Source organism: Salmo salar, chromosome ssa10 (assembly GCF_905237065.1).
Source record: "Salmo salar chromosome ssa10, Ssal_v3.1, whole genome shotgun sequence".
NCBI lineage: Eukaryota > Metazoa > Chordata > Actinopteri > Salmoniformes > Salmonidae > Salmo > Salmo salar.
The window spans coordinates 13,767,542-13,911,720 of record NC_059451.1 but is presented as its reverse complement, the minus strand read 5'-3'; the positions used below and the strand labels follow the sequence as shown (position 1 = coordinate 13,911,720).

The 144,179-nt window shown below is 44.0% G+C and overlaps 4 protein-coding genes and 1 long non-coding RNA gene across 8 annotated transcripts in view; 3 read left to right on the top strand and 2 right to left on the bottom strand.

The window, feature by feature from the left end:
* Nucleotides 1-40,254, top strand: part of LOC106613557 (PATJ crumbs cell polarity complex component) — a 154,591-nt gene extending 114,337 nt beyond the window's left edge. The window contains exons 19-30 of one of the 2 annotated variants that reach the window (XM_045687361.1): nt 8,007-8,216; nt 8,605-8,709; nt 10,687-11,049; nt 11,308-11,471; nt 16,451-16,516; nt 16,749-16,820; nt 23,037-23,151; nt 23,375-23,437; nt 24,637-24,747; nt 25,108-25,167; nt 26,466-26,572; nt 39,671-40,254. In XM_045687361.1, the coding sequence (XP_045543317.1) occupies nt 8,007-8,216; nt 8,605-8,709; nt 10,687-11,049; nt 11,308-11,471; nt 16,451-16,516; nt 16,749-16,820; nt 23,037-23,151; nt 23,375-23,437; nt 24,637-24,747; nt 25,108-25,167; nt 26,466-26,572; nt 39,671-39,737 (1,503 nt within the window). In that variant the 3' untranslated portion in view covers nt 39,738-40,254. The remainder of the gene's footprint in view (nt 1-8,006; nt 8,217-8,604; nt 8,710-10,686; nt 11,050-11,307; nt 11,472-16,450; nt 16,517-16,748; nt 16,821-23,036; nt 23,152-23,374; nt 23,438-24,636; nt 24,748-25,107; nt 25,168-26,465; nt 26,573-39,670) is intronic. The other variant, XM_045687362.1, reaches the window with a different exon arrangement.
* Nucleotides 40,255-63,082: 22,828 nt separating this feature from the next.
* LOC123724383 (inaD-like protein) lies at nt 63,083-122,017 on the top strand. 2 transcript variants are annotated; one of them, XM_045687363.1, is made up of 20 exons: nt 63,083-63,393; nt 88,019-88,215; nt 93,564-93,655; nt 102,786-102,858; nt 103,238-103,360; nt 103,567-103,665; nt 104,016-104,093; nt 104,318-104,453; nt 104,717-104,826; nt 108,121-108,204; nt 108,912-109,105; nt 109,591-109,738; nt 110,668-110,754; nt 111,133-111,265; nt 111,424-111,461; nt 111,567-111,689; nt 111,783-111,887; nt 115,572-115,675; nt 116,018-116,141; nt 118,543-122,017. In XM_045687363.1, the coding sequence occupies exons 1-20, from the start codon at nt 63,384-63,386 to the stop codon at nt 118,687-118,689; spliced, it is 2,205 nt and encodes a 734-aa protein (XP_045543319.1). In that variant the 5' UTR covers nt 63,083-63,383; the 3' UTR covers nt 118,690-122,017. The 2 variants fall into 2 exon arrangements, with proteins under 2 accessions (XP_045543319.1, XP_045543320.1); XM_045687364.1 differs by lacking the exon at nt 110,668-110,754.
* pdzk1ip1 (PDZK1 interacting protein 1) lies at nt 121,956-130,605 on the bottom strand. Its single transcript, XM_014215950.2, has 4 exons — nt 130,412-130,605; nt 126,760-126,874; nt 122,441-122,530; nt 121,956-122,296 (listed from the first exon to the last, which is right to left on the bottom strand). The coding sequence occupies exons 1-4, from the start codon at nt 130,476-130,478 to the stop codon at nt 122,224-122,226; spliced, it is 345 nt and encodes a 114-aa protein (XP_014071425.1). The 5' UTR covers nt 130,479-130,605; the 3' UTR covers nt 121,956-122,223.
* Nucleotides 130,606-134,383: 3,778 nt separating this feature from the next.
* On the bottom strand, nt 134,384-140,725 carry tal1 (T-cell acute lymphocytic leukemia 1). Its single transcript, NM_001140181.1, is given in 4 exon segments — nt 134,384-136,210; nt 137,915-138,012; nt 138,609-139,254; nt 140,648-140,725. Coding segments are annotated over 3 exon segments (1,062 nt in total). The 5' UTR covers nt 139,118-139,254; nt 140,648-140,725; the 3' UTR covers nt 134,384-135,755.
* On the top strand, nt 140,667-143,005 carry LOC106613560 (uncharacterized). Of its 2 annotated transcripts, none has more exons than XR_001330520.2 (3): nt 140,667-140,832; nt 141,681-141,801; nt 142,172-143,005. It is a non-coding gene; the product is annotated as an uncharacterized lncRNA (long non-coding RNA). The 2 variants fall into 2 exon arrangements; XR_001330521.2 differs by lacking the exon at nt 140,667-140,832 and adding an exon at nt 141,295-141,505.
* The last annotated feature ends 1,174 nt before the right edge of the window (nt 143,006-144,179 follow it).

The window sequence follows — 144,179 nt, the reverse complement described above, 5'->3', positions numbered from 1 at the left end:
GGAAACCAGCAGGACCGTGGTCCTTCCAGAATCAGAGCTGTGTACTCCTGTTGTAAACCTTGTTTAGACAGTGTCTGTTCCTTCTCTCCTCTTTTCATTTTTCAAGAAATGTATCCCGGAGTTCAGACCTGAGGGCTGTACTACAAAGCCGGATCAGAGTTAGCCAGCTAACATGTCCTTTTTGTTTTTAATACAAAAAAAATGTAGGCTTGAAATTGGCATGGTCTAATTGAATCAACGAACCCCAAAAAATATCACATTTTTAGCTTATTTAATTTACCCCAAAAAACAATAGTGATTTCTTTTTGCGTATCAAAGTTAGCTAGCTAACTAATTGATCATGCTTTGTAGTTTACCCCTCTGGTTTCCCAGAACTAAAGCAGACCACCTCCGAGGTCACTGTGGACTGGTGGCTAGTTATGCTATACATCACTTCATTATTTACATGTATGAAACGGACTACATCATAGTCAGACATCATATGGCGTTCCAACACGACCAGCGACAGCAGCCGCACGCTCTCGAGGTCATTAACCAGAAACATCCCGCCGGGAGGAGCTGCACGACCCAAATCAGACTGTCACACTAGTATTCAAGTAACTGCGACAGCAAGCGGGTTTTATATGTGAGACGCGTGAAGGCCATCATTATGAGCGATGGGTGAAGGGCTAATGATTGGGTGGGGGGGCCCTGTCGGTGTCTCCTGTGTGTCTCCCATCTCCGGCACCCCTTAATGGAGATGAATGGCGACTTTTTTGTGGTTTTCAAACTGTCTTTTGGCGGGGTGGACCCTGGCTTAGTTTCACTTCAGTGGGATCAGGTTTAACCCAGCTGTTCGTACACTCCAGCCATTTAAAAGTCATTCTTCTATTATTCTCCCCGGAGAGAATTCGAAGAAAGCTGGCGTAATCCATGAATTCGTAGGATTTCTTTCTCTGTAAAGGATCTTGATTGAGGACCCTATGTGTGTCTTGGGAGGGGGGTGGAGGGTGAAAGTGAGTGTGTGTTCAGTGTCACTAGGTCCAACAGGGATCAAAGGGCAGCTTTGTGTTTTGATAACCTTTCTCACACACACACACACACACACACACACACTAATGTATTTGAGCCGAAACAACTGCTTGTCCTCATTGGCCTGTTCACCTCTAGTATACAATGGAGTCATGGCAAAAGTTAACTTTGTAAACCATTTCCAAAACAGTGAAACAACACAAGGAAGTTTACTCTCCTTGTAGGCTGTGAACACAGCCAAATGTCTCAGAATGGCACCCTATTCCCTATATAGTGCACTACTTTTTTGCCTGAGCCCTATGGCCCCTAGTCAAAAGTAGTGAGCTACATAGGGAATAGGGTGCCACAGATAAAATAAATGTACCTCAGACCTCATAAACCAATGGTTTGTTCAGTTTACTTGTCTCTATATAAATCACAGTGTGTGAGACAGTGTATTAGGTTACGTTCCCGATGTGGGGACAAATATACATTACCTACATGGCCAAAATAATTCACTGTGAGAAGTAAGAAGCGGAGAACTCCGTCTGAAATGGAATCCATTTATAATTTTCGCCGGGCACTAGAGAAATTGCCTCACCTGCACATCAATAGAGCGTTTAGTTTCGCCAGGCAACGATTTAGCCGAGAAGCATAAATCATTCTCTGGAATGTATTATTTATTTGTTATTACTTATTTATTCAGTTGTCCGTAGCTACGGTAGAATCCGATCAAAGAAAGGTTATTTAAGTGAGTGGCCCGCTGGTAAATAGCTGAGTAAGTTGGATTGAATTGGATGACGGTGGACATTAAAGCACGTTGCTGACCGGAGAGCTACGTCACACACTGCAACGATAAACGGCAGTCTGCACGGTGATAGTCATGCTCAAGGTCCTAAGCACAGATCTAGGATCAGATAAGCCAGCCCCAAAGCCTAACCTTAACCTTTTAGGTTCCCAGCATACACACAGCGGGGATGTTAAAGGACGAGGTGTGTGTGTGTAAGAGAGAGTTAATTTACAGCCTTTGTCAGACCTGCATTGCCCATGCTGCAGGAGCCCTGCCATACATACATAGACCTATATCTATTTGCATCTGGGCCAGTGTGTTGTACTGGAACACTCCGCACTAAGATCTACTGCGCATGTAGACATCCCATAAATACTTGAATACATTAGGTCAACTACCACTGGTCACTATAGACCCCTACATATCATGTCCAAATATGCATGTCAAACTGCGTTCATTGACACAAACCGACTCACTTAAAAAACATTTTTATGTTGATCTTCTTTTCCCCCCCTGGTAAAATAAGGGATAAATAAATTAGGAGTTTGGTGAAGCAAAAGGTTTCATCTCAAACAACATTCTCACTTGACTTTATTCCCCTCTTACTACCTCTGACTTTGCTGATAACTTTTATTTTATTGAGGAAAAATGTACTTTCTTTCACTGTGATATGTGGTTGTCCCACCTAGCTATCTTAAGATGAATGCACTGACTGTAAGTCGCTCTGGATAAGAGCGTCTGCTAAAGGACTCAAACGTAAACACACTTGCCAAACACTGCAGTGAAAGGGTTAACTGGAATCGTAGCATGCCGTTCCGCTAATCTTGTCTCAGTCACTGCTAGTGGCTTAGTCATCCACCACATACCAACCTGAGACTCTCAGCCCATTTCAAACTCTTCGTTCTCCTCCAGAGACGAACCACGGAGGGAACAAAAAACAAACCCAGAGAGACAGTCCGGCTGAGATGGATGAGCAAGAGAGAGATCGAGAGTCAAAGAGATGGATGGAGAGAGCGGGATAAAGGGAGGGGGGGTGAAGGAAGGCAGATGGATGGAGAGAGCGGGATAAAGGGGGGGGTGGGGGAAGGCAGATGGATGGATGGAGAGAGCGGGGTGGAGATGGATAGAGAGAGGGGGAGATGGAGGAAGGCAGATGGATGGAGAGAGAGGGGTGGAGATGGATGGAGAGAGGGGGGACATGGAGGAAGGCAGATGGATGGAGAGAGAGGGGGATGGAAGAAGACAGATGGATGGAGAGAGAGGGGGGGCGATGGAGAAGGCAGATGGATGGAGAAGGCAGATGGATGAAGAGAGGGGTGGATGGAGGAAGGAAGGAAGATGGATTGAGAGAGAGAGGGGTGGATGGAGGAAGGAAGGAAGATGGATTGAGAGAGAGAGAGAGAGGGGGGAGAGATGGAGGAAGCTAGATGGATGGAGAGAGAGAGAGAGGAGGAAGGAAGGAAGATGGATGGAGAGAGAGGGGGAGAGGAAGGCAGATGGGTGGAGAGGAAGGCGGATGGAGAGGGAGAGAGGGGGAAGGCAGATGGATGGATAGAGAGAGAGGGGCGGTAGAGGAAGGCAGATGGATGGAGAGGGGAGGATGGAGGAAGGCAGATGGATGAGAGAGAAGGATGGAGATAGAGACAGACAGACAGACAGACAGACAGACAGACAGACAGACAGACAGACAGACAGACAGACAGACAGACAGACAGACAGACAGACAGACAGACAGACAGACAGACAGACAGACAGACAGACAGACAGACAGACAGACAGACAGAGCAAGAGTTCCAGGAATTGCATTGAGGGAGATTTGCAGAGGAGCTGAAGCATCACTCATGCAGACACAGGCAGACTCTGGATAGTATTGGAGCAGACAGATGACTGGACGTTGGAAGTTCCAGATTGACTGTCTGTTAGTCTGACGCCATGCTCCACCACTACCCCACCATAAGGCCTGGCACACAGCAACAGCCTTGGCCTATTGCCGGTACTCCTGGAGCCCTCTCTACAGCCACAAGATAACATGGCTAACTAACAGGTCTTGGCTGGGGAAGATTTAAGGAAGGGGTGAGTTATCCCCCATACAATGCAAACCACAGTGGGGTTGTGTAAAGGGTTACTTCTGCTGGAAGAGCTCTGGTTGCTCTCCTTGTTACTGAGATTATAAGATTATTAGACTTGCCCTATCACGCTCATTTCCTGCTGTCAGTGAAAGATCTCTAAGATCTGTAGTAGTCAGACCACCCAATATAAAGCAGTCTTCTCCTGTGGGCCCTATTTTGACAACACAAATAAGCGGTTTTCATGTCAAATGGGTCTGTGATAGCCAACTATGAATAATAGCCGATTGTTTTGGCGTAAGCTCAAACTGTTGGCCCTAAAATGTTCTCTGTTCGATCAGGAACCGAAAGTATTCGCCTCGAGTAGTTTACGGCGCTCATGAAGTCTTGTGGCATTGTTATGTACACAGTAAAAACTTTCTGTAATTTAGCCCGAATTGTCTGGTAACACCTTTTTACTGCGGCGAAAAGGGACAGTCATAGTGCGCGACCAAGCGCCATAAACCCACTGCTGGAGTTGTCATTTGCTACGTCACAAATGGCACCCTATTCCCTACATAGTGCTCTACTTTTGGCCAGAGCCCCGTTCTTTTGGATAAGAACTGACCTCAAGGTTGTTACATGGAGTGCAGCTGTTCCCTTTACCAGAATCACCCCCCTACACCCCTTCAACCCGGTGAGACCCAATTTTATTAGAGCCTTAAATCTCCTCCGCACTTGAGCAGAAACATAAATAAGGAATGGCCAACTTATTTCAAGCTGACAGGCTTGGACGTTGGGCCCGTCTCTCGCTCTCTCTCGCTCTCTCTCGCTCTCTCTCGCTCTCTCTCTCTCTCTCTCTCTCTCTCTCTCGCTCTCTCTCGCGCTCTCGCTCTCTCGCTCTCTCGCTCTCGCGCTCTCTCTCCTTACTTTAAGAGCCACTCTGCTGACATCACCGGGCCTGTATGACGAGTGTGTGCGCGTCTGTGTTTTGTGAGCGTTTGTGTGTATAACGGGGGCGAGGCGAAGCGAGGTGAAACACGCTTGGCTGAAACTCCAGAGCCGGACAATGCGGCCTGTGTCTCTGGAAAGGACCAGCTGGAGTAGAACTTCAACCCCCCCCCCCATCCCGCCCCAACTTTTTTCCTGTCTTTTTTTCAACCCTGCTTGTTTTTCTTCTTCCTCTACTTGTCTATTACTCTGGAGCCCAGTGCTTGTTCTCCTTTCCAGGCCTCAGTTCACCTCTTCCCCTGCATTTCTGTGTCTCTCTCTCTGTCTCTCTCTCTGTCTCTCTCTCTGTCTCTCTCTCTCCTCTCTGCAGTATAGTGGGTAATCAGGGGGTTCAGTACAGTAATTGGACCTGGAGTTCTGTAGCTCGCTGCCTGCCCCAGTTCTGTGGTGAATCTAGATAATAGGGCCTTGTTCTGTTCTGTTCTGGTCAGTGTATAGTGTTCGTGATGTTAGCTGTCTGTCAGGCCCTCTTTCCACAGGAGGCAACAGGAGTCTCCCCTGATCACTGACCTGGGATCAGATATGGTTTCAACCTCCTAATGGTTAAATTAGAAAAAAAATAAGGATTTTGGCTGCGTAATCTGATCCTATAGCTGTGGTTAGAGGCAACTTATTTTTTCATCTGAAGAATGGCATAGTAGAGGCCGTGTCACTTGATGTAGAAACTCTGGAACCAGGTTGCTGGGCGTGCGTGTGTGTGTGTAGGAGCATGTGACTGTGCATCTGCGTGTGCACGTGTGTTTGCATGCGTGCCATGTTCTGCTATGTCCTTACAATCTGTGAGCCCTCATGTGGGCACCCAGTCATGTCCCCCCCCAACATGCCTCTCCCATTGAGCTGCTCTCCTCCCTCAGGAAGTCCCTGTCAGCATTCCTTATCCTCTGCCCATTTCTCCCCTTCCCACCTGTTCAGCGCAACAACACACACACACACACACACACACACACACACACACACACACTATGATGGGATTTGAATTTGGATACACACACACACACACACACACACACACACACACACACACACAATCATGCATGTACACACACTAGGATGCGCAATCACAGGCGCGCGCACACACACACACACTATGATGGGATTTGAATTTGGATACACACACACACACACACACACACACACACACACACACACACAATCATGCATGTACACACACTAGGATGCGCAATCACAGGCGCGCGCACACACACACACACACACACTTGATCCCTCTCGCTCACTCTCCACAGATAATTCTAATAGAGTTATAACTCCTTCTCTCTTCCCGTAGACAGATAGCTGTCCCCGACTCTTCCCCACTAATTAGCCTTGTACAGCTTTAGTTTTTATATCGAAATAACCACTTGTTAATCACTTTTATAACCAGCGCTAGTCACATGAAATGACGCCCATATGGGTCATCAAATGTATTGTGGGAGGCATCAAATTGGTGCTGAATTGCAGTTTTATGGCTCGGGCTGTCCGGGCCGTGATTGATACCAGTCACACTTGGGATGAGAGGGGAAGTGTGGCTTTGTTGGGCCCTTTGATACATTTACGTAACTGTCTGTAGGACGGTGATGGAGTGAACAGAGCTTTTTTACTACTGTTCTCGCACTTCCCAATGGCTCAGCATGGGGCTAGGCTAGTAAACCAGTCAGGCGAATTTGATTTTAGGACATACAGAGCACAGGGTGGGCAGGATTTTCACTTTTGGGACTATTCCATTGGTTCCATTTCCCCCCCCCGGGCGAGCTCTATCAAGCGGACCTAAAGTATTTAAAACGAAATGAGTTCGACCAACGTCTGCTTGCAACACCCAGGGTTGTGGTTCCGATTCATTTACAATGAATTCCCTCCTAGACAGTAAATGTGTACTGTAACACTTCTAATCACCAGTTACGTGCTCAGCAGTCAGTACAGCTCATGCCTCACATCAGCCTGTACAAATGCACTCATAGGTGTTCGTCCCAAATGCCACCCTATTCCCAATGCAGTGCGCTACTTTTGACCAGGGTCCTTTTGACCAGGGTCCTTTGGGACAGAACCATGATGCAAAACACAAAACACACTTCCTTGGGACAGTGTTGCCAGAGTGTCTCGAGGTGCCATGGTGTTGCCTGTGTTTTGCGTTGAGGTGATTTCTGACTTTGTTTTGGCTGGCCGTGCCAAGCCTCCTTCCCGTTGTATTCCTTTACTGATGGAGTCAGCAGGCCTCCGAGATGGGTGGATCCTGGGCTGAACACTTACTGTAGACACACTGAGACGTAAGCACACACACGCACACACACGTTTGTTTTACTGTCCTTGTGGGGACCAGACAATTGATTCCTATTGAAAATTCTGTTTTCCCTAGCCCCTAAACCTAACCCCTAACCCTGAACCTAATCCTTACTCCTAACCCTAGTTCTAACCCTAACCCCAATTGTAAGCTTAAAATAGCCTTTTTCCTTGTGAGGACTGGTGAAATGTCCCCACTTGTTCAAATTGTCCTCGTTTTACAATCCTTGTGAGGACTTCTGGTCCCCACAAACGTGGTCAAACCATAAAAACACACACACACACACACACACACCATATATTAGACACTATATCTGGAAAAGCATAATCCACTGTGCTCAGCTCCATCATCAAGGAAAAATCAACAGCTTCTCCCCAGAACGGCACCGTTCACCTTATATGCTTTATTGGCTATGGACTGTTCAAGGACACGGCCAATGTTGCCAAAGTGCTTACTGTTAGCGAAGTAAAGTGACTCGTCAGAAACCTGTCACATTTTGAGTGAAAGATGGAGACATCCTTTCTGTAATTACCCTCTGCTGTTTCTCCACACACACACACACAAACACACACACACACACACACACACCTCATTTGGCACAGGGGGCAGGAATCGTTGCAGTATACTTCAGCAGAATGGTTTTGTCCAACTCATCAGTTGCTGTAAATCTGTAAATGAGAAGCCAGCAAGACATTGCCCTAATGTGCTGTGTAAGTACATGTGAGTGTGTGTATGTGTTAGTGTTTGCAGGCTTGCATATTACTGTGTGTTCATATGAGTGCGTTCATGCGTGTGTGTATATGACTCTCCCCCCTTCCTCCTCTCTCTCTCTCTCTCTCTCTCTCTCTCTCTCTCTCTCTCACATTTTTCTCCTGGTCTGTGTCGCCCTCTGCAGGATCCTCTGGACGTTGCGCGCTCCGTCATCGTCATCCGCTCGCTGGTGCCCGGCGGCGTGGCAGAGTGCCATGGGGGCGTGCTCCCCGGGGACCAGCTGGTGTTTGTCAACGACACCTACCTGGACACGTGCACCCTGGCCCAGGCCGTGGAGGTGCTCAAGGCCGCCCCGTCTGGAACCGTCTACTTGGGCATCTGCAAGCCATTAGTGGTACGCACCGCGGTGATGTGTTGGGGACTTGGCTTAAGTAGATTTGTTATGACCGGGATAATGCACGTTAAACATTTGACCTTTTTTTTTTTTGACATTATTTCTTTCCACGTTTTCTTTTTGCTTTACTTTTTGTGTTCTTTTAAACTTGGTGTTGATGCTTGATGCCACGTATTAGTGACACTATTGACTTGTGATGGAATTTACTTTATTTTTGAAGAACACAGCCTTGAATATCTGAACCTAGTTGTCCTAAAAAACGTTTGTTGCTGGGGGCGTGATGACCTGTTTTCAGCTCCTGTAACTACAGTATATTGAGAGTGTGTACTCTTATAGAAAATCCTGACAGCGTGTGAATGGTGCCACCTGTATGTGTCTCTCCTTCTAGATGGAAGGAGCAGAGGAGAGGGGACATGGGGACCTGGAGCTCCGGAGGACAGCGGGACAGAGCAAGGGCCTCTTGCTTACACACTCACTCCTGCCTGTTTCCAAGGTACTGTTGTAATGGCACCACGGTAGTATTTTTACGATCCAGCACTTTTTTTTAACGTAACGCTCTAATATCAGGATTATGATCACTAACAGAAGGAAGTAACCTTGGCTTAGCTTTGATAGGCTGCCACTAGTATTGGGTATGTGTGTATGCCAAAGAGAAAGAGGCCCAGCCCTTCATTGCTCTCCCAAGCTGTTTGTCACACATCAGAAGGTTCTGATAGCAGTGATAAAACGGTCAGGTAGTCTTTTGACCCCCGAGGTCCCTACTGACCTAAGTGATGTTGGGTGTGTGTTCGGTTGGATGTACCCGACCGGCGAAAAGTTTTAGAACACCTACTCATTCAAGCGGTTTTCTTTATTTTTTTAAAACTTTTTTCTACATTGTAGAATAGTAGTGAAAACAAACTATGAAATAACACATATGGAATCACGTGTTAAACAAATCAAAATATGTTTTATATTTAAGATTCTTCAAAGTAGCCACCCTTTGCCTCGATGATAGCTTCGCACACGCTTTGCATTCTCTCAACCAGCTTCATGAGGTAGTCACCTGAAATGCATTTCAATTAACAGGTGTGCCTTCTTTCCTACTTAATGCGTTTGAGCAAATCAGTTGTGTTGTGACAAGGTGGGGGGGTATACAGAAGATAGCCCTATTTGGTAAAAGACCAAGAACCGCTCAAATAAGCAAAGAGAAACGACAGTCCCTCATTACTTTAAGACACGAAGGTCAGTCAATACGGATTTCAAGAACTTTGAACGTTTCTTCAAGTGCAGTCGCAAAAACCATCAAGAGCTATGATGAAACTGGCTCTCATGAGGACCGCCACAGGAATGGAAGACCCAGAGTTACCTCTGCTGCAGAGGATAAGTTCATTAGAGTTACCAGCCTCAGAAATTGCAGCCCGAATAAATGCTTCACAGAGTTCAAGTAGCAGACACATCTCAACATCAACTGTTCAGAGGAGACTGCGTGAATCAAGCCTTCATGGTCGAATTGCAGTAAAGAAACCACTACTAAAGGACACCAATAAGAAGAAGAGACTTGCTTGGGCCAAGAAACATGAGCAATGGACATTAGACTGGTGGAAATGTGTATTTTGGTCTGGAATCCAAATTGGAGATTTTTGTTTCCAACCGCCGTGTCTTTCTGAGACGCAGTGAGGTTGAATGGATGATCTCCGCATGTGTATTTCCCACTGTAAAGCATGGAGGAGGAGGAGGAGTGACGGTGTGGGTATGCTTTGCATGTGACACTGTTTGTGATTTATTTAGAATTCAAGGCACACTTAACTAGCAAGGTTACCACAGCGTTCTGCAGCTCTGTCGGAGAGTGGAGTGCTGCATCAGATGACCTGGCCTCCACAATCCCCTGACCTCTGTCCAATTGAGATGGTTTGGGATGAGTTGGACCGCAGAGTGAAGGAAAATCAGCCAACAAGTGCTCAGCATATGTGGGAACTTCTTCAAGACTGTTGGAAAAGCATTCCAGGTGAAGCTGGTTGAGAGAATGTTGGTTGAGTGTGCAAAGCTGTCATCAAGGCAAAGGGTGGCTATTTGAAGAATCTCAAATATAAAATATATTTTGATTTGAACACCTTTTTGGTTACTACATGATTCCATATGTGTTATTTCATAGTTTTGATGTCTTCACTATTATTCTACAATGTAGAAAATAGTACAAATAAAGAAAAACCCTCGAATGAGTAGTTGTTGTAAAACTTTTGACCGGTAGTGTAGGTAGATCTATGCAGTGGTTGGTCAAACCGGTTGTTCTTGAAGCATCTTTTGTAACCACTTAACACCACTTTCACCCTTCTATTCCTTAAAGACTAGGCCCAATTCAATCTTTTGCAGTTGAAGTGAAATCGCACTGTTAACTTGTATCATAGATGTGAAAAACATCACACCCGCATGCTTTCCCTATCATTGGATATTGACAAAATTGTGTGTCTCTGTCTGTCTGCCTGTCTAGGGCTTTGCTGATAGCTCCATCCTCCCGGAGGATCTTGGACAGGAAGAGGACGAGCCCGAGCTGATCCTGGACGGTAGCTTCCTTCGCTACACCTCACCTTTGACGCCTGCCTTGACCCTTAACCCCACCCCCACCTTGACCACTAGGAGCCTTAACCCCACTCCCACCTTGACGCCCAGCCCAATGGGAGAGGAGAGGGAGATGGCCGTGGATGAAGAGGAGGATGGAGTGGAGGTGGAGGACAGGGAGGGGCAGGTGGTGGACCCCTACCCCAGAAAACCCCCACCTTCGTGGGGAGAGTGGGAAAGAGACAACGGATGCCCCGTCCCACCGGCCTCTGTCCACTCTGGAGCTCAGGAAAAGGTGAGTGGTCTACTGTGTTGTGCGCTGGCAAGTCAGGTGAGAGATGTCTGGCTTCCACCTCTACATCTGCGGTGGCCAACAGCGTACGGCTGTAACACACCCAACTCAACATCTCATGCAGTCTTTAAGACCACTGTTACTATTGAATCAGTATTATATTCCGAAATAGAATGCTTTATGTCACAGTGCGTCCCGTTATTATTTAGGTAAGTGTGTCTGGGGACAGGAGGATACCATTTAGTCTTGCCCTCTGAACAGGTGGAGGAGATGCCCAATCCAGACCAGCAGCCCAGAGCCCTTCTTGACCAGCTCAGTCTGGGTCAGTCTGTGGACTCCTGGGTGGAGACGGGTGGGGACAGTGAGGCAGACTCGGACTCCAGGAACGGAGGATCAGAACTCACCCTGACTGACACGGACACCGAGTCAGTACCACTCACTCACTCACTCACTCACTCACTCACTCACTCACTCACTCACTGACAGGTATTTACCCACAACAATTGATTTCTACAAAAATGTGGGTGAAAAGTTGAACCAATACTGCGGGTGTTTCAAAAAATAATAATATACGTCATTTAGCAGACACTTTTATCAGTAAACTGCCTTCTTGAGTGTTCATTGACGTCATATCTTGTCTTTAGTGGGTTGAGTAAGATTTACATGCAATTACATGTATCTTTGAGGTAATGGCATTCATTTCCTTTCTTTTCATTTGCTGATAAATTGGTCTGCAGATCCTGGCTCTCAAGTGGGCTTAGCGCCCCCTCTGCTGGTGAAAGGGGGGTATGGCAGGCAATGACCCCAGTGATACTGCCTTTATAAAAAAAAAAATATTTAACTAGGCAAGGCGGATAAGAACAAATTATTATTTTACAGTTATGGCCTACCCCGGCCAAACCCTCCCCTAACCCGGACGACGCTGTGCCAATTGTGCGCCGCCCTATGGGACTCCCGATCACGGCCGGTTGCGATACAGCCCGGGATCGAACCAGGGTCTGTAGTGACGCCTCTAGCACTGAGATGCAGTGCCTTAGACCGCTGCGCCACTCGGGAGGACAGTCATGATTCAGTCATACATGCATGCATGCATCTGAGCCATGATCAAGATAAGAATACAGAATATCCTGAATATAGAATATGAGATGGTTTTAAAAAAAATCAAAGGCTTGATGATAGTGCTAGGGCAAAATCACAAATGTGTGTAGTCAATGTGAAATGGCTAGGTAGTTTAGCGATGCGCGCTAGTAGTGGTTGATCTGTGACGTCACCTTCTCTGAGACCTTGAATTAGTTGTTTCACTTGCTTTTGTGGAGTGACCGGTAGCAATGCTTTGTTAGTGCTAGTTGTCAATGTGTTCAGAAGGTCCCTGGTTCCAGCCCAGGATGGGGACCATAGCTAACTTATTTTTTGGGTCCCTCTTCGGGGGAGAAAAATAAAGGTTGTTTTTACAGCTTTTTCTTTTGTTGTTACATGTACGTTCCAGACAGATTTTATGTACATGGACCTTTTTTTAATATATTGGTATACATTTTCTAACAGTAGTTACATAGCAAGAATAAAGTAATTTGATATACAGTGCCTTCGGGAAGTATTTACATTTTTCTTATTATTTTTTTTACATTTTAGTCATTTAGCAGACGCTCTTATCCAGAGCGACTTACAGTAGTGAATGCATACATTTCATGATTTTTTTTTCTTCCCGTACTGGTCCCCGTGGGAATTGAACCCACAACCCTGGCGTTGCAAACACCATGCTCTACCAACCGAGCCACACGGGAAGTATTCAGACCCCTTGACTTTTTCCACATTTTCTTACGCTACAGCCTTATTCTAAAAGGGATTTAAATATAAACATTTTCTCGGCAATCTACACACAATACCCCACAATGAAAAAGCCCAAAAAGTAAAAAAATAAAAAATGTTTTGCAAATGTATTCAAAATAAAAAAACAGATACCTTAATTACATAAGTATTCAGACCCTTTGCTATGAGACTCAAAATTGAGCTCAGGGGCATCTTGTTTCCATTGATCATCCTTGAGATGTGTTTAGAACTTGGTTGGAGTCCACCTGTGGTAAATTCATTTGATTGGACATGTTTTGGAATGGCACACCTGTCTATATAAGGTCCCACAGTTGTCAGTGCATGTCAGAGCAAAAACCAAGCCATGAGGTCGAAGGAATTGTCCGTAGAGCTCTGAGACAGGATTGTGTCGAGGCACAGATCTGGGGAAGGGTACCAAAATATTTATGCAGCATTGAAAATCCCCAAGAACATAGTGGCCTCCATCATTCTTAAATGGAATAAATTTGGAACCACCAAGACTCTTCCTAGAGCTGGCCGCCCGGCTAAACTGAGCAATCGGGGAAGAAGGGCATTGGTCGGGGAGGTGACCAAGAACCCGATGGTCACTCTGACAGAGCTCTAGAGTTCCTCTGTGGAGATGGTTGTCCTTCTGGAAGGTTCTTCTATCTCTGCGGGACTCCACCAATCAGGCCTTTATGGTAGTGGCCAAACGGGAGACACACTCAGTAAAAGGCGCGTGACAGCCCGCTTAGAGTTTGCCCAAATCAAATAAAATGTTATTAGTCGCATACACATATTTAGCAGATGTTATTGCGGGTGCTGTGAAATGCTTATTTTCCTAGCTCCAACAGTGCAGTAGTATCTAACGATTCACAACAATACACACACATCTAAAAGTAAATGAGATTGAGCAATGTCGGAGTGGCATTGACAAAAATTCAGTAGAATAGAATGCAGTATATACATATGAGATGAAAAGGAGCCTAAAGGACACTCAGACCATGATAAACAAAATTCTCTGGTCTGATGAAACCAAGATTGAACTCTTTGGCCTGAATGCCAAGCGTCACGTCTGGCGGAAACCAGGCACCGCTCATCTGGCCAATACCATCCCTATAGGGAAGCATGGTGGTGGCAACATCATGCTGTGGGGATGTTCTTCAGCGGTACGGACTGGGAGACTAGTCAGAATCGAGGGAAAGATGAACGGAGCAAAGTACAGAGAGATCCTTGATGAAAACCTGCTCCAGAGCGCTCAGGACCTCAGACTGGGGCGAAGTTTCACCTTCCAGCAGGGCAACGACCCTAAGCACACAGCCAAGACAACGCAGGAGTGGCTTCGGGACAAGTCTCTAAATGTCCTCGAGTGGCCCTTCCAGAGCCCGGACTTGAACCCGATCGAATATCTCTGGAGAGACCTGAAAGTACTTGTGTAGCGAGGCTCCCCATCCAACCTGACAGAGCTTGAGAGGATCTGCAGAGAAGAACGGGAGAAACTCCCAAAATACAGGTGTGCCAAGCTTGTAGCGTCATACCCAAGAACACTCAAGGCTGTAATCGCTGCCAAAGGTGCTTCAACAAAGTACTGAGTAAAGGGTCTGAACACTTATGCAAATGTCATATTTCCTTTTTCTTATTTTAATACATTTGCAAACATTTCCAAAAACCTGTTTTTGCTTTGTCATTATGGGGTGTTGTGTGTAGATTGCGGGAAAAAGCTGTAACGTAACAAAATGTGGAAAAGGTCAAGGCGTCTGAATACTTTCTGAATGCACCATAGCTGTTCCATAATATATGCACTGCTAAACATTCTGTATCTGCAACTGACTCTATGTAAACCTCCAATTGTCTTCCAATATCCCTCCCGCGAAAGCATCCCCCATCCCAAAAGGCGGTGTTGTCCCTGACGAAACATAACAAAACAAATGGTAAAGCAAAAAAATAACATAGATATAGAGGAATAAATTCGATAGTACTGAGGACAATAAGACCGGGAAAATAAACAGATGCCCATAAACCCGGTGGCTAACTGTTACATGCGCGCTCCTTTGGGCCCCTCGGACTAGGATTGCGAAATGCTCGGATAGGAAAATTCGGGGACGCCAAATTTGCATTCAGCTGTACAGCCCTTGCAAATCACACACACATTCTTCTGAACCTTTACTTACGAATTTGTTCCACCTTTTTTATGTGCAAACTTTCCGCAGTAATAGAGCTTTGGCCCGACACATCACAAGAGGTTTCTAACACTACATAAAAACGGAATACATTTGTGGTTTGATCTCCGCAAGCGTTCTCAACCACAAAGCCCTTTCACATCCCACTCAGCCCAATTTCACAGTGCAGGATCAAGTACGAAGCCGATATCGCGGTCTTGAGCGGTTCCTTTTTTAATTTTTCTCCTCTCATCCGATTTCTATTAAACCAAAAAGAGCCCAAAGGAACTTTGACTTCTCCTCACGTCCCTAACAGCCTCATTCATACTCACAATCGGGTTTTTGACTGCATCTCGTGCCGCGTGAGATGAATATCGAATTAATTTATCAGCTCTCTCTTCAGGACGGGGAATTGCTAGGGACCTCACAACACGATATTATCACGATACTTAGGTGCCGATACAATATGTATTGCGATTCTCACGATTCTCATGATTCTACTGGATATGTATTGTAATTCAAGACTGTAATTTTACTGCGATTCGATGTTCCAAACATATTGCTCAGTATATCTGCTGCAGAAAGACGAGAGAGCATGAGAACATGAGTTTTGATCAGTCATGGAAGTAAAAGTGCTGAAAACATGTTGGTTCACTTTATAAGGATAGAGGTCAAGCTGTAGGATGAAAAATACCGGTGTTTTGGTGCAGGTACAGCCGACTAGCGCTAGCTAACGCTGAAGTGACACAAGCACCCACACATATTCAAACGTGACGGTGTTATTTTCAGTGCTACCGGTTGCTATGGCATATGGGCAATTCCACTTTGTATCTGCACAGTTCTTCCTCTAAATGTGTTTTTGTAAACTTTTCTGTGGAAATTGTTCAAAGTAGTCATTGTGCATAGAGTTCTACGGTTTGTTAAACTTTGAAGTCAATGTTTTTTGTTTGGTATACATTTTAAAGGCATACTTCGGGATTTTGTACTTCGCCAGAATCAGACGGTGGATACCTTTTTTTGTCTCTGTGTGCAGTTTGAAGGAAGTTGTTAACTAGCGTTAGGGCAATGACTGGAAGTCTACAATATCTGCTAGCTAGCATTGGCACGCAGAACTCCCTCTGACTTCCTTCATACTGGACGCTGAGACACATAAAAATGATATGCACGAGTTCACCTGTCTCTAGGGAAGTAGATAACGGGCTTAAATGACAACATCCCGAAGTATCCCTTTTGAAGTGAAAAATCTGTGTCGCAGCATAATTCCATTCCCGTGGAATTGCCCGTATCCTAATACGCGACATACACATAGGGTGTCATACTCATATGCACAACCTGCAACTTCAAAACGTAAAACAACAATGTATTGTATTAAACTACACATTTCTGGAACAATATAATGATTGATTGATCGACCTAATGGTTGATTTGTTCTCCTGTAGCTCGGTGCGTTTGGTTGACACGGAGAGGAGGAAGAGGAGAGGCCAGAGTGGAGGAGGAGGACACAGGTAGGAGAACACACATCTGTAGAGCCAGATTCAATTCCCTTCATACACCTTCTTCATTCACTATCGACCCTCTGGTTTTTATGAAACCTTTATTGTATGTAATGTATGCCGTTCGAGGTTTAGAGACCTTACAGTGGTCAGCGGGAAGCAGGCGGCGTGTAGATACAGGAAAATAGAGCGTACAGGGACAACAGAGTTAGTGGTCGACAACATTTTGCGTGTTTGCTCTTAGTGATCTACCTGAGAGGGAGGAAGGAGAGGGAGAGGAAACCCCTGCGTTCAGCCACTGGGGACCCCCACGCAGGTAAGTGCTCCTCTCTATTACAGACAGTGTCTTTTCAATGAGAACCTGAACAGATGATCTTTAGCAGCGGCGTAACGGTTCACTAAAATGGGTAGTTTGGATCATGGGTGCACCTGATTTTGGACGAGCAGAATTCGAAACCGTGCCGTATTCACCAATATTGGCACACGTGCCTATCTCCCCTCAGCAATTTAGAATGAACTGTGACTGGACGAAATCCTGCGTCGGTGTCATGGATTATAAAATGCAGCTAGTTTGCAGTTTCTGCCTGCATAATCTTCGAAACCCACAACAAAAATATTCTGTAATTGCGTCAGATGCTTGATTAAGTTCACAGGGGAGACGCGTTAGAGAACATACTAAAACGAGGAGCAAAAGCGGGAAGCGGAGCCCCCCCCCCCCCTTGCAAGTTCCGGGCATGTCTATGGGCCAAATGATATAGCATGCGAGGCTGTCCAATATAATGAATATAGTCTTACCACTAATATACTGAACAAACATGTAAACGCAACGTGTAAAGCGTTGATCCCATGTTTCATGAGTTCAAATAAAAGATCCCAGAAATGTTCCATTTGCACAAAACGCTTATTTCTCTCAAATTGTGTGCACAAAATTTGTTTGCAGCCCTGTTAGTGAGCATTTCTCCTTTGCCAAGAAAATCCATTCACCTGATAGGTGTGGCATATCAATAAGCTGGTTTAAACAGCATGATCATTACACAGGTGCACCTTGTGCTGGGGACAATAAAAGGCCACTCTCAAATGTGCAGTTTTAGTCACATAACACAATGCCACAGATGTCTCAAGTTGAGGGAGCGTGGAATTGGCATGCTGACTGCAGGAATGTTCACCAGAGCTATAGCCAGAGAATTGAATGTTAATTTCTCTACCATATGCTGCCTCCAACGTCATTTTAGAGAATTTGGCAGTATGTCCAACCGGCGTCACAACCGCAGACCACGTGTAACCACGCCAGCCTCGGACCTCCACATCCTGCTTCTTCACATGTGTCATTGTCTGAGACTCGCCACCCGGACAGCTGATGATACTGTGTGTAAAAAAAAAAGCCCATTTGTGGGGGAAAACTAATTCTGATTGGCTGGGCCTTCCTCTCCAATTTACTGATTTTCTTATATGAACTGTATAGCCATCTAGTTTATCTCCTGAAAGTTAGTTTGTTAACTAGCCATATTGAAGTGATCTGTTATTAGCGAGCTAGCCAATTTGACATAGTCCATCAAGCAATCGTGATGAAACGCTCTTTAAAAACAATATTGAAAAGGGGATAACGTTAGCGAACTAAGGTAGGCCTACATTGGTTGGAGAAAATAAGTACATTAGGTCTAGTACTAGGACTAGACAACTGTATAAAGTTTCTACCGTTAGCTTGCAAAGTAAACATTGTCAACTAACAGTACATCGGCAAATGCGTCCTTCTGTTGCTTGACAGGCAGAGCCCACAAAGTATGGGAAATTAGCCTAACCGCTCAAACTTGTCAGCAAGAGTTAACTTTTATTTTATATCACTCAAATATTCAATTAATGGGGGCCAATATTGAGCGGTATGGCAGGCTACTTGTATACTACTCTGCAGGTAAATCAGCAATTGGCCACCAGGTGTCACAAAAGCAAATAAACTGATATTCCACTCAAATAAAGACTATAACTGTTTCCAAAATGTCTATACACAATAAGCATTTTCCATACAATTATAATTCAACCATAAATCACCAAAAATAAGTGTTGGTACATTTGCTTTTCTTATATACAAAATAGGTTAACACTTTACATGACATCGTGTTGTAACACGTGATTTCACAGTCATAACCATGTCATAACAGGTTATAAAATGGTCATAACATTATCATGATCCATATATTTAGACTATCTTGTTACACAGTGCGTTATCTTATGGCTGGTTATGACACCTCCATAAGTGTCAACCCACATTTTATTCAAGTTAAGTATTCAAGTTTATTCACATTTTTTCTCTGACAAGTTTCCTTTCGTTTTGAAAGTTTTTCTCGATTCCTTTTGTTGTTGTAATGAATTCTTAACAGTCCTGTATTTTTTTTTTCATCGTATTTTAATTAACTTGTAGAAAATACACTGTACGACACTGTCATGAAGCGTTTCAACCATCCTGTGTCACTTTACTTGGACTAAGAAAGTACAGTTGATGACTGTCAAGGAGCATTATGACCATCATATTCATATAAGCCAGATAGGCCTATCACGTACATGCCCTCATGTCAGTGTCGTGTCTTTGGGGTACCATTAAACTGAAGACATGTTTATAAATTAACTCCCTGTAATTATTATCACGCGATCAAACTGATTAATCGTTTAATTGTAATTTACTAGATCGGGGCACCAAGGAAAATATTCAGATTACAAAGTTATAATTTTCCTAATATAACTTTCCTATATTATAACATTATATATTATATTCTATTATAGTATAGGCCGATTATCTTCTGGTTTAAATGGTGTATTTTACCTCGCGTCCAGTCTCATTCCAAACGTCGTAAATTGTTGTATCTGCACGAACCCAGTCTTTACTAAGACTCATCCATACAGCAATTGTCTTAAAATCATTTATTTACTAAACTAATTAATTCACAGAAAGTATACAAACAGTAATTATCATCACAAAGAATTGGTAGAGTAATGTGCCCTAGTGGGCTAAAACAGGCATGGCTGGTGTCTTGTTGAACAATGGGTCATAAAGGGCAGCTGAGAAGGTACACATTAATATTTCATTCATATTAAGTTCATTAATATTAACAATTTAACGCTCACTCATTCGGGAACAATTGCAATCAATATATATTTACGCTCAGTGTGTCGTCGGGATCCTTGTTGGAGCGTCGTTCGGTTGGAGAGTTTTGTCCGCGTTTTCTTTCTTTCTCTCTCTCTCTCTCTCTCTCTCTCTCTCTCTCTCTCTCTCTCTCTCTCTCTCTCTCTCTCTCTCTCTGTTAGAATGGATCTTTCAAAGCGACATTCATTAATGTTGTCATAGAATGGATGTTTCGTTGGTCTTCGCGTTCAATGATATAATTTACTTAGCTGCAGACTAATAATTAATATCAAAGACTTGTTCTTATTCTGTCGGTATCAATAGTCTAAAAGTTAACCACGTGGTATAGTTCACTTTCAGTAGAGTACTTGGATGGTCAAACCTATTGGCCAACTCGCAATGGAGTGGAGGCTGGGTCTGAAGAAAGTAGATCAGGCTATGGTTTTATAGTGAACATGTCACATGACACCTGGTCCTGTCTGTGTCCCTGGGGGCGTGCCGATGACTGAGTTAAGCTTGGTACAGAAATATAATTCTATCACATTAACATCAGTACATAGCATCTCAATCTATTACAAATAGCTTTATCCTTATTAATACATTCTATTCAACCATGTGGATGCAAATCTCAAGGCTGAGGCTAGTATATAAACCGTTTTATGGTAATATGGCTATATTGTCTCTTCTGAGTATCACAAAATTGTACCAAGCGGACCAGTTCGTAGCTGGATTCTTCACCAGTCTTCCATACCTTCTCCAGAACACAAATGTCGCTTGGCTCCCCAATTCTGTGAGTTGGAAGAATTTCCTGTGTCTCTCTATGGGCCATGTGGCAAGAGATTCTCCTCTGGAATTTTACCACCCCTTCACACAGGGCCTGGGTGGGGGAAGGTAGGTTGGGGGATGGTGCAAAGGGGGGAGGGGGTCAACTGTCCTCCCTGTACTCAGAGGCCAACGTCATGACATCAGTCAAAAAGAGGGCGTCTTGTCCTGCTCCTGAAATCTTCTCCTGCGTTCATCAGTCATCAGCAACAGCATTGCAATAGGTGCATGTCTGACATCAATATGTGCACAATTATAATGATAATTTAGGTCAATTAAAAAAATAATGTATTTAACATTCACATACTGTTGACAAGTAGGCTACGGTGTAATGGAATGTTTTGCTTGTGTGGTAGGTTCTGGGGGTTTTGACACTCTTATGTAGGTGTCATAACCAGTCATAAAATAACACAATATGTCTCACAACAGGTCAAAATATATGGGTCATGACAGGGTCATGACCATATTATGACAGGTTGTCAGCTGTAATGAGATGGTTATGTCATAATGTGTTATGATTCTGGATGTGAAGTAAAAGCATGACCAAAAATAGCTCTAAACAGCCGACGTGATATCTTTGTCAAATAAGCCTCCTTATCTGAGCTGATTCCCCCCCTCCTTGTTTTGGATTAGGTTAACCTCTATGGGCTAGGTGGGACGCTTGCGTCCCACCTACTCAACAGCCAGTTGAATCCTGTGGCGCGTTATTCAAATCCTTAGATATGCTATTACTTCAATTTTTCAAAAATATGACTATTTTACACCATTTTAAAGATAAGACTCTCGTTAATCTAACCACACTGTCCGATTTCAAAAAGGCTTTACAACGAAAGCAAAACATTAGATTGTCAGCAGACTACCCAGCCAGAAATAATCAGACACCCATTTTTCAAGCTAGCATATAATGTCACATAAACCCAAACCACAGCTAAATGTAGCACTAACCTTTGATGATCTTCATCAGATGACAACCCTAGGACATTATGTTATACAATACATGCATGTTTTGTTCAATCAAGTTCATATTTATATCAAAAAACAGCTTTTTACATTAGCATGTGACTAGCATGTGACTAGCATTCCCACCGAACACTGCCAGTGAATTTACTAAATTACTCACGATAAACGTTCACAAAAAGCGTAACAATTATTTTAAGAATTATAGATACAGAACTCCTCTATGCATTCGATATGTCCGATTTTAAAATAGCTTTTCGGTGAAAGCACATTTTGCAATATTCTCAGTAGATAGCCCGGCATCACGGGCTAGCTATTTAGACACCCAGCAGGTTTAACACTCATCAAAGTCAGATTTACTATAAGAAAAATGTTCTTACCTTTTTTGTCTTCGTCAGAATGCACTCCCAAGACTTCTACTTCAATAACAAATGTTGGTTTGGTCCAAAATAATCCATCGTTATATCCAAACAGCGGCGTTTTGTTCGTGCGTTCTAGACACTATCCTAAAGGCTAAATAAGGGTGACGAGCATGGCTCAATTCGTGACAAAAGAATTCTAAAAATTCCATTACCGTACTTCGAAGCATGTCAACCGCTGTTTAAAATCAATTTTTATGCAATTTTTCTCATAAAAAAGCGATAATATTCCGACCGGGAATCTGCGTTTAGATAAACAGACAAAGGAAAAGAAACCATTCCGTCGAAGCGGGCACGCGCCTAAGCCCATAGTACTCTGAGTGGCCACTTGCCAAAAGCGATAAAGTGTTTCAGCCAGAGCCTGCCTCGATATCGTTCAACGTTTTCCCGGGCTCTGAGACCCTATGGAAGACGTAGGAAGTGTCACGTTATTGCACAGATCCTGAGTCTTCAATAAAAAGAGCCAAGATGAAACACTACTTCTCAGACAGGCCACTTCCTGCTTGAAATCTTCTCAGGTTTTGGCCTGCCATAGGAGTTCTGTTATACTCACAGACACCATTCAAACAGTTTTAGAAACTTTAGGGTGTTTTCTATCCAAAGCCAATAATTATATGCATATTCTAGTTACTGGTCAGGTGTAGTAACCAGATTAAATCGGGTATGTTTTTTATCCAGCCGTGCAAATACTGCCCCCTATCCCCAACAGGTTTAACTGCCCTGCTAGTTTAGTCTTCTGATAAGAGTCTACTAGACAGTAGGCTAGCGATTCATCAAAATAGAAGAACACTAAAGATGATCTATTCAAATCCTCAGTTTATAAAGGAGGTAGCTTGCCCGGTGACGCTGTCTATTTAGGCACGCGCGCACACACGCAAACAATTCTGCAAACAAAATATTACAACTTAGTTATTGACGCTACTATGTGATTTATATCACAGTTAAAAGAGAAGTCAAACTCAAGGTCTCTCTAGTAGGGTACCTGTGTGTGTGTGTGTACCGTGCACGCCTCTTCCATGGAGAATTCTTTCCACTTGACTTGAACATATTAAATTACCTTTTTCTTTTTTTGTACAAAATGAATGTAGGCAAGGTTGCCTGAGTGATAGAGATCACAGGCTTGGTGTGTTTGTGTGCATACGCGTGTTTGTGTGTGTGTGTATTTGTGTGTGCTTGCCCTTGATTGTTTGTGTACTTACCCTGGCCCACGTGCTTCCAGAGTGGAGGTGTGGCAGGAAGAGGGCGAGTCCCTTGGCATAAGCATTGTGGGCGGGCACAGCGTCATCAAGAGACTGAAGAATGGAGAGGAACTCAAGGGCATCTTCATCAAACAGGTGACGCCGTTCTCCCCACCTCCCTCCCTCCCTCTTTTAAGCCTAAAGCTACAGTCAGTGATTTGTGAAGCTGTGTAACAAAAGAATAATGGGAACCCTTTTTTTTCCTTTTTTTTAATCTATGAATGTAGCTTTACGTTGGTGTACTGATGCAGATATTTATTTTAAACTCGTCTCCTTGTATGTTTTGTAGAAAACATTTATGAATTAATTAAATTAACAGGTACTGCCAGAGAGCCCAGCGGGACGCACTTGTGTGCTGAAGACCGGAGACAAGATATTGCAGGTGAGGAGGAGAACACCATCACAAGGCTAAAGCAATGACACAGCAATGATACAGGAATGCTACAGTAATGCTAATTCAATACTGTAGCAACGGTAGTGGAACACCACGTACGACACCATGTCAATGCTACAGAAATATAAATGCAACGTCACAACGATTCCGGACAGGTTGGTGTGACCTCTGTTGTATCCTCTCGCTCTCTCCCTCTCTCTGTCGCGTTTTCTCTCTCTCTGTCGCGTTTTCTCTCTCTCTGTCGCGTTTTCTCTCTCTCTGTCGCGTTTTCTCTCTCTCTGTCGCGTTTTCTCTCTCTCTGTCGCGTTTTCTCTCTGTCGCGTTTTCTCTCTCTCTGTCGCGTTCTCTCTGTCGTGTTTTCTCTCTGTCGTGTTTTCTCTCTCTCTCTCCCTGTCTCTCTGTCGTGTTTTCTCTCTCTGTCGTGTTTTCTCTCTCTGTCGTGTTTTCTCTCTCTCTGTCGCGTTTTCTCTCTCTCTCTGTCGTGTTTTCTCTCTCTCTCTCTCCCTGTCTCTCTGTCGTGTTTTCTCTCTCTCTCTCTGTCGTGTTGTCTCTCTCTGTCGTGTTGTCTCTCTCTGTCGTGTTGTCTCTCTCTGTCGTGTTGTCTCTCTCTGTCGTGTTGTCTCTCTCTGTCGTGTTGTCTCTCTCTGTCGTGTTGTCTCTCTCTGTCGTGTTGTCTCTCTCTGTCGTGTTGTCTCTCTCTGTCGTGTTGTCTCTCTCTGTCGTGTTGTCTCTCTGTCGTGTTGTCTCTCTCTGTCGTGTTGTCTCTCTCTGTCGTGTTGTCTCTCTCTGTCGTGTTGTCTCTCTCTGTCGTGTTGTCTCTCTCTGTCGTGTTGTCTCTCTCTGTCGTGTTGTCTCTCTCTGTCGTGTTGTCTCTCTGTCGTGTTGTCTCTCTCTGTCGTGTTGTCTCTCTCTGTCGTGTTGTCTCTCTCTGTCGTGTTGTCTCTCTCTGTCGTGTTGTCTCTCTCTGTCGTGTTGTCTCTCTCTGTCGTGTTGTCTCTCTCTGTCGTGTTTTCTCTCTTGCCCATTTATTTTATTTTTCAATACCCTTCCACTGTCCATCTATTTTCTCACCCCTCTTTATCTCATGCTTTCCCTTTTTTATTTCTCTGTCTCTGTCCTTCCCCCTCTCTCTTTCTCTTTCTCTCCCTCTCTTTGTGCACCTGTGTGTGTGTGCGTGCGTGTGTCAGGTATCAGGTGTGGACCTCCAGAATGCCAGCCATGAGGATGCGGTCCAGGCCATCAAGGCAGCTCCCAGTCCCGTGGTCTTCATCGTCCAGAGCCTCACTGCCACTCCGCGGGTAAACACACCACACACCACACGCACACGTCTGTGTGCACCCACATAGGTACGCACGCACACACAGGAGCACAACCCAAATGTATACTTTGATGTCCCTCTGATGCTCAAGTGGTTGTCTTTTGGATAGGCAGAGGTACACATGCCCCCTTCTTTGCCTTAGAGAATTGTTTTGGTGGCGTTTCCTGTGTTTCTCTTGTAGGTTAGACTTTCTGGCAGAATGTCTTGTAGTTGGTTTGTTATTTCGGGCTGGTGCTTTGTGTCTGTTATCTAAGCATGAATGGTGTTTGACGCTCTTTCTTTGTGCGCGTGCGTGCGTGTGTGTGTGCACCTATGTCTGCATGTGTCTTTCTCTTTCCAGCCTGTCTCGCTAACCGCGCCCAGTTACAACAAACACAAGGCAAAGAGGAGAGTCATGCCGGTAAGCAGCCCCCACTTTCTGACAACATTTTCTGGTGGTGGAAATGTGGCGGGCTTGGTTATAACTTCTGAAATAGGTTTTAAAACACTGACTTACAAAATAAGTTTGATTTCCATTTAAGTTGTCTGTCCCTTTGTTACCAGGACATAGAGAAACAGAAACCCTAAACCCTGTCGTGTGTGTGAGACCCATTTCTCTAATTACAATTCTTCATTTTTTTTTTTTTACTGTTGATGTCTTTGCTTTAGCAACAGTGGCCTTGTCATTCATGCTAATAAAGTTTGAGAGGGAGAGGGAGAGAGAGATCTCGACACTGCGTCAGGAAATCTCAATCGAGAGCCAATCAAGTCTCATCACTCTATAAGTGCCCTAGTGAGACTAGCTTGATTACGACACTGTCAGCCGGCAATGAATTGAAACCTCAATCATTTGGCTTTAACAGACCCAGATTTGATTTCTATTAGCGTCACGTTCACCTCTGGAGGACAAAGGACTGTTAAACACAACGAGGAAGACGTTTAATTACATTGAGATACTATGATTATGTTCTTTACTCCTGTGTCCCAAGTCCAACTGTGGACTACAGTGTACATCTCCCTCTGGATAATGTGGGAGGAGGGAAGTGTATGAGATGGATGGGGACCTACACTGCCAGTGAGCGATGTTAAGGAACATTAGGGAATTGACCCCATTTTAGAGGTCTGAGAATGTGGACAAGGAGCACTTTCACATTTCAGCACATGTACTGCACAGTTACATTTCCCAAACACTTTATTGCGATAGGGAGATGCCCGAGTGCTGTCGGGCAGATTCACACACACACGCCACATTTCATCCTCCTTCCCTTTTCCCTCACTCCTGGAGGCGTGGGCCGGGCCCTCTCTTCTCCTTTTTTTTTTCTCCAAGGCTACTCTGACATTTCCAAGAACAGGGTCACCTCTCATCTTGGGTGAACACTTCCTCAAGCAGAGAGGTAGACGTTCAAGTCACCTGTACGGTTCCTTCCGATTCGGTGCAGATGAACGGTAGGAGGTGAGGAAGAAAGCTACTTTAGACTCTGTCGAGGATGGACAACTTTGATCCTGACATCCGTAACACCGGTTCTATGAACCAAGTCGCGCATTTAGTTGGCTACTTTAAAAATAAACTAAATCCACAGCAGGCAGCTTTTTAATTGGGTGGCGGGCTGCTTCTGCCCCGCGGGGGCAGCAGTTGTCCCGTGTCTACCCTAGCCCCACACCTGTGATTCATATCTTTGGTGTTTCTGAGAAGCATGGTGTCTTTGCCCTAATCTGCAGAACGCAGCAGTAGGAGGCGCCCCTCCCCCGATGAGACTCCCCCCGCCCTACCGGCCCCCCCAGTCAGCTGACAGAGGAGCAGGACGAGGAGCTGGAGGAGGCCAAAGGTCAGTCTTTGCTCTCTCGACCAATCGTAAACTGTGTTGCCTCTCTGACCAGTTGTCAACTGTGTTCTTGGGTACGTCCAATGAAAACGTTGCCTTGGTGTGTGTGTGGGTATATAAGCCTTAAAGGGATAGTTCACCTAAACTATAGCATTACTTGAATATTTATTGGATCTTAAAAGTCATTTGAGCATTTGGTTAAACTATCCTTTTAAATGAAAGTCAATCAACTGTCCCTGTCTGGCTCTGAGCTCCACTCTATTGCCCTGGTCACTTCAGACTTCAGACCCTCCATTAGTGGTGTTGACGGGAGTTCAGCTAGCCTGGATTCCCGCAAGGTCAACAATGGTGAAACGGAGCATTATAGTTGCATTCCAGGCTAGAGTTCCAGCACCCATACAATGCCAAAGTGCTTTAAGCCCCCGGTGTAAAAACACTACACAAACCCAATCTATACTTACAATGTGTTTCCTAGTCACCTCCTCTACCGATTTTCCCAACAACCGAGAAAGTCAGTGAAGCTGGAACTCTTAGGGAATGGAGGTGAGCTCATTGCTGTGTTAACGTTCCAACGCTTCACCTCCCCTAAGCTATTAAAGTGGGTGACTAACGTCCGTCTGTCCAGTGGGCCCCGAAGGGTTGCCTTTTTCAACAGCTCCTACACATGGGAGAGCGGACGCACAAATAACACACACACACACGTTATAAAAGCTTTTCCTTCTGACAACTTGTGGGGCGAGATGAGGTAAAGTAAACGTTGGAGTCGTCTCCACCGCAATCAATGCTACATTAATTCAGGAGATGACACGGTGATGGTCGAAATGGAATTGTTAGGAAGGACTGGTACTTGATAGGACTTTCTTGAATTATATATTTCTTTGCCAGACACACACACGTTTGTTCACATGTAATGGGGGAATTTGCAGTCGCCTCTGCTACCATCATTGCTGCTTTAGTTCCGTAAATGTTAGCTCAAGGTTTTAAATGGAATTGTAAAGACGGGTACAACGATGGAGCGGAACGTGTGTGTGTGCGGGACTATGGACATTGGCAAACACTGATTCTAGATCAAGTCCATGGGCGGTAAATGGAAGGGCTGCGCTGGGGGCGAACTGCCACAGCATACTGATTCCAGACCTGGGTTCAAATACTATTCGAAAACGTTGAAATACTTTGAGCGTTCGCTCGAATCTGCTTTACTCTAGCCAAGGGTTTGCCGTTTTGTGACTATGCTGTTGGCCCGTTAAGCCAGGTAAGGTCCATTGAGTACAGATAAAGCCATTTTGAAATGATTTTGAATAGTGTTTGAACCCAGGTGTCATGTGGAAATGAAGACGAGAGCCTGTTTGGCAACGTTTATACTACGGTACGTGGAGTGGTTCTGAATGAATGCTGTGATGTAATCCCAAGAAATACACTGAAACGTGTCCGTATAGACTATGAGGCAGCACTCAACATCTAGTGTAGTCAAATCTAGGCCGAGAGGTACTCGATAGCTTGGCCGGAGAGAGTTTCGGTGGCACAAAGTTTTGCTACGGTATGCCCTAATGAATATGACCCATGTGTATTCATTACAGCGCACAGTAGCAAAACATTTTGCACATTGTTTTTCTTTCTTATTGGACATGGAAGTCGTCGTCGTCGTCCCCCCCGTCTCAATCTGTATTCTACCATTTGGTGCCTAAAAAACTTGACCCTGGTGTCCCAGGTCTCAATCCCTAATAGAAGGGCTCATGTCAAAAGTAGTACATTATGTAGGGAAAAGATTGCCATTTGGGACATTCATTTGTTTTTTATGTTGATCTAATAAAGATTTTATGAATTTGTCATGAATGTGGTCAGCTGTAATCATGCAATAATCACTAGTATACAAAACGAACATTAGCATAATGCCTGTTGTTCTATGCATGAATAATTTGTTTGGCCGGCTAGATAATTGCGATCAGGGACAGGCACTTCAAATAGGCATTATACATCTTGTTAAAAGTCCTCCGTATAGCTCTGAATTCGTTGTAAAATTTCATTGAATTCTACGAAATGGGCGAGACCCACAACATCCCCAGTCCATTCTCCCTTGTGATGTACGTCCCTGAGTTATAGGTTCTGGGATGCCAAAGTATTTTGGACTGAACTGGTGTGTGTGTGTGCACTTTGAATCAATGTGTGCAGCGTTACAGTAAATGAATGCCACCATCTGGACCACGGTTCTGGTTGGAAAGAACACTGCAGGGTAGACTATTCACTAGTGGCCAGGCAATGGAGGATGGAGAGAAATTTGTGTTGCAGCCAGAGCTGGCATTTATCCCAGCCTGGCAACATGTCTTCTAGCTGGATGAGTAATTGAGGAGCCAGCCAGCGCATTGACTGAAATATATCAGACAATATACCATGGCTATGATGCAAAAATATTTGTTTACTGTTCTATTAATATTGGTAACCAGTTTATAATAGCAATAAGACACCTTAGGGGTTTGTGGTATATGGCCAATATATCCCCAGCTAAGGGCTGTATCCAGGCACTCCTCGTTGCGTCGTACGACAGAATAACCCTTAGCTATGGCCATATACCACACCCCCTCTGGCCTTATTGTTTAAAGATACCACACCCCCTCTGGCCTTATTGTTTAAAGATACCACACCCCCTCTGGCCTTATTGTTTAAAGATACCACACCCCCTCTGGCCTTATTGTTTAAAGATACCACACCCCCTCTGGCCTTATTGTTTAAAGATACCACACCCCCTCTGGCCTTATTGTTTAAAGATACCACACCCCCTCTGGCCTTATTGTTTAAAGATACCACACCCCCTCTGGCCTTATTGCTTAAAGATACCACACCCCCTCTGGCCTTATTGTTTAAATATACCACACCCCCTCTGGCCTTATTGTTTAAAGATACCACACCCCCTCTGGCCTTATTGTTTAAAGATACCACACCCCCTCTGGCCTTATTGTTTAAAGATACCACACCCCCTCTGGCCTTATTGTTTAAAGATACCACACCCCCACTGGCCTTATTGTTTAAAGATACCACACCCCCACTGGCCTTATTGTTTAAATATACCACACCCCCACTGGCCTTATTGTTTAAATATACCACACCCCCACTGGCCTTATTGTTTAAATATACCACACCCCCACTGGCCTTATTGTTTAAATATACCACACCCCCACTGGCCTTATTGTTTAAATATACCACACCCCCTCTGGCCTTATTGTTTAAATATACCACACCCCCACTGGCCTTATTGTTTAAATATACCACACCCCCTCTGGCCTTATTGTTTAAATATACCACACCCCCTCTGGCCTTAATGTTTAAATATACCACACCCCCTCTGGCCTTAATGTTTAAATATACCACACCCCCTCTGGCCTTAATGTTTAAATATACCGCACCCCCTCTGGCCTTAATGCTTAAATATACCACACCCCCTCTGGCCTTAATGTTTAAATATACCGCACCCCCTCTGGCCTTATTGTTTAAATATACCACACCCCCTCTGGCCTTATTGTTTAAATATACCGCACCCCCTCTGGCCTTATTGCTTAAATATACCACACCCCCACCGGGCCTTATTGTTTAAATATACCGCACCCCCTCTGGCCTTATTGCTTAAATATACCGCACCCCCTCTGGCCTTATTGTTTAAATATACCACACCCCCTCTGGCCTTATTGATTAAATATACCACACCCCCTCTGGCCTTATTGATTAAATATACCACACCCCCTCTGGCCTTATTGATTAAATATACCACACCCCCTCTGGCCTTATTGATTAAATATACCACACCCCCTCTGGCCTTAATGTTTAAATATACCACACCCCCTCTGGCCTTATTGCTTAAATATACCACACCCCCTCTGGCCTTATTGCTTAAATATACCACACCCCCTCTGGCCTTATTGTTTAAATATACCACACCCCCTCTGACCTTATTGTTTAAATATACCACACCCCCTCTGGCATTATTGTTTAAATATACCGCACCCCCACCGGGCCTTATTGCTTAAATATACCACACCCCCTCTGGCCTTATTGCTTAAATATACCACACCCCCTCTGGCCTTATTGCTTAAATATACCACACCACCTCTGGCCTTATTGCTTAAATATACCACACCCCCTCTGGCCTTATAGTTTAAATATACCACACCCCCTCTGACCTTACTGTAACCTATAGGCTACAGAATATGCATACTATGCATGTACTGTGCATTCGGAATGTATTCAGACCCCTTGACCTTTTCCACATTTTGTTACGTTACAGCCTTATTCTAAAATGGATAAAAACGTACAATCTACACACAATGGCAAAGCAAAAACAGGTTTTTAGAAATGTTAGCAAATGTATTACAAATAAAAATTACATAAGTATTCAGAACATTTACTCAGTACTTTGTTGACGCACCTTTTGGCAGTAATTACACGCTCGAATCTTCTTGGGTATGACGCTACAAGCTTGGCACACCAGTATTTGGGGAGTTTCTCCCATTCTTCTCTGCAGATCCTCTCAAGCTCTGTCAGGTTGGATGGGGAGCATCGCTGCACAGCTATTTTTAGGTTTTTCCAGAGATGTTTGATTGGGTTTAAGTCCGGGCTCTGGCTGGGCCCCTCAAGGACATTCAGAGACTTGTCCTGAAGCCACTCCTGTATTTTCTTGGCTGTGTGCTTAGGGTCATTATCCTGTTGGAAGGTGAACCTTCACCCCAGTCTGAGGTCCTGAGCACTCTGGAGCAGGTTTTCATCAAGGTTCTCTCTGTGCTTTGCTCCGTTCAATTTACTCTCAATCCTGACAAGTTTCCCACAGCCACCACCATGCTTCACTGTAGGGATGATGCCAGGTTTCCTCCAGACGTGACGATTGGCAATCAGGCCAGAGAGTTCAATCTTGGTTTCATCAGACCAGAGAATCTTGTTTCCCATGGTCTGAGAGTCTTTCGATACCTTTTGGCAAACTCCCAGCTGGCTGTCATGTGCCTTTTACTGAGGAGTGGCTTCCGTCTGGCCACTCTACCATAAACACCTTATTTGGTGGAGTGTAGCAGAGATGGTTGTCCTTCTGGAATGTTCTCCCATCTCCACAGAGCAACTCAGGAACTCTGTCAGAGTGACCATCGGGTTCTTGGTCACCTCCCTGACCAAGGCCTTTCTCCCCTGGTTTCTCAGTTTGGCCGGGCGACCAGCTCTAAGAAGAGTCTTGGTGGTTCCAAACTTGCTCCATTTAAGAATGATAGAGGCCACTGTGTTCTTGGGGACCTTCAATGCTGCAGAAATGTTTTGGTACCCTTCCCCAGATCTGTTTCTCGACACAATCCTGTCTTAGAGCTCTACGGACAATTCCTTCGACCTCGTGGCTTGGTTTTTGCTCTGACATGCACTGTCAACTGTGGGACCTTACAGTATATAGACAGGTGTGTGCCTTTCCAAATCAGGTCCACAGGTGGACTCCAATCAAGTTGTAGAAACATCTCAAGGATTATCAATGTCGAGTGTCATAGCAAAGGGTCTGAATACTTATGTAAATAAGGTATTTCAGTTTTATTTTTAATTCATTTGCAAAAATTTCGAAAAGCCCATTTTCGCTTTGTCGTTATGGGGGATGGTGTGGAGATTGATGAAGGGAAAAAAACTAATCAATTTTAGAATAAGGCTGTAATGTAACAAAAAGTGGAAAAAGTCAACGGGCCTGAATACTTTCCAAATGCACTGTATGTAGAGCCAAGACGCACACTTGTCGCGCAAACTGTTCATGTACGCACACTCAAACTGATACACACATTGCTCAAATGCAAACTCTACGTACAACATTCTCTATGAGAAATTCAGAGCCACAGGGCTTTGCTCAGACATTGGCGAACTCAGAAGAGCGACAAGTAGCTCACGTACAGTATACTGTAATAAATAAGACCGCTGATCTTTTCTGTCCTGGTGTTTGGAGATTGTTTTGTTTGATTAATGGCCTTTCCCCCAGTGGATCCACTGTCCTTGGCAAAGATAACAGTTGGGATCGCACTGTTAGTGTGGAGTCACTGTACTGTAGTCTTGCAAAACCAGAAAGCATGTTTGAGTTAGTATGCAATTGAGTTTGTTTCATACTGTGAAATTGGTGTCGGATTCATTGGTGTGCGTGCATGCTTGCTGTGAGAGAGCGTGTGTGTCAGTGGTGTAAAAAGTACCCACTTGTCATACTTGAGTAAAAGTAAAGATAGCTTAATAGAACATTTCTCAAGTAAAAGTTCACACTGCAAAATACTACTTGAGTAAAAGTATTTGGTTTGAAATATTTTTAAGTATCAAAAGTATTAATCATTTTAAATTCCCTATTTTAAGAAAACCAGACGGCACCATTTTTAATTTATTTTTAATTTGCGGATAGCCAGGGGTGCACTCCAACACTCAGACATCGTTTACAAATGAAGCATTTGTGTTTAGTGAGTCTGCCAGAATAGTGGCAGTAGGGATAACCAGGGATGTTCTCTTGATAAGTGTGTGAATTGGATTATTTTCCTGTCCTGCTAAGCATTCAAAATGTAACTAGTACTTTTTGGGTGTCAGGGAAAATGTATGGAGTAAAAAGTACATATTTTTCTTTAGGAATGTAGTAAAGTAAAAGTTGTCAAAAGTATAGTTAACTACAGATACCCCCTAAAAATACTTCAGTACTTTAAAGTACTTTTCACCACTGCTGTGTGTGTAGTTTAACATATCGCTGTAACAGAATTGGTGTGTGTGTGCGCGGGTCGCATGTAACTGGTCATGTTTGCAGTGGTTCATTGAACACCAGCGAGACTGAAGGAAACTAACAATGTGTCCCCGATGTGCAAGAGGACAATGTGTATTGGTATAGTACCACCTCTGTTTTCTTGATTGATTCTACTGTCATTGCATAGGACAAATCAATGAATTACACATGGCAGAGGCGTATAGAAGTCGCTGCAAGGCAAAACACACACTGGTCTAGCACCCTGTCGTTTTGTCGCTGCGAGAGTGAAGAAGCACGTTGACTAGATGCTGTAGTGTGTGTGCGTTCTCATATTCTAACAGCAGTGTCCATCGAGAGAGGCTTGAGTGCTTATCCATGTACCTCCATTGTTTCTTATACGTGTGTGCACGTTCCTGAGTTCAGTCATGTGCTGAGATGGCACAAGGGGGATTCCCAGGTAGGTGTGAGTGTGAGACACTTGGTAGTTGAGGCTACCTTTTCAGAGGAAGTAGACTGTTAGTGATTCAGCAACACCACTCTGCCAGTTCTGTGTGATCTAGCGAGGGGCTACCGTCCACACAATACACTACTGCACCACACTCGCTCCTGTCTACTAGCTAGTAGCTACATTTCCCTCTCACATGGATGCAAACGAGTCACCTTTCGGGGCCAAATTCGCCGTTCTGAATCCAAAGCAGGTGACCTACGTGATTCGTGTAGATCCGATGAGAAAAGTTTGGGCGAGGGGTGTATCCAAGTCTCAGCCAACCGTTCACATAACAACAGAATGCAGCAAGCGACTGAAGAGAGAAGAGACAACCAATTTGCTAGTTACAGCATCAGCGTGCGCTCTGGAAAGATAGCAGAGAGTAGAAAGGCAGTTTACCAGTTACAACAGTGCGTCCCCTGAACGATAACGAAGAGGTAGGTGAGAAGGCTGACCACGGGGTGAGGTGAGGAAGCCTACTTCACGAGCTGTAACCGAAAAACAACTGGCATTTGGAAAGTTTGAGGTGAGGGAGAAGTGTGGTGGAACAAGAATTGTTAGCATTGTTAAGTATCTTGCCAGCTGGATCGAATTCTCCGTTAGCTAGCCAGAGAAATGTTGAGCAACATTAGCCAATTTAGCTGATCAAATAATTGAGGATATGGTGTAAAAATGTGTATATGGTGTGAAAATGTTACTACACCAGATGAGCTAACATTAGTAACCTAACCAATTCGCTATAGTATTAACAGGTCATGTTGCCGTTCCTCAAGTTATAACGTTAGTTGCTTATTGGACCCTGGTAATCTGTGTGGAATGTTAACTAGCTAATGAACTAACTACTATCTGTGAATTAACAGTAATGTTTTCTCTACAGTATGTTGTTAATTTTCAGAATGAGAGAATTAGGTGAAAATGAGGCATTGCTTGTTAAACAAGTGTAGCTGGGCCTGGTTTAAACTGGATACCACTATAGAGGTGAAAGGAAGACCACACACTTTCCCTCTTTCTCACTTTTTCATTACAGTGGATAAAAAGAGGTATGCCAGGTGTACTCTCTGCCTAAAAGAGATAATTTATGCCAAGAAAGGGTCTCATGCTTTGCTGGCACATTGCAGAAAGTGTACAATGTTATAACGTGCAGTGTAGCCCAAAGATATTGCTTTTGTTGTGTTGAACTTGACAGTAACACTGTGTGAGTGAGGGGGGTTATTACATGTTTTACACAGTGAACATTATTTTTGCACACATGTAGCCTTGTGCACTTGATCGATGTCTACTATAGTGGCCACTGTAATAGAGCAACAATAGAGCCTGTTTGTTTCATTCTATTTCTACTTTAAGATGTTTTTTCCCCAAGTGCAATATTTAGATGTGGTGTGGTCACAAGCGTTCTATTGTAAAGGCTGTCATGGCTAACTGCAATATTAGTGTATTGTTTTTTTCCTCAAGACTTGAGTATTAAATGACATTATTTTGCTTTCTTTACCTTTGTTAGCTGTGAGTTAGGTTCACATGACCCCCTTTTTATTTTACACACAGAGACTGATCATGTAGATCATATTCTTTGTTGTTTAATTAGTTAAAACCTGCATTTCACCCTAGCAGGGATTTTTTTTTGCATGTTTCAGTGCGAAAAAAAGTAGTGTCACCTTTTTGGTCCCTCAGCAGTTTGCGTCCCTGCTCTCAGCTCCGACAGTGACTCTAGTCATGTTTCTGCCCGTTGGCAGGTGGCTGTGTGTGTATTTCATCACAACACCCTACCTAGCATTAAATGCATGAACGCTGCCCCAAACAACATATTGAGTATGAGACAACGGAACGTTAATACCACCACAGTGCTATGGAATTGCACAACTATCTATGGGGCCTGAATCCTAGCATCCACTTTATTCTCCCATTGGCATCAATGCATGACTAAGTGGAAAATCTGACTTAAGTGGAAGTTAGGGTTCAGCCCTTTATGAATATAGCCTGGCCTATACGATAACAATTATACGTTATAATAAATGAATCCCACGTGTCATAGTATGATGGGTGATTGATAGTGGCGTTACCTCCCTGTCCATATGTAATGTGAGCCGAGTGATTGATAATTGCTGCGGCGAGGAGCGACCGGTGGCGGAAGGAGGTATGGATTTCTTGTTGCTCTCTAATTACGCTGGCCACTCACTTATATGACATTATATGCTGGCTTGAAAAATGGGTGTCTGATTATTTCTGGCTTGGTACTCTGCTGACATAATCTAATGTTTTGCTTTCGTTGTAAAGCCTTTTTGAAATCGGACAGTGTGGTTAGATTAACGAGAGTCTTGTCTTTAAATAGCTGTAAAATAGTCATATGTTTGAGAAATTGAAGTAATAGTGGATTTTTAAGGCTTTGAAAATCGCGCGATGAGGCGTCAGTGTCTCAAACATAGGACCATACAGATAGGTTAAAGACAAGACTCTCGTTAATCTAACCACACTGTCCGATTTCAAAAAGGCTTTACAACGAAAGCAAAACATTAGATTGTCAGCAGAGTACCAAGCCAGAAATAATCAGACACCCATTTTTCAAGCTAGCATATAATGTCACCAAAACCCAGAAGACAGCTAAATGCAGCACTCACCTTTGATGATCTTCATCAGATGACAACCCTAGGACATTATGTTATACAATACATGCATGTTTTGTTCAATCAAGTTCATATTTATATCAAAAACCAGCTTTTTACATTAGCATGTGACATTCAGAACTAGCATACCCCCCGCAAACTTCCGGGGAATTCGCTAACATTTTACTAAATTACTCACGATAAACGTTCACAAAAAGCATAACAATTATTTTAAGAATTATAGATACAGACCTCCTCTATGCACTCGATATGTCCGATTTTAAAATAGCTTTTTGGCGAAAGCACATTTTGCAATATTCTAAGTACATAGCCCAGGCATCACGGGCTAGCTATTTAGACACCCGGCAAGTTTAGCACTCACCATAATCATATTTACTATGATAAAAGTTTGATTACCTTTTGTTGTCTTCGTCAGAATGCACTCCCAGGACTGCTACTTCAATAACAAATGTTGGTTTGGTCCAAAATAATCCATCGTTATATCCGAATAGCGGCGTTTTGTTCGTATGCGTTCCAGACACTATCCGAAATGGTAAAGAAGGGTCGCGCGCATGGCGCAATTCGTGACAAAAAATTCTAAATATTCCATTACCGTACTTCGAAGCATGTCAACCGCTGTTTAAAATAAATTTTTACGCCATTTTTCTCGTGAGAAAGCGATAATATTCCGACAGGGAATCTCCTTTTCGGCAAACAGAGGAAAAAATCACAAAGGCGGGGGCGGTCGGGTCACGCGCCTAATGCCCAGAGTCCCTTGATCGGCCACTTGAGAAAGGCGATAATGTGTTTCAGCCTGGGGCTGGGATGACGACATTCTGTTTTTTCCCGGGCTCTGAGCGCCTATGGACGACGTAGGAAGTGTCACGTTAGAGCAGAGATCCTTAGTAAAAGATAGAGATGGAAAAGAAGTTCAAGAAATGGTCAGACAGGCCACTTCTTGTAAAGGAATCTCTCAGGTTTTGACCTGCCATTTGAGTTCTGTTATACGCACAGACACCATTCAAACAGTTTTAGAAACTTTGGAGTGTTTTCTATCCATATGTAATAAGTATATGCATATTCTAGTTACTGGGTAGGAGTGGTAACCAGATTAAATCGGGTATGTTTTTTTTATCCAGCCGTGTCAATACTGCCCCCTAGCCCTAACAGGCTAGAGTACTGGAGAACTCTAAACGATAGCAGTTAAGTTACTAGAGCCCTGGTGAGGGGCTATAAGACAGAGCAGGAAAAGTATTGGCTTTAACATGATGGTAACACACTGTCTGAGACCCAAATGGCACCACATTCACTTCATACTGTCGTTCACTACTTTTCTATAAGGCTCCTATCAAAAGTAGTGAACTATATAGAGAATAGGCTGCCATTTGGGACCGACCCACTGATTTGTCATTCACGTCCTGATGCTTTACAATATCTGATGTTTCATCTGGTGTAGTGTGAAATGGTTGTTTCTTTGTTGATTTTGGGGTGAACTGTCCCTTTTAGCTGGTGTTTGGTGTGGGTACCTACGGTGGTGACGGGAGCTCAGCTTTCTCTTGGTGTGTGGGGATGTGTGTGTGAAGGGTAGGTCAGCCAGTGTTTTGCCAAGCGCTGGGTAGGAAAATTGATGTGATGTCTGAAGAGCTGTTGCTGTTCTCAGTGTTGCTTGTAAACTAGTCAAAACGTGCATAGCTTAAGAAAACACTTTTCGGAGTCAATCTTTAGAATGTTTTTTTCCCCCTCCCTTTAGTTGGATAGAAGAGTTTCAAGAACCGACTGGGTCTGAGCCATGCTTGGTCGGGCTGGGAATTGGCAGGGACCTCAAAATTTGATGTTATCACGATACTTAGGTGCCGATCCGATATGTATTGGGATTCTCATGATTCTATATGCGTTTCGATTCGAGGCTTCGATTTTGTGATTTCATGGACCAAACATATTGCTCAGCATATGTCTGCTGGAGAGAGACGAGAGAGCAGGAGAAAATGAGTTTTGATCAGAGAAAAAAGTGCTGAAAATATGTTGGCTCACTATTTTAAAAAGAAGATGGAGAACAAGCTATAGGAGTTTTGACACAGGCACAGCTGACTAGCGCTAGCTAACGCTACCTACAGTAGTTATTTTCATGTTTATAAATCGATACTCTAATCAATATAATATCGTCCATAAATAAAATTGCGGTATTTAACTATCTATATATATATATATATATATAAAATTGTATTATTTTTTTTTTTCCCATCACGAATTCTTGGAGGAATAATGGAAATTCTATAAAAAGTGCTCATTTGAATACCAAGGCATAAAGCCTTCATCAGTGTGTTGGCCTTGCTGAGACAGACCCGACTAGAGCAATGATTGCGGTTTGTCTCTTTGTTTGTCCTGAGCCGTGATGCATGTTTCTGACATATTTAGCCCGACGTCGTCTTCAGTCTCCTTTAGTTCTGCCTTAATTAACAACAAGTAGGCCTAACGAGCAAGCAAGCAGCCACAGAGAAATAGTCACTGTGGAGCAACGCGGTTCTCTCCCTCTCCTCCCTCCAGTCTTCTCTTCTGTTCTCTCTTTCTGTTACCCTTCGGTCTGTCACTTCTGGTAATCCTCCTTCCTCTCTTATGTCTCTCTCTCCCCCTCTTTCTCTCGCTCTCCCTTGTTTTTTTCTATATCCCCCCTCTCCTCCTTACTCCCCTTCCATTACACCTGCTACCCCTCTCCTGAGTCCTGTGACAGTGGAGTCCCTCTCTCTCACCCCCCCGTTCCTCCTTCCTTCCTCTGCGTGTTGGTTTGTGTTTAGAGAGCCGTTTAATGGACTGGACTGCAGCCGGGAGCTGAATATCAGCATCTATCTGGCTGGGGCCGATAGCCTGACAACCCCGCGCCGCCTCTGTATATTTAAGACTCAAACTAATCGCCTCTGCATTTTACAGACCGTGTCGCATTTATAGAAGGCAAGAAGAACCTGTTTGCAGCTGTCGATCCCTGTTTGCAGCTGTCGATCCTAACACTGTCGGGTTGAGGGTATTCGTTTTCTCTCATAGAAGGCTAAACCAACAAGGGCTAAGCCCATATTAGACATAGCAATTTTGAAAACAGCAACATGCACTATTAACTTTAAATGAAACACTAGTGATTTTTTTTTGTTGCCACATTTTAAGAGCTGGAGGGCTAGTGACCTTTTAATCCCTCTTTTTATTTATTTTTTTAAGACAAGCTATTAAGCGAAGATTTAGACCTGTTATTAGCCTTGCTAAGGAAGTTAGCGAGCAACAAAGGAAAAGGCTTTAATCTGTGTCTTTCTCTCTCTTTGCAGGGGGGTGTATTGGCTGACTGTTGTCTGTTGCCGGGCGGCTAAGGGTGGGGCCAGGGATGTAACCTAACCAATAGAACGACTGTACTAACATGAGAGTGGGGAAAATGGCCGCCTTGTCCTGTCTCTGTGCAGTGTCTGTTATTTCCCCTTTTGGAGTCTGTGGCTGGTTGAATTTCTCCTCTAATAAAGTGTTTCTCAATACATTCCTGGGGCACCCCAAGGTTTTGTACTGTGTACACATTATTTGAATCGAGGGCTTGGCGATGAGTTGAATAAGGTGTGATATTGCTGGGCTAGAACAAAAGGTGCACCACGTGGGAACTCCCGACTCCTGAGGGGGATGCAGGGCTAAGGCTTGAACTTTCTCTCCCCTTTCGGCTTGACTTTCACCACAGTGAAGTTACAATACTTTCAGTAGTTTTCTGACTGGTTTTGGTGTTGTGACTATATGCTTCAAGGGGCTCACGAGACGTATGTGGCGGGGTCTACAGGAAATCACGGACTACAATAAGAAAACCAGCCATGTCACGGACACGGGCGTCACGCTTCCCAACAAACTAAACACCCGCTTTGAGGATAATACAGTGCCACCGTCGCGGCCCGCTAACAAGGACTGCACCCCCCCCCCCTTCTCCGTGGCTGACGTGAGTAAAACATTTAAACGTGTTAACCCTCGCAAGGCTGCTGGCCTAGACGGAATCCCAAGCTGCGTCCGCAGAGCATGCGCAGACCAGCTGGCTGGTGTGTTTACGGACATATTCAATCGCTCCCTATCCCAGTCTGCTGTCCCCACATGCTTCAAGATGGCCACCAATGTTCCTGTACCCAAGAAGGCAAAGATAACTGAACTAAATGACTATCGCCCCGTAGCACTCACTTCTGTCATCATGAAGTGCTTTGAGAGACTAGTCAAGGATCATATCACCTCCACCTTACCGGCCACCCTAGACCCACTTCAGTTTGCATAACGCCCCAACAGGTCCATCACACTGCACACTTCCCTTTCCCATCTGGACAAGAGGAATACCTATGTAAGAATGCTGTTCATTGACTACAGCTCAGCATTCAACACCATAGTACCCTCCAAACTCTTCATCAAGCTGGAGGCCCTGTGTCTCAACCCCGCCCTGTGCAATTGGGTACTGGACTTTGACAGGCCGCCCCCCAGGTGGTGAAGGTAGGAAACAACATCTCCACTCAGCTGACCCTCAACACTGGGGCCCCACAAGGGTGCATGCTCAGCCCCCTCCTGTATTCCCTGGCCATGCACGCCTCCAACTCAATCATCAAGTTTGCAGACGACACAACAGTAATGGGCTTGATTACCAACCATGACGAGAGCCTACAGGGAGGAGGTGAGGGCACTGTGAGTGTGGTGTCAGGAAAACAACCTCTCACACAACGTCAACTAAACCCCGCTATCCACATCGAAGGGACAGCAGTAGAGAAGGTGCAAAGTTCTAAGTTCCTCGGCGTACACACCAACTGAAATGGTCCACCCACACAGACAGTTTGGTGAAGAAGGCACAACAGCACCTCTTCAACCTCAGGAGGCTGAAGAAATTTGGCTTGTCACCCAAAACCCTGACCAACTTTTACAGATGCACAATCGAGAGCATCCTGTCGGGCTGTATCACCGCCTGGTACTGCAACTGCACCACCCTCAACCGCAAGGCTCTCCAGAGGGTGGTGCAGTCTGCACAACGCATCACGGGGGCAAACTACCTGCCCTCCATGATACCTACAGCATCAATTTATTAAATGGATCACTAGTCACTTTAAACAATGCCACTTTAATGTCACTTTAATAATGTTTACACATCTTATATTACTCATATCATATGTATATACTGTATTTTATACGATCTATTCCACCTTGCCAATGCCGCTCGGCCATCGCGCATCCGTATATTTATGTTCTCAGTCACCCCTTTTAGATTTGTGTATTAGGTGGTTGTTGGGGAATTGTGAGATTACTTGTTAGATATTACTGCACTGTCGGAACTAGAAGCACAAGCATTTCGCTACACTCGCATTAACATCTGCTAACCATGTGTGTGACCAATAAAATTTGATTTGGTTTTGATTTTATAGTCTTCTTTCTAAATATTCTTCTAGCTGTATCAAACACAGGCTATATCTTCACAGTGGCTTACTTCCCTTCGAGTACCATCTGGTCTACTCTGTTGTTTCCCCAGTGGCGAGATGTAGACATTGTCATGAATATTATAAACGTGCGTACTTGTTGGCTTTATCTCCTGCAGTGCTTTGTATTGGCTCTTGTCAAGGACTACTTTTGTTTCAATGGTTTTTCATAACCTATAAGCCTATGCAGGTGGTTCATCTTTAGCACTGTCGTGTCTTTGGGTCACCATTAAACTGAAGACATGTTTATCAATTAACTCCCTGTAATTATTAGCACGCGATTAAACTGATTAATCGTTTAATTGTAATTAACTAGGAGATCGGGGCACCAAGGAAAATATTCAGATTAAAAGTTATAATTTTCCTAATATAACTTTCCTATAACATTATATATTCTATTATAGTATAGGCCGATTATCTTCTGGTTTAAATGGTGTATTTTACCTCGCGTCCAGTCTCATTCCAAACGTCGTAAATTGTTGTATCTGCACGAACCCAGCCTTTACTAAGAGTCATCCATACATCAATTGTCTTAAAATCATTTATTTACTAAACTAAGTAATTCACAGAAAGCATACAAACAGTAATTATCGTCACAAAGAATTGGTAGAGTAATGTGCCCTAGTGGGCTAAACAGGCATGGCTGGTGTCTTGTTAACAAAGGGTCATAAATGGTCAGCTGAGGAGGCACACAGAGTTCATTAATATTAACAATTGATATGCTAATCCTTTGCACATGAACGCTCACTCATTCGGGAACAATTGCAATCAATATATATTTACGCTCAGTGTGTCGTCAGGATCCTTGTTGGAGAGTCGTTCTGTTGGAGAGTTCTCTCTCTCTCTCGGTTAGAATGGATCTTTCAAAGCGACATTCATTAACCTCTCTAGGGCAGGCGGGACGAATTCGTCCCACCTAGGTAACAGCCAGTTGAATCCTGTGGCGCGATTTTCAAATACCTTAAAAATCCTATTACTTCAATTTCTCAAACATATGACTATTTTACAGCTATTTAAAGACAAGACTCTCGTTAATCTAACCACACTGTCCGATTTCAAAAAGGCTTTAGAACGAAAGCAAAACATTAGATTATGTCAGCAGAGTACCCAGCCAGAAATAATCAGACACCCATTTTTCAAGCTAGCATATAATGTCACAAAAACCCAGAAGACAGCTAAATGCAGCACTAACCTTTGATGATCTTCATCAGATGACAATCCTAGGACATTGTTATACAATACATGCATGTTTTGTTCAATCAAGTTCATATTTATATCAAAAAACAGCTTTTTACATTAGCATGTGACGTTCAGAACTAGCATACCCCCCGCAAACTTCCGGGGAATTTACTAACAATTTACTAAATTACTCACGATAAACGTTCACAAAAAGCATAACAATTATTTTAAGAATTATAGATACAGAACTCCTCTATGCACTCGATATGTCCGATTTTAAAATAGCTTTTTGGTGAAAGCACATTTTGCAATATTCTAAGTACATAGCCCAGCCATCACGGGCTAGCTATTTAGACACCCGGCAAGTTTAGCCTTCACCAAAATCAGATTTACTATGATAAAAGTTTGATTACCTTTTGTTGTCTTCGTCAGAATGCACTCCCAGGACTGCTACTTCAATAACAAATGTTGGTTTGGTCCAAAATAATCCATCGTTATATCCGAATAGCGGCGTTTTGTTCGTGCATCCCAGACACTATCCGAAATGGTAAATCAGGGTCGTGCACATGGTGCAATTCGTGACAAAACATTTCTAAATATTCCATTACCGTACTTCGAAGCATGTCAACCGCTGTTTAAAATCAATTTTTATGCAATTTATCTCGTAAAAAAGCGATAATATTCCGACCGGGAATCTCCTTTTCGGCAAACAGAGGAAAAATCACAAAGACGGGGGCGGCCAGTGCACGCGCCTAATGCCCATTGTCCCTTGATCGGCCACTTGAGAAAGGCGATAATGTGTTTCAGCCTGGGGCTGGGATGACGACATTCAGGTTTTTCCCGGGCTCTGAGAGCCTATTGGAGCCGTGGGAAGTGTCACGTTATAGCAGAGATCCTTTGTAATTGAATGAGATGTCAAAGAAAGACAATAAATGGTCAGACAGGCCACTTCCTGTAAAGGAATCTCTCAGGTTTTGACCTGCCATTTGAGTTCTGTTATACTCACAGACACCATTCAAACAGTTTTAGAAACTTTGGAGTGTTTTCTATCCAAAGCCAATAATTATATGCATATTCTAGTTACTGGGCAGGAGTAGTAACCAGATTAAATCGGGTACGTTTTTTATCCAGCCGTGTCAATACTGCCCCCTAGCCCTAACAGGTTAATGTCGTCATAGAATGGGTGTTTCGTCGGTCTTCGCGTTCAATGATATAATTTCTAGCTGCAGACTATTAATTAATATCAAAGACTTGTTCTTATTCTGTCTATCGATAGTCCAAAAGTTAACCACGTGGTATAGTTCACTTTCAGTAGAGGAATTGGATGGTCAAACCTATTGGCCAACTCGCAATGGAGTGGAGGCCTGGTCTGAAGAAAGTAAATCAGGGTGGGGTTTTATAGTGAACATAGAACAGGCTTGTCACATGACGCCTGGTCCTGTCTGTGTCCCTGGGGGCGTGCCGATGACTGATTTAATCTTTGAACATAAATACATTCTATCACATTAACATCAGTACACAGCATCTCAATGTATTACAAAATAGCTTTATCCTTATTAATACATTCTATACAACCATTTGGATGCAAGTCCCATGGCTGAGGCTATTATATAAACAGTTTTATGGTAATATGGCTATCGTCTCTTCTGAGTATCACAAAATTGTACCAAGCGGACCAGTTCGTAGCTGGATTCTTCGCCAGTCTTCCATACCTTCTCCAGAACACAAATGTCGCTTGGCTCCCCAATTCTGTGAGTTGGAAGAATTTCCTGTGTCTCTCTATGGGCCATGTGGCAAGAGATTCTCCTCTGGAATTTTACCACCCCTTCACACAGGGACTGGTTGGGGGGAGGTAGGTTGGGGGATGGTGCAAGGGGGAGGGGGTCAACTGTCCTCCCTGTACTCAGAGGCCAACGTCATGACAGCACACTCCGCCAACGCTAAATGTCCTTTGCTGTGTCTGAATCCTGGCTTAGGAAGGCCAGCAAATATTTTGAGATTTCCATCCCCAACTACAACATTTTCTGTCAAGATAGAACTGCCCAAGAAGTAGTAGTTGCAATCTACTGCAGAGATATCCTGCAAAGTTCTGTCATACTTTCCAGGTCTATGCCCAAACAGTTCGAGCTTCTAATTTTAAAAATTAATTTCTCCAGAAATAAGTCTCTCACTGTTATAGACACCCCTCAGCTCCCAGCTGTGCCCTGGACACCATATGTGAATTGATTGCCCCCCATCTATCTTAAGAGTTCGTTCTGTTAGGTGACCTAAACTGGGATATGCTTAACACTCCGGGCAGTTCTACAATTTAAACTAGATGCCCTCAATCTCACACAAATTATCAAGGAACCCACCAGGTACAAATCTAAATCCGTAAACCCTCATAGATATTATCCTGACCAACTTGCCCTCCAAATATACATCTGCTGTTTTCAATCAGGATCTCAGCGAGCACTGCATCATTGCCTACATCCGCTATGGGTCTGCGGTCAAACGACCACCCCTTATCAATGTCAAATGCTCCCTAAAACACTTCTGCGAGCAGGCCTTTCTAATCAACCTGGCCCGGATATCCTGGAAGGATATTGACCTCATCCCGTCAGTAGAGGATGCTTGGTCGTTCTGTTGAAGCGCCCGTCGCGCATGCGGGATCAACATCCAGCGTAAAATCATTTCGCCATATTCATAACCGAACAATAGCAAAATTTAATATTTTTTTTCTTCTCAAATATAGGACTATTTTATATCGTTTTATAGATACACCTCTCCTGAATCGAACCACGTTGTCCGATTTCAAAAAGGCTTTACAGCAAAAGCAAAACATTAGATAATGTTAGGAGTATATCGTCAAAGTATTCACATAGCCATTTTCCGACCAACCACATGCATCACAAATAACCAAAAAACAGCTAAATGCAGCACTAACCTTTGACAATCTTCATCAGATGACACTCCGAGGACATCATGTTACACAATACATGCATTCTTTTGTTTGATAAAGTTCATATTTATATATAAAAACAGCATTTTACATCGGCGCGTGACGTTGAGAAACTATTTTCCCTCAAATGCATCCGGTGAATCAGCGCTACAATTTACTAAATTACTGTTCGAAAACATTTTAAAAATGTAATATTGTCATTCAAAGAATTATAGATTAACATCTCGTGAAAGCACCCGCATTGCCAGATTTAAAAATAACTTTACTGGGAAATCACACTTTGCAATAAAAGGGGATGCTATACTCAGAAAAATAGGCTAGCGTTACAGGTCAGCGCCATCTTGGAACAATCGAATATCAAATCTACTCTTGTATATTATTGTAAATATTCCCTTACCTTTGATTATCTTCATCAGAAGGCACTTCCAGGAATTCCCAGGTCCACAACAAATGTAGTTTCGTTCGAAAAAGTTAATTTATGTCCCAATAGCTTCTTCTTGTTAGCACGTTCCGAGGGCTACTAAAAATGTACTGTCGTGCGCGGGACTTCTCCTCACGAAAGTGCAATTTTTTTTATTTAAGTTCGTTCAAACATGTCAAACGTTTTATAACATAAATCTTTAGGGCCTTTTTCAACCAGAGCTTCAATAATATTCCATGGGGACAGTTGCATTGTCTTTCAAAACGTTTCGAAAGGGGAGGGTAGCCAGGGGCGCCCGCGTCATAATGGTAATGGCCCTCCCCCTATGACCACGTTCCACAGACTCTCATTCGGTCACTTCGTACTGTAGAAGACTCAAACCACTTTGTAAAGACTGGGGACATCTAGTGGAAGCAATAGGAAGTGCTCAATGAACCCTAACTCACGGTGTGATTTATAGGCAAAGTGCTGAAGTTGAGTCCGCAATTCAGAATTCCACATCCTGTTACGATCTGTCTCGGGGTTTTGACTGCCATATGAGTTCTGTTATACTCAGACACCATTCAAACAGTTTTAGAAACTTTAGGGTGTTTTCTATCCACATCTCCTAATTATATGCATATCTTAGCTTCTGAGTTTGAGTAGGAGGCCGTTTAAAATGGGCACGTATTTTTTTCAAAAATCGCTGTAATGCCCCCTATCCTTGGCGTGCGTCAAGCGGTTAAAAGTAATTTCCTCACCCTCTTAAATAAGCATGCCCCTTTCAAAAAATGTAGATCTAAGAACAGATATAGCCCTTGGTTCACTCCAGACCTGACTGACCTCGACCTGCACAAAAACATCCTGTGGCGGAATGCACTAGCATCGAATTGTCCCCGCGATATGCAACTTTTCAGGGAAGTCAGGAACCAATACACACAGTCAGTCAGGAAAGCAAAGGCTAGCTTTTTCAAACAGAAATTTGCATCCGGTAGCTGTAACTCCAAAAAGTTTTGGGACACTGTAAAGTCCATGGAGAATAAGCGCACCTCCCATCTGCCCACTGCACTGAGGCTAGGAAACACTGTCACCACCGATTTATTTTTTATTTTTGTAATTTTGTATTTTTTTTAATCCACGATAATCCACGATAATCGAGAATTTCAAAAAGCATTTCTCGACGGCTGCCCATGCTTTCCTCCTGGCTACCCCAACCCCGGCCAACCGTTCCGCCCAAGCCTCCCCAGCTTCTCCTTCACCCAAATCCAGATAGCCAATGTTCTAAAAGAGCTGCAAAACCTGGACCCGTACAAATCAGCTGGGCTAGACAATCTGGACCCTCTCTTTCTAAAGTTATCTGCCGCCAATGTTGCAACCCCTATTCGTATCGTCCGAGATTCCTAAAGATTGGAAAGCTGCCGCGGTCTTCCCCCTCTAAAAAGGGGGAGACACACTAGACCCAAACTGTTACAGACCTATATCCATCCTGCCCTGCCTTTCTAAAGTTATTGAAAAACCAAGTTAACAAACAGATCACTGACCATTTAGAATCCCACCGTACCTTCTCCGCTGTGCAATCCGGTTTCCGAGCTGGTCACGGGTGCACCTCAGCCACACTCAAGGTACTAAACGATATCATAACCACCATCGATAAAAGACAGTACTGTGCAGCCATCTTCATTAACCTGGCCGAAGCTTTCGACTCTGTCAATCACCGTGTACTTATCGGCAGACTCAACAGCCTTGGTTTCTCAAATGACTGCCTCGCCTGGTTCACCAACTACTTCTCAGATAGAGTTCAGTGTGTCAAATCGGAGGGCCTGTTGTCCAGACCTCTGGCAGTCTCTATGGGGGTGCCACAGCGTTCAATTCTCGGGCTGACTCTTTTCTCTGAATATCTTAATGATGTCGCTCTTGCTGCGGATGATTCCTTGATCCACCTCTACGCAGACAACACCATTCTGTATACATGTGGCCCTTCTTTGGCCACTGTGTTAACAAACCTCCAAACGAGTTTCAATGCCATACAACACTCCTTCCGTGGCCTCCCAACTGCTTTTAAACACTAGTAAAACTAAATGCATGCTTTTCAACCGATCGCTGCCCGCGCCCGCCTAGCGTCACTACTCTGGAAGGTTCTGACTTGTGGACAACTACAAATACCTAGGTGTCTGGCTAGACTGTAAACTCTCCTTCCAGACTCATATTAAACATCTCCAATCCAAAATTAAATCTAGAATCGGCTTCCTATTTCGCAACAAAGCCTCCTTCACTCACGCTGCCAAACATACCCTCGTAAAACTGACTATCCTACCGATCCTCGACTTCGGCGATGTAATTTACCAAATAGCCTCCGACACTCTACTCAGCAAACTGGATGCAGTATATCACAGTGCCATCCGTTTTGTCACCAAAGCCCCATATACCACCCACCCCTGCGACCTGTATTCTCTCGTCGGCTGGCCCTCGCTACATATTCGTCGCCAGACCCACTGGCTCCAGGTCATCTATAAGTCTTTGCTAGGTAAAGCTCTGCCTTATCTCAGCTCACTGGTCACCATAACACCCAGACGTAGTAGGCGCTCCAGCAGGTATATCTCACTGGTCATCCCCAAAGCCAACACCTCCTTTGGCTGCCTTTCCTTCCAGTTCTCTGCTGCCAAGGACTGGAACGAATTGCAAAAATCGCTGAAGTTGGAGACTTATATCTCCCTCACTAACTTTAACCTCTCTAGGGGAGATGGGACGAAATCGTCCCACACTATTCAACAGCCAGTGACAAATCAGAGCGCCAAACTTAAAACCACAAATGTCATAATTCAAAGTTCTCAAACATAGGACTATTTTACACCATTTTATAGATACACTCTCCTGAATCGAATCACGTTGTCCGATTTCCAAAAGGCTTTACAACGAAAGCAAAACATTAGATTATGTTAGGAGAGTACATGGACACAAATAATCACACAGCCATTTTCCAAGCAAGCATATATGTCACATAAACCCAAACCACAGCTAAATGCTGCACTAACCTTTGATGATCTTCATCAGATGACACTCCTAGGACATTATGTTATACAATACATGCATGTTTTGTTCAATCAAGTTCATATTTATATCAAAAACCAGCTTTTTACATTAGCATGTGATGTTCAGAACTAGCATTTTTTACTACATTACTCACGATAAATGTTCACAAAATACATAACAATTATTTTAAGAATTATAAATACAGAACTCCTTTATGCATTTGCTATGTCCGATTTTAAAATAGCTTTTCGGCGAAAGCACATTTTGCAATATTCTGAGTACATTGCTCGGCCATCACGGCTAGCTAATTTGACACCCACCAAGTTTGGGACAACCTAATTACTATTAGAAAAATTGGATTACCTTTGCTGTTCTTCATCAGAATGCACTCCCAGGACTTCTACTTCAACAACAAATGTTGTTTTGGTTCCAAATAATCCATATTTACATTCAAATAGCTCCTTTTTGTTCGTGCGTTCAGGTCACTATCTGAAGGGTGACGCGCGAGCGCATTTCGTGACAATTTTTTTTCAAAATATTCCATTACCGTATTTCGAAGCATGTCAAATGCTGTTTAAAATCAATTTTTATGTTATTTTTCTCGTAAAATAGCGATAATATTCCAACCGGGCGACGTTGTATTCATTCAAAGGCTGAAAGAAAAAAATGGAGAATTCTCATGAACACGCATCTCCCGTGTCACTGTCCCCAGGCTGACCACTCACAAATTCTCCTGCTGTTCTTCGCCCAGAGACAGGAGACACGTCATTCCACTTTCTGGCACCTTCTGAGAGCCAATGGAAGCCTTAGAAAATGTCACGTTACAGCAGAGATGCTGTATTTTCTTTAGAGATGCAACAGAAGGACAACAAATTGTCAGACAGGGCACTTCCTGTATGGAATCTTCTCAGGTTTTGGCCTGCCATATGAGTTCTGTTATACTCACAGACACCATTCAAACAGTTTTAGAAACGTTAGTGTTTTCTATCCAAATCTACTAATTATATGCATATTCTCGTTTCTGGGCAAGAGTAGTAACCAGTTTAAATCGGGTACGTTTTTTATCCGGCCGTGCAAATACTGCCCCCTAGCCCCAACAGGTTAAGCATCAGCTATCTGAGCAGCTTACCAATCGCTGCAGCTGTACACAGCCCATCTCTAAATAGCCCATCCAACTACCTACCTCATCCCCATATTGTTTTTATTTCCTTTTCTGCTCTTTTGCACACCAGTATTTCTACTTGCACATCATCATCTGCACATCTCTCTCTCCAGTGTTAATTTGCTAAATTGTAGTTACTACGCTACCATGGCCTATTTATTGCCTTACCTCCTTACGCCATTTGCACTCATAGACTTTTTCTATTGTGTTATTGACTGTACGTTTGTTTATTCCATGTGTAACTCTGTGTCGTTGTTTGTGTCGCGCTGCTTTATCTTGGCCACGTCACAGTTGTAAATGAGAACTTGTTCTCAACTGGCCTACCTGGTTAAATAAAGGTGAAATAAAAATTAATGCATTTACAGGAATTTCTGCATTTAGCCTACAAAGGCTGTTGTAAGGATCTATGACCTGGTTTTTTATTTAACTAGGCAAGTCAGTTAAGAACAAATTCTTATTTACAATGACGGCTTACCCCGGCCAAACAATAACCCGGACGACACTGGGCCAATTGTGCGCCGCCCAATGGGACTCCCAATCATGGCCGGTTGTGATACAGCCTGGAATTGAACCAGGGTCTGTAGTGATGTCTCTAGCACTGAGATGCAGTGCCTTACACTGCTGCGCCACTCGGGAGGCCGAGTGGAGGTTTTATAACACGTCTCAGAATGTATTTTAATGGCTCTATAAATGCATTCATTATTTAACAGGCCTTTAAGGTCTTGATCATTCCGGCTTGTTCACATGGACACCCAGTCAACATACAATCAACACGACCATGTGTCAACAATACGACAAGGATCGACCGGGATCATATCTACCTTGGTGTTCCACAATGGCTTGTATCGGTGCCCTGTTGATGCAAATGCATTGATTCCAGACTCCATTTTAAAATGATTGACCTCCGCTAAGGTGAGATTCAACAACAGTGGCCTTGTGAACAAGCTCCCTTTTTACCTTCCCCTCCCGCCCTCTTTCTGTTGAGATGTCCTCCATTTGTTATGTCGCGTTGCCACGACAATCAATCCCGATGACCTCTGTTTCTGAAGCAGTTCTCTGCCATATTGCTATCTCACCATATTTTTCATGTCCATCTACTTGATGTCCATTTGTGCAATAAATCATACTCGTTACTTGATGTGGGGCATTTCTTTAGCGCAATCTAACATCTTGTCATTTACACTTAGAAACCCAGAGAGTTCTCCTTGCATGAACTGTAAGCACGGATTAGCACTGCCCAAGAAGAGACACTTTTATGGAGAGAGAAAAAAAGTTTGAGCAATGCATTGTAAAATGTGTGATTTGCAACACTTAATGCCCAGAGTCTCTTATGCCATTTGAACATTTGAATTGACTATACTTCGCCAAAAAATTATGATTATAAATAAATGTGTATATACTCCGGTGTCTCTGGAGCTTTTTGCATGCGTTTGATTTCAGAAACCCAACCCTGGTCTAAACCTTGTGGCGAAAATAGCTAAGGGGTCAACAGATGTATACTTTGGTCAAGGGTGCGTTGAATATGTATGTAAACTAAACTAAAAATGCAGCGCTGCTCGACAGACGTTTTATTCAGACGTTATTTCGGAGACCTGCCGCGCTCTACTCTCTCCACGAGTGGCCACGGATGCAGCTTGGTTGACTTTTTGAGTGGCAGTCCTCTCCTCTCGACATGCTTTTCCACTCGTGCCGAGCAGTGTCAGGAAGAGGAGAGTGACAGAAGAATACTGTATAGCTGCCTGTCTGTCAATATTGAAGGTAGGCAGACTTAACTCCCAAGTCGTTCTCATGCAGGCTCACTGTCACTCAAGTTCACCCAGCGGGATACTAGAATAAACTCACAGTACCAGGGCAAATGTACTGCGAAGGGAAGAGAGGCTCAGACCATGGCCTTGATGCACCCTTCTACATCTATGCTATTGACAACGGTACACCCAGGTTGCATGGTAGTACTGTGTGTGTCTGTGTGTGCATGCGTGTTGATAGTACTTTGTGTGTGCTTGTCCAGTCATTACACTGCCGTGTAAATGGGAGTTGACGGCAGAGCTGCAGTATGTGCCAGGCTTGGTTGATTGGCCTGGCAGTGCCCGCTACCCTGGGTGGACTGGCAGCCGGCTCTCATCCATCAATCCGGCTGGCAGGGCGCCGGGTCTTATTTGTCTGTGCCCTGGCACCTGGCTGTGATCAGTGCCAACCTCACCCACGTAATGCCAGACTGATGGGCACAGCCTACCTCACCCTACCTTAGGCCCTGCATATAGTACCCATGGTCATGGGCACACACACACACTGTATGACAGACACACACGTTATGACATAGATACACGCACACACACCCACACATTAGACACATGCACATTAGACAAGCACACACAACCCCTATAACTGACACACACACACCCTACCGGTAAGCCTGTAAGACTGCAAGTCATAGTGCAGTGGGCAGCTTATCATTGCGTTATGCTCATTTCACTTTGTTCTCACCCCTTGTACAAACAAATTCAGGATCACATATACACTTGTGCATACACGCGCTAACGCACACACATACAGATGTAAATATTGAAGCACCCACAAACTCTCCCCAACACACACAGTACTAGGGATGTGCATGAGTACTTTAACGGACGTCAAAACTCAATCTTTAACCAGAGATATAATAATAATAATAATAATCTTCAAATACTCTACAACTATTTGGTGGAATTTTTCTTTGTGGCTGCCCGAACGGGCAAGTGAAATATTGTCCAAGTTTTTTATTTTTATCGAAGACTATGTTAATTTGCTTTGACTCTAGTGTTCCATTTGTATATGTGCATTTGTGGGGCACAACAAAAAAGAAACCAAGCCAAGCATCACCCAGTTCTTCTCCGTAAATTCCCTTTCCCCTCTGTGTCTGTCACTCAATTGTGTTCTGACCGCTCCCTCTACGCACGCATGCTGCTGAGTGGGCACACAAGCTCCCGTAGGCCTGCAGAAATAAATGCCTATAAAAACGTATCTACTTTCCTTGACCAATGATGACAGTTTTAACACAAATAAATGCCCATTATTATTTTTTAAATTCCTCAAGCTCTGTCAAATTGGTTGTTGATCATTGGTAGACAACCATTTTCAGGTCTTGCCATATATTTTCAAGTAGATTTAAGTCAGAACTGTAACCCGGCCACTCAGGCACATTCACTGTCTTCTTGGTAAGCAATTCCAGTGTAGATTTGGCCTTGTGTTTTAGGTTATTGTCCTGCTGAAAGGTGAATTCATCTCCCAGTGTCTGGTGGAAAGCAGACTGAACCAGGTTTATCCCTAGGATTTTGCCTGTGCTTTTCTCCATTAGGCTTCTTTCTTATCCTGAAAAACTCCCCAGTCCTTAACAATTACAAGCATAACCATAACATGATACAGCCACCATTATGCTTGAAAACATGGAGAATGGTACTCAGTAATGTGTTGTATTGGATTTGCCCCAAACATAACACTTTGTGTTCAGGACAAAAAGTACATTTCTTTGCCATATTCTTTTAAGTATTACTTTAGTTCCTTGTTGCAAACAGGTACTATTTTGGAATATTATTATTCTGTACAGGCGTACTTCTTTTCACGCTGTCATTTAGGTTAGTATTGTGGAGTAACAACAATGTTGTTGATCCATCCTCAGTTTTCTCCTATCACAGCCATTAAACTCTAACTGTTTTAAAGTCACCATTGGCCTCATGGTGAACTCCCTGAGTGGTTTCCTTCCTCTCCTTCAGTTGAGTTAGGAAGGACATCTGTATCTTTGTAGTGACTGGGTGTATTGATACACCATCCAAAGTGTAATGAATAACTTCAACATGCTCAAAGGGATATTCAGTGTCTGCTTTTTATTTTTACCTATCTACCATTAGTTGCCCTTCTTTGTGAGGCATTGGAAAACCTCCCTGGTCTTTGTGGTTGAATCTGTGTTTGAAATTCACTTCTCGACTGAGGGACCGTACAATTATTTATATGTTTGGGGTACAGAGATGAGGTAGTCATTCAAAACTCAATGTTGATACACTATTACACTTATTGCGTGACTTGTTATTCACGTTTTAATCCTGTATTTATTTTGCCTTGCCATAACAAAGGGATTGAATACTTATTGACTCGACTATTCAGCTTTTTATTTTTGTAAACATTTTGAAAAACATATTTCCACTTTGAATTTATGGGGTGTTGTGTGTAGGCCAAATGTGGAAAAAGTCAAGGGGTGTGAATACTTTCTGAAGGCACTGTATGTGTTCCAACCACGAGCTGCAGTTTTACGATAATTGCATCCCGTCTATTTTCCACTTAGGCCTCTTTGCGAACTGCTAGTGCCATTTAGAATTGGCTAGCCTAGGCTGTAACCCCCACTAAACATAGACAGGTTCCACACTGAAAATGTGCAAAAACATTCATTTTGATATAGACAGAGCGTATTTTCATCAATCATTAAGCCTAGGCCTATTCACCGAACAGATGTCGTGGACGTAATTCATCACCATACGGTGTTCAATGTGGAATTGTTCATCCATTTTGAAAATTCCAAAGAACAGGCAGAATCAAACGTTTCTATTTGAAAATGAAACAGATTTTGCTTTGTAACCCTGAAGAAATTGTCTTTCAACTCAACAAATTGAGCCCTGTTTCAAATGATCACAGTTTGAGAATAACAGTCCCAGATGCGAATCACTTCGCACGGGCAATTTTTTTATTATATTGTCTTAAATTACATATTTTTATTTATTTTTTACATATAATTTTTTTTAATATGTGTGCCTTAACTGTGATAAGGGCTTGGGAAATAAGAGCGTCACCAAGGATTTACTCTGACTTTCTCAGTTTGTTGTTTTCGCCCACAACCCTTCCCTGATGCTCTGGCCCTTTTCTGCTGGTTCAATTGTTTTCACCGGCAGTAAGAGCTGCAGCACTGCCTCTTCTATCTAGCTCTATCCTTGATCTGAGGCTTTGTTCCAAATATCATCCCTGTAGTGCGCTACTATTGACCAGGGCCATAGGGCTCTGGTCAAACGTAGTGCGCTACTTAGTGACTTGAGTGCCATTTGGGATGCTGACAGGGTTGTGTCTGAAAGAGTGTGCCAGGAAGGGAGAAAAGTTCTGGGTGTGTAACTGAATAAACCGGGACACAACAATCAGGTCAAGGCTGGCTCTCTGCTGCTGTGTAGAATCCTCCCAGACACAGACAGCACCGGCTGGGTTTAGAATAGAACCACTGCCAGCACACATGTAATCCAACTTCTTCCATTTCTTCAAAACGCACACGCACGAATGCATTCACACGTACGACCAGTCGGCCGTACACACATACGCACACACACACACATCTGAAGGTATAAGCCGCCATCACGTCTAGTCTACAGGTGGATGGAAACCTGCTAAGTTTTATAGGAACTCGAGGGCGACTATGTTCGCCGGCGCCGTCTTGCTGACACGCCACATGCCCTTTTTAGCGTCTCGGTTTTCCAGCCAGGCCCCAGTGTCAAATCCAGAGCAGACGCCCCAGATGTGCACAGACACATTGGGGATACGAGGAGAAGGAAAATAGCATGGCTTCCTGCGGGGCCAACACATGGAATGGAGAAAGTGAAACCCTTAAACGAATACTTGTCCTCAAACTCAATGTCAAATCTTTTTTATTCTTTCTCTTTCCTGTTCTCTCTCGTTCTCCTTCACTTCTGAAGAGCCCCTCAACTTTCAATTCGAAACCTTTTGTCCTTTCCCCCCCACTCCTTTTATCCATGACTCAAATAGTCCCCTTCCTGTTTCATGTGCAGTTATGTCTACCTCCTTTCTATTATTTTGTCTGTCATTTATGACTACAATGACATTTTGTCACAGCTTGTATAGTGAAGTGGGTTAGTGTGATAGAGTGGAACAGGCTTTTGGAGTCGTATATGATAGTGTTCCTCTTAACTGATTATTGGACATAACTGCCTGTCGAGTGACTGAGGCTGCAGTGTTCTGTAGACAACACACACACACACACACACACACACACACACACACACACACACGGGTATACAGCCTCAACCTTTAAATATTTAATTCAGTTAGGCATATACTGTATGTCATTCTAAACACACACACACACACACACACACACACACACACACACACACACTTACCCCATTCCCTAGTGATTCAATTGTCCTTGTAATAGGTCTCCTCTCTTCTCCCCATCCTACCTCAGTCATCTGTCCCTCCTTCTCCATCTTACCTTCCTGCTTCTCTTCATCTTCTCCCCTTCTCTCTCTCCCTCCTTTCCTCTCCCACTTTGGTATCGAATGTCCTCACTCGGTTCTTCTTAAAGCCTTGGCCGACGCCTGCTTGCATCGCACGCTCACACACACACACTCAGACGTCCCCTGTCCCAATTATCTATGGACCTATCCGTCGGACACGAGACCTCAACTGTGGGATCGGTCATTGTGAGATGGTACTGACAACCACAGGCTACGTTCATAGAAGCTCTCTTGTTAGCGTATGCTGCACAAGACTGCATTTGCAGTCTACACTGTCACTGTCGCCACCTGCCTGAGATTGTTCCGAGTTAATTTACTGGAGTTTTGTAGCTAGTGCTCTATCCTATTTTAGGTTTGACCAAGTCAAATTGTCAGTTTGAATGCATTTAGTCATGCTGCAAAAGGGGGAAAAGATAGTACTTTACAGTGCATTTGGAAAGTATTCAGGCCCCTTGACTTTTTCCACATTTTGTTACATTACAGCCAAAGACACACAACCCCATAAAAACAAAGCAAAAACTTTCTTCTTTTTTTCCCAAAAATGACAAAAAAATAAACGGGTATATGACATTTACATACATATTCAGACCCTTTACTCAGTACTTTGTTGAAGCACCTTTGGCAGCCATTACAACCTTGAGTCTTCTTGGGTATGACGCTACAAGCTTGGCACACCTGTATTTGGGGAGTTTCCCCATTCTTCTCTGCAGATCCTCTCAAGCTCTGTCAGGTTGGATGGGGAGCATCGCTGCACAGTTATTTTCAGGTCTCTCCAGAGGTGTTCGATCGGGTTCAAGTCCGGGCTCTGGCTGGCCCACTCAAGGACATTCAGAGACTTGTCCCGAAGCCACTCCTGCTTTGTCTTAGCTGTGTGCTTAGGGTTGTTGTCCTGTTGGAAGGTGAACCTTCGCCTCAGTCTGAGGTCCTGAGCGCTCTGGAGCAGGTTTTCATCAAGGATCTCTCTGTACTTTGCTCCATTCATCCTGCCCTCAATCCTGACTAGTCTCCCAGTCCCTGCCTTTGAAAAACATCCCCAAAGCATGATGCTGCTGCCACCACCATGCTTCACCGTAGGGATGGTGCCAGGTTTCCTCCAATCGTGACACTTGGCATTCAGGCCAAAGAGTTCAATCTTCAGACCATAGAATCTTGTTTCTCATGGTCAGAGTACTTTTTGCCTAACTCCAAGTGGGCTGTCATGTGCCTTTTACTGAGGCGTGGCTTCCGTCTAGGCCACTCTACCAGGAAGGCTTGATTGGTGGAGTGCTGCAGACATGGTTGTCCTTCTGGAAGGTTCTCCCATCTCCACAGAGGAACTCTGGAGCTCTGTCAGAGTGACCATCAGGTTCTTGGTCACCTCCCTGACGAAGGACCTTCTTCTCCGACTGCTCAGTTTGGCCGGGCGGCCAGCTCTAGGAAGTGTCTTGGTGGTTCCAAACTTGTTCCATTTAAGAATGAAGGAGTCTGTGTTCTTGGGGACCTTCAATGCTGCAGACATTTTTTGGTACCCTTCCACAGATTTGTGCCTTGACACAATCCTGTCTTGGAGCTCTACAGACAATTCCTTCGATGTCATGGCTTGGTTTCTGCTCTGACATGCACTTTCAACTGTGGGATCTTGTATAGAAAGATGTGTGCCTTTCCAAATCATGTCCAATCAATTGAATTTACCACAGGTGGACTCCAATCAAGATGTAGAAACATCTCAAGGATGAACAATGGAAACAGGATGCACCTGAGCTCATAGCAAAGGGTCTGAATACTTATGTAAATAAAGTTAGTTTTTTATAAATTTGCTAAAATTTCTTAACCTCTTTTCGCTTTGTCATTATGGCGTATTGTGTGTCGACTGATGGAAAAAATTATTTAATCCATTTCAGAGTAAGCCTGTAATGTAATAAGATGTGAAAAAGGGGTCTGAATTCTTTTTGAATGCACTGGTTTTGTCGGACCTCTCTCTTTTAACTGTTAATACCAATTCCAATGCATCAGCTGTTTGAGTAGTCATAACCACATCCATTATGATTTATCTGTAATTGGGGTGTGTGCGCCTGCATGCGTGTGTGTCTGGCTCTTCATGGTCACTGTTCCCTCTGATCCCACTATGACGTTTCCTCTTCTCTCGTGTTTAAATGACAGTTTCATGCCGTTTGAGCTTGTGCGTGTCTCTCTTTTGCTCTCTTTCTCTCACCCTTTCTGTCTCTCTGAAAGGAAACTGTAAACACACACACACTCTACTGGGGATTTGAGCTTCTGTTTGTAGAGCATTGAAATAGCCTTGATCAACCCTCAGAGAATCCTCTGGACTGCATTCCGCTCTCCTCTGGTTTTGTCTGCAGTGCTCTCGTCCGTCCTTTTGCCTTTTGTTTTGCTTCGTCTGGCGTGCTGCTAGTTGAAAATCCCGACTGAAGAAACATACTGTATGCGTCTCTGATGCCTTTGCAATTCTCATCTCCCAAGGTGGCAAATAACAAAATAACATGCTTCTTTAGTCTGAAGCTTACATTATGATGCTTTTTTGAGATCTAGGACAGAGACTAACATTTCTCCTCAGTGTTCTATTTATACATTCTCTCATTTTGTTCAGAAATCTATATTGTTGGGTTCTTATTCATTTTCTAGTTCATATTCTTTTTGGATCTAAAGTGGCATTCACCGAATTGTGAGTTATCTTTTCCCAAAATGTCGCTCTTCTGAAAATCATGCTGAGGATTGTTTGGATACTCAACAGTCACTCTGTAGCCTTTTTGGATAATGTGTATAGCTGTTCAGGTCTTTATTTATTAAAGGAACTGCCCATATTTATATGAAATATGACCTAGAATTACTTCCAATATGAGTGAAATAGTTTTCCGTCCCCAATTTCTTTTACTGACTATGTTAAAAAGCAGCTTTTCTGTGTTAGAATGGTATGGGCGTACCCCAAAAACAGAATGTTGTGGGCGTATACCGGTCATAAAAAAATATTCATGCAGGTAGACTGCTGATTGGCCAGCTCATCCTTCTAAGGGAGATTACATAATGTTAGATACTAGTTTGAGGTGGGGTTTTTGAACAATTTGTTTGTCTCCAATTTTATGCTTTGGCCACAAGTACGAGTATAGGACGAGTCAACAACATTATTTGGATATGAGTGAACAGAATATTAACTTGTAAAAGTTAATTTTCACCGGGCAGTTATTTTAAGCCGACACCATGCTACATGATTGTCACCACAAAGTTAATTGGATGCACTTACAACATCCAGATTTTACTAGACATTTTATTTGGAACGTTGTTGCGCAATTATTGTTCTTTTAAAAGTTAATGAAGGGCTGTCTGCCAGCTCTTGTCTCTTGCTACGTCTGGATCAAACATCAAAATATATTTGACATTTACATTTCCACTGAGGCAAATTCAATGAAATGCCTGCCTGTCTGCTCCAAAATATTTAAAGCGGGTGTTGGAACCAAAATAATTTTCCTATGGTTTTGTTTTGAACAGAATCAAATTATTTTGGGGTTCCATTCCACTGTTCCAACCAGCATAATAAAGCTCTAATCCGATTCGACCTAGAAAAAAGTACCGGTTTATATCGTTCCTTTCAGTTCTTTTTTTTAACTTGTCATATCGATGTTAGTTTGACATTTTAGTTCATTAAATTACTCTTCCAATCAGTGCAGATAGAGCAGCTTTTTATGGACCGGGCAAGCTAGTTGTTTACATGCTTGATGGACAGGGTCCAAGATGCGGTGCGGTGTGATTAGAGAGGGATGAACATGGAGGAGGCTTGACTTGGCAGCGCTGGGCATCATGATATGACGTGTATTCGAATGTTTTTACGATATTCGTCGTAGGCCTGTCATTACGTCACTGAATTACGTAATTGCATACCAGCTAGATACCTACGGATGAGCGGCTAATATGGAGGAACTTTGAACGTCCAAGAGTGCTCTCAACGCCGAGGCTAGCTCAACGCCCTGGACCCAGAGCTAGTTAACACGTTTGTGTGCAGCGGCACCAGAACTCAAAAGACGTCTTACCTTTTTGTAGTTAGTAAATTCAATGTGAAATGTGAGAACTATAGTATCATAAACTAGCCTCGAAAACCTAGCTGGCAGACAGTGGAAGGAGTTGTTTTTCTGAGTGACCGAGTGCTTTGCGTGGGTGCTTTGATGGGTTTTTGTGTGGGACAAAAGCAAAATGTGGAACGTACAAGTTATTAACCGGTTCCCATGCTCTTAAAATCATGGTTCTGTTCCGGAACACTATAGACACTTTCGTTTTCTGTTCTGTTCCCTGAACCAGTTCTAACCCCTGGTTTTAAAGGTGACATCCCCGCATCTGGTGTCTTTTTGAACTTTTTAAACTTTCTCCAGGTCTTGTAATATGAACAATAATGTCACTATGGGGTTTCAAGAAATCCTTCCAGTTTCGTAAGATAAGATTTCAAATTGAAACCTAGAATTTTTCTAAATGTTAGGTTATTTAATCTTCTAATCTATATTGAAGTGGGGCTGTTTCTGCTGCTGAGTTTCTTTTGTGCCTATTCTCTTTTCCATTGTGCTGTTTAATAAGCACAATTGTCAAGCAATGAGTCCAGGCGTGCACGATGAAAAGCAGATTCACCACTACAGAGCCCTTTGGAAACCCCTGGTTTATACAGGCCATTGGAGCAACAGAGAGCTTAATAATGTCAGTGTATCAGTCTGGCATGACTAAAACCGTTCAAAAGCTGAGCATGAACCTTTGACTCTATTAAATCCTTTTTGGGCAAGAGCATAGAGATACAACATAATACTTTCTATTTCATTCCGTGGGTAACACCACCTTGAAACAAGAGAATGCTTGATAAAATAGTGTTTGTTGCCATATTGAGTGACATTTCCTCTACTGATTTCCCCCAAATTATTGCATTGTCATTCTGTGTCAAAGGCTTCTTACACTGTCTTTTTGCTCGCTAAAGTCAACATGATGTAGGCCTATTCTATTTCCTTCGTCCTTAAATACTCTGTGTAGTTCCCCTGGAGAAATGACGTATTGATACTGAGATATTTAATGGAGAGATGCTGATTACTCGTCCCACTGTACGCAGGCCGGAGGCAAAGTAATGGAGTTTTAAAACAGCCCGTCTCTCTGTGGATTGGTAATTCTGCATCGCTGTTCAACTGAATGACTGGCTAATTGAAGTGCAGAGCAGCGATCACAAAGCTCCCCAAAATGACTTCATTCGGCAATCTTTTCTGAAAGTGGTTCGCTCAAACGAGTTGTCGTGGGCGGTTTAGAAAAAACACAAACCAACATTAATTTGGGGCAATTTCGACTGTCAGCATGCGTGTCTTTGATAAACAGCTCCTTGATTGAAAACGGGATGATATGCTGTCTACTGGTGTGTGTATCTTTGTTTGTTTGTGTGTGTGTGCCTGTGTGCCTGTGTTTTCATGCATGTCTAGGATGCTGCAGCAGACTGTAAACTCGGGTAATTGAGTGTGTGCTGATATCAGATAATGGAAAAGAGTGTGTTCGGGCCTATTTGATGTAGCTATGAGTCATTTGGGGGGGGTTATCTATTTGTATCTTCATCTCCTTAACATGTTCATGTCGCATCTCACTGTTTGACAGTGAGTGAGAGGCATCGCGCTTGGGTGTGTGTGTTCAGTGGGTAGACTGGACTGTCATTGTGAAGTGACTGATCAATCAGCCATCATAATGTGCAAAATGGATTGTAATGAAACCATCAACCCCACCCCACACACTATTCCCCTTACTCTTGCCTAATGAGCCATTTGTGTTTGTGTGAGTCTGTGTGGTAAACGGTGCCCACACACACACAGCCCCGGATCTGCCAGCTAGAGCAGTGGTGCAGATCAACCTCAATCACCAGTTTTCCTTGTCACCCCACCCCCTCCAACCTCCCTTCTCTCTACTGCAGCGAAAGCCCCCTTCTCTCTCTCACACACACGGACACACACTCTTTCACACACATGCAAGCTCACACACACACAATCGAATCCCACGTTTATAAATAAAGAGACCAGCAGTGACAGCCACACGCAGGCACACAAATTCTGACGCACACACACACACACACACACACACACACACACACACACTGAATCCAATCAGCCCAACCACATGCTTAGGGAGAGCGGTAGAGACAAGAGGCGAGGGCAAGATTAGAGTAAAATACAGGCTAATTATTCTTTATGGAGCGTGTGGGAGAGATAAGACTCGTTTTGTTCCATCTTCTGTAGCTGTGAGATCAAATGGCGTTAAGAAAGAGAGAGGGGGGGGGGCTGCTGAAGCTTGTTAGCGTGCTGGTGCATTCGGCACAGGAGCTGGCTGGCAAGCAGTCGCTCTCCTCTCTCTCTCTCTCTCTCTCCCTCTTTCTTCTCCTCTGTCCGTGTGTTCTCCACAGCTCACCGTATTTCAGCATGCCTGCTCAGCCTGGCTCAAGGCTGCGCTGCCGCCCAACGCTGCGAGTCTGACAACGGACGCACGCACAAGCTCACGCACGCGCACAAGCTCACGCACGCACGCACACACGCACACACACACACACACACACAAGGGGATGTTAAGCTCCGGATTGCTGGGAGAGTGAAGCATGGACCATGGTGCCAGGTCAGTGTGTGTCTTTTAATACGCTTGTAGAATGAAGAAAGTGTGTGCGTTCATGCGTAAGAAGTGTGTGCGCCTGTGTGTGGGCTGTCAATGCCGGTCTCATGTGAAGCCATCCCTTAATTTGTGTACGTGGGTTTCTAGTGTGTTGGTGTCCTTGTGTACTCCCTGTGCTCTGAGGGCAATTTAAGCCTTCCACTGTGCAGTACTATAGGGCGACGAAGGAGTAGAGAGAGGGTGTCCAGGGGGTTGATGCGTCTGTAGACTGCAATATGCAGACATTAAGCCCACTTCGTCACCCGTGCCACCACTCAGACAATAGCCACGAGTCACCCAGGCCAGTGTCGTCTCTGTCCGTCTGTTACTTTCTGCCCACTTCAGACTGCCCTGGTGAGACTTTGATACCCTTTCATCTCTGTCCCCTCTCCGCCTTTTTCACTCTCCTATTAAGATCTCTCCGGTTCGTTCTCTCATTTGATCGCTCTCTCGGTACCTGTCTCTCTCTCTCTCTATCCGCCCCTCCTCTCCCCTGTTGAAGCATCACCCTTGCAGGGTTATGACATTGAGCTCAGTAGAAACAGGTGGCAGTTGGATAACTCTCTCTGATGATAAACATTTGTCCTTACCCTGGTGTTTCACCTCTACTAAACCAGGCAATCATACACACATGACCTTCCGGAGGACTCGCCAACTCCAGCCTGGTGTATGTGTGTGTGGTAGAGATCGTTTAGCCTAGCGAGTTTTATCCTTGTCTGAAATTGATTCTAACCAGTGAGGGTCAGAGGCAGACACGTGTGAATTCTTACATCACAAGTAAAGGCACTTGCCTTGAGTTTTTTTCCCATCAGCGTGTTGAAAGGTGTGTGTGTGTGTGCACGTGACTCAGATAAGAGAAAGAAAATTGGTTTGTGTTTTAGGACAATGTGTGCTTGGCAACCTAGGTGTGTGTTCGTGTGCATGTTGTGTGTTCGTATGTTGTGTGTGTGTGTGTCCTTCTGTCCATAAGTGTGTGCATTAGTCAGCCTGTTTGTGTGTGTGTGTGCCGCTTTTCTGTGTGCGCGTGTATGGGTGCCTGTTTACCTGCCTGTCTCTCTCTCTGTGTCCCCCCCACCCCGTCCCCTCCCTTCCCACTTCCTTACGCCCCCACACCTGTGTAAATCAATGCACTGTCATTGGGAGGTTTATACAGTACATGATGATCAGTCTACTGCTGATCACTAGGTTAGATGAACTTGGCTTCCCCCCCCCGTTGATGCTGCAGCACTCATTTATGTTGGAGGGAGCACAGACACACACACACACACACACACACACACACACACACATTCATCTTGGAGGAATCACTCTGTCAGCGTTGACTTAGAGCACATTAAAACCCCACTATGGAGTGCTAGACTGTGTGCCATATATTTACATGTCGTTGTCTGTTTAGGGCTCTGGTGTCTGCCAGCATCTGTTTGCATCGCAAATAGCACCCTATTCCCTTTACAGTGCACTCAATTTTACCAGGGTCCCGGTCAAAAGCAGTACACTATATAAGAGGATAGGCTGCTATTTGGGATGTATTGCCAGAGCCATATATATTTACGTTGTCTATGTTCTCTGATATCTGGTTCGGGGTTGGTGGTTGAACATTCTTATTGGTGTTGGTGGGGGGAAAATGCAGTACTCTGTCCTTTTCAACAGCGACCTGGTGTGCTGATTTCCTTCCGTTCTAGCATGGTCAGATGGTCACAACCCAGTGGGTGCTGCAGTGACAGTGCAGCAAGGACAACTAGGGAACAGCTAGGCTGTAGATGGTAGATAGGCCGTGTACTCTGTACAAATAGCAGTGTTTGGTGAACATAATCAAAGCCAATAAGCACTACACCATCCAGCCGACTGAACTGTCGCTGTCTCTCTGCCTCTCCTTGGATGGTTGTCCCCAGCCTATTGGGGCGGAAGTGTCTGGGAACGACTTTTAGATGATTCCCGTTAATTGTCCCGCCAAATCCCCCTAAACGTTCCATAAATGCTTTATCAGAGCGCTTTATGCACTTGAGCCGTGCTTAGCACTCTCCTCCACTCTGGGCGCTCCGATGCGACAATTGAATAGCAACGTTTCGACTACCAAGCTGTCTTCAACAGGATAGAGCGTTCTCCTCCTAACTTGAGCATTAGTTTCTAGGAAGCAGCAGTGAAGCTCTTTAATAGAAATAAGCATTAATCCTCTCTGTTGGATGGTAGTAGAGCTACGGAGGACAATGAGGACCACACCACAGCATGCTAGTCTGCCTCTTAAGGATTAGACACTACAGTACACTGGCAGTACTACTGTGGGCTATGCTTATGGAGGCATAGAGCGTCTTTGTAAGTTATTTAGACCAGTGTTTCTCAGCTGATGTCCTGGGGTAGCCACAAGGTTGCCCATTTTTCCTTGGGGTAGTATATCAAAAGCAGAAGTGAGCAGGTTTTTCTTTTCTTTTAAAATGACATTGCATTATTCCCACCCACCTGCAACAAGCAGACTCGGATGTGTTGGTGCCTTTCCTTATTTTTCTTTGTATTTTCTTTTTTTTAAAGACATCAAAAGCAAAAATAAAAGCGACGGGGCACCTCCCGAGTGGCGCAGAGGTCTAAGGCACTGCTTGACACGTCATTACAGACCCGGCCGCGACCCGGTGAGGTCTAAGGCACTGCTTGACACGTCATTACAGACCCGGCCGCGACCCGGTGAGGTCTAAGGCACTGCTTGACACGTCATTACAGACCCGGCCGCGACCCGGTGAGGTCTAAGGCACTGCTTGACACGTCATTACAGACCCGGCCGCGACCCGGTGAGGCGGCGCACAATTGGCCCAACGTCATCCGGGTTAGGGGAGGGTTTGGCCGGCCGGGATGTCCTTGTCCCATCGCGCTCTAGCAACTCCTTGTGGCGGGCCAGGCTAATGCACGCTGACACGGTCGCCAGTTGTAAGGCGTTTCCTCCGACTCATTGGTGCGGCTGGTTTCTGGGTTAAGCGAGCAGTGTGTCAAGAAGCAGTGCGGCTTGGCAGGGTCGTGTTTCGGATGACGCTTGGCTATCGACCTTCGCCTCTCCTGAGTCTGTACGGGAGTTGCAACGATGGGACAAAACTGTAACTACCAATTGGGGAGAAAAAGGGGTAAAAAATAAAAACAAGACTGACAGAGCTCCACAAGGCCGTGTGGTGCCAGGACAACAACCTCTCCCTCAACGTGATCAAGACAAAGGAGATGATTGTGGACTACATGAAAAAGAGGACCAAGCATGCCCCCAATCTCGTCGACGGGCCTGTAATGGAGCAGGTTGAGAGCTTCAAGTTCCTTGGCGTCCACATCACCAACAAACTAACATGGTCCAAGCACACCAAGACAGTCGTGAAGAGGGCACGACAAAATCTATTCCCCCTCACGAGACTGAAAAGATTCCTCAGATCCTCAAAAGGTTCTACAGCTGCACCATTGAGAGCATCCTGACTGGTTGCATCACTGCCTGGTATGGCAACTGCTCGACCTCCGACTGCAGAGCACTACAGAGGGTAGAGCATACGGCCCAGTACATCACTGGGGCCAAGCTTCCTGCCATCCAGGACCTCTATACCAGGCAGTGTCAGAGGAAGGCCCTACAAATTGTCAGACTCCAGCCACCCTCGTCATAGACTGTTCTCTCTGCTACCGCATGGCAAGCGGTACCGGAGCGCTAAGTCTAGGTCCAAGAGGCTTCAAAACAGCTTCTACCCCCAAGCCATAAGACCCCTGAACATCTAGTCAAATGGCTACCCAGACTATTTGCAGTGCCCCCCCAACCCTTCTCACCCCCTCTTTACACCACTGCTACTCTCTGTTGTCATCTATGTATAGTCACTTTAATAACTCTACCTACATGTACATACTACCTCAAATAACCAGTGCCCCCCCGCACATTGACTCTCTATTGGTACCCCCCGTATATAGTCTCGCTATTGTTATTTCACTGCTGCTCTTTAATTACTTGTTACTTTTATCTCTTATTCTTATCTGTATTTTTTGAAACTGCATTGTTGGTTAGGGGCTCGTAAGTAAGCATTGTTTCTCATAAAATGTGATTTGTACTGTGTGGAATATACACACTGTACTCAATTCCTGCTGTATTGTGAATAGAGAGGAGACTGTTTGCCAAGGCAGCAATGGTTCAGCTACATAATCAAGGGCTGTTGTCATGCAAAATGTCTGAATGAGCTTTCATAGTGAGACATGCTCTGCTCTAATATAACGCTATGCTAATTTAGCATGCAGCGCTATCCCTCCAGGTAGCCCTCTTAATGAGACACCCTGCTAGCTGTCATGCTAATGTAGCATTAGCGAGAAAGGTTTCTGAATGGGGATTTATTTGAGGGGATATTACCTCAGTCGTCTAGTAATCACATGAGTGACCTGTAAGCCTACACAGCTCTTTCAAAAGATCAAAGTTTGATGATTAGTTGATTATTGGAATCAGCTGTGTAGGTTAGAAATGAGCTGCTGCTTCACTGGGAGACATTCTGCAGCAGAGAACTGCTGCGTCTGTGCGCACGCCAGAGTTTCCTTAGCCGGTAATTGTCGGCTTTAGGTCAATAAAAAAATAAAAGGCCATAACTTCAATTGTTGCAAGCCAAATTGACCAGGAGTAAAAACAGTGGTAGGCAGGTTATCAGCGCGTCACCCATCACTTTACAATGGGAGCTAGATGCAGTATGCATTTTGAAACCTGAATGTTTTACTTAATATTATGAGGCATGTCTTTCCTTGCTAAAAATCCGACCGTGGAAATGTGGAGGCGATTGTTTTATACAGGCTGTGAGCTTAGGGTCGTTGTCCTGGTAGAAGGTAAACCTTCGCCCCAGTCTGAGGTCCTGAGCGCTCTGGGGCAGGTTTTCATCAAGGATCTCACTGTATTGGCTCCGTTCATCTTTCCCTCGATCCTGACTAGTCTCCCAGTCCCTGCCATTGAAAAACATCCCCACAGCATGATGCTGCCACCACAATGCTTCACCGTAGGGATGGTGCCAGGTTTCCTCCAGACGTGAAGCTTGGCATTCAGACCAAAGAGTTCAATCTTGGTTTCATCAGACCAGAGAATCTTGTTTCTCATGGTCTGAGAGTCCTTTAGGTGTCTTTTGGCTAACTCCAAGCGGGCTGTCATGTGCCTTTTACTGAGGAGTGGCTTCCGTCTGGCCACTCTACCATAAAGGCCTGATTGGTGAAGTACTGCAGAGATGGTTGTCCTTCTGGAAGGTTCTCCCATCTCCACAGAGGAACTCTAGAGCTCTGTCAGAGTGACCATCGGGTTCTTGACCACCTCCCTGACCAAGGCCCTTCTTCCCCGATTGCTCAGTTTGGCCGGGCAGCCAGCTCTAGGAAGAGTCTTCCATTTAAGAATGATGGAGGCCTCTGTGTCCTTGGGGACCTTCAATGCTGCATAAATGTTTTGGTACACTTCCCCAGATCTGTGCCTCGACACAATCCTGTCTCGGAGCTCTACGGACAATTCCTTTGACCTCATGGCTTGCTCTGACATGCACTGTCAACTGTGGGACCTTATATAGACAGGTGTGCGCCTTTCCAAATCATGTCCAATAAATCGACTTTACCACAGGTGGACTCCAATCAAGTTGTAGAAACATCAAGGATGATCAATGGAAACAGGATGTACCTGAGCTCAATTTCGAGTCCTTCTTATAGCGAAGGGTCTATTATGTAAATAAGGTGTTTATTTTGACTTTTGTCATTTGTTTTCACTTTTGTCATGATGGGGTATTGTGTATAGATTGATGAGGGAAAAACAATTATTTAATCATTTTTTAGAATAAGGCTGTACTGTAACAAAATGTGGAAAAAGTCAAGGGGTCTGAATATTTTCCCAATGCACTGTATGTAACCAAATGATGGGGATTAACAGTACATTTACTACTGGTGACATGTAATAGGGAATCGATACAAATAAAGGGTAAACAATTCGCACAATGGAACAATGAATGTGCAAGAATTGGCGGGAGACAGCTGAGAGTATTCTAGAGAGCATAGTGCATTCTGGACAGCTGAGCGCATACTGGAGAGAGTGGCGCCCATAGGCTATCTTCGAGACACACCCCTCCCCTTTGTCTCCCTATTTTAAATTATACTCAAGACACATCTTCACACATATTTTAGATGCTTTTCACTGACAGCCACAACTCAATAATCAGCTAGGCCTTTTGCAACGCACACTGCCTATAAAAGACCTGAAAGGGAGGGAGGGCGAGAGAGAAAGAGGGTGTCATGAGTGTGTGTACGCAGAGAAAATGTAGGACTGTGTGTACATTGGTTCCTCCTTTAAAAGTTGCGGCACACCTTGCGGGCTGCTGCAGCATTCTGTGGCATGTTATCTATTTGTCAGCCATTTTTTCTGTTATTGCAAGTTTGACCACCAGAGGGCATCTTTGAGAAGCATTGGATAGTTTTCCGAATTGGCATTACCAGAGAATTAAAAACCTGTTTTGAATAACATAGTATATGGGATTGATTTTAAGAAATGTGGCTTAATTAATTTGATTAATATTATGGTGTTTCTATTCAGAGAAAACAAAACCCTCAGGGTTTCCGTTAGGATGGAATGGAAAATATGGCGCTGTGCAATGTGACGGTCGGGAGTAGGATTGGAGGATTCTAAATTTGCCTTCATTAGACAAGTTTGTTCGAATATTTCTGTAAATCAGTGATATTTATTCCCATAGTAATTCGTTATGGATCCATAACTAAATCAACATCTGCATTTTTTTAAATCATTTTATTAACAAAATATGTTTATTTGTTTATTAGGCTACTGTGCAGTCTACAATACATACTGTAGTAAACATGGGAAAGTGCCTAATTCCTTACGTAAGGGAGAGCAGGCCGTGTCTTTATTACAGAATGTGGGGCACACTGGGGAGGAAGGAGTATGCTATCCTTCTAAATAAGAATTTGTTATTAACTGATTCCATATGTGTTATTTCATAGTTGTGATGTCGTCACTATTATCATACAATGTAGAAAATTGGAAAAATAAAGAAAAATCCTGGAATGTGTTGGTATGTCCAAACTTTTGACTGGTACTTGCTTAATTCATTTGATTAATATTATGTTTTTCTATTCCAAGCAAAACGAAAACCCTCTGGGGTTTACATTAGGGTGGAACGGAAATTATGGCGCTGTACAACGTGACGGTCATTAGTACACTACTGGGCTATTTTGCTAAAGAATCCCCGCAGGGCACAAGGAAGAAGTAGGCTGTCCTGACTTGCCTAGTTAAATAAAAGTTACACTAAGAGCATAACATTTCTGCACCCTAATTTTCTACTTCTTGTCTAACCAATACCCAAATGGAGATTAAGTGAAAATAAAAATCTCATCGATTTATCAAGGCCAGTTCCCATGCTTCCCTCAGAGCGGCGCGAAACGGTGCTAAATTTGTTGTAGGCTTTTGCATCTAACTTCAATATGCTCTTTAAATAAATAAGGCCTACACCATTTTTAACAGCACATTACTGTACTCAACACTAGTGAGACTCAATTCGGCTATGGTACGTCTTAGAGTATATCGAAAAAATATTTTTTTCAATGCCGTGTCTCTCCGCCAATTACATTTAGAGGATTCTAAATTAATATATAAGGGGCATTTTTCGTTACGATCTGTGAGAATATCTAAGGGGCTTTTATGTAATTGTAAATGAATTAATAATAATAATCGCTTTGATTAAAAAGCAACCATATTGTGGAGGTTTATGGAGAAATATGCAATTCTTGGACATGAGGTGAGACATTCTCACTCATTTGTAAATAAAGCCAGTTTGTTATTTAGAATTATTTATTTCTGGATAAACCTAACTTGATTATTTTGCACACATCACTTGCTTATATTCGACAAGCTAAAATGAACTGTTCAAGGCCATCAAGATGTTTTGGCTAGAGAAATTGACGATACAACAATGCAGCAAATGCATTGATCATCTCAGCATGGTTTCACCTGTGGTCGTGGAGCTGGGTGGAAATGCGACAAAAATGTAGTTTATATAAACATCCGCATTTGAATGTCATTTTTCCTCATTTTATTAACGAAAGCATAAAGATGTTGATGAAATGCTGTTTTGAGTTAGAAATGTAAGACTTTAGAGGACTTAAGCATCGAATGCATTGCAAGTTGAGGGATTTTCACAACAGTAGCTGGGTGTAAAAAGTCTATTGTCCTGCTAATAGGAAGCATTTGCATGATGGGCTACACCTGTTACAGTTGTGAAAAACAAGTGTTTGAAAACCTGTTTTCAAAATGCCTCCAGTTGTCCATCACTACTGTAAATAAAAACAGCGTCTTATTTACGTTCTTTATTGTGTCACACATCATTTGTATCTACCTTTCCAGTTACTTTTAGAGTTTGGGATTTTATTAGTTACGTTGTCGGTCGAACGTGCAGACCTTTTTTCTTTAAATTAATGTTTTGTGTAGGATGCTACATTTTTGACCAGTTGCACTTATAAGTAGGCCTTAATAGAAAAAAAATCCCACTTCTGTTAAGCCTCATAACTTAACTGGCTGAGGTAGGCTATTTTATATAGGTCTAGGCTCAGAGGAAATAGACTCCAACTAAGCACTCTTGTTTGTAAAGTCAAATTAAAATGAAGATTATTGTGGAAATGAATTGCTCGATTGGTGTAGGTTTTCTCCATCTGTTGGTGTGCAACATTTGCATAACAAGTTAGCTAAAGTTGAAGTCGGAAGTTTACATACACCTTAGCCAAATGCATTTAAACTCAGTTTTTCACAATTCCTGACATTTAATCCTAGTAAAACTTCCCTGTTTTAGGCCAGTTAGGATCACCGCTTTATTTTAAGAATGAAATGTCAGAATAATAGAGTGGTTTTTCAGCTTTTCTTTCATCACATTCCCAATGGGTCAGAAGTTTACATACACTCAATTAGTATTTGGTAGCATTGCATTTAAATTGTTTTACTTGGGTCAAACATTTCGGGTAGCCTTCCACAAGCTTCCCACAATAATTGGGTGAATTTTGGTCCATTCCTCCTGACAGAGCTGGTGTAACTGAGTCAGGTTTGTAGGCCTCCTTGCTCGCGTACACTTTTTCAGTTCTGCCCACAAATTTTCTATAGGATTGAGGTCAGGGCTTTGTGATGACCACTCCAATACCTTGACTTTGTTGTCCTTAAGCCATTTTGCCACAACTTTGGAAGTATGCTTGGGGTCATTGTCCATTTGGAAGACCCACTTGAGACCAAGCCTTAACTTCCTGACTAATCTCTTGATGTTGCTTCAATACATCCACATAATTTCCCCCCCTCATGATGCCATCTATTTTGTGAAGTACACCAGTCCCTCCTGCAGCAAAGCACCCCCACAACATGATGCTGCCACCCCCGTGCTTCACGGTTGGGATGGTGTTCTTCAGCTTGCAAGCTTCTCCCTTTTTCCTCCAAACATAACGATGGTCATTATGGCCAAACAGTTCTATTTTTGTTTCATTAGACCAGAGGACATTTCTCCAAAAAGTACAATCTTTGTCCCCATGTGCAGTTGCAAACTGTAGTCTTGCTTTTTTATGACGGTTTTGGAGCAGTGGCTTCTTCCTTGCTGAGCGGCCATCAGGTTATATCGATATAGGACTCGTTTTACTGTGGATATAGATACTTTTGTAACTGTTTCCTCCAGCATCTTCACAAGGTCCTTTGCTGTTGTTCTGGGATTATTTGCACTTTTCTCACCAAAATACGTTCATCTCTAGGAGACAGAACGCGTCTCCTTCCTGAGCGGTGTGACGGCTGCGTGGTCCCATGGTGTTTATACTTGCGTACTATTGTTTGTACAGATGAACATGGTACCTTCAGGCATTTGGAAATTGCTCCCAAGGATGAACCAGACTTGTGGGAGGTCTAGAATTTTTTTCTGAAGTCTTGGCTGATTTCTTTGATTTTCCCATGATGTCAAGCAAATAGGCACTGAGTTTAAATATAGGCCTTGAAATACATCCACAGGTACACCTCCAATTAACTCAAATGATGTCAATTAGCCTATCAGAAGCTTCTAAAACCATGACATTTTCTGGAATTTTGCAAGCTGTTTAAAGGCACAGTCAACTTAGTGTATGTAAACTTCTGACCCACTAGAATTGTGATACAGTAAATTATAAGTGAAATAATCTGTCTGTAAACAATTGTTGGAAAAATTACTTGTGTCATGCACAAAGTAGATGTCCCAACTGACTTGCTAAAACTATAGTTTGTTAACAAGAAATGTGTGGAGTGGTTGAAAAACGAGTTTTAATGACTCCAACCTAAGTGTATGTAAACTTCTGACTTCAACTGTGTGTGATATATATATATATTTCAGAACATTAACTGTGTGTGGGTAGATGTGGAAAGATAGATCGAAATTATTTGTTGCAAGTGGGGGTTGTTCACACCTAGCTCAAGTTGGGGGCGGGGTTCACACCTAGGTCGGCTATTAGACAATTCTTTAGTAAAGGTTGAATAGTCTATTGTTCAGCAAATAGCCCATCCTGCTACACTTGTGAAAAAATAACTATAATACTTTTTCCCCTTTCCACATGTTAAAGATTCCAATGGATAAAGTGTTTTTAGACACAATTTGCCGCAACCCCAATGAATACATTTGGGCACAGTCGATAGCGTGCTGGACTTCAGGCTAGAATGTTGAGGGTTTGATAACCTGTTCCCTACTTGTTTCATTACATTATTATGCTGGTCTCAGAGCAAATAGCCTGGATTTTTACTCCCATCTCGTTCCTCACTCTCTTCCACGCGCCATTCTCCGCCTGAGTGGCTGGCTTGTGGTTGTCCTGGCAGGATGTACAGTTTTTTTTATTCTGTGTATATATATGAATTACAAATCAGCCTTTACGTAAATCATTTTTTCTAGTCTATTGCATAGTTAAAATGTGTAATCATTGATGTCCCAGGAGCAGTGTGTAATTGTAAAACATACATGCAGACACAGCATCATTCACAGAATGGAGTTTGATACACCTGGTATTGGATATGACTGAAAAAAGTTGCTAAATAGTGATTATGTAAATTAACTTTATTAATAAAAAAATATGTACAATCGTTTCTCTACATTAACTGACACATTCCTCTCAATTGAACATGTTTTGCATGACTCGTTATAACGTTTATAATTAAGTTAGCTTCCACCATAATGGTGTGTCAGCCATCTTTGCTGAAGAAGGTCACCAGGGACAGGTGGCTCGCATCAAATTGGTCATTGGAAACACCCGTTATGATTGGTCATATAAAAACCTTGGGACCCAAATGTGGTGGTCTGGAGCAATGAAGCCGTGACGCTGGGTACCTCTAAGTCCCGCGGTCTAAGCTCGCAACTTTTAAAGGAGGGACCGCTGTACGTGTACAGTCAAAGTGTTTGTGTCTTTGTGTTGTTCATGTGTGCTTGTCAAGTGCCCCATTCTTTCTTCACTATATCTCTGTCCCAAATGGCACACTATTCCCTATTTAGTGCACTACTTTTGAACAGGGCCCATAGGGTTCCCATAGGTCTCTTGTCAAAAGTAGTGCACTATATAGGGAAAGTGATGCAATTTGGGTTGCAACCTGTGACTGTGCTGTGTTGCCAGGCCTGCTGTTAGCCATGTCCAGCGTTTAAGAGCCATGGCATGTAGGCTGGTGTTGTAGCATTGGAGGGTGTGTGTGTGTGTGTGTGTGAGAGAGAGAGACCCATTGGTTGAATGTAAAACATTCTAATTACTAGCTACGTTATGCCATACCTCACATTCTGGGTCACTGATTCTCTACTGTAGCATCCAGGGGAGTGAACGCTTATTGTAGAATGATAGCAGTTATGTGCTTAGAATATAAATGCGTGTGTGCTTTCCATTCCAGAAAGGAGACTTGTCACAGTGCATCAACACACACTTAACACCAGGGGCCAACTGGAACATTTGTGCATGAACCAAAACCACACTGAGGAGTTTTTGTGAGTTCACTGGATTGGATTTTAACATGTTCTGTGTGTATGTCAAATCCAGTTTCATTTGTCACATGCTTTCTAAACGACAGGTGTAGACTAACAGTGAAATGCTTACCTACGGGCCCTTCCCAACAATGCAGAGAGAACCATATAGAACAAATAATAAAACACAAGGAATAAATACACAATGAGTAATGATACCTTGGCTATATACAGGGGGTACCAGTACCGAGTCGATGTGCAAGCACTGGCGTAACATTTTCTCTGGACCCCACGCAAGGTCGGGATGGGGGGGGGGAATCTAATGTGTCAGCCAGACAGCCACTCACAAAGTATAGACTACCGATCGCTGTCCATGGTGCTGAAATTTTGACATGTCCATGGGGCTTCGTATCGAAGCGATGATGGGGCTTTCTGTGGTGCCAGGGCATATAGCTTGTAGCTTTGGTTTAGCTGATCATTTTTTATTGGTAGGCCTATTTGGTCGTCATTTCCTCAGCCTACATTTCACGAAGCCGTACATGGAGTCGCAGGGAGTCCATTTAGACTGCTGGCTGGCGGCAATAGTGTAATTTCTTGTTCGGTAATTAAAGTTAGAAATTCAAACATTTTAGAGTCTTTAATACATTTTCAATACAACAGCCTACTAATCAGCAACCAGTTGATTATCTTTTTATTTATTTTTAAATGCAACTGTCCTGTATAGCCTACCTGAACCTGCATGACATGAGTCATCCTCTCGCTCTCTCCCAGCTTGGACAGAATGTTTTGAGTAAAACCAATCTCTTTTTTTTTTTTCCTATGTAGAGGCCTATAGAACTACAGTATGCGACTGCATCGCCTTGCATTTTTGTGTGCAAATGTTTTCACCATGGCCTGTAGATCCAGGGGGGCTGTTGATATTGCAACCACACAACTCAAACGCAGGTTCACCAACTGGCAAGTGTCTTCACTGACATTTTCAACCTCTCCCTGACTGAGTCTGTAATACCAACATGTTTCAAGCAGACCACCATAGTCCCTGTGCCTAAGAACACAAAGGCAACCTGCCTAAATGACTACAGACCCGTAGCACTCACGTCTGTAGCAATGAAGTGCTTTGAAAGGCTGGTCATGGCTCACATCAACACCATTATACCAGAAACCCTAGACCCACTCCAATTTGCATACCGCACCAACAGATCCACAGATGATGCAATCTCTATTGCACTCCACACTGCCCTTTGCCACCTGGACAAAAGGAACACCTATGTAAGAATGCTAATCATTGACGACAGCTCAGCGTTCAACACTATAGTGCCCTCAAAGCTCTTCACTAAGCTAAGGTCGCTGGGACTAATCTACTCCCTCTGCAACTGGATCCTGGACTTCCTGACGGGCTGCCCCCAGGTGGTAAGGGTAGGTAACAACACATCCGCCATGCTGATCCTCAACACGGGGGCCCCTCGGGTGCATGCTCAGTCCCCTCCTGTACTCCCTGTTCACTCATGACTGCATGGCCAGGCACGACTCCAACACCATCATTAAGTTTGCCGATGACACAACAGTGGTAGGCCTGATCACCGACAATGACGAGACAGCCTATAGGGAGGAGGTAAGAGACCTGGCCGTGTGGTGCCAGAATAACAACCTCTCCCTCAATGTGATCAAGAAAAAGGAGATGATTGTGGACTACAGGAAAAAGAGGACCGAGCATACCCCTTTTACATCAACGGGGCTGTAGTGGAGCAGGTTGAGCGCTTCAAAATCCTTGGTGTCCACATAACCAACAAACTAACATGGTCCAAGCACACCAAGACGGTCGTGAAGAGGGCACGACAAAGCGTATTCCCCCTCAGGAGACTGAAAAGATTTGGCTTGGGTCCTCAGATCCTCAAAAGGTTCTACAGCTGCACCATCGAGAGCATCCTGACTGGTTGCATCACTGCCTGGTATGGCAAATGCTCGGCCTCCGACTGCAAGGCACTACAGAGGGCAGTGTGTACGGCCCAGTACATAACTGGAGCCAAGCTTCTTGCCATCCAGGACCTCTATACCAGGCGGTGTCAGAGGAAGGCCCAAAGACTCCAGCCACCCTAGTCATAGACTGTTCTCTCTGCTACCACACGGCAAGCGGTACCGGAGTGCCAAGTCTAGGTCCAGAAGGCTTCTTAGCAGCTTCTACCCCCAAGCCATAAGACTCCTGAACAATTAATCAAATGGCTTCCCAGACTATTTTCATTGCCCCCCTCTTTTTACACTGCTGCTACCCTCTGTTTATTATCTAAGCATAGTCACTTTAACTCTACCAACATGTACATATTACCTTATTTACCTCAACTACATTGACTCTGTACCGGTACCCCATGTATATGGCCTCGCTATTGTTATTTTACAGCTGCTCTTTAATTGTTACTTTAAAAAAATACAAATACTTAAGAAAAGTAAGTGTTAACTGCATTGTTGGTTAAGTTAGCGTTTCACTTAGGTCTACACCTGTTGTATTTAGCGCATGTGACAAATACAATTAGATTTGATGAACAATTTTTTTTTTTTTTTTTGAGCCCTCAAGAACTGTTATCCACTAAAGATGATAATCTGTTTGCATCTGCCAATGTATTGTCTGTCCCCAGAGCTTCCTGTACAGTTAATCTCTTTCAGTAACGTGTTGAGGCCGGCAATTAAGGAGATTGACGGAGGCTCAATTAAAGCCGTTGCATATCTGCTGTATTTGAAGCACCCCACTGCCTTCTGCCCAGTTTCCCTGATGATGTTATGGCAATTAAGCTGTTTGTACCATCCCTGTAATTGTTGCATCTGCAGAGAGATTGTTTTCAGAACTAAAACTCTAAGAACTACCTAAGAAGCATTATGTTTCTCGGTCTGATATGTGCTTTTGAACACCTTCAATCAGTGTAGATGAAGAGGAGGAGACAGGTTAAAGCTTTGAGATATGGATTGTGTATGTGTGCCATTCAGAAGGTGAATAGGAAGACAAAAGATGAAAGTGCCTTTGAACAGGGTATGGTAGTAGGTGCCGGGCGCACCGGTTTGAGTGCGTCAAGAAATGCAACGCTGCTGGGTTTTTCCACGCTCAACAGTTTCCCGTATGGTCCACCACCCAAAGGACATCCAGCTTACTTGACACAACTGTGGGGAAACATTGGAGTCAACCTTGTAGAGTCCGTGCCCCGACGAATTGAGTCAGTCCTGAGGGCAAAAGGGGGTGCGACTCAATATTAGGCAGGTGTTTCTAATGTTTTATCCACGCAGTGTATGTGATGAGTCAGAATAGTTAGTATGTGTGCTTCAGTAGGTTCAAATAGGGCAGAGTTAATTGAGACATTACTGTGCCACAGAGTCAACACTCCAGAGGCTCAGCCACATTGCCTTTCCATGCGATTACCCCCCCTCCCCAATACTGTCTTCAGTCACACTGCTTGTGTGTGTTTCATTAGCCGTATGTACGGGATACACATAGTATACAAATACTTACTTGCAGGTTCCTTCTCGGCAACAGTAAGAAACAAGGCAACAGTAAACATGCCGTCCCCACGAATGATGCAGCCCCCGGGCCAATTAACACGTTTCAGTTAGCCAATCAGTGTAATTTTGTAAATGCCGGATCTCTCTGGCAAGACTCATCATTCACCCAAGCCAACGGAGACCAAGCCACAGTCCCTTCCCCGATTTCATCACGGGGACAACAATAAAAGGTAAGATTACAAATGTAAAGTTAGTGTCTCGGTAGAAATAGAAAACATTTTAGCGTAAGTGTTATACAGGGACGCGCAATTTCTTGTTCAATATGTGTTTTGGGGGTTTGGGGGACAAGTGTTTAAATTGTGCAGTATTTAGCTATCATGATTAGTCTGGTAGCAGCAGTTGTGCTCATTGTATAGCGTCCCCTTGTAGGAACCTAAAATCCCCCAAAGTTCTCACAAGGATAGTACAAGTGGGGACATTTTCCACGTCCCCATTAGTACAGAGGCTATTTTAAGCTTATGGGTTACGGTTAGTATTAGGGTAAGGGTGTTAAGGGTTAGGGAAAATAGGATTTTGAATGGAAATACATTTTTAGGTTCCCACGAGGATGGAACAAACCGAGTGTATGCTAGCATGTGTTTATCCTTGAAGACGAGGTGATGGACTGAGTCATAGGTGTTAAAGACCCACTGTTGGCCTAACCTTCATATCCAGTCTAGATCATTTTCGCTCATGTTTGGTCTCGGGGGAGGTTACCACTGAATTCAAATAACTCGTTGTCACTGGCAGTTATATTTGCAGCTTTACAACCAAGTGCAGCGGTTAGCCTGAGGGTCTACCTGTTTTTGCCATCATGCCAACTCCCTGGCCCTCATTGTCATGCTAAATGTTTGCCTTGACAATGACAGCAATGGTGTTGGCAAGAATACAAATAGACCTGGGACCAGGTTACAGGGAAGCCAAAGTTCTAGATTATAGGCTCTATTTTAACAAACCTAACACAATGGTGGATCTAAGTGCCGGCTCTAGCACTATAGATCCGGGGGTGTGTCAGAAATATTTAATGCTATTTTCACAGCCGTTATTATGAGCGTAATAGCTGGCGGTAGTGGGAAAGGGCTAGGTTTTGATGAATAAACAGGTCAATCAAGGCATTCCATGGCTTAATACTGCATGCTCTCCTGTCAAGTTTTAATGTCACATGCACAGCGAAATGTACAGCGAAATGCTTTAAACCCCAAAATGCAGTAATCAATAACAAGAACACAAGAAAGTAAGTAAGCATGCTATATACAAGGTCAGTCAGTTCCAGTACCATATTTACAACGTGCAGGGATACTGGAAGGATAGTTACATTTGTATAGGGGTAAGGCCATCATGATATGATACAGAGTTCTGTATGTTATTGACGGTCTTTGCGTTGTCATCAACTCCAATACGGCTGGGGGCATGGACTATTCTCATCCTGGTCCACTGGGGATTGATTGATACTACAGACCAAACAGCATTGGGCTACACTAACGAGTGATAGCAGCAGTACAACGCCCTCCTCACCAAAAAAACCATCCTGTGTTTGCTCAATATGTTTGGAGTGTTTGACAGCTTCAACGACTATAGGGTCACACTTGTCAAATAAATAATACTGGGCTCCCGTAAATTGTATTGTGTGTGTGTGATGCAAGTTCTCATTAAGCAAGATATCTCCTAGGCCTAGCATTATAGGACAGAAACATTTTCAATAGCCTGTTTGGAGGAGCATGTGTTTGGTAACCGGACAAGAGGCTTGGGAATGTGAATGGACACAAGCTGAATGGAGTGTGCACTGCAGGTTAAGACATTTTTCCAATTTGTCACATTCCTAATCTCTTGTTCCATGTGCATATGGGAACTGTGTGTCATGGCTGGATTGGCTGCCCTTCCACTGTCAAAATCCATGCCATAACCAACCGCTTTACCGATATTCAACCAGCTTTCAGTTGGCCTTAAATATCCCCACCAGTGCATACTGAAATTAGCACTTTGGAGTATGTTTTTAAGGGCACACTTCAGCGCAAGCGAGCTCATATAAAACTGTCAAGTTACCAATCCTGGCACTAGGGTTTGAAAATAGAAGATCCCTGGCTTTAACAGGTGGAAATTGCAAACAAGCGTACGTTTGACAAATGCACTGGTTTAACACCAGACACTAACACTGTCACGGTCCTTTATCCTTTGAGTAAAAAAAACACTTTTGGTGATCTATCTATCAGCCCAACCAACCGTCTCTTCTCTCTGTCATTTTTTTTGTTTTCTTTCGTCCCTTCTTTAGTTACGCCCCAAATAGCACCCTATTCCCAATACAGTGCACTACTTTGGACGAGAAATAGTCAATAGGGTGCCATTTGGGATGCTGACCTTTTCTGGCTTGGCTACATTTCTGTGGGCCTCTCTCATCCCTTAATCCTCTCCTCCAATAGAGATGATCTCACCTCGATCGAATTGACCTCGTGGGGTAAATGATGGAGAAAGGAAATAATCCCTAGTGTGTATGAGACTATTAGCTGTGTTTGTCTGTTTGTGATCAGGCCATTGGTAAATCGACAGCCCAATCATGGCTGGATTATTCCTGTCTCCTTCCACCCACCTTGTCTCAGCTGGCCACCCCCCTCCTACCCACATGTTTGTGCCAGATGCAGGCTGTGCGTGTGTGTGTGTGTGTGTGCGCACAGCCTGCATCTGGCATCATTATATATATATACACACACACACACACACCAATGCATACAGACTTTCTCACACGCTCTCTCTCGTTAACTCACTTATGTGCATATACGTCCTCTCACCTCACACACACACACATAGCAACACAGCGGTTCCTGCGAGAAGCAGAGAGCTCTAGTTAAAACAGCAGCAGCTGTCCTGCCTCCCACCCTACTGGGTGGAGTTGACTGTTATGCTAGCACTCCTTAACTCTCTAACTGTGTGTCTCTGTGTCTCTGTGTGTGTGTGTGTGTGTGTGTGTGTGTGTGTGTGTGTGTGTGTGTGTGTGTGTGTGTGTGTCTCTCTGTCTCTGTGTGTCTCTGTCTCTGTGTGTGTGTGTGTGTGTGTCTCTGTGTGTGTGTGTGTCTCTCTGTCTCTGTGTGTGTGTCTCTCTGTCTCTGTGTGTGTGTGTGTCTCTCTGTCTCTGTGTGTGTGTCTCTGTGTGTGTGTGTCTCTCTGTCTCTGTGTGTGTGTGTCTCTCTGTCTCTGTGTGTGTGTGTGTGTGTGTGTGTGTCTCTCTCTCTGTCTCTGTGTGTGTGTCTCTCTGTCTCTGTGTGTGTGTGTGTGTGTGTCTCTCTGTCTCTCTGTCTCTGTGTGTGTGTGTGTGTGTCTCTCTGTCTCTGTGTGTGTGTCTCTCTGTCTCTGTGTGTGTGTGTGTCTCTCTGTCTCTGTGTGTGTGTGTGTCTCTCTGACCTTTTTTCTCTCTGCGGCAATGTGTTTTCTATTCAAAACTGAAATTGGTCCCCAAAATCAAACGGCTGACTGCGATGAAAGCCTCTACTGCCAACCGGACTCAAATATCAGATGGTTAGCAAAAAAGACAGGAAGAATAATGAGCACCCTGTGCACAGCAGTGTTTCTAGACCCAGGTGCTGGTTTTGGCAGGAACAACTAGTCTGTAGGGAATAGTGTGCCATTTTGGATGTGCCCATGGTACGTGTTGGAGATGCACAGATTATTCACAATCATCAGATCTTCACAGTGCCTGGAGAGTAAAAGTATTTCACTTCTCAACATGGTGTAATATTGTCATTCTGTGCAGAATGTGTCATTAACACACACAGACAGATGAGCCCAAACACCCACAAACTTGAGACCAATGGCGCGAACATCCAGTCTTTTTAATTCCATTTTATTTATTTTTTTAAACCTTAAACAGTGATTTATTAGACATAGTTATTTCATGAAAATAACTCAAAATATATTTTTAATCATTTATTTCCCTGAACCTTCTTTTGCCATTGAAATGCTCAGTCTGATTGTGTGGGCGTATTGATAGATTTACATACACAGCCCTGATTGGCGGATAGGATGGAGCTTACCCCTTCAAAGTAGGAGGATGCATATGCAAATAAAAGGTCATTGGTCATAATAATCAGATTGTGATTTCATGATCTGGTCCAAAAACTCCATCCCACCTGAACAGGCTGAACCCCCCCCCCACAAAGTGTGGACACACCTACTCATTCCAGTTTTTTTTTCTTTTGTCTACATTGAAGAATAATAGCGACGACATCACAACTATGAAATAACACATATGGAGTCATGTAGTAACCAAAAAAGTGTTAAACAAATCCAAATAGATTTTATATTTGAGATTCTTCTTCTTTGCCTTAATGACAGCTTTACACACTCTTGGCATTCTCTCAACCAGCTTCACCTTAAATGCTTTTCCAAAAGTCTTGAAGGAGTTCCCACATATGCTGAGCACTTGTTGGCTGCTTTTCCTTCACTCTGGGGTCCAACTCATCCCAAACCATCTCGATTGGGTTGAGGTCGGGTGATTGTGGAGGCCAGTTCATCTGTGTGTTTTGGGTCGTTGTCCTGTTGAAAAACAAATGAAAATCCCACTAAGCACAAACCAAATGGGATTGCGTATCGCTGCAGAGTCCTGTGATAGCCATGCTGGTTAAGTGTGCCGTGAATTCTAAATAAATCAGTGTCACCAGCTAATCACCCCCACACTATTACACCACCTCTTCCCTGCTTCACGGTGGGAACCACACATGCGGAGATCATCCGTTCACCTACTCTGCATCTCAAAAAGACACAGCGGTTGGAACCAAAAATCCCAAATTTGGACTCATCAGACCAAAGGATAGATTTTCACCAGTCTAATGTCCATTGCTCATGTCTCTTGGCCCAAGTAAGTCTCTTATTATTAGTAGTGGTTTCTTTGCAGCAATTCGACATTGAAGGCCTGATTCATGCAGTCTCCTCTGAACAGTTGAGATGTGTCTGTTACTTGAACTCTGTGAAGCATTTATTTGGGCTGCATTCTGAGGTGCAGGTAACTCTAATGAACTTGTTCTCTGCAGCAGAGGTAACTCTGGGTCTTCCTTTCCTGTGGCGGTCCTCATGAGAGCCAGTTTCACCATATATAGTTAAATAGGGTATACCGCCCAGCCCTACGATGGTAGTGGAGCACTGGACAGTGATGGAGGAGCCTCATTAACCAGTAGATGCTGACGTTGATGACCTGTCACTCTATCCCCGCTTTTCTCCCGCGCGTGCTTGCTCTCTCTCACCCCCCCTCCTCTTCCACACCTCTCTCTCTCCCGCCCTCGCACTCTGACTGAAGTCTTAAACACAGCTACTATGCCACAGCTAAGTGTCGAACTAACGGGGACTGGCTTCTGTCAGACACTCCTTTTTCCTCTCCTCCTTTTCCACTCCTTCTCTCCACGGGATCATTCAAAGGTCCTTTTACCCAGCAGCCTCACTAAGGGCCTATTCAATCAAATATGGTCATGCCACTCAATTCCCCTTTTCTCTGTCATCTACACACACTCACTCACTCACTCACTCTCTCTCTTTCGCCCTAGCCTTTTGGGGGCCTTGAGGCATTTTGTTGGATGTAGAGAAATGTTGTCGTTTTAAAGTTTCCTGCAATTCTATACATTTGCCATGGTCGGTGAGAAGATTTTACAATTTTCAAACAAATTTCATGCAATTCTACATATTTTGCCATGAGGCGGAGAGAAGAATGTGCCGTTTTTAATATATCTGAGTAACTAACAAAATCAAGGGGGGCCCTCTGTAATTTGCATGATTACCTCAAGTTTAGATAGCTGGTTAGACTATATCCGGCGAGATGAATTTACCAATCGAAAAAAATGTAAGTGACATGGGCTAATTCAATGACTCTCGGTGACTGTCATAACTAGAGAAAAACTGTTGAAATTGCACCTTGTGTATTCTACTATACTAACTGTCCCCCCAAAATCCACGGGATCCGTGTGTCTGTTGGATGAAGTTATGGATTTGTATTTTCCACAGCCCAAGGCGTTGTCACTAAAACCACTGATACAGCCAGTTAACTGTTTTAAACCGCTCCTAATAAAACGTTCTAGCAACGTTTCTGACCAGAACCCTGCACCTCCATTGTCACGTTCCTCATTTTCTCTCTGTCCACATCTCCATCTTTCTACCTCTCTTAGGACTGAAGAGAGGCAGAGAAATGTCTCGTCTTCCCTTTCTCAACCCATCCAATTTCTTCCATCTCTTCCTTTCTCTTTCCCCTGAGTTTCTCTCCTTTCTTCCCCCCTCTCGCTTCCTACTTTTCTCCATTTCTCAACCCATCCACAGTTACTATCTCAAAGGTCTCTTGTTCTTTTCACTCCTTCCCTCTCTCTTTTCCACTCCTACGCTCACATTCAACCCATCCATGTAGTAAGGTCTCTCTCTTCCTCTTTTCCCTTGTCCCCCCCCCGACGCTCATGGAGTGATTCTCTCCCCCTCATTTTTATCGGTTGGAATTTATGGACCTCTTTGGGCTTTTAATTACTCTTCTCACGGCGTGTCTGGAATGTAAATCTCTCTCCCTCCCTGTATCTCTTGCTCTCTCTCTCCTTCCCTCTCTCATCCCCCCTCACTCTCTCCTTCCTCCTTCCCTCTGTTTCCATCTCTCTCTCCGCAGTAAAAAAAAAGAAATAGAAAATAAAAACATTGAGGGCCGCCTCAAAGGTCACAGACCATGCCTCCTTGTTCTGTCACTCTCCTCTCTCTTTTCTCTCTCTTGCCCCCTTCATGTTTACTGTGTTTTTAATCAAAACAGGAGTGAAAAACTATGCTGGGCAGAAAGGAAAATAAAAAGGGAGGAGAGAAAAGGGGGGATATTTAAGCGTGCATCATGTCATAGGGCCTGACGGCATTATGAAAGGTGAAGAGTTTTGTGAGCAGGGTCATGAATCCCAGTCATCCATCAAAATGTTGGAATAATGTTGGCTTGTTATTGTCGGGAGGCCTAAATAACGTTGCGTTGTGGTTTGCGAAGCATCCATTCCATTTGTCTCAGCCAAATAACGACCCGTGTGAACCTGTTTGCCGAATGGACGATCGGGTGATGGGATAAATGAGTTGGACGGAGGAATCTGTGTGCTATCAAGTGAACTCTGGAGTGGGTGGCTTTTTCATGGTGTTGCAGCAGGACCAAATTACCTTTTGAAAGTGTTCTCTCTTCCCTACTCTCTCACACACACAACATAGACGCACAGGTTTGTGTGTATCAAGTAATCAGTTACGACAATTGCAGTTACATGTCTTTTACTAGTGTGTGTGAGAGAGTAGATGCTTGGCGTGTGCTTTTTAGTTGAAAAATGCCTCTCGAAACGTTTGAAATTGAATGAAATGCCGCGCATGAGAAGTAACCATCTCTCTGCGGTTGGTTCGATTTAAAGGGGTAATCAGAAGTGGAAACAATAACAACGCGGCCACCCCGCCCCTGGTACGGTGAAAAGCTGAGGGACAGGGCTGGAGAAATGTAACCACTCTAAAAATTCATAGACCGAGATATGGATGCAAGGACTTACTTACCATCCATGATATCAAAATTATAGTTTTAACCATATTTTCATGTGTGGGCAGAACTGAAAAAGCGTGTGCGAGCAAGGAGGCCTACAAACCTGACTCAGTTACACCAGCTCTGTCAGGAGGAATGGGCCAAAATTCACCCAACTTATTGTGGGAAGCTTGTGGAAGGCTAGCCGAAATGTTTGACCCAAGTTAAACAATTTAAAGGCAATGCTACCAAATACTAATTGAGTGTATGTAAACTTCTGGCCCACTGGGAATGTGATAAAAGCTAAATAATTCTCTCTACTATTCTTCTGACATTTCACATTCTTAAAATAAAGTGGTGGTCCTAACTGACCTAAGACAGGGAAGGAAGGATTAAATGTCAGGAATTGTGAAAAACTGAATGGATGTAGCAACTGCTGATTGTCCCTTTACAGGTGTTGCAGCAGGACCAAGTTTCCTTTGAAGATGTTCCCTCTGCCCTCTTTCTACACACACACACATATACACACACACATGCCCAGCGTACATGCGCAGGGCTGTTTGATCACAAATTTTTTTGAAAGGCAGCTGCCTTTGAGGGAAATCTAATCCTATCACGTAAGATGGGCATTCAGTATCTTCAACAGGACACACAGCATCGCCATCAAAAGTCAACAGACGTGATTAGTTTCCATGACATGTACACACACACACTGAAGGATTTCAGTCAGGACCTCGGCTCTCTCCTGCCTTAGCCGTTGACCGAGGGTTGGAAAAATAAGAAAGGAAGAGAGATGAGAGAACACACAGGCCTGTGGTCCGCCCGGCCATCCCTTTACCCACGCCAGAGGATTACAGTAACCTGGCACCAGTGTAGATCTATCAGCTCTACAGCGGGACTCGGACACAGCCTTGGGGTACCCCAGAATGGGTTGATTTGGACAAAAAAAGCACATGTAGTGGGTCAAATAAATGCCTACTTTTTGAGAAGATGGAATGCAATGGTAGCCTGCTCCCTGTTTGTGCTGTAATGTTAACTTCTTGCCATTCTAAACATGACATGTTTGGCATGCAATGGAGTAACATGACACAAACAGACTGGTACCCAGGCTAATGCAATGGTGCATCCAAAGCGAGTTTTGAATACTGCTGCAATAGGGATTATTGCGTTGCATGCAATTACTTTTCGCCCTTGGCGATCGAGATAAACTAGCTAGCATTATAAAACTGGAAAGCAAAGCTTAGACTTTAGCTAGAGAGCAGAGATGAAAATGTTCCTCTGTGTAATGGAGGCAGCCCCGTGCCTCTTCAGAAAGTTGGGAGATATGGTAATTCTAATAATTGCACTCGTGTATAATGGAACAGGCCAGGGTATTCCACCGGCTGGACAGGTCAAATAGTCATCACAGTAAAGAGAAAGAAGAAACGTGTGTGTGTGTGTGTGTGTATGCCGCCTACTGATGTATGTGTCAAGAATTCAGTCAGGAGGGTTGCCTTTGAGACCTTTACTAGTGTGTGTGTGTGTGTGTGTGTGTGTGTAAGTCTAGATAAATGGTTTGCCGGTGTAATCTTTCCCCTCCAACTTTCTACAACACTGAAACACAGTATTAGAAATAACCACCTGCCTCTCTTCCTCTGCCCTCTCTCTCCCTCAGAGCGGATCAGGCTGCGCTACGGGGAGCTGTGCGGGGAGCTGCTGTGTGTGGAGCTGGACAAAGAGCGCCAGGGCCTGGGCCTGAGCCTGGCGGGCAACCGCGACCGCTCCTGCCTCAGCATCTTCGTGGTGGGCATCAGCCCCGGGGGCCCCGCTGCCAAAAACGGAAACATCCGTGTTGGGGACGAGCTGCTGGAGGTGAGAGGGGCCACACACATACACCTGTGCGAACTCACACATGCATATTCTCTCACACACGTGTGCGAAAAGACAGTCACAGACAGCCAATTGCAGGGGTTGATTAGGTGGACAGGGTAGTATAAGATGCCATGGTGGATAGTCTGCCCTTGTCCTTTCCCCTCTTGTTCTCTCTCTCCCCCATCCCCTGCGCATGCATTCTTTCATTTGTGATCGTCACAGCCCTTTCTCTCTCTCTCTCTCTCGCTCCCTCCCTCCCTGTAATAGTCTTATCCTGTTAAGCCCTTGAGGGAGAAAATGAAACGGCTCCATCACTGTCACTGTTGATGCCGAGGCCAGTGCTCCTCTCAGGCCACAGAATCCATCACAACACATCAAAACGGCATGTGCGAATAGGGGTGGGTGTGTGTGTGTGTGTGTGTGTCTGCCTCAGAGACGCAAAAAAAGTGTGCCTCTATACTTTCTTATACTGTGTCTTGTTTCTCCACTTTTTTTTGTTTGTCTTTTCTCGCTCATCCGTCTCTCTTCCTTTCTGTCTTTCTGGGAAGATTCCGAAAAAGCATTTTGCTCTTGTTGCCTCAATGAATGAAAACAACTTCTCCTTTTTGAGTGTGGGCCTACTACTAATGAATCTAAGCGGGGATTAGTCATGCAAAATAGATGCGATTAATTCTTCTGGTTGATTTAATTCTTGTGGTTTGATTAGAGTCGTTGCTGGGTTTGAGCTCTGGGACTGGCAGAGTAAGTGTCTAATGAATGCAGTGAACTCTGGAGCGTCTGTCGGTTTTCAAAACACGCTTGTCCGAGATGATCTTCCACAAACATCGACACTAACGTGGAAGAGCCTGAATTGGAACTGACATGTTGTCAGCTGACCTTTAGTCTGTTGTTATGATCTCTTCCTTTCTTTTTCTTTTTTCGTTCCATCACGTCACGTTCTCCTCCCTCCATCAGCCCTCTCTGTTGCGCTAGCGCTGCTCATTACAACAATGTCACTGCCACCATGACAAATGTTTGTTGACTGCCACAAGCAGCGACAGCGGAGGGAGGGAGACCCGACCCACTGCAACACACAGGCTGATGCGCGCGCATGCACACACACAGTCACAGGCTGATGCACACACACACATGCAGTGCTTTCGGGAAAGTATTCAGACCCCTTGACTTTTTCCACATTTTGTTACGTTAGACTTATTCTAAAATGGATTAAATTAAAACATATTGTCAGCAATCTACACACAATACCGCATAATGACAAAGTGAAAACAGGTTTTTAGAATGTATTCAGTGTAAAAATTAAACAGAAATACCTTATTTACATAAGTATTCAGACCGTTTCGCGATGCAACTCGAAATTGAACTCAGGTGCATCCTGTTTCCATTGATAATCCTTGAGATGTTTCTACAACTTGGAGTCCACCTGTGGTAAATTCTATTGATTGGACATGATTTGGAGAGAAACACACCTGTCTATATAAGGTCCCAAAGTTGACAGTGTATGTCAGAGCAGAAACCAAACCAGGAGGTCAAAGGAATTGTCCGTAGAGCGCCGAGACAGGATTGTGTTGAGGAACAGATCTAGGGAAAGGTACAAAAAATGTTCTGCACGATTGAAGGTCCCCAAGAACACAGTGGCCTCCATCATTCTTAAATGGAAGAAGTTTGGAACCACCAAGACTCTTCCTAGAGCTGGCCTCCCGGCCAAACTGAGCAATTGGGGGAGAAGGGCCTTGGTCAGGGAGGTGACCAAGAACCCGATGGTCACTGACAGAGCTCGAGAGTTCCTCTGTGGAGATGGGAGAACATTCCAGAAGGACAACCATCTCTGCAGCACTTCACCAATCAGGCCTTTACGGTAGAGTGGCCAGACGGAAGCCACTCCTCAGTAAAAGGCACATGACAGCCCGCTTGGAGTTTGCAAAAAGGCACCTAAAGGACTCTGACCATGAGAAACAAGATTTTCTGATCTGATGAAACCAAGATTGAACTCTTTGGTCTGAATGCCAATCGTCACGTCTGGAGGAAACCTGGCACTGTCCCTACGGTGAAGCATGGTGGTGGCAGCATCATGTTGTGGGGATGTTTTTCAGCTGCAGGGACTGGGAGACTAGTCAGGATCGAGGGAAAGATGAACGGAGCAAAGTACAGAGAGATCCTTGATGAAAACCTGCTCCAGAGCGCTGAGGACCTCAGACTGGGGTGAAGGTTCACCTTCCAACAGGACAACGACCCTAAGCACACAGCCAAGACAACGCAGGAGTGGCTTCGGGACGAGTCTCTGAATGTCCTTGAGTGGCCCAGCCAGAGGCCGGACTTGAGCCCGATCGAACATCTCTGGAGAGACCTTAAAATAGCTGTGCAGTGACGCTCCCCATCCAACCTGACAGAGCTTGAGAGGGTCTGCAGAGAATAATGGGAGAAACTCCCCAAATGCAGGTGTGCCAAGCTTGTAGCGTCGTCAAGAAAGTACTGAGTAAAGGGTCTGAATACTTATGTAAATGTTATATTTCAGTTATTTTTTTATTTGAATAAATTGGCAACAATTTATAAAAACTGTTTTTCCTTTGTCATTATGGGGTATTGTGTGTAGATTGATGAAGAAAATGGCTGTAATGTAACAAAGTGTGGAAAAAGTTAAGGGGTCGAATACCTTCCGAAGGCAATGTACTATAAACACAGAGTCACACACACACACACACACACACACACGCTGGTTCCACATTTTACACACACACACACAGTCACATGCTGGTTGCACATTTACACACACACACACACATCACACACACACACACACACACACACAGGCTGGTACACATTTTACACATTTTACACACAGTCATAGGCAGATATACATACATACATACATACATACATACACACACAGTCATAAATGCAGACACACACACGCACGTACACTGTTAATCACAGGCTGATCCACGTGCTCACACGCAAACACACACATACACACTCCCTCCCTCACTGATGAACACTGACACCCCACACTAAAACCCTCACAAACCGTGTGTCTGAGCCCATCTAAGCCCCAGTCAGGATATGTGCTGTTCCACCAAAGCAAGGTGTTGGGGCTGTGTGCTGGTCCATTCGTGTCTTAAGAGTGCTGAAATGCCTATTGATTTAACATTTGGAAGTAGCGGATACGACTGAATGTGCTCATTTGAGTAGCAGGCAGATGTGGATTGTAGGGGGCTAGCAGGCAAGCTCAATTACCTTTCAGTAAAATCTGTCTCAATTAGGGGTGGGGGGGGAGGGTGTAAGTCAATGTGGGTGTGGGTGTGTGCCCACATCAGTAATCATGTGCTAACGCCTGCTGCCACTAAACACTGTTGTCACACTTGGGCAGAAGCATCGTGCCTTCACTGTTGCCATCTAGAAGGTTACTGTGTGTGATGTGTGTTTTGCTGCACACGTGTGTATTTGCTTACAGGGTGTATTTGTATATGCCTGTATGTGTTCATGCATGTTTGAGTCTTTTATGTTGCTATGTGTTTGTCAGAGAGAGAAATAATATTAAATCCATCCCTTCTTCCTGTTTATGATACAGTGGGGGAAAAAAGTATTTAGTCAGCCACCAATTGTGCAAGTTCTCCCACTTAAAAAGATGAGAGGCCTGTAATTTTCATCATAGGTACACGTCAACAATGACAGACAAAATGAGAACAAAAAATCCAGAAAATCACATTGTAGAATTTTTTATGAATTTATTAGCAAATTATGGTGGAAAATAAGTATTTGGTCACCTACAAACAAGCAAGATTTCTGTCTCTCACAGACCTGTAACTTCTTCTTTAAGAGGCTCCTCTGTCCTCCACGCGTTACCTGTATTAATGGCACCTGTTTGAACTTGTTATCAGTATAAAAGACACCTGTCCACAACCTCAAACAGTCACACTCCAAACTCCACTATGGCCAAGACCAAAGAGCTGTCAAAGGACACCAGAAACAAAATTGTAGACCTGCACCAGGCTGGGAAGACTGAATCTGCAATAGGTAAGCAGCTTGGTTTGAAGAAATCAACTGTGGGAGCAATTATTAGGAAATGGAAGACATACAAGACCACTGATAATCTCCCTCGATCTGGGGCTCCACGCAAGATCTCACCCCGTGGGGTCAAAATGATCACAAGAACGGTGAGCAAAAATCCCAGAACCACACGGGGGGACCTAGTGAATGACCTGCAGAGAGCTGGGACCAAAGTAACAAAGCCTACCATCAGTAACACACTACGCCGCCAGGGACTCAAATCCTGCAGTGCCAGACGTGTCCCCCTGCTTAAGCCAGTACATGTCCAGGCCCGTCTGAAGTTTGCTAGAGAGCATTTGGATGATCCAGAAGAGGATTGGGAGAATGTCATATGGTCAGATGAAACCAAAATATAACTTTTTGGTAAAAACTCAACTTGTCGTGTTTGGAGGACAAAGAATGCTGAGTTGCATCCAAAGAATACCATACCTACTGTGAAGCATGGGGGTGGAAACATCATGCTTTGGGGCTGTTTTTCTGCAAAGGGACCAGGACGACTGATCCGTGTAAAGGAAAGAATGAATGGGGCCACGTATCGTGAGATTTTGAGTGAAAACCTCCTTCCATCAGCAAGGGCATTGAAGATGAAACGTGGCTGAGTCTTTCAGCATGACAATGTTCCCAAACACACCGCCCGGGCAACGAAGGAGTGGCTTCATAAGAAGCATTTCAAGGTCCTGGAGTGGCCTAGCCAGTCTCCAGATCTCAACCCCATAGAAAATCTTTGGAGGGAGTTGAAAGTCCGTGTTGCCCAGCGACAGCCCCAAAACATCACTGCTCTAGAGGAGATCTGCATGGAGAAATGGGCCAAAATACCAGCAACAGTGTGTGAAAACCTTGTGAAGACTTACAGAAAACCTTTGACCTGTGTCATTGCCAACAAAGGGTATATAACAAAGTATTGAGAAACTTTTGTTATTAACCAAATACTTATTTTCCACCATAATTTGCAAATAAATTCATTAAAAATCCTACAATGTGATTTTCTGGATTTTTTTTCTCATTTTGTCTGTCATTGTTGACGTGTACCTATGATGAAAATTACAGGCCTCTCTCATCTTTTTAAGTGGGAGAACTTGCACAATTGGTGGCTGACTAAATACTTTTTTCCCCCACTGTAAACACCTGGGTTGTGTTCATTATGCATCAAGGGAAGAAAACGGACTGAAACAGTGAGGGGCCAACCTGAACTTATCCAATAAGAAATATTTGTTTTTTTCTCTGTTGAAAACGTTTTGTTACGTTGTGCCATAATGAATATGATACGGATTGTAGTTCAACTCTCCTTCTCTCCTCCCCATCAGATCAACAACCAGGTCCTGTATGGCCGCAGCCACCTCAACGCCTCAGCCATTATTAAGAGCGCCTCGTCCAAGGTCAAGATTATCCTCATCAGGTAAGGCTAGTCAGCTGACCCTGCAACCAAGGGCGTCAACGCCTATTCAAAAGGAGGGGACACCGAAAACCCAAAGTTATTTTGTTCGTTAAATCAGACAAGACGCACTTAGGCTACCCTGAGCACAGTCAACACAAACATATTTTATAGGTAGGCTAAGAATATAATGAAATATAACAGAATAAAATGGAATCGCTGTCATATAATTATTTTTTTTTAAACGGTTCCATTTTGAAACAGCCCAAGGCAAGCCCTTGCTTTTTAAATCCCCGTTTCATCTCTTTCCTACCCTCACTCCACATTTGTTAGGGAGCAGGCGTTAGGATCATACATTGAGAGTATCTTCATCATGTTACCGATGCAAAATAACAGCAATCCTATGGGCTTTACGCGATCGAGCAAAAACAACGGCAAAAACAACGGCCTCTAAGGCTACATTAACCTATTGCACGCTAAATGTTTCTGATCAGTGATAGGTTTGCCAACAAATAGATGAGCTATACCACTTCCTCTTATTTGCCCTGCCAGAGAATTAATCAAATATACAGACGGAGATTCAGTGAAACAAAATTGCATTGATTGATTAAGACAAGAAATAGGCATTTGGTCGGGAGTAGACCTTGGCTAATACGTGACTGCGAGTCAAGAGGAAAATAATCGACTTGGTAAGCTATATAACATGCTGGCAACATTTCTGCCACTGAACAGTCTCCATGTACAGTGCCTTCGGGGAAAGTATTCAGATCCCTTGACTTTTCCCAGCCTTATTCTAAAATTGATTCAATAAAATCTTCCCTCAGCAATCTACACACAATACCCCATAATGACAAAGGGAAAAACGGGTGTATTGAAAGTAAAAAACAGAACTACCTTATTTACTGAAGTATTCAGACCCTTTGCTAGGAGACTTGAAATTGAGCTCAGGTGCATCCTGTTTCCATTGATAATCCTTGAGATGTTTCTACAACTTGATTGGAGTCCACCTGTGGTAAATTCAATTGATTGGACATGATTTGGAAAGGCACACACCTGTCTATATAAGGTCCCACAGTTGACAGTGCATGTCAGAGCAAAAACCAAGCCACGAGGTCGAAGGAATTGTCTGTAGAGCGCTAAGGCAAGATTGTGTCGAGGCACAGATCTGGGGAAGGGTACCAAAAGATTTCTGCAGCATTGAAGGTCCCCAAGAACACAGTGGCCTCTATCATTCTTAAATGGAAGAGGTTTGGAACCACCAAGAGCTGGCCACCTGGCCAAACTGAACAATCGGGGAGAAGGGCCTTGGCCAGGGAGGTGACCAAGAACCCGATAGTCACTCTGACAGGCTTCGGGACAAGTCTCTGAATGTCCTTGAGTGGCTCGGACTAGAACCCAATCGAACATCTCTGAATGTTCGACCTGAAAATATCTATATTTTTATTTTTAATACATTTGCAAAAATGTAAGTTTTTGCTTTGTCATTATGTGGTATTATGTGTAGATGGATGAGAGAAAAAAACCCGGATTTAATCCATTTTAGAATAAGGCTGTAACGTACCCAAATGTGGAAAAAGTCAATGGGTCTGAATACTGTTCAAATGCACTGTAGTTATCGTACTACATTGTCCATGTACTTTTTGGCTTGCCATAACAGGCTAAGCCTCGCCACTCTATTCAAGAAAAGCAGCCATAGTTCAGCATTTCTTCATCGTTTTTTTTACAGTTTAACTCCCACAAGCATTCCAGCACAGGCTGCTTCTTGCGACAGGGATGAAGGAGTTAATTTTGTGCTTGACCACCTTAACAAGACGCCTTGTGACGCAGCTGGAGGACATTTGGAAGTCACTCCGACGTACCGTTCTACAACACAAAAGTACTGAACACGTGATGTTTTATATGTACATTGCTCTCTAAATGGAGGCATGGCTCAATGGACCAAAAAAAATCAAAGATAAATTGCTTTCTCTGTAATTCTATTGACGATAACTTTTACTGCAGCGGCAAGGGTTACAAGGGGGATCGAAATGCGATCGTTTTGAGGCAGTTAGCTGAGGTAAAAAATTGCACCCCAATTGTTTCTGCTTACAAATCTGAGGTACCTGTATGTTGAGTTATCATTTTAATGAAATGGAGGAGGGAGAGAGCCTACATTTTACTCCACAACCGCTGTTTATGCTCCCTTTGAGCGAGTTAGCAAAGGGATGCTATTTTGGTACCATCCTTTCTCAGTGTACAAGCTGTCGAATACGGGGGCGAACAGTACTAGAGGACAGTTGTACTTCCTTTCCTCCTCCACAGTCGTGCCAAATACCCCTCTGCTCTATAGAAATAAGATATTGTACCCTTCAGTGGGACGTTCTTAGAACCATTTTAACATTTGAAGGCTATTTTCTCCCTCTGCCAACGTTGACAGAATGCATATGTTATGCTCTGACAAGACCATTAGGCTGGTGGCACCATCGCTCCCCGTCGTCTATGGCCACTATTACCCAAGGAAGGCAAATGAACCCCACGCACGACGACAACCTCTGTGTAATTTTGGGGATTTGTGTCTTATCGGATCATGTGGGAGGGAGGTAGGGAGAGGATGAGGGAGGCGGAGAGAATGAGGAAAGGAGAGAGGGAGAAGGAGTCTCATTAACTGGGCTTCAATACCGTCCACTCAAACACCAGCTATGAAGCCAGCCACTGACCTTCTACATCCTAAATCGCACCCTATTTTCTATATAGTGCACTACTTTTGACCTGGGTCCACAGGGCTCTATATAGGGAATAGGGTGACATTTGAGACGCAGCAACTGACTGCATTCGCTCGGTTCCATCTTATTACTCATTATTTCTTGCTCTACCGCTCCCTCTCTCCTTCTCTCCCACTCTACTGCTCCCTCTCTCCTGCTCTACCTCCTGCTGTACCTCACACTCTACCACTCCCTCTCTCTCGCTGTACCTCACTCTACCTCTACCTCTCCCGCTCTACCTCTCCCGCTCTACCTCTCCCGCTCTACCTCACGCTCTGCCGCTCTACCTCACGCTCTACCTCTCCCTCTCTCCCGCTTTACCTCTCCCGCTCGACCTCACACTCTGCCGCTCCCTCTCTCCCGCTCTACCTCACACTCTGCCGCTCCCTCTCTCCCGCTCTACCTCACACTCTGCCGCTCCCTCTCTACCTCACGCTCTGCCGCTCCCTCTCTACCTCACGCTCTGCCGCTCCCTCTCTACCTCCCGCTCTACCTCTCCCGCTCTACCTCACTCAACCTCCCGCTATTTATTTTTGCTCTCACTTTACCTCTGTCTTTCTTCCTCCCTCTCACCATAGCCGTCCCCCGCTCTCAAACCTTCTGTCTCTTGTCTTAATCGCTCTTGCAAACTCTTTCTCCATCCCTCTCTTTACATGTTTCATATCCCCCCCCCCCACCCCCTCTCACTGCTGCCTGTCTAGTGCCTAATCATCTCTCTGGGGAGCGAGGAGCACACAGAGCACGACGGCAACTCAGCACTTAATTTCCTCCCCATGCCACGCGCCGCTTCCTGCCATCCTTAAGTCCCTGTAATTGAACACAGTGGGCAGGAGCCCAATCACCTGTGTTCTCCACACATATTAAAACATACTGAAGGGAGAGAGGGAGGCCTAGGATGGCGTCTAGGGCCCATATCCATAAAGAATCTCAGAGTAGGAGTGCTGGTCCCCCCTGTCTGTCATTTTTTTCAATGTGCTTTAAAAGGCAAAAGTGATCCACACTCTGCGACGCGTTGTGAATACGGGCCAAGGGAAGAGTGCATAAGCAGGCCATTATGACGGCTGTCAAAATGTGAACGACAGACATGGCATCAGTGAGCAGCACATCCATTATTTCTGAGCTGCTGACGGGAAAAAGGCTGCGGAAAAGATAACAACATGCTGATTTATGCATCGGTTCTCTGTTGAGGTGTCTGGCCGCTAGTCAGCCTCTTTGGCTGACACCTAAAACGTCATGTATAGCAAGCACGGAATCAGTGTTTAAGGTGTCCTTTTGTATTCCACGGAATTGACACGTCCATGATGACACTTCATGGAACACGGCAGTGCTGTCATTTTGAGCTTGTGGTTATCGGCGCAGCTTTCAGCCGCGTCTGTTAAGTTATGCGTCTCGTGCCAATGGTAGAGTCAAATAATGGGTTTTACTCTAAGATAAGTCCGCGTCTCAAATGACACCCTATTCCATATGTGTTGACACTCCGGAGTTCCAATTCGGTGATTGTTTGCTAGCGGAGGACTATTTGTGTAACCTTTATTTAACCTTTATTTAACCAGGCAAGTCAGTTAAGAACAAATTCTTATTTACAATGACGGCCTAACCCGGCCAAACCCGGACGACACTGGGCCAATTGTGCGCCGCCCTATGGGACTCCCAATCACAGCCGGCTGTGGTACAGCCTGGAATCGAACCAGGCTCTGTAATGACGCCGCTAGCACTGAGATGCAGTGCCTTAGACCGCTGCGCCACCCGGGAGCCCCACTCAGTTATGCTTAGCAAACAAATCTCAATTATGCGCAAACTTATGGGGAAAACGCAAATGGGAATTTTCTCATTCTCCACTCCTATGCTAGGACTCTGCTCGGGGCTAATGGATGTTTCCCTGCCTTGTCATCTGTCCCTATCCGAATGGCCCGTGCTACCTGGAACTTGCCTGCCAAGGAAGTCGTTTCCATCTACTTCTGCTCCTCCATCATGTAGTGGAGTAGACGGAGAACAGCAAGAGGATTGTTACAATCAGCGCTGGTCCCATGTCACAAGTCATGGAAACCGAAGGCAGCGGCATGCTGCTAAGCAGACTGGAGGGTCTGCGAGAGGTTTGGAACAGATTGACATACAGTGCCTTCGGAAAGTATTCAGACCCCTTGACTTTTTCAACATTTTGTTACGTTACAGCCTTATTCTGAAATGGATTATATAAAAAATGTCCTCCTCAATCTACGCACAATACCCCATAATGACGAAACAAAAACAGGTTTTTAGAAATGTTTACAAATGTATTAAAAATAAAAAACAGAATGACCTAATTTACATAACTATTCAGACCCTTTTCTATGAGACTCGGAATTGAAATTGAGGGTGCATCCTGTTTCCATTGACCATCCTTGAGATGTTTCTACAACTTGATTGGAGTCCACCTGTGGTAAATTCAATTGATTGGACAGGATTGTGTCGAGGCACAGATCTGGGGAAGCGTACCAAAAAGATTCTGCTGCATTGAAGGTCCCCAAGAACACAGTGGCCTCCATCATTCATAAACGGAAGAAAATAGGGTGCCATTTGGGATGCAGACATATTGTCGCTGTCCGACCCACCCAGGTCTCAAGTGCAAGAGCGCAAGTTACCGAGGTAGAGCGAACAGGAAGGGACTGCTTGGTCATACTGTTGACATTTAGAGGACTTTGTCCTTCAGTGTCCCTGAACAATGTTGATCTGTCATAAACATGAGGAGAGCGGACACAGATCTCAATGAATCACACGATGCATGCACGCGCACACACACAATTAACTTCATAGGGATTTTCCAGCGTCGTCAGATGTCTGTTTTTCAGATTTATTGAAATTCACTTTTTTCTATCCCACTGGTCGTGTGCACTCTGCTGTCCAGTATTCAGCGTTTTGTTTTCCTCCGTTTGTCTGGGGGAAAATCCAGGTTTCACAGTAGCTGTGATTAGATTTGCAGCCAATTCACAGTAGGAGCAGAATAGGTCAGTACGTGCTCAGGGGTTTGGTGACACACTCCTTAAAAAGGTTGGTGGGGGGGGGGTGGCTCGAAAAATGCTATATTGAGTCAAAGTTTGTTTGGCAATGAGCGGTGGGACGTCAAAAGGATAGGGCGCCTCGTAGCCATGTCGCCATGGAAACATCAGCTGGCGCCGGCCAGGCTGCAGACAGGAAGAAAAAGGTTCGACTAGGAACGCAAATGGTAAAGTGTCAGCCCGCCCAGCACCCGTTCGCTTATCCAGCCTCGCATTGGAGTGAGTTAGTGCTGTGACGCCAGTGAGCGTGTTCGTTTACGCAACACATCCTACGACTTTGCCAGCTTACCATGGATGGGCCACATTTTCTCATTTTAGTTGTGGGAGAACAGGGATGTGTGGGGATAAGGCAACACAAGAAACAGTGATTGATTGATTGATTGATTCATAAATTCCCACTGTCCCTACCATCCCCTTGGTGGAAGAGGGGACAAAAGCATTAACTGTAATTGGAAAAGGGTCACTTACTGGGCGGAGAGCATACAGTGGAGAGAGGGAGGAAAAGAGTGGGGGAGAGGGAGGTAGATAAATGGCGTGAGAGAGGCGAAGGAAAGACTGGAGTATCGAGAGAGAGAGAGAGCGGAGAGAGGGATAGAGGGAGGCGAAGACGGTGAAAGAAGGGAGTGGGGAGAGAGGAGGGTACCTGTACACCTGAAGCAGGGGAACCACCACACATAACCACTTGAGGGTTGAACAGGAAGGATAGCGGGATATCATCACTGACTGCTGTTCTGGGCTAGCTGAGGACCCTCCTTGTGGATTTGAGAAGCCAGAAGCTCCTGCTTTTCTTTGCTGTGTCTGACCGTCTGTCTATCTAAGAGAGGAGAGGACAAAGTGAAGATATACCCCGGGACAGATTTATGAGCGCACCCCCACCGGTTTTGACTGAAACCAGATAGAAGGGGAGATTACAAGAGAGGAGATGAGAGGACAAGGACGGTAGAGAAAATAAAGGGACTAGAATGGCTGAGCGGTCAAGAGAAGGTCCAAAGACAAGTATCCTCATCTTCTTCCTCTTCTTTATCTCAGTGGGTCTCTAACCTATGCATACTGAACCACCCATTAGACTGACAGTTGATGACCTCTTTGACGCTGCCTCCAGTGACCTACCCTATCACACGACAAAGAAGGAACTATCCTATAGGACGACACCGGAAGAAATGCCTGCACTCACTCTCTTCTGCCACACATGGTGAACCACTTTTACCTCTCAACAGTCCGTAGCACCTGCTGGCCCTATTTCGCTCCCTCCCCGTTGGCCCTAATCCTTCAATTTTTGCCGATCTTAATGCTCTGCATGGGTATAAGCAGTGTAGGTGGTTGATCATCCACCACATTCCTTCCACCTTACAGACATAGGGCCATGGTGAAGGGGTACGGAGCAAATTGGAACTGGCTGTCTCTCTTTTTACTTTACCCCGTTAGTTTCTATTACCATAAATACACACGAAGACACAGATGGTTAGACTACGTAGAAAAGTTAATAAATCAAGCAACTCATGTCAATTACCCCATGGGCTTTTTGCGTATGCCTCGCGAATCCATGAAGGCGTCTCCTCTGCCATCTGCAAACCATTAGTAACCTGAATGCTTATTGTCGAATCCACTCGGATCCATTTGCATACAATAGGGAGTGATTGTTGACTCGTCTTCTCCTCCCTCATTCCGTGTCTCTCCGGCACTCACCTGGGGGGCTCTGTCATATCTGTCGGCTTTGATATTTTTCGTGTCCTCGTCTCGCTGTAGTCCCCAGAGGTGGCGTGAACAAACGCGTCGCCTAACTGTTTTGTTTCCCTTGTTTGCTGTTCCAAGTGTGCACACAATTTCAACAGCTGTCTTTGAAAAGTGCGCGGACTGGTGACAGCAGTGGGATCCACACGCACTGGCTGCAGCGGTGGAGCCTTTTTTCCCCCCGAGAGCACATGAATGACTGGCTTCGTCAGCTGCCGCCGGGAGATTCCGTTACCGCACAAACGGAGAGGGAATGAAAGAGGTTTGAACAAAAGGAAAGACAAAAGATATGCAAAATAGGTCCCATGTAGGCGGTGAGGAAAGGAAGACGTAAAAGAACTGGAGAACGCGGGCCTGTGGAGGGATACATATTTGTGTTGCCGATTTTCTTTTCTTCCCCCCCCCCCCCCGAAGTGACTGACTTGAATTTCATAGCACATTGACCGTAATTATAGAACTTCCTCAACGAATTATCTTTGCTATTGGTAACCGATACAGGTTAATCGTTATCAATATAGATGGGTTGAATACGTCTACCCTAAACGGATTATTATACCAATTTGTGTCAAGCCATTGTTTTCAATGGAGACCATTCTCTTCAGAGTAAGAGTGAGCATAAAGTCTACTCTGACCAGGCTCAGGTGGCGCTATCGCAGCCGTTGAGTCCAAAATCGCCTGATGTGAGAGATGATTCATATCTAGCCTGGTTGGCCCTCTCAATCCCAAACCGAGCATTACTCTGGCTATCTCCATCCTAGCTTCCATTTGTCCCCTGCAGATGTTACCATAATCACAACCTCAACCCCCCCCCCAGGCACTTCTGTAAATCTGAAAGGATTGGATATGTATAAGCATGTAGTCCAACATGTCTAAATGCTAATTTCCCAGCCTAAGCGGCTCCTATTCATTTGAATTTGAATTGCTCGAGCCACGCTGAGATTCTGAGAAGGTATAAAAGCCAACAGTCCCAACGTTCTAGAACACGGCTGTGCGGATGCATACACATTTTGAACTCCTCTAACTGGCACTTTAGTCATCATTCAAGTTGTCTATTTTGAACTGGGCCTGTGGCCAGCTGTGTGTGCCGGAGTCGTATTCACTAGGCGCAGAATGGAAGAAAAACGGACTGAAACGGGGAAGAACTAACCAAACGTCCAATAAGAAAGTCTTCCGTTTTTTTCTTTGCTACAGAATGAATAATGAATAGGACCCTAGCTTCCTTTACCATTGAGCTTCCTTCATATGGTTCCTTAAGGTCAGGGGGATATTGATCTTGATTAATGGAAATGATGTCCTTAATCAGCTTTATACCTGATGTCTCTCTCTGCTGTCCTGACCAAGCACCACGCCCGCGCACACACATACACACACACACACACACACACACAGTCCCTGTTAATACCACACTCTGGTACACAGGAGGAGACGCTCCCATTAACCTTGGCATCCCTTCCAATGCAGCGGTCTTCACCTCACACTCTCCACACCATTGATTACTGCTAATACAATTCCAATCAATTCTCTCTCTCCCCTCTCCCTCTCTCTCTCCCCCTCTCTCTCTCTCTCTCTCTCTCTCTCTCTCTCTCTCTCTCTCTCTCTCTCTCTCTCTCTCTCTCTCTCTCTCTCTCTCTCTCTCTCGCCCTATAGGAACGAAGATGCTATCAACCAGATGGCCGTTCCCCCCTTCCCAACTCCTCCTTCTGTCCTCTCCTCCACTGAGGTGAGTCCTATTCTCTCACACACACACACTCTTATGGCCGTGTGGTCATCCAAAAGCTGAGAGAGCGTGGCACTAGCCATGACGTTATGTGATAGCATATGCTTGAGCCTGAACACACACGCACTTCCAAAAGCAACAGAACAACAACTGACATCGAACTGAAATCGTAGGCCCTTGGTCCAAAATGGAGCCTTCCAATCCAAAACATGCACGTTTTTATTTGTGCATGTCCGATCAGTGCACGTATCTGAAGATATGGACTGTTATTCAATTGGAAGAAATGACAGTGCAGTTGACAACTTTCTACTTTTTAATGTGTTTTTTTCCCCATGTATCATAATCGCCACCATCATCATCATTATGATTATCATTGTCCCAGGCTCATCCCCCCACACCACCAGCAGCAGCAGCGGTATCAGCCTTGGCCCCCACAGAGAAGGCCCAACCTCCAGAGAGCCTGGTCCTCAGGGGACCCCCGGAGGCCTCCATCTCCATCAGCAAGGTAAGAGGCTCCACTCCCCACATTGTTACCTGTCCTGGGTCGTGTTAATTAGGCACCAAACGTAAGAAAGCAGACGGGAACAGGAAGGTAGTACCTGGACCTGGTCCAATAAGAAATGCTTGTTTTCTGTTGCAAAAAAGTTTTCGAAGTGTTCATTCTGTGGCTCGGACCTCTCTCACACACCACTGACACACACACACACACAGGGGCAGTCCAGTGTCGGCTCCAGTGGGAGCACAGCTACGGAGCTCATCTCCAGAGAAGCAACACTCAAGAGCCTCCGAGAGGGGGAGACCGCCTCCAAGGTCAGCTGACAGGAAGCCCCTGTGACACTTCCTCTTTGCACCCTACACGTCTCGTCCAGCTCTGTGAGCCTCAGTGTGCAGACTTTTGCAGCTGACTATTTTTACTGACTTGTTTATTGACTTGTTTACTGACTTGGTTTCTCAGTTCTGAATTAGTTGAGCAACTTAAAAGTCAAGCATGAACACCAGGCAGACACTTCGGCACCCCTATCTAAATATACTTTCCTGTTTGAAGTTTTCCAGGCGTAACTTATATGCATAGAGACATAGGGCACTAGTCAATTCAATCCTGTGACCTAGTGTGTGTGTGTGTGTGTATTCATGCATGTACTTCTGTGTGCTCTCTGCAGAAGCTCAAGGCCTCTGAGAAGGGGGCTGAGTCTTCGGAGAGCGTGCCTGTGCCGGATGCCAAGGCCCTCCTGGAGCAGGTGAGCATGACAGTGGATTTGGGTAACCTGTTATACACGAGGCAATGTAGGGCATTCCACAGCACTGCATGTAGGGCACTGGACTGCACTCTGTGGGGAAGGGAGAGTGAAGCAGAACGAGCTCATAGTATCACTATCAGACAAATGCATTATTCAGTTATTCACAACTCGTTTTCTGGGCAAAGATCTGGTCAAATATTGACTACGATTTGTGTTCTGCGTAGACTGCCAGCCTGTCCAAGGTCTCACAGAGCTCCAGTAAGGGGCCAATGGTGAGCGCTGTGGACGGAGGGCTGGTATCCCCTGTCGCCTCCCTGCCCTCCTCCTGCACTGGTCCAGACTTTGAGTCCTGCAGCAAAGGTATGGACCCCCCTCTATCCCTCCTAACCACCTCCTCCCTGGAGTCACACTCACAACTAGCAGTCCATTCACAGTACAGGCCCCTGAGCCTTTTACTCAACTGTATAATATGCATTTCTCTATTCAATTCTCTGTGCAACACGTTGTAAATCAACATCTGTTTTAAATTCCTTCGAAATATGACGCCGTCCAACAAAAATAGCAACTCTGTTTGCCGTAACGTTTTATTACAGAATCTCTCTCTCCATCTTTCCTCTCTCCAGTTGACCCAGCCACGTGTCCTATCGTTCCAGGCCAAGAGGTAGTCATAGAGATCGCCAAGGGTCGCTCTGGCCTGGGCCTCAGCATCGTAGGGGGCAAAGATACACAGCTGGTAAGATCACTCTACTCAGGGGTATGCGACTGGTTATGTGAACTGGTTTCTATGTCACCGAGACGGATGTCAGCTTGACATTGGAATTTGATATGGGCTAATGAAACGGCACGACACGAGCCAAGGTCTGCCTTTATTCAAATAAAGCGTCAACTTTTAATTGATTTGCTGTTTACCCAGTCTGTTGTAGTCAATCTCTGTTCGGTTTATTTTGAAGTTACAGCGCGTTGTCTCCATCTCAGCCAGAGGTGAGAGACACACTGCAGAGAGTGGTCTCTCTCTCTCTCTCTCTCTCTCTCTCTCTCTCTCTCTCTCTCTCTCTCTCTCTCTCTCGCCTTCTCTCTCTCTCTCTCGCCTTCTCTCTCTCGCCTTCTCTCTCTCTCTCTCTCTCGCCTTCTCTCTCTCTCTCTCTCTCTCTCTCTCTCTCTCTCTCTCTCGCCTTCTCTCTCTCGCCTTCTCTCTCTCTCTCTCTCTCTCTCGCCTTCTCTCTCTCGCCTTCTCTCTCTCTCTCTCTCGCCTTCTCTCTCTCTCTCGCCTTCTCTCTCTCTCGCCTTCTCTCTCTCTCTCTCTCTTCTCTCTCTCTCTCTCTCTCTCTCGCCTTCTCTCTCTCCCTCTCTCCCTCTCCTTAGTCTTCTCGGAACACACAGCAGCAGCCTCAGGCCACCGCAGAACAAAGGAGTCGCCTGCTATTTAATTGAATGTTCTGTAGCCGTGTTGCCCAAGGACGAGCATTGAGAGAAGCATTCACTTTGTTTCGACTGATCTTTCCAGAGGCTTTCAGTCCAGTTAGTCATATAGCCTAGCTTTGATTTTCTCTCTCTCCTCTCCTCTTTCTCTCTCTCTAAATATGCTTTAATGGCATGAATGACATGGTCAATGTTGCCGAAGTGATACACAATTATTTTTTATGAAAACAACAGCGACAACATTAAGAATCGTAGCTATAATACTAAAGAGAAAAACATATTTGTATATATTGTCGGTCAGAACCGGGAGTCTTATGTAACCATACCAAACCCTTCAAATCATACTAATTTCAGAGGCTCTGATTTACGTTTACTATGTTACGTGTAGTCTATGAGACCGGGCTGATATTTTATGTGGTTGAAATACTGTCCGCTTGCATAACAGTGCAAAGATAACACATTACACTTGCATTTGCAAATTCTCAAGAGATGCTGAAAGAAAGAAATCCTATTTCTCCACTCCTGTTCCTGAAACAAAATTAACATTTCTTCTATAATTTTACTGCAAGAAATGCATAATTCTGCAGGAGTTATTAATATATTATGTTATAGGCCTACAGTCAGTGTCCATATTTCAGTTACTATTCCATTTAACCCATATTCTTACATTTTGAATATTCTGTTTATTCATGGATGTCAAAGGTGCATGTAAACACCTTATCCCGAATAAGACCTTAGGCGGGATATGAGCTACTATCTGGAATGCTGTGTGCAAAGACACTACCGTTCAAAAGTTTGGGGCCACTTAGAAATGTCCTTGTTTTTGATAGAAAAGCAAATTTTTTGTCCATTAAAATAACAGAAAATGTATCAGAAATACAGTGTAGACATTGTTACTGTTGTAAATTACTATTGTAGCTGGAAACGGCTCAAAATGGCCAGAAACGAAGCACTTTCTTCTGAAACTCTTCAGTCTATTCTTGTTCTGAGAAATGAAGGCTATTCCATGCAAGATATTGCCAAGAAGTGGAACATTTCGTACAACGCTGTGTACTACTCCCTTCACAGAACAGCGCAAACTGTCTCTAACCAGAATAGAAATGAGTGGGAGGCCGCGGTGCACAACTGAGCAAGAGGACAAGTACATTAGAGTGTCTTGTTTGAGAAACAGACGCCTCACAAGTCCTCAACTGGCAGCTTCATTAAATAGTACCCGCAAAACACCAGTCTCAACGTCAATGGTGAAGAGGCGACTCCGGGATGCTGGCCTTCGTAGGCTCCGACAAAGTTCTGACAGTGTCAGAAATCTTTCCCAAACTCAGCTGATTCATATAATCAACTAATCATCAAGCTTTAATCATTTGAATCAGCTGTGTAGTGTTAGGGCAAAAACCAAAACATGCACCCCCCGAGTTTGGGAAACGCTGCTTTATAGTGTAGTGTGGCTGGTGTTACGACTGACCAATAGGAACATGGCCGGCACTGAGTATGCATACAAAATAATACGATTTGCCTATTGTGAATAGTATGATTCATATACCGTAGTTTGATTTTAATATTTACATGCTTTGCAAAAACGAATCCCCAGTTAATCTTGGTTACATGACACATCTCAAATCAAGCTACCTTGATGAATGCAGAAAATCAATATAAACGTTTTTTTTATTTATTTTCTTTCGTCACACCTTGTCTAACAAGACAACGTTTGTATCTGACAACTATAAAGAAAGATTCATTCTTTCAGTGTTTCTGAACTCACTTCACTCGCGCATAATCATAGAGAGAGGCTTGCGCTGCTGGTGTCGGCACATGCGCAGATCAAACACACCGCTGCAGTTGGCGCTGGCAGCCTACGTCGGTTGCCGTAGTCCCGCAAGCCAATCGCAGAATGTGACGACAAAACTAAATCGTACGATTTGGCCAGGTTGATATCAAGATTTAAATGTGTCAACATCGCACAGCGTGACGTAATAACCGTAAAAGACTGAATCCACATGCAGTGTGGAAAGGCCTTAAAGTGACGTCTCCATCCAATGTTAAATCGCATTCCATCTTTCTCTGACCTTCAACCTCACTTCCCCAATAGTTGATGTAGGTTTTCTTATTATTCTCCTCCAGCAGTCTAAATTTGGTGTTCATTTCAATGTTGTGTTTTTGGGTCCGTTTTGTTAAGGGTTCACTCTGGTCAGGGACAGTTCTCCATAAATGCTCTCTGCTTGTATGAACCTTTGTTGGATTGGTTGCACCCAGAATGTGCATGGCCTTTTTTCAGTTGGCAGTAGAAGTGGAAGTCTAACTATGTTTTTGCGAAATTCAAGCTGCTCTTTTTCTGTGGATGTTTTGTGGGTGGAGCGCTCCCCCTCTCTCTCTCTCTCTCTCTCTCTCTCTCAAGAATCGCATTTGAGGGCTCATATAGATTGCTGATGTTTGAAAGTGCTGTAAATGAGAGCGGTTTAGGCAGGTGTGAGTGGCTGGGTCTAATAGTCACCATAAGCAGCCCAAATGTCCTATTCAATGTCATGTCCCCTCTTCTCTGCCTCTCTACCCCACCCCCTATTCTACCTCTCTCTCTCTTTCTCTCTCCCCCTCTGTCTCGGACTCTATCTAGGATGCCATAGTGATCCATGAGGTATATGAGGAGGGGGCGGCGGCACGCGATGGACGACTCTGGGCTGGAGATCAGATCCTGGAGGTTAGTCTCTCTCTCTCTCTCTCCTTTCTCTCCATTTCTCTCTCCCTTCGTCACACCTTGTCTAACAAGTCTGTTAGCTGTGCAACAGAGAGGAAAATAGAATAATCCCAGACCTCACTGCACCTTTTACATCAATGCACATGGTAGTGTCATGCTCCCCAGAGCCCTAAACTAAGACAATGTCTCCCTCTACTGGCTTTCACTGGGATAAAGGAGTCGTTGAGTGAGTGACAGCGTGTGGTCTGGCGTACCGGGCAGCCCCTGCAAGGCGGGGAGGACCACGAGCTCTGGGGGCCCGTGCTCCTGTCATCGATTTCTTTTTTTATAAATCATTTTGACAGTAACCCTCAAAGTCATTGGGTTGGCAATACTCCGTATAGAAAACTGCTGGACCCGCAGGCCGTGGGTGAAAACATTTGCACACAAAAAAAGGAGGACTTCAGGGGAGTCTCAAGTTGGATTTCATTTGATTTAATAAAATGGACCTTGAATGTTGCATCCCATTTGTGTAGGCTATTTGCCAGACAAAACCCGCTGAGTTAAACAATAGTGGCTGAGTACTTTTTTCTTAATTGTTAGGTTATTTGATGTGCAATTATTTTTATTTTTTTAAAGTTTATAAATAGCAGGTAAATACTATATATAGGTGGGAGAACTCCGACCAGAGAAACTGAGTTACACCAGTGTACGTGTGTATGCCCATCCAGGTGAATGGCGTGGACCTGCGTAGCGCGGCCCACGAGGACGCCATCACAGCCCTGCGGCAGACCCCGGCCAAGGTGCGTCTGACGGTGCTACGGGACGAGGCGCAGTACCGCGACGAGGAGAACCTGGACGTGTTCAGTGTGGAACTGCAGAAGAAGGCCGGCCGCGGCCTGGGCCTCAGTATCGTCGGCAAGAGGTACAGTTGCTACTCTGACACACGGGCTGCGTCCACACTCTCCTGATTTCTCACAGTGTGCACTACCTCATTTGCACACTCCCCGTCTTAGATTTAACAGTTGTGGAAACTCCCTCAAGCCAATGCTTACACCAATCCGAAGCTTTTAAATCCGTGACGGGATTCATGCAAATGCACACTTTGGGAGGAGGGTGGAGAGTTGGGATGCAACTTCCTTGTGTCTCCGCTGCAGGAGTTTCACCCCAATCAGGAAGTTTAATGTTAACTAGCAAGACGTGTAAGGAGGAACTGCTGGAGCTGTTCGCACTCTCTTCTTGCTTGTTAGCTACAGGATCTCCATCAAACGGCAACGAAGGGTTAACCAGCATTTTCTCAGGCTTACAATGTCAGATGGATTTGAAAGCTGGAAAATGTTTGTTGGAATTCTTTTGCAATACATTGGCCCGGCACCTGTTCAAATGGCTGTTGGTCTGCGTGCACTGTAGGAACGGCACGGGGGTGTTCATCTCAGACGTGGTGAAAGGGGGCGCCGCCGAGCTTGACGGCAGACTGATGCAGGGGGACCAGATCCTCTCTGTCGACGGAGATGACATGAGGCAGGCCTCGCAGGAGACGGTGGCTGCCATTCTCAAGGTAAGGGGAGGGGCCAGACCTATAGGCTCAATGTCACACCAACAAACAACCACATAGACTTGTAGACATAGACTTGTAGACATAGACTTGTAGACATAGACTTGATGTACCCAACCCACACACAAAACTGCCATTATAGACCAAAAAAATACTGTGCAATTGCAGATCAAATAAACCACAGCTGCAGTCACAGACAAAACCAAGAACAACGGTAGTCATAGACAACACAAATAACTACAGTAGTCCAACTAAAACCCATAACAACAGCTAATACTTGCCTCAAAATAACACAAACAAACATCCCTCTCACCGTCACAGACCAAGACAATACCCAGCCTGTCCGTAACCGCCAAACTCTCCTTCCTTCTACCACAAGGGGTCACCGTTGGTACTGTTATTGTCAGAGGCTGCAGTGCTGTTCAGAAGTGATGTGCTTTTAGCTGCAGCGGCGAGGCCTTCAGGAGTGGTGGTTCTGGCTACAGTTGAGCACTTTGTGGAGTCCTTTTAAAGTGGGTGCTTTGTGGATAGTTACTACAGTGGTGTATACCTTTGCCAGCGCCCTTACCAAAGTATATAGTAGTATTCAACTTCTTGCTTCCGTCTATGACCTGGAGTGGGTATCCTGGCTGCAGTTGGGCATAAATGGGTTGTATCGTTGTCTTAGTATTGCACTATGGCTGCGTACCAAATGGCACCCTTATTCCCTATATAGTGCACCATGTAGGGAATACGGTACCATTTTGGGACGCGGCCTGTGAAGTGGAGACCCTGCACGATTGAAGCGCGTGCCCTGTCCTCTGTAGTGGCGATCCCAGCAGGCTGCATCGTCCAGCAGTGAACTAGGATGTGGATTTTATAAGGCCTAGTCCCTAGCTGCTCTGCTCTGGTGGTGACGTGCTGTTGCTGTTACGTTACCTGTGCCTCTGCAGTGTGCCAGGGGGATGGTGCTCCTAGAGCTGGGCCGACTGAAGGCTGCCTCCTGGATCTCTTCCAGACACACCTCCCAGGGAAGCCAGGTGTGTGTGTGTGTGTGTGTGTGTGTGTGTGCGTGCGTGCGTGCGTGATCTCGCCGGAGGGGAGTGTGTGCGGCCATTCTCACCCCTGCTGCCTGGGAGCTTGCATGCAGAAGCTCAGTCACACTGACTCACCCTGGCTGCTGTGTCATTAATACCCACTGTCTCACCTCCTCCTCGCTCCATTTATCTCATGCATGGGAGCCAAAATGGCCGCCTGCTGGACGTTTACCAGACTCGTTCTGGTGTCAACTGTGTGTCAGTGACTCACTCACCTTGCCCAAAACCAACTTGCTGCCACCGGACAGCATGCCTCAGTGTGTGTTTTTTCCTCCTGACTGGATCACAGCTCTGTTTCCCCTCCCTCTCTCCCTCCAACAGATGAGCCACGTAATTGCCAACAGCACAATAGCCACGCCCCACCCCCCGCTTAACTCCACCCCCTCCACCTCTCAGCTCCTCAACAACGCCAGGAAGCCCATGACGGAGAGCATGACCTCATCAAAGAGCGCAGGTAGGACCACTTTGCTCTCCTGGATTGGAACCTAGCCTCTCCGACTGAACGTTGGTACTGCACTTTTGGTCTTTTGGAGTGCTGAGCTCTGAGGACCGGGATTGGATACCAGTCAGTTCCCTGTGTAATGCCCGTCTGTCCCTCTCTCTGTGTTATAGGAGCAGAGATGGGTGTGCGCACTGTGGAGATCACGCGGGTAAATGGAGCACTCCTCTTCTGTTCGGCTCATAGTGATTGCTGTGATCATCAGAAGATGAGTCACCAACCAGACCAATCACCCTTCTCCTTCCCTCTCTCTCAGGGTCCTACTGATGCGCTGGGGATCAGTATAGCTGGGGGGAAGGGCAGTCCACTTGGGGATATCCCCATCTTCGTGGCTATGATCCAGGCCAACGGGGTGGCAGCCAAGACACACAGACTCAAGGTGCGTGTGTCAGTTTGTGTGTGTGTCAGTGTGTTACTATCCCCATACTTTCTATAATCTCTCACCATGGTGTGTGTGTTTTTTGACCCCCAGGTAGGAGACAGGATCGTGAGTATCAACGCTCAGTCTCTGGATGGCCTGTCTCATGGGGATGTGGTCACCATGCTGAAGAATGCCTACGGCAGCATCATTCTCCAGGTAGAAAAACACACACACACTGCAAGCATGCACATGGAACTCATACACGCATATACACTCACTGGACAGTTTATTAGGTACACCACCCCATTCACAAATGGATTTCTCCTACAAACAGTGAGTCACGTGGCAGTGGCTTGCTATATAAAGCAGGCTTGTAGGCATCGAGGCATTCAGTTACTGTTTATTTGAGACTGACGACACTGCTCGCGTCGCGTGTGTGAGCGTTGCAAAATAAATGTAGAAATCTATGTTATTCAATTATTGCACCCACACTGCTCGCGCGCGTCAACGAGCGTCTGCGTTGCCAAAGGCTAAAATAGAAGTCAGTTCTATTTCTGATGCAGATCGCGCTGCAAGTCCTGTGTCTCCTATCTCCTCATTGGTTTATAGAAGCAGGTACCCTTGTGCCATCTCCTCATTGGTTATACCCACGTGGGTGACTGACAAACGAACGAGGTCAGTGGCGGTAATGCACCTAATTTATGAAAGTTTCCAATCGCAATATAAAGTCAAGAGATGAAAAAGCCTGGAAGGAAGAGAGATGACTAGAAACGATTCGGTTGACCGTTTTATGTGTGGATTAATTGTCGGAGTAGAGGACCTTGTGCATTTCAGGTTAAATAACAACTCAATGTTTATATCCCAGGACAAATTAGGTAGCAACAGCAAGCTAGCTAAATAGGACAAATTAGCTAGCAAGTGCAAGCTAGCTAGGTAAATTGCCATACATGTTTAATGCTTTTCGACCTGTCCCCAAGTTAATGTAATTGGTTCAGAGTTTGTTTTGATATTTTAACCTGTGTGTCGTGATCGCGTTTGTGGGGGGGGCAAAATCTTTTCGTGCATGGGCGCGGCCGGGGTGTGTACGACGTAAGCGTGGTATGATCGTCGGTGCTAAGTGCGCCGGTTCCAGTATCTCAGAAACGGCTGGACTTCTGGGCTTTTCTCGCACAAACGTGTCTAGGGTTTGGTCCGAGAATGGTGCAGTCCTGTGTACAAAAACTTGTTGATGAGAGAGGTTGATGAGAGAGGTTGAAAGAGAATGGCAAGAAGCGTGCAAGCTAACAGGCTAACAAACAGACAAATAACTGTGCTGCACAACAGTGATGTGCAGAATGACATCTCGGAAAGCACAACTCGTGTTGGTCCTTGTCAAGGATGGGCTATTTAGGGCTCCCGAGTGGCGCAGTAGTCTAAGGCACTGCATCTCAGTGCAAGAGGCATCACTGCAGTCCCTGGTTCGAATCCAGGCTGCATCACATCCGGCCGTGATTGGGAGTCCCATAGGGCGGCGCACAATGCCCAGTGTCGTCATTGTAAATAAGAATTTGTTCTTAACTGACTTGCCTAGTTAAATAAAGGTTAAATAAAACAATTGCAGCAGACGACCACACCGGGTTCCACTCCTATCAGCTACAAACAAGAAGAAGTGGCTCTAGTGGGCCCGGTATCACCAACACTGGACAATTGAGGAGTGGAAAAACATTGCCTGGTCCCATGCATCCCTGTTCCTATTGCGTCATGCTGATGGCAGAGTCAGGATTTGCCGTAAGCAGCATGTGTCCATGGACCCATCCTGTCTGGTAGAGGCTGGTGGTGGAGGTGTAATGGTGTGGGGAATGTTTTCCTGGCACACGTTAGGTCCCTTGATACCAATTGAGCAAAGAATGTTTCCAACACCTTGTACAAACCATGCCCTGGAGAATTCAGGCGGTGTAAAGGGATCCGACCCGGTACTAGATGGCTGTACCTAATAAACTGGCCGGTGACTGTAGACATACATACGTACATAAACACACAGTCTTGTACAGCTAACCTTGCGGGGACATGCAATTCAGTCCCATTCAAAATCCTATTTTCCCTAAACCCTAACCCATACTCTTTCCCTAGCTCCTAACCCTTGCTCCTAACCCTTGCTCCTAACCCTCGACCTAATTCTAAACCTATCATTAATTCTAACCTTAACTCTAAACCCCCTAGAAGTAGTATTTGACCTCGTGGGGACTAATAAAATGTCCCCAGTTGGTCAAATCTTTGTTGGTTTACTATTCTTGTGGGGACTTCTGGTCCACACACTACCACCCCACTACTCATCTTTATATGGCCAAATAAGGTGTCAGTTTTCAAACGTAATGACACCCATCACCCAATTTTTACATCCATCAAATGCATATTCCCTAATAAGGCACAATGATGCCATTTCATTTACAGATATGTGAAAAATACATTTTCCATATATAAGTTGTTTCATTTTATTTGACCATGATGTGTATGCATTTATCAATGGGTGTGTGAGTGTGTATGCACATACATTCTCTATGTACCGTATGTGTGCGCAGTAGAAAATACTGCCGTGTGTGTGCGCACACCCGCCCATGCACTGTGTGGTTATCAGCTCCGTGCAGCCGGCTGGCAGTTTGGAGCACTGGGCCAGATAATCCCAGGCCTTTATGCTAATGCAGCTTTATCAGTCCAGCTCCAGGAGCCTCAGCACTGGACTGTTAGACTGGGCTAGCCCTGCTGCATAGCGCTGATTACACCACACACACACACACACACACACACACACACACACACACACACACACACACACACACACACACACACACGCCACCCAGGACACCCAGCAATTACTGTTGACTACTAAACCCCTCCCTCCACACATCTCTTTCTCGCTCAGTGTCTGACTCGATCTCTCCCTCTCTCTAGTTTGCTCTGTTTCTATCTCTCGCTGTCCCTCACTCTTTCTCACTCCTTCCCCTTTCTCTCTCTCCCTCTCTCTTTCTCCAGAAAGGTGTCAGTAAGATTAGAGCAGGCGACGGCAGGGGAGCGTTCCACTGATGTTCCCTCGCAAAGCCAGTGGCGGTTCTAGACCATTTCAGCTGGCGGGGCCAAGCTGGGGCCAGTTGTACTGTTAGAGGGGCCAGTTACATTAGACGTTATTGTTGTCGTATCGTTTTCTTCACTGCATTGCAGGCATTAGCAGGCAAAAGACCATGTTCATAATCATCATCGTTGCCACTGTCTAATAACGGATGTAAAAAAAGAACGATAGTAAAAATTAGTTATGTAAAAATTATTTCGTACTCCACATTTAGGGGGGCCACAAGGGGTCCAAAATTGTCACAGGGGCGCTGCCCCCCCCCAGAACCGCTACTGCGCACAGCCAACTAGTCGTCCGTTAATTAGCCTTTGTTTGTTGTTGTTTTCATTTTTAATTGCCTCCCGCTTGATTTAAATATGGAAATGAACGGATGCTGACCGAACGTCGTTGCCCGCCGTAGTTGGCTGACTGACTATTTCATTAAAAGAGAGAACTAAAACCTAACGAACCTGTTTTCCTTGCCAAAGTTGGAGAGCGTGAGAGAGGGGGAAAGGGGGAAATGATCAATGATAACCACATTATGCTTTGTGTGGCTCTCTGTGACATTGAACCAAGACTTTGAACCAGGAGCCAAATATGGTAGTACATAACATTTTTTAAATAAAAATTCATTCTATTCCATTTGAAACCCACTTCACATGTACCCTGAGACTCATCCTCGTCTATAACGCACACACCCACACCCACCCACACACAAGCGCACACAGATTATACCCTGTGAATTCTAATGTAAAAACTTAACACCTGAATTGTTTTGTCTGCTGTCATTTGTGCATACTAATTTGTGTGTGTTGCAGGTGATCGCCGACACCAACATCAGTGCCATAGCCAGTCAGGTGGAGAGTATGTCCACTAGCACCAGCCTTCCCAACAGCCCAGACACACAGCCAGGGGAGCCAGAGTGAGTAGGACTAAGTTGCTCCTAGACACTGATCTAAGGTCATTTATGCGTTCTCTCCTAGTGGTTAAGGTTTGGATTAGGGGAGGGTAAGCTGACCCTAGATCTGTACAATAACACAAAATTAAAGACATTCAATTAAAAGAAGAGTAAAAATAATGGATCCCATTGTTTGAGCAAGTAGGACAGATTTACTCCTAGACACTGATTTGGGGTCAGTTTTGTGTTTTCTCCCCATATGTTTAAGATTAGGATTAGGTCATGGTAAAGCTGATCCTTGACCTGTTTAATAAAAGGCCCAGTGCCTCCTAGTCCTAAACCTCTGGTTCCTTCATGTCTCTGCAGGGCCCCCAAGCCCAAGAATATCTCTCTTGAGAAGGGTTCTGACGGCCTGGGCTTCAGCATCGTAGGGGGCTTCGGAAGCCCTCATGGAGACCTGCCCATCTACATCAAGACTGTCTTCAGCAAGGTAGCGAACTCCACTTTGCACCATCACACGTGCCTGCAGGGTGATGTGGCTTAGCTTGCCATAGGGCAGATTGTGTTTTTAGTTCCCCTTTGGGACACCAGATGGCAGCAGATGCTCCTTCACCACATACACACATTTACACACAAACATATAATACTGACTGACCTTGTGAGGACACACAATTCAGTCCCATTCAAAATCCAATTTTTCCTAACCTTAACCCCAAAACCTAACCTTAACCCTAAACTAACCCTAAAAATAACTCTAGCTCCTAAACCTAATTCTAACACTAATTCTAACCTTAACCCTAAACCCCCTAGAAATAGCAACTGGGGACTAAAAATGTCCCCAGTTGGTCCAAACATTTTTATTTTACTATTCTTGTGGATTAATCTAGTCCCCACAAGTATACATTTTACATTTAAACACATCCACACAATAACGCATTCAAAAACAGATCAGTGATTACTTCTAAAATAGGAAGTCAAAGTAGAACTGCCAGCGTTTTAGCAACATGAAATCATATTAAAACCACTGAGAAGCGAGCACTTATATATGGTCATTTTCACGTTTTCATACATTCATAGAATGTTTGGGAATGACGTAGAGTAAGGCATTTGTGAAAATTCTATCGCAACATAGATTGGGAATGCGGCCATGCGTTTGGACAATAAATAGACACTGCAGTAAATAAAACCTAATAAAAACATCTGTCATGTCCAGGACCGGTGCGCCATAGCCAATCAGAGCTACAGTAGGCCTTTATGCAAACGGCTCATTTGCATAAAGGCCTACTGTAGCTCTGATTGGCTATGGCGGACCTGTCATCATTTATTTACATTTACAGTAGCAACAGCGTGACTTTAGATCATTAGAACGCGTTTGCCAAAAGCCACAAAATACACCTGAATGGATTTCTGCAAGTATGTAAATACCATAGGAGTCCTCTTACGTTTGGAAACTTTACAGTCCTCTTGATCAAACAACCATGAAAAGGTAGGCTCGCTCCCTCAGTTATATGCACATCAACAACTAATTTCTAGCCAGAGTGAGATGAGCTAAAATCTAACCAGGGAACATTTAGATAAACCCTTGCAAACATTTTGACATCTGAATGGGAACTTGTCTGCCCATTTGATCGAAGTCAAATACATTTGATTGAGAACTAAGGGTGCGCTCCTTAATTGCCTCCATTGTGTCAGAGTGCGCTCTGGGTTGTTCGTAAATTCAGAGCGTTGTCAGATTGTCTGTTCGTAAATTCGGTGTCTTTCACTCTCTCCGAGGTGTTCTGAGCGCACACTGCGCTATTGACACTGGACGCTCTGGCCGAGGAGTAGGGTTGATCCGAGCGTTCCTCACAGCGGCAGTCAAGCACCCAAGCTAACTACCTAAAGTTGACTAGCTTTCAAGCTACTTCCAGACACAAATGAGAGAACACCTCACTTTGACCATTTTACTCGTCCTAACATAGCTGGTTAGGCTGTTTACATGTTATCTAGAGCGTTAGTGACTAACTGATGCTGGCAAGATTCTTTTGTTGCGAAAGGTTACTGACACCAGTCATATTCAGCAGGTGTTGCGCGTTCATAAATACATCAGATATTTTGCGCTCTGCCACACTCAGATGAGAGTGCTCTGAAATTGGAGTAGATGGCCAGAGTGAAGGGCAAAGGGATTCGCATTTCTTGCTAGCTAACCAAATGAAACCTGCATCACTAGCTGTAGCCACCGAAAAACAATATGATTTAAAAAAAAAAAAAAATCAAAACCTGTCACTCACTCACCCGCTCTTCCAATGACATGACATCCTCCCAGCAGCTAGCTAGATAACGTTAGGCTCCGTGTTTTTAGCTTGCTAAATAAATAGGTACATAAATAGATAAGCTAGCCTATTAGCCACGTTATGACTGACTTGTAATCTTTGCCATTGCTAGTTTGATTGTATTGACATTCCCAGCCTTAGTTACCTCCGTCCGTTTTTGTCCTAAATATTGAATTATTGAAACTGAGACGGTGCATCCCAAATAGTTGGAGGCAGTAAACAATGTACCAGGCCAGCTGGGATTTACAACCTGATAATAATATTTGTTTGAGTACCAAGAAATGTATTGGTGAATTCTATTAATCATGCATTGAACTGCATCCATCTACTCTGCCAACAATGCCTTAGTGTACGTCATGGAATGTTAAGTCAAATAGGTTCTATATTTAAAACCTCTTCTGAAGTTGGTTTTGTAGCATAAACAGGGAATTTGATATGTTTTACTGATATTATGATTGTCTGTTTGTAGTTAAAATGCTGTCAGTTCCAAGGATCATAAGGTTGCTTCCAAATTTTTTTTATTATTTCCACCACCTTTTCCCCCCACTTACTATGTGTGCTCCCCTGTTCTACCTGCAGGGGGCAGCGGCGGTGGACGGGCGTCTGAAGAGGGGTGACCAGATTCTGTCAGTAAACGGAGAGAGTCTGGAGGGGGCCACCCACGAACTGGCCGTGGCCATACTGAAGAGACAGAGGGGGGCCGTCACTCTGGAAGTCCTCTCCTAGCTCACACACACACACACACACACACACCTATACCCCCACTGGCAAAGCGACCATTATGGGGTTGAACTGGTTTCAACTTTCCAACGTGCAAAAAAACAAAACAAGACACTGTTCTTTTGAGTTGGCCAACATCTTGATGCCCATCTTCACCCTTATAAACAGCCCTTTAACGAGAAGGGGGCATTGGTTCTGGAAGGATTCTGTCACTAGGTGGCACTGCCAAGGAGAGCCCTGCCCTGTAGAAATGTAGAGAGAGAACATGTGTGCCGCACCACGTTCAGCTGTGCCCTCAAGTGAACCATGAGAAATAAGAGGACTATATCTGGGGGGCTGCAGGAAGTAGTGACACCTAACTTCCTGCGTGCCATCTTAGGAGCTTCACTGTGAGGGCGGTCCGATCGCTGCGCTGACTGGATACACACCACAACTTAAAATGGCAAATGCTTGGATATTATACAGCAAGGAAACACATGGAAGCTTTACAGTCTCTGTGCCATTTCAGCTTTTTTTTGTGTGTGATCGCACCCGTGCTTCCTTCATAGAACACTGGTAGAACAATACAAGAGGTTCGGTTGGTTGAGCTCTCTTCAACGTTACCCTAGTGTTAGCTTAACATCTCCCTGATCGGGAGACACTGGTTAGCTGTTAGAGATGTCAGCTTCATTTGCTGCTAATGTGCAAACTGTGAGGGTGAATGGTCTCGGCAGGGAACGGGGCTGCGACACACTAGACTGGAACAGATCATTTAGACACACACACACACACACACATACTGTATATACACACCCACACACAGTAGGCTAGTGAGTCACTGTCAGGTTGACGCACATCTTCTTATTCCACATTGCCCACACACGATTTAAACTCATACTGTCATACTCTAACGCAAAGGTAGTACATTCAACAGTCTAGTCCCCTCAAACACAACTCTGGATCTCGAAGCCAGTTCCACTGAGTTTTTTTTCTCCTTATTGCGCTCTAATCAGGGGTCTGATTTAGACCTGGGAGGTAGGTGAAATCAATGATCAGGTAGAACAGAAAAGCAGCAGGCTCCAGGCCTCGTAGGGTAAGAGTTGAATACCCCTGCTCTAGTCTATAAATGTGGTCAACGAAATGGATCAATTCGTTTATGCTGAAATAACTGGTAACCTGCCGTGTACTTCTATAACACTTCATAGCATGCTCGTAAGCATGACACAGCACCCTCTGTAGCCATTCGAACGCAGTAGCCAACGACTACTGTCTGGTTTATCACTATGCAGTATGTTGTGTAGTCCTGCTAAGAGTTGTAAGCATTTGTGCATGTCACGAAGGAGTTTCGCCTTGCAGATGTGAGACAGGTTATTAGTACAAAGTGTTGCCAAGTTATCTGAACCCCCCCCCCCTTTGAATCCGAGACCGTTTAGCAAAGCGAGGAAAAATATATACACTATGCGTTTGTTAGCATTGTTGCTGCAGACACGTTGCTATTAGCGATACGATATAATGTAGGCGAATCTCAGGACTTAAATCGGGCATTGTGTCTGTTGCCGGGACTTGCTTGCTTTCCCCTAGTGTGGGTTAGCAGGGAGGTTAGCCGAATCTTTACCTCCTTTGTCGCTGACCCTGGAGTATCCCTGTAAGCCTATTAAGGTCCTATGAAATGGTGTCAAAATACACCATTTAGTCTGGTCCAAGATATTTGTGCTCTACTCCCACGGTCATTATCACGCCAAACAAGACTGCACAAACAGGACTGGAACCAGGCTTTGTCTTAACTGATCAAAGGGAGAAGGATCATCCTAACGATGCTTTGAGTTGGACGATCCACCTCCTAGCCAATCCCGACCATTTTAACTTTGTGGACTGGACACTTGCATTTCAATGAAGTGCTATTACTTTTTGTTTTACCTGCCTTTGTCATTGTTTTTATTTGTGTCATGCGGATGCATGCATGTTACTGTAAGCCTTTTATTTTGGTTAGACATGTCTTGGTAAAAACATATACCAACGTTTTTGATCATCTGGGGCACTATCAGAAGCAATCGATTTCTTGTTGTGAGCCGTTGTCATCATGTATCAAGGGTGCGTTCCTTAGGCATCAAATGAAAATGGACTGAAACAGGAAGGGACAACCTGAACTTAATAAATGCTTGTTTTTGTTTTGCGTAGCAGGACATTTTGCTATGGTGTGCACTAATGAATACAAACCATGTGTGGCTGTAGCTCCACACTGTTCTGTCCAGCTGCGAGGAGCTCACCACGTCCAACAATTACAGGATATCCTGTCTCCCTCGGCTGGAGCCCGTCGTCTGTTTCCTGTGTCGCTGCAACCCCTCCACGCTCACAGGAAGTGACAACACGTTCCTCCAAGACACTTTGAGCCCCCCCAGTTGTATTCATTAGGTCCCAAACGGGAGAAAGCAGACTGAAACAAGGAGGGACTACCTGAACTTGCCCAATACAAAAACACTTGTTTTCCGTTGCAAACCATTTAGCTACGTTGTGCCATAATGAATATGACCCCGGTTAACACTAAGGAAAACCCTGCATATTAACTCTCGCGCCGTGCCTGTCTCAGTCAAAGTGGAAGTGCAATCTGGTGTGCGTCCTAAATACTTGTAAGGGGTCCTAGGATTTAGGGGAGGTCGGCCTATTAAGGGGGCTGACTACTGCTCTGCCGTGAGTCGCTGATGTGCTAGAGTAGATTGTTGTGTGTGTGTTCATCATACATCAGTCTTATTTCTGTGAGAGCCTATTGCTATAAGTCTTAATGCTCAATCCCTTTAAAGAGATTCAGTTTAAACTCACTGCTGCCTATTTCACTTGCTTCTTTTCCTCTCTCATGCTGTGATCTCTCCATCTGCTCTAGACTTTTTTAGATTTTGTCTGACTTTGTCCTATGCGTGTCAATCGGCAGTGGGCTGTGTGTGTTTGTACACGTGCATGTGTTCGTCAGAAGTTGGACTGCTGATGATGATCCCGTCACGCCCCAATAATTCCGTCTATAATGCCATCGACGAACTGAGCGCTCGTCCGTAGCGCCACAGAAAACATCTTTCTTCACGTCATTGATCGATGGAACGCATTTTCAAATCCAAAGAAACAATCCACCCTTCCTATATCGATGTGTGACAAACTCTGCTGTAACGACGTGTGGATACACAGTATATATCTATAGAAAAATATATTGTCTATGATCACAAATGCAAGTCTCATCTTTTAAATGTGTGTAGCCTACTGACTGTGGTCATACACTGATGCTCTTCGTGAATTCTGACGAATTGTTTGATGATGTTCCATGTTTTATTAAATACAAGGAGAGCACAATCATTTCCACCATGTCCTACCTCTGATCTGGAAGTGAATTTATTTCGTTGAGTTGTGCTACCACGTCTCGTTCATACGCTGATAGCAAATATTTCAGATGCTTCCATTGTTATGAGAATTTTCCATTTTATTTTTCACGTCTATTAAGCGTTGAATCACACTTTAGGACCGTGTGTGTCCACGACAAACCCATACACATTGGTGTCTTGTATTGGTTCTTATCGGTCACATGACAGTGACTTTGTCCTCCATGCTTTCAAGGGCCATGTTCTCATATGCACTCTCGTGATCGCCGTTCCTGTGGAACACACACACACCTATTAGAACACAACCCCTGCTGTAATTGCACACACAGCCCAACATTTATGTATCTTTAGGTCACTAGTACCGTTTAGAAATGTAGACTACAAAACAACAGAAAATAAGTGTTTAAGTATCTTACCTGACTGTATCCAGGCTGATATTATAGTTGTCTCCATTGGTATTGGCATAGCCAGTGGTCTCCACACACTCACATACTTTGGTCTCCAGCCTTCATGCAATTGAGAATGGTAAACATTAGAATGCTGCCTTACATTCAGTTAGAAGCAATTATAACATCTTTTCAATCTCATATAGTTCGGTGCAGGTGGAAATAAAACGAGATTGGGCTAAAAACCCAATGGTGTCTGTAAAGACGCAATACTTATCTCACTAGAGAGCCAAAACGTGTGTCCCAAATACTCTACATCTTAGTGTGAATTACAGAGTATACAAAACATTAGGAACACCTGCTCTTTCCATGACGGACTGACCAGGTGAATCCAGGTGAAAGCTGTGATCCCTTATTGATGTCACTTCTTAAATCCACTTCAATCGGTGTAGGTAAAGGGGAGGAGACAGGTTAAAAACAAGTAAGTAATGGGATAGGATGACTTTAAACCCAACAATGACAACAACGAGAATTAGGACACAGATAAACAAATACAAAACCAAGAGAGGGAGAAAGAGGAAGGGTTTCTGGAGGGTAGTTCAGGCCTCGATAGGTAAACAAACATTCAGATAAACAAACAAGCAAAATAGCACTTGGAAAGGAGGTAGAAAAATTCTGAACACAGTGTCTTAATTTAGGTGTAATGTATTTAATAGAAAAACACTTATCTATAGGTACATTATTTCAATAAGTGCTTTCGGCAAGAGGCACGTCGTTTTAGAGCAGAGTGCGTTATTTAAAGAGGTCGCCGTGAAGATGGATGCATTCTCTTGGCAGTGTTTCAGAGACCTTGCCGTCACGTATCCTGAAAATGTTACAAGTGAGTCAGGAAAAAATTTATTCAGAAATAAATTGCCAAGAGAATCCCCAGAGACTCTGAGGGCAGACTTCATCCTAAAAGCGAACATGAAAATAAAAGGAGACCTTCTGTTCTACACGGATCATCCTAATGCTTGGCACACAGCTCTCTGAAAGACCAACCGTGAACTTAAAATGTCAGAAAACAGAACAATGGGGAACAACTGTGCGTTTGATTCCACACCCAAATTTAATATTTATAATAACGACACTGTGACGGCTCAAGGTTCGGAGGCCAATCTGGATCAATTTGTCCGCTACTTCGACCAAATAAAACCTTCTCCACTGTCACTACCTACAACAGCCTCCTCTTCCTCTGTGCCCTAGTAAGTATTCCTCTACCTCCCTCGCCTGCAGCAGACACAGCCCTGAGCATGCCTCTCACATGGGACACCTGCAGTACCACAGCATCTTCTAGAGGAGGAGATCAGCCTGGTGCGCCAGCATAGGGAGGAGATCAGCCTGGTGCGCCAGCATAGGGAGGAGATCAGCCTGGTGCGTCAGCATAGGGAGGAGATCACCCTGGTGCGTCAGCATAGGGAGGAGATCCAGGAGCTGTAGTGTGCAACCAGGCTCTCAGGATGGAAGTGCACAGACTTACAGAGGAACTGTCCAGCACAGTCAACACCAGCCACGTACACGACCTGCAGAAGGAGCTACCTGAGCTGAGGCAGGAATTTCTCAGCCACCACCATCCACTCTACAGCACAGCTCAATCAGACCAGGCCCGTCTCAGCACAGCTCAACCAGACCTGGCCCGTCACAGCACAGCTCAACCAGACCTGGCCCGTCACAGCACAGCTCAACCAGACCTGGCCCGTCACAGCACAGCTCAACCAGACCTGGCCCATCACAGCACAGCTCAACCAGACCCGGCACATCACAGCTCTACCAGGCTCAACTCAACCCAGCTCTACACAGCACTGACTACTGACCCAAGGGTCTGGCAAAACACTGTCGAGGGTAGTGCACCACATGATATAGTCCACACCATGTAATCATTCACATCATCAGCCCTCATATACTGAGAGTTTGAAGCTTCGCCAGCCACACTGCCCTCAACACCACCATCCTCAATTCCTCCCACAACCTCTATCCCAGGCAAGTTTTGGTTGGGACACTCATGCCCCCCATGGCAGCCCCAACCCTGCAACAGGAGCCACACCAAGGCCTCCTGTGCACACCCAGAATGGAGCATTGGCAGCCGCTCCTATCTCCTGCAGCAGCTCCACTCCTTTGGCGGGAGCTTCATCCGGGTGGACTGAGCTCTGCCAACACTGCTCTCCCAGTTCCCGTCCCAGCCCCTTGCATCCAGCGACTTGAGGGAGGTCTGTCAAATGCGCAGTCTACTCTGCTCTCACACGGTTGGCCATGGACCTTGGCAAAGTCTCAGCTCACTCAACATAATAATCAATCGAATGCTCTTCTCTCTGCCAGCTTCTAGCTGACTCAACGGTTAACTCGTCAGCTTCTAGTGAGTCTTTGTTTTCATTTCAACAATTTACTCTCTGTTATGTGCTCGATACCTTGCTTAAGATTGATGTGTAAAAAAAAATGTATCCACTGGAGCTGATATGCTTGATCCATTTTTGCTGCAGCTCTCTGCCCCCCATTTGCTAAGTCATTAACCCATATTTTTAACCAGACAATTACATCAGGTACTATCCCCAAGGTTTGGAAGGCAGCCCATGTAAGAATCCTTGATTCATTCTCAGATAAGATCTTTCTTATCTTTGGAATGTATTCTAAATGTACATCAGTCATGTTTTAAACCACGTCATAGCACTATCTCTGCTGCATCCCTGGTTATAAATTATGTGGTTAACTGTATGGATAAAAGGCAACATTGTGCTGCCCTCTTCATTGACCTCTCAAAGGCTTTTAATACTGTTGATCACTCACTGTTAATTCGGGGGCTTTTCTCAATTGGCCTAGACCAGGCTGCATGTAACTGGTTTAAAAATGACTTGACAGATCGAACTCAATGTGTATCTACTGATGGTGTTAAATCAGATTTCCTGCGTATTACAGGGGTCGATTCTGGGTCCTGTACTTTTGACTGTTTACATTAACATTATCGACTTGTCTGTAAAACAATGTAACCTGCACTTGTATGCTGAAGATACTATTGTGTATTCTATTGTCCCCACGGTTGACCAGGCTCTATCTGAACTAGTCTGCCTTCATTGTATTACAGAAAAACTCTATTGACCTGAAATTAGTATTGATTGCATGTAAAACTAAGTAAATGTTGTTCTCTAGAGCACGTCAGATAAAATATGTACTTTGGATGGTGTCCACATTGATCATGTCCCAGATTATAAATATCTGGGAATCTGGATAGATAAAGCTGTCTTTTAAAAAGCATATTGATGAGTTAGTTCATTTTTCAGTTGACGTTCTGCCACTTAATTAAAGCGTTATATGCAGTTTATCATAGCGCACTGCATTTTATTACGTGCAACATTTTTAGTACTCATCACTGCGTTCTCTACTCGAAAGTTGGTGTGCCCTCGTTGATGTCACATAGGTTGATACAAAGCTATGTTTTCATTTATAAAGCCCTTTTACAAAGTCCCACTGTACCGAACATTTTTACTAAACTTTAGACATACGAGTCACCACACCCAGTCTCAGGGATGGCAAACTCTGGGAATTCCTTTGTTCTCCACTGAGTTAGGCAAGTCAGCTTTTAGTTTTTTTGTTCCACAATTAAGGTGCAATCTTCAAAATGTTCATACATTTGAAGTTTTGGTGCTTCTAGGGTAATTCAGAAGGCTGATTGAGAACCTTATTACTGATGAATGTGTTTGTTTTTTATTACCATTTTGTTCTTTCTGCTTACATATTGTATTAATATTGATGTGTGTATTTTCAGTAATTTATGTAATTCAGAGCTCATCTGTAAAAGAGACCTTGGTCTCAGTATGACTCCCTGATCAAATAAAGTTACAAAAATTGGAGTCAACATGGGCCAGCATCCTACTGGACCGCTTTCAACACCTTGTAGTCCATGTTCCATGTTCCGACGAATTTAGGCTGTTCTGAGGCCAAAAGTGGAGGGTGCAACTCAATTTTAGGAAGGTGATCATGATGTTTGGTATACTCCGTGTACTTCCGAACCATGTGTCTGGCTACAGTATGTCTGAAAATGTTGGCTGTCAAATCCTTGCTTCCTTCATCCTTGTTTCCTCGATTCCATGCCTCGCTCCCAAAGCTCATTTGAGGAGGATGTCTGAGGGAGGAACCTTTAATCCTCTCCTCCGATGTGCTTTGAGAGGGAGGTGAGGAATTGCACAAAGGACAGAGGAAGCAAGTATTTTCTGCTTATTAAAGTTTTCAGACTCAGCCTATGACAGTGTTGACTGTCCTACTACAGTAGCTGTATGGGCTGGAGATGGCCAGGTGTCACAGTGATTTTATAAGCTTACCTTGAGTCCTGACACCAGGCCTTGTTGACCAGAAACGCCACGAAGATGATGAAGAGAAACACGCCCACAGCTATGATGCCCGTCAGCCACTGGGGCAGTGTCCGCTCCACCTTACCTTTTAAAGAGTCAGGCCATAGACGGGTTAGCTGACAACGTCACGAAAACGATGCGCACGCTTCAGTGGGGCAGAAGTCCATGTGTTGTTGTGATTCTGGATGGCCAGATAGCGATCAACAATGACAAGAAGCTGCCGTGTGGGGAATCGTAGGTGGCTCGTTTCAGCTACATTTATTTAGTTTTTTATATCACGTCCTGTTTTGAGGTGTTTTGACTGATATGTCTATGCTAATATGGCAAAAACTTTGCTCATAGTGCAAATGTATTTGTTTTCAATAAACATGGAGACAAAATATAGTTTACATGTCGACAAAGTTCTAAGACAAACCCGTCTGTTTTGCCCCATTGTTGCGCACGCATCGGTTTTGTTGTTAAACTTCCGACCCGCCTATACTTAAAGCATTTTTTTAAAAGTGCTTATATTCAATCTAGGCAATATGTCACGTCATTCTAATGTTCTGTAATGTCATTTTCATTCTCTTGAATTATCATCCCAGTTGATGGGATTACTAACATGGCATTCATGATGTTTTTTTTGGTGTGGTCCGGACAGGCCTTGATTTCAATGTCCACAGATATCCAGTTCGGACCGGTCTATTTTTTTTCCCAAACATACGCTGCATTGTTAGTATTCAGACTCCTTCCCTTTTTCCACCATTTGATACGTTACAGCCTTATTCTAAAATGGATTAAATAAATACAATTCTCATCAATCTACACACAATTTAAACTTTTGTACAATACCCCATAATGAAAAAAGCTAAAACAGTTTATTTGTTATTTTTGCTAATGTATTAAAAATAAAAAACATACATTATTTACATAAGTATTCAGACCCTTTACTATGAGACTTGAAATTGAGCTCGGGTGCATCCTGTTTCCATTGATCATCCTTGAGATGTTTCTACAACTGGATTGGAGTCCACCTGTGGTAAATTCAATTGATTGGACATGATTTGGAAAGGCACAGAGCTGTCTATTCTGTATAAGGCCCCACAGTTGACAGTGCATGCCAGAGCAAAAACCAAGCCATGAGGTCGAAGTAATTGTCAGTAGAGCTCCAAGACAGGATAGTGTCGAGGCACAGATCTGGGGAAGGGTACCAAAATAGAAAACGTTTGGAACCACCAAGACTCTTCCTAGAGCTGGCCGACCAGCCAAACTGAGCAATCGAGACAGAATGGCCTTGGTCAGGGAGGTGACCAAGAACCCAATGGTCACTCTGACAGAGCTCCAGAGTTCCCCTGTGGAGATGGGAGAACCTCCCAGAAGCACAACCATCTCTGCAGCACTCCACCAATCAGGTCTTTATGGTAAAGTGGCCAGACAGAAGCCTCTCCTCAGTAAAAGGCACATAACAGCCTGCTTGGAGTTTGCCAAAAGGCACCTAAAGGACTCTTAGACCATGAGAAACAAGATTATTTGGTCTGATTGAACTCTTTGGCTAGAATGCTAGGCGTCACGTCTGGAGGAAACCTGGCACCATCCCTACGGTGTAGCGTGGTGGTTGCAGCATCATGCTGTGGGGATGTTTTTCAGCAGCAGGGACTGGGAGACTAGTCAGGATAGAGGGAAAGATGAACAGAGCAAAGTAAAGAGATCCTTGATGAAAACCTGCTCAGGACCTCAGACTGGGGCGAAGGTTCACCTTCCAGCAGGACAATGACTGTGTGATATTAGGTTGCTTCTTGTGTAAATATTTTCCATCTGGACACAGCCAAGGCAATGCAGGAGTGGCTTCAGGACAAATCTCTGAACGTCCTTGAGAAGCCCAGCCAGAGCCCGGACTTGAACCCGATCAAGCATCTCTGGAGAGACCTGAAAAAAGCTGTGCAGCGACGCTCCCCATCCAACCTGACAGAGCTTGAGAGGATCTGCAGAGAAGAATGGGAGAAACTCCCCAAATACAGGTGTGCCATGCTTGTAGAGTCATACCCAAGAAGAGTCTGTAATCGCTGCCAAAGGTGCTTCAAAAAAGTACTGAGTAAAGGGTCTGAATACTTGTGTAAATGTGATTTTTCAGTTTATGTTTAATAAATGTGCAATAATGTCTAAAACCCTTTTTTTACTTTGTCATTATGTGTGTAGATTGAGGATTTTCTTTTTTTATACATTTTTTAATAAGTCTAACGTAACAGAATTTGGAAAAGTTCAAGGGGTTTGAATACTTTCCGAATGCACTGTAGACTTGTCTAATTGTTTCAGATTTGGTACGATCTGGACTGGCCTTGATTTGACCCAAACTTAGACGTCTATAATTGGTTCAGATTTGTTCCAGACTGCACCAAATCAGAACCAATCATAGACATCTATGTTTCACAAGTTTGGACAGCACAGTAGAGCACATCGGAGTACAGTACATAGTGCAGTAAAGAGAAGTAGTTTGCAACAAGCTCTGTCTCATATCAGAATTAGAGGTTCATCCATGTTTCTCAAACGTCACATTTTGAAGTGTTTAAGGTTAGGCATTAACTCCGAAATCTTAAGGTTAGACATTAACTCTGAATGTTTAAGGTAAAGGTCAAGGTTTGGGATAGGCTTAAAACGACAATCTCAAAAGCAACTTTCTATCGCTGGATTCAAACATGTAACCTTTGGCACCAGAGGCAGATGCTAACGCCCTTGCAAAAACCCAAACCTACTTGAAGGTAACAGTGCCCATTGTTGCCCCTAGTGGCCGGTATCCACGTAATCTCCCGACGTCCTCAGACATGGATGGACGTCGAATACTGACTTGTATCACGGGTGACCTGGCTGCAAATGTGTACTTGTTTGGGGGGCAGAGCACATTTAGAATAAAACCCAGGATGTTTAGTAAGTGTTTTTTACATTTACATGTTGGTCATTCTGCAGACGCTCAGAGCGATTTACAGTCAGTGGATTCATCTAAGGTAGATAAACGACTACATATCGAAGTCAAAGCAAGAAGAATACATTCTGTAACTGTTACTATGAATGCTAATGTTGTTGAAGAGGTCTGTTTGTTCTGTGTGCTGGACAACTTTGAACATCATCGCTGCCAGGTTTTCAAAAAGCTAACGTAAGTGCGTGTGACAGATGGGAGAAATAATAAATATTATATGTTGCAATCTTCAGCCGGCTCCTCTTTCCTGTATTAATAGGCTTGGAAAATTCTTATTGTAATGTAATGCTTAATTCTTTGAGAATGTGGAGTTGAAATTTGTCCATCGAATTCATGATTGAAATATATGTATTTTCAGCATCTGTAAATTACGTCTTTTCAATGTCCGGAAATGATGTATTTTCACATTTTATTCAGCACTTAAAATGCACCATTTTGCTTACTGGGAATTGACAAGAGGGAACGAGTAAATAGTAAACGGATACAGTCATCATTCTGGAGTTTACCGTACAAAACTGAAAAAAAGCCCATTGTTAGGGAATGGAATGACTTTAATCCTTCCCATCCTTTTATCAACAGTGAATTGGACCAGCATGCAGAGTCACATAAAGGCAGATATTTTCTTTATAGGGTACTATTAACTTTAAAATAACCATGAGTTTTAGTTCTTACCTATTTGAGCTGTGACTACTCCCAGAGTTAGCATCAACCAAAGAATCCCTGTTGTCGCTCTACCCATTGTTGAGTCTTACTGAAAATCCCCAAATGTAGTTTTAGGATCACAAAACGGGCTTGCGAGCAGCTCTTCAAAAAATGTGTGTTCTGAAAGGCTTAGGACTGTTTTTGGAATGTAGAGCACACACATCCTGGCTCTGTAGTCAGTGAATGATTTACCCAAACTTGCTTAAACAAAATATCTAGTCATTCAATAATAATAGCGATAACTTCTAAGGTTTTATTTGTTCATTTTGGGAACATATTGACATTTGTAGGCCATCCATTAACTTATTCAGTAGAAATATCATATGGCAAAAAGAGAATAATCATGTTCCCTTGATACAGATGATTTTGCACTATAGTGACCAGGAAACACAAGACTAAACACATTTCAATAGATGCGCAGTGAAAACACATGGAAACCTAGAGAATATACAAGTAATCTCTGAAGGACTTTGGCTTGGTGAGTGTTCAGTCTCATGACCAAACTTCTAATATGTCACTGGATGTCTGGTTTAAAAAGTAATCTATTGAGCTCTGTTTTGCCTACTAAGGAGTTAACATTTGACAGTGTTCCAAGATAAACGTGTGATAGTGTAATAGCCTAAATTCAGGCTTAACTATTCATTCTAACATTATTCAGATCTGTATATAAAGATGATTTCTAAGTATAAAAACTATATTCTAAAGACTTAGGAGATCTTGACAAATGCACAAGCCTGATTGACATGATACAACAAGTGACTTTGCACTAAAAGCCGGCATTCAGATGAATGATGCTTTGGTACTTTCGGTATACAGCAGCTACTGTAGCCGACATGGGTAAAGTTAGTGCGGTGGGCTTCACATACTGTAGGTGAATGTTATTGTAGGCATGAGAGAGAACGGGAGAAAGTGGAAATGAAAGATGGCTGATTAGTAGAGGAGAGAGGGAGAGGTGCTGGAAGGGCAGGGGACACACCACCTCTGGACTCCAGGGACACGTGATGAGCATCTCTTTGTGTGGGTGTGTGTCGGTCCGTCCGTTTGTCTAACCGTCTGTCTCTCTGTCCGCCTGTCTATACAGTGCATCGACAACAGGCTTTGTCCCAACCTCAGCACCAGCCAAATTAGCAGGTCCCTTTTCACTCAACCGCGCCCCCTCATTAACAGCCTCCCGCCTCCTCTCTCTCTCTCTCTCTCTCTCTCTCTCTCTCTCTCTCTCTCTCTCTCTCTCTCTCTCTCTCTCTCTCTCTCTCTCTCTCTCTCTCTCTCTCTCTCTCTCTCTCTCTCTCTCACACATACACACCTCAGGGGAGTAGGCAGGCTGTGATGTGTGGCCAGATAGCAGCCCTGAGAGCCAGTAGCAGCGGTTCTCCCCACTGTCCCGTTACCGGCTGAGAACCAGCCCTCTGCTCTGTTCTCTGGGGCCAGCACAACTCCCCTATGGCCCATCTCATCCAGCCCACCATTAACCACACACAGAGGGAGGGAGGAGGCCTTTAATTGATTTCTCTCCAGCCCTGTCTGTCTAGTTATCTCCAGCCATAAAGATGTTTTATTTTGTTATCTGTCTGTAACACTCGTCTTTGTTGGGAGGGTCCCTTGGAGATCTATCCTGGTTTGTGACACAAATGGAGCCCTAGTCCCTATATAGTGCCCTACTCCGGTCAAAAGTAGAGCACTATGTTCGGAATAGGGTGCCATTTGGGATGCAGATCCGGGTTTTGTCGCCTCACTGCTCTGACTGCTCTCTTCCACCTGTGTTCTTATGGGAAACTGGGAGAAGGATTCTAAGAGTTAATTAAAAAGGGACAAGACCTGTTACACTGCGGTGTGCTTTCGCTGAGTTGAAGAAGTCTTGATTAAATCCGTTATTTTAATGGGTTATTTCAATGAAGGGAACTCCCTTTCATACTCAATATGATGAAATGAGATGAATGTGATATTATATTTTCTCTATGGATGGATGGATAATGAATGTACACCAGAGGGTTTCTTGTGGATGGGGCTGTTCATATGTCGAAAGTCTCATTCTGAGTCTTAACCTGACAAAAAGCAGTACATAATTCATAGACACTTTAGTGTTGAACAGATCTGTAATTAATATTGTTGGATCTGAGTTGGCAAGTGTATAAACGTGTGTATGTGTGGTTACCATGCTTGAAAGTCTTCACTACATTTTTTTTTACATAGCTGCATAACATACTTCACACTTTCGTAGTGAAACAACTTTCATTTTATAAACCTGTAAAATACACTATACGCCTTCAACCTGTGTTTGTTGTGTCCGGAAAGTGTGGTTGAGAGAGGTGCACCTAATGTAGCCGCATTAAACCCCACAATAACATGTCCTTGGGGAGTCCCTAAGGGAACACCCCATCAGCCTCTCTATAGACAGCCCTTCACAGAAACAATACCGGCTAATCACTAAAGCATCCCTCTCACCGAACTCTCCCTTTACCTTCCATGGCGTTTCACAGAGGGACACATTCCAGTCCTTCACTCCACCTTAAGTCGGGCTAATGTTGTGTTCACAATTGCTGTAAATACACGGCTGATGTATTACCTCTCCCTCACTGTGTGTTTGTCATCACTTTCTTTACGGCCGGTTCCCTGGACACAGATTAAACCTAGTCCTGGACAAAAAAATGTATCTCAATGGAAAATCTCCATTGGGAAAGGGAAAGAGGGATACCTAGTCAGTTGTACAACTGAATGCCTTCAACTGAAATGTGGATGAAAGTGCATTTAAGTAGAGGACCAGTATTAATCTGGGTCCTTAGTGTGCAGTATGAGGAGAATGTAGCCCTACTTATTGAAGAAGCTAACAAAGATCATTTTTATGAGTGTACAAAACATTAGGAACACCTTCCTAATATTGAGCTGCACCCCTGCAGTTGAATTAAGCTGATAACTAATATTTGACTAGTCACTTTCAAATATTGTACAAATATTCCTAATATTGAGTTGCACCCCCTTGAGTTGCCCTCAGAACAGTCTTAATTCGTCGGGGCATGGACTACAAGGTGTCGGACGTTCCACAGGCATGCTGGCCCATGGTGACTAATGCTTCCCACAGTTATTGTTGGCTGGATGTCCTTTGGGTGGTGGACCATTCTTGATACACACGGGAAAACTGTTGAGTGTGAAACGTAGATGGGAACTGGTTATGTGCCAGTGTTTCACACGCACCCCTTCATTCGCTATGGGACCAGTAACCTAACCTCACGGTCTCCGCTGATGGCTTTTTAATTGGCTGTGATCCTTATCAGTCATCAGCTCCAACTCTCCACTCATCATAGAGTTGTAATCATGACATACTGTTCCCCAGTGCCCCCTCAAATACCTTCTAGCTCAGACTGGCCCCTCTATCTCTTATCACTACCTCAATCTAATAAGTGGATAATAACGATAGTGTTCAATTCATATGGTGGGAAGACGGAGATTACATTGGACCCATTGCATCTCATCTAAGAGGCATCTCTCCAGATCGATTGTGGGGTCTGTCTGTGGATCGATTATTCAATTATGATGGTCATATTTAGGGACGGGAATTTGAAAAGCTGGGAACTGCCCTGAAAGTGTTAATTCTCATGGCATTTTTTTATGGACAGTTACAGGGGTTGGGGTCCATTTCTAAACCCCCCCCCTAAATTCCCTTAATTAAATGTCATCGTCATTCTATTTCTCTCTATTTGATTCCAATTTGAAATAAATAAAACAAATTGTATTATTGGGCTTGGATTGTATCTGCCTTGTCAATATCAACATGTCTTCGATTACAAACTACTGCATATATAGACAGTCTACCATTAAAAAACTGGAAGCATCTACTGGTGATGGGAGTTGTACACTGTATTACTGTCATTTTCATAGACCCACACCTTTAACTGATGATTAACAAATATTACATAGGAATTTGAATACACGATGAGCGTAACAGGATACTTTTTCCCTCATTTTTATTTTGTGGTATATAAAATTCTGAGATATAACATTGAATATATTTATAGATGTCTCCATAATCACCTTACAGCAAAAGTTTTCTTACTAAATATCACATAAAAAAAGAATATCCCTTTTTTTGTTTAATACATCAGACTTAAAGGTACCATTCCTGGTTACTCAGTAGTCTGCTGAAATAGCAGATGTACATAATGTCAAATACAGTGGTTAAACACTTGATTAATGTTATCAATAAAAGAGAAATTTAAGAAGTGAATGTGAAAAAATGATCAACTCAATGTACCATGGTCACAATGAAACAAGCAGTACAAAAATGGCAAGTTTCATTGTTCAATACAAATGTACAGGTCTGTTTTTATGTACATTTGTACCTCTTACATTGCAAGATACAGAGATAATGTGTTGTTATTTTGTTCTATTATTGGACAGGAATCCTGCCCTTGTGTGTGTGTGTGTGTGTGTGTGTGTGTCTCTCTTTCTGTGTGCTGCGCGTCTGTGTCATGTGCATGTCATTCTAATATGCCATCCATATTATTCCATCCAAAAATGGCAACAATTTGACCTCAATTAAATGTTGTATGGAAAATATTGTAACCATGTGGTTTATGTGAATATCACATTAACAAGTACACTTTTAAACATGTTGTTCTTCTCCCAACATTAACATTGACAGCAACACAGAGATCTCCCACCTTTTTTTTTTTTTTACAATTTTTTTAAAAAACCGATTATCGGTTATTATCAGTTATCTCACTGCAAAACTGTGTGTTCCAACAACTTATGACCTGGTGTTCTAGAAAAATGTTACTGGAATTCAGGTTGAAATACTATTATTTGAGTTACTAAAAGAACAAGAAAATGGACATTAGAGGGCTGTAAGATGAAAACAAATCACTTAGTTTTAGTACAGTCCATAGTACTTAAGAACAAAACTCTCATTGTCGTTTAAAGAGTCACGCAGTGTACCTAAACAAACTTTGATCTCAGGCAAGAAAAGGTACCATTATGAGATTCATGCCGTTTTTTTGGAAATTCCCTTAATTGTTTTTCGATATTATGTTCTGAGTTACATTTTAGGTCTGTCATGACTTCCAATCCATCACCTGCTTACAACAGCAGTTGGGACAAAGCCTTATGTTCCCCCAGAGAACATACCCACCTCTGGAACGGCCAACGACAGACAGGGCCATTGAGGGAAACAGGAATTAGAGAAAGATCAAATTTGTACACAGCACGAAATGTATCGCCGTCGGAACCATCCTATTGATGCCCATTCACTCCAGGTTGGTAGAAAATTGCCAAGCTCCTCCTTCTCACATTCTCTTTTCTTCTCCCCATAAAGAAAACAGAGTCATCTCTGGTTTTGTTTGTCCATGTGGAGTCCAGAGTGATGATGGAGGACTCTGGAGGTGGGCCTTCGAGACCCTATAGACAAATCCTGGTCATCGGTGTAGCTGTCGGGACTACCGTCCTCGTCCAGAAGACTCCCGCAACTGGAGTTGCTGGGCGACAGCATTCCCTGGAGGAGCTCTTCCCGGACCAGGCTCTCCTCTCGGGCCTCGTGTGCCCGCGCCCCCACAATGGGGGCGCCGGCCTCCAACACACCTTCCTGGTCGTCCAGGAGTTTGGCCAGGAAGTTTATGTACTTCATGGCCAGTCGGAGGATCTCGTTCTTGGAGAGCTTCTTGTCGGGCGGGTGAGTGGGGATGAGCTGGCGAAGCTCGGCGAAGGCACCATTCACATTCTGCTGGCGCCAGCGCTCACGACTGTTGGTGAATATCCGCCTCACGATTTTGGGCTGCGAGCCTGAGAGGGAGAGGAGGAGAGGGTGTTACATAGGTATTCTGATCATGTCTGATTTATACACTATGCATACACCAGCAGTATGTAGGAATCAGATGTGTTAGAGTTGACCTGGAACAAAAGCCTGCACTGCGGCCCTCCAGGACCTGACAGTGGCATACCGCAGTTTCGCGTGGCCCCTGCAAAGCCTGAGCAATGACTTGTTATGACCTGTTTATCTGCTCTTTGGGGAAGGGAGGGAGGGACCTACAGGGGGCCCCCCCCCCCCCCCCCATAGCCACCAAATCAAATGTTACAGTGTTTCTCTGTGTAAACCACACAATATAAATCTGATTTCAGTCTTTTTCAGGAAATTATTCAACAATAGTGAGTCTTGAAGGAATGCCTTAGCAACCTACAAGTGGCCAGATAGCTGTCCTACTGATGCAGCTTATCGCTTTAAAATGGCTCGTGTCCAAAACTCCCTACACTCCTCTAACCCAGGATAGGTTGATGCTATATACACCAGTCCATTTCTCCAGAAATAGTGAAAAACCAAAGTGTGATTTATGTATTTACTCTACCGTTCAAAAGGTCACTTACAAATGTCCTTGTTTTTGAAAGAAAAGCACATTTTGTCCATTAAAACAACATCAAATTGATCAGAAATACAGGGTAGACATTGTTAATGTTGTAAATGACTATTGTAGCTGGAAACGGCAGATTTTTTATGGAATATCTACATAGGCCCATTATCAGCAACCATCACTCCTGTGTTCCAATGGCACGTTGTGTTAGCTAATCCAAGGCAACTCCGGGATGCTGGCCTTCTAGTCAGAGTTCCTCTGTCAAGTGTCTTTGTTCTTTGCCCATCTTTTCTTTTTATTGGCCAGTCTGAGATATGGCTTTTTCTTTGCAACTCTGCCTAGAAGTCCAGCATCCCGGAGTCGCCTCTTCACTGTTGATGTTGAGACTGGTGTTTTGCGAGTACTATTTAATGAAGCTGCCAGTTGAGGACTTGTGAGGTGTCTGTTTCTCAAACTAGACACTTTAATGTACATGTCCTCTTTCTCAGTTGTGCACCGGGGCCTCCCACTCCTCTTTCTATTCTGGTTAGAGCCAGTTTGCGCTGTTCTGTGAAGGGAGTACTATACAGCGTTGTACAAGATCTTCAATTTATTGGCAATTTCTGGCATGGAATAGCCTTCATTTCTCAGAACAAGAATAGACTGACGAGTTTCAGAAGAAAGTTCTTTGTTTCTGACCATTTTGAGCCTGTAATCGAACCCACAAATGCTGATGCTCCAGAAACTCAACAAGTCTAAAGAAGGCCAGTTTTATTGCTTCTTTAATAAGCACCACAGTTTTCAGCTGTGCTAACATAATTGTAAAATGTTTTCCTAATGATCAATTAGCCTTTTAAAATGATAAACTTTGATTAGCTAACACAACGTGCCATTGGAACACAGGAGTGATGGTTGCTGATAATGGGCCTCTGTACGCCTATGTAGATATTCCATAACAAATCTGCCATTTCCAGCTACAATAGTCATTTACAACATTAACAACGTCTACACAGTATTTCTGATCAATTTCATGTTATTTTAATGGACAAAAAAAATGTGTTTTTCTTTCAAAAACAAGGACATTTCTAAGTGACCCTAAACTTTTGAATGGTAGTGTGTAATATATATATATATAAAAAAAAAAAATATGATATGATCTTACCATTACCATCGTTGATTTCAATCTCATAAGGCGCTGGTCGACGTTTTATCCGATGGCTGGGATACATGCCATACTGTTCCATCTCGCCACCGTAGCCACTGCAGGAAGATAGTGTGAATTAGTCAAATTACAAATTCCCTCTACAAATATAGGCCTATATCCACTGGCCACAGATGTCAGTTCAACATCTAGGTTTGAATTATATTTGGTTTAGTTGTCAACTAACGTGAAATCAACAAAACATGTCACTGGATTTAGTTTAAAAGTTGGGTGAAAAAGATTACATTTTGCAAATTCAATGAGTTCTCCCACGTTGATTCAACGCGATTTTTGGTTGAAATTATGTGGAAACAATGTTGATTCAACTAGTTTTTGTCCAGTGGGTAATTTAGGCTATATGTCGACTATTTTATTCTGCTGATTTTGTTGAATTAAATGATGACAGTTAGGCCTAATGTAGACCAAATTAAAGACTTGATGTAATACTAATAGGCCTAATAATAATATGATAATGAAAACAAACTCTGAAAATGGAAATAGCATGCACATTTCAGTCCTAAAAGTAGAATAGGCTACATCAATCAAAATATGACAGATAAAACAGCGCATGCACTGACGCATGCCACAAACTTGTCCATGAAAAAAAATCACATTATTATGACCTATACATTTCCAAATGAATAGCTTGCATTACCTGTTCATAGTAGCGAGCGGTTGAGAAAAGTTACTGTACAGCATCGCTCGTGCAGGGAGAGAGAACCCAGGCTGGCTCAACTGCACCATTCGAGTTTCGCTCAACAACGGGTCCCGGGGAGGCAGTGTCAGTGAAATAGGAGGTCTGCACAGCTCGGTGGTCTGTACCCTGTGATTACCGTCTGCCGTCAGCTCCCTAGCTTTTATGTCCACGAGCCCTCCTCTTCTGGCCAATTCGATAACAGGCACTTGCTTTTTTTGCTCGCTGTGGTACGCCGTTTCCTTGGTAACTGCATTAAAGAGGTTAGTCCCGTTGCAGTGCTCCCCCGGGACCCGATTCCTCTCAGCTGAGTTCACCGACGCCGCTTCCTGTGTCTCACCACCAGCTTCGCCCCCCTCCCCACTTACACGACCTGCTATGGAAGTAGTCAGGCTGTCGTGATGTGGAGACTTGCATTCCTTGCCCATAGGACTGAGCTGCCCAACTTCTGGTTTCAGTTTTTCCATCATTTCCGCGGTTATTCGATAGATTAGACCTTGCGTAAATATGTCTTAAATTGTAAAAGTGCATTTGCTTAATGCCATCGACGGATGACTCCGCATCGAAACGATCTCTTTCATCCGCCGATATTAATCCTTGATGTCACCTGCAAAAAATAAATAAATAAATAAAGCTTTTATGCTTTTTATGTATGAATCTAACATTTTCTAACGAATAAAATACAAAAAAAAATGCAGACTGATAAAACGGTATGCCTGCAGTCAATCCCGCCGGCGGCAAGTCCTCAGCCAACTCAGCAGGCAGACCTGTGTGTTCTGCACGGTGCTCTCTCTGCACCTTTGAGGGTGGGTGCATATACTGTCAATGTTTATAACTACGAACGCACTGTTGCGCTACTGCTTCCCTTGTCAATACGGATTTTAATCAAATGAACTGTTTGGATTGCACTCTTGTCGTCCGTCACATGGGAAAAATCATATCCCTTCATGCCTAATACTTGTATTGCTTCTGTCCAACGAACGTCGTGCAGTTAAACGGATGCGTTATCTCTGCGTGGAAATCAACACAATTGATTGCCTTTCACTGTATCATTATATAACGTACTCCTATTAATATAAGTGTTATGATACCCTCTGTCACTCGAGGGCCTGTTTTTCCAATTGATTTCATAATTCTTAGTTCATTGATTTGTCTTTTTCATTTTTTTTCTTCTTCATTTTAATTATTTCTGTTCTTAGCCTACTTTGTTGCGTGTTCATGATTTGCGTTTCAAAATAATTCGTTCCTTGCTCCTCAGTAAAATTATTACGTCATGTGAAAAAGGAACTGGTGTCGTTTTTTTCACCACCACTGTGGGAACAGTTTTTTGGGGCTATAGCTTGTAGGGCAAGTAAAATGAAATAGAGTGTGTTTTGCGTCGTTTATTTATGAGCCTACTGTGGCTTTGAAAGCTTGAACCTTAATTTAGCCACAGTCCACAGAACGTTATGCGTCGCCAACCTTTTCATTCTATAAAATGTGTATGTACGCTAGGCCATCACACATTTTTACAAAAACATTGTGGTGGGCTACATCATTTTCTGTTTCACAATAGCCTAGGGAGATATAATAGCCTAATGCATAGCTAACTTATATTTAAAATATATTTGTTTTTCGTTGTTGCAAAATAAAATGATCACCCATAAATTAATCTTAGCCTATCGGCTAGCATTCCCTGAGTGTGTAGGCTAGTCTGTTTGATTTAAATGAAAGCGTCGATAGACTAAGGACATTTTCTTAAAACGAAAAAATATGAATATATCGAATCTTTGTACATGTTTCGTGTTCAATCCCATTTTATTGGTAGATAAAACGAATGCTAATTCGATAGGCTAACTGATGTATTTCACTTCACCCGAGAAAACAAATGTCCACCCGAAATAGGAACGACCAACGATAAACAATGGTCCAACTATCTATTCGCATTACCAATAACATATCCACAAATCGACAACAACATATGTGACTTGATAAGGCCTATTTGGGTGTGTTGTCCTTACCATAGCCGGAGTGTTGTTGATAGAGTAGCCTACGTGTGGAGCCATTTTGTCGAGGGTAATCCATGTCTGATGTTTTAGATTCACTGAAGTGCTGCGTGGAAGCTGGAAGTGAGGTTTATATAATTCCACATCACGTCCAGTGCGCCACTTAGTATGGGGAGCGAGCGGAACACAGGCGCAATGTGGTGAGGAGAGATAAGGGCACACGCAGTTGCGGCCACTCCATATTCGATAAGCCCCTAAAACCATTATTTATTAAATTATTCATTATTATTTGGCTTTTTATCTTGGGCAAGCGCGAGGAAAAACTATTGCCTTATATTGTGAATTGATATGCACTGACATAGGCCTATAGCGGGAGATTGTAAGGGATAAAAATCCATGTTTATTACAGCAGGTGCCTTGTAAAATGCTCCAGGTCTTAGTTCAAGAGCATTGGAGCGTATTTAAATCATATCAGTTGGGATGTTGACTTGAGAAAAATACCATTAGGCGTGTGTATTTGTTTTGACTAATATTTTAACCTTTTATGAAGGATAATTAATAAACCGCGAATTCTCAAGTGTTTGATGAATGCATTTGAATTAATGAATGCGACATGTAAAATGAATACCATTGGGCTACTGAATGTATTTCCGACAGTTTTATATTGCGCAACAATGATAATTAAGTAGTCTAATACTTTGTAATTTGGGTCAAACTCATAAGTTAATGCGTTTGACAACACTCGGATCACAATTATCTCCCCGTTTTTTGGGCCATTCAGATAGGCGTATTCAATATTCACACGAGATAGGTTTGCCTGAAAAACCAAACAACAGTGGACTCCAATATCAATTGAAGCAGCACAGTCTCCGGGTATAGTCTACATCACTTCTATGATTATCATCATTAGCCTGATTAGCTGCATGGCTATACAATGAAAGTCCTCTCGCCTAAATTAAATAAACATAGACCCACTTCAGAGGAAAATAGGTACATCGGATAAATTATCAGAATCCTTTAATCCTCTCTTGCCTTGTTATTTTTGCAGTGGATTTGATCGATCGCGTCGGGATGCCTTGAGAGACTTGGCAGAATTTGGTGTAAAGCTCAAAGGACCACCTTGCAGACAGAGATAAGACGGCCTGCAGGTTCATCCGTCAAAGCAGGAGGTGAGACACCCAATATTCCCAGAGATGCAACGTTTGGTGCTATTTTAGGTCTACATGTGGCCTTTAGGCCTACCAGTTTCGATCGCTTCCTTCAAAGTAGTTGATGGAGGGTAAATGATGGGGTTCTCAAAGACATGCCACAATTAAATCAATAATCATTTATCACTAGACTTAGTGAACAAAACACACATCTAAATGGCTAAATGTGTGGGAGACCGTTTGGAAGATATTTTTTTTCTAGCAGATAGGCTAATTAGCCAATGTCAGATATTCATAAGCTTACTGCCATTTAGGCCTGATGGTGGGAAAGGTGGAAAAAAAGAGACTGCTGAAATGATTTCCTTTTGTCATTAATTATTTGTCAACGCAGCTCCCTCTGTCACGACCATAGATAGATATGGTCATTGCTCACGACCAACATCCTCTCAGTGAAGACCAGCGACGACCATCGAGATCCAGATGAGGTCTTGTCATAAACCCTCGAAGTTCCAGAATGGAGGGAAAATGGCAGCCATATTGGTCAGGGAGAAATCCAACCCAGTCTAATTGGAATGAACGGCAGAAGAGGCATCAAAAATGGTATAATATAGTTATTGTCAACCTAAAATATTGTCATATAATCATAAATACAGTTTACAGGATTTATATATGTTATTGTTATAATTAGCTTCTAAATATATGTAAACAGACCATACATTTAATATTTTTTCTTGGAAAACTGAGACTGCTATTATATGATAAAATATCAGTAGCCTACTTGTTGCATTTACAACTTGTCAAAGTCCTATCATCTACTGATTTCAGCCAGTGAATACATGTGGATTGACTGCATTGTTTGAATGGAATGTTGTCAGTTCATTTGAACAATCAATGGAATCATTCCTCTAAAACTGGGTGGCTAGCTAGCTAACAAACTTACACTGCAGATCAATTCTTCAAATTCATTTTCACACCAGATATTTTACACAATATCTTATCACAGCACTGGCAAACCATGGTTTACCAACTCTCTGACCAAGATGGATGACCTTTATTCCATCAATAGAAGGCTCATGGCAATTCTTGTAATCTGATTCCTAATTCTATTGGGGCCACCTCCAGGCTAGGTTTTGAAACTTTTTCATATTTCTATCTGTCATATACTAAAGACATGCATGTAAAATGCATTTTTTGTGAATAAAAAATAAATAAATGTTATCTAGAATAAAACATTTACAACATATCAACAATTCCCTCTGGGCAAGTCTGGAGAATATATATATATATATATATATATATATATATATATTTATATATATATATATATATATATATATATATAAGGATAACCACATAAAATGACTTGAATGTAGATGCTTCTTAAGCAGAGAGAAATTAGTTGGCGTGTGGGAAGAGTCTGACTTTCGGGAAATGGCAGTTAAAGACAAGTACACTTAATTTAGACTGCCAAACGCCTATTTAGACCCAATCCCCATCCTTTCAAAGTAAGTTACTAAATCGTCCAGTTTATTACTCTATGAAATGGGCTATTCAATTATATGGAATTGAATGTAGTGAGCTACATGTTCAGCTGCAAACTGGACAACTGCAGCAGGCAATCTTTATAAACATTGTACTTCCTCATTTTATGAGGTGGTGTTGACTGGGAGGGCCTGTGACACGGTGATACAATAGAGAGCCAAGTGGTGAAGTGCATTTTGTTACAGAAAATAAGCTTTGTGATAATGCATTTCACAGCCAAAATGACATCCAGTACTGGGTATTTTTTAATACAACATTTTACAAGACTCACATTACCGTTGTTGATGTAGCCATTTGTGTCATCAGGGCAGTAACTCGGGTAAAGCTAATTCCACAGCCACAAAGTCATAAACCCCTCCTATTTCAACAATTTATCTTCTTAAAATGTGATTTTAAACCAAACCGCAACCCTAACCTTAACCACACCACTAAAATTGACTTTTGTTTTCATCCATTTATATGTATAGACAATTTTTACTTTGTGTCTCTGGTAACTAGTGGAAACCCTAATTCTATGCTTTACAGATGTAGACAGACTGTAGCTCCAGATTGGATTAGATTCACTGTATTATGCCGAGTTCACATGCTAGTCGGAACTAGGAAACTCGGAAATATCCGACTTGCTGATTCGTTGAACTTGGCAAATTTCCGAGTTCCGACTAGCACGTGAATGCTGCATTAGTCAGACTCAGACATGAGTTAGCCACCACCATTGCTGCATCCATTGTTTAGTTTTGCCCTAGACAATACAGAATACACTTGTATGAGCTATGAACTAACTTGCAAATTCAACTTGTAGGCTAACGTTAGCATTATCCAATGATAATTAAGCAGTAAGGCCCAGGGGGGTGTGGTAT

What these genes read in the sequence shown, in the direction of transcription:
- LOC123724383 (XM_045687363.1), top strand. An exon ending in CTTTGAGTCCTGCAGCAAAG is followed by an intron (nt 104,454 to 104,716) that starts GTATGGACCCCC and finishes TCCTCTCTCCAG; the next exon opens with TTGACCCAGCCACGTGTCCT. An exon ending in ACGGCAGCATCATTCTCCAG is followed by an intron (nt 111,888 to 115,571) that starts GTAGAAAAACAC and finishes TGTGTGTTGCAG; the next exon opens with GTGATCGCCGACACCAACAT.
- pdzk1ip1 (XM_014215950.2), bottom strand. Translation starts at nt 130,478, where the DNA reads ATGGGTAGAGCGACAACAGGGATTCTTTGGTTGATGCTAACTCTGGGA. An exon ending in GCCTGGTGTCAGGACTCAAG is followed by an intron (nt 122,531 to 126,759) that starts GTAAGCTTATAA and finishes AATTGCATGAAG; the next exon opens with GCTGGAGACCAAAGTATGTG. An exon ending in ATCAGCCTGGATACAGTCAG is followed by an intron (nt 122,297 to 122,440) that starts GTAAGATACTTA and finishes TGTGTTCCACAG; the next exon opens with GAACGGCGATCACGAGAGTG.